This window comes from Rhinatrema bivittatum, chromosome 3 (genome assembly GCF_901001135.1).
Source record: "Rhinatrema bivittatum chromosome 3, aRhiBiv1.1, whole genome shotgun sequence".
Classification (NCBI taxonomy): Eukaryota; Metazoa; Chordata; class Amphibia; order Gymnophiona; family Rhinatrematidae; genus Rhinatrema; species Rhinatrema bivittatum.
In genome coordinates this window covers 446,862,307-446,978,190 of record NC_042617.1, presented here as the reverse complement: position 1 = coordinate 446,978,190, position 115,884 = coordinate 446,862,307, and the positions used below count along the sequence as shown (strand labels likewise).

At 43.7% G+C, this 115,884-nt stretch overlaps 1 protein-coding gene across 1 annotated transcript; it reads left to right on the top strand.

Annotated features, from left to right (window-relative positions):
* The first annotated feature begins 50,538 nt into the window (after positions 1-50,538).
* YWHAQ (tyrosine 3-monooxygenase/tryptophan 5-monooxygenase activation protein theta) lies at positions 50,539-114,669 on the top strand. Its single transcript, XM_029595848.1, has 6 exons — positions 50,539-50,687; positions 51,411-51,880; positions 98,472-98,595; positions 107,768-107,931; positions 108,417-108,512; positions 112,780-114,669. The coding sequence occupies exons 2-6, from the start codon at positions 51,587-51,589 to the stop codon at positions 112,837-112,839; spliced, it is 738 nt and encodes a 245-aa protein (XP_029451708.1). The 5' UTR covers positions 50,539-50,687; positions 51,411-51,586; the 3' UTR covers positions 112,840-114,669.
* Positions 114,670-115,884: the final 1,215 nt, after the last annotated feature.

The following is a 115,884-nucleotide window of genomic DNA, read 5'->3' as shown; positions in this document are numbered from 1 at the left end:
TCCGGACCGCCGCTGGACCCGCAGGTTATTTAAGTCTTTTGGGGGGGGGTTCGGGAGGGTGGGGGATTTAATTTAAAGGGTCGGGGGTGGGTTTTAGGGGGTTTTAATGTGCCGGTTTTGCGATTTTACGTTTTTTCGATTTTTTTCGATTTTTTACGATTTTTCACGATTTTTCACGATATTTTACCCCCCCAAACAGCAACAATACGATTCCCTCCCCCTCCCAGCCGAAATCGATCGTTAAGACGATCGAGGACACGATTCACATCTCTAGTGAATATTACATCGGCTGAAACCTCTACTAACAATACAGGACTTCCGCACTGTCTTACAAACTCTTATTTTATTTATTTGTCGAGTTTTATATACCATTGTTCAGTTTCACCATCACAACGGTTTACAAAGTTTCGATGTTCAACAGAGTTTCAAAAGATTCATACAATTGTTAACATAGATATTGATTTGATGTCAAACTATACAGGTTCAGTTATGAGTTCTATTACGTGCTTGCATTGGTTCTAGATGTTTGCATAGGGCCATTAGGAGGGAAGTAATATCTGAGAGTCATTGGGTGTTTTGGTAGGCTTTGGTAAACATCCAGGTTTTTAGTTGTTTTTTGAAGGTTTTTAAATTTTGCTGTGTTCTAAATTCGGTTGGGAGGGTGTTCCAGAGTTTAGGGCTTCCTAGGGATATGACTCTCTTCCGAGTTGAGGTAAGTTGTTTGGAACGAGTAGGTGGAATCTTTAATAGACCTTTGTTAGCCGAGCATAGGTTTCTGTTTGGAGAGTGTAGTTTTATAGATGTACTTAGCCAGTTTGTTTGTTTTTCATATTATTTTGTGTAATATGGATAGTATTTTGTATTCTATCCTGTATTTTATTGGGAGCCAGTGTAGTGATATAAGTGTTGGAGTGCTGTGATCATGTTTCTTAGTTCCAGTGAGTATTCTGGCGGCTGTGTTTTGGAGGATTTGGAGTGGTCAGATGGTGGTGAGGGATAGGTTGAATAGCAGGGAGTTGCAATAATCTAGGTTGGAGAAGATGAGTAGTTGAAGGACTGTTCTGAAGTCGGGGGAAAGGAAAGGTTTTAGACGTCGAAGGGTTAGGAATTTGTGATATCCGTCTTTGATTTTAGTAGTGATGTGATTCCTGAAGGATAGTTCATTGTCAATTATGACACCAAGGTTGCGGGCATGAGTGACAGGGGAGATTGCTGCTTTTTGGTTCATTAAGTTGAGTGGTGGTAGTTGAGGAGCGTTGTTCTTTCTATCCAGTATGATTATTTCTGTCTTAACAAAGTTCAGGATGAGTTTCATGTTGGTTAGTAGTTACTTTATTTTGGTTAGGTAATTGGCTGTTTTTTTGTAGGTGTCTTCCAGAGTGTTGTGTATTGGGATTAGTATTTGGATATCATCTGCATATATGAAGTGGGTCAGTTTAAGGTTTGAGAGGAAGTTGCATATCGGGAGCAAATAAATGTTGAAGAGTGTCGCAGATAGAGCAGAGCCTTTATTTATTTATTTATTTATTTAGAATTTTTCTATACCGACATTCTCGATACAAAATATCAAATCGGTTTCCATAATAACAAAATAGTCGCGGTTGAGGCGTTACATAAAACAAGTGTCTGAACATTATAACAACAGTATTGCATAGAGGTAGATGAATCCTGAACAACGTAGATGAATCCTGAACAACATAGATTATTAGCCTTGGGGAACTCCGGTGTCAAGGTTTATTTTCTTTGAGAGGGTGTCATTGATCGACACCTGGTAAGTTCTTTGTGATAGATAGGATGAGAACCATTGTAGGGTTTTTTCTTTTGCACCAATTTCGGAGAGACGGTCAATCATGATTGAGTTGTTTACCGTGTCAAAGGCTGCAGATAGGTCGAGTAGGACTAAAAGGTAGCTGTGACCATTTTCAAAACCTTTGAGCATGGTGTCATTTAATGAAAGGAGTAGTGACTCAGTGTTCAGGTGTTTCCTGAAGCTGAATTGTGTGGGGAGTAGGATGTTGTTTTCTTCCAGGTGGTCGCTGAGTTGGGAGTGGATGATTTTTTCAATAATTTTGGCAATGAATGGTAGGTTTGATATGGGTCGGTAGTTTACTGGGTTTTCTGGATCAAGGTTGGTCTTTTTCAGTATGGGTTTGATTATTGTTGATTTTAGGCAGTCGGAGTAGTTTCCTTCCATGAGGGATAGGTTCACGATGTCAGTTAACGTTTTGGTTATTGATGGTTCGATTGCTTTGATGGTCGATATGGGTATGTTATCGATAGGGTATTTAGCAGGGTACATTTTTTTGATGATCGTTTGGATTTCCAATGAAGATGCTGACTCAAAGTTGGGCCAGCTTGGTGTTTGATTGATTTGTATTTTCGGGTCTTGCGTGTTGTTGTTGAGGTTGTTATTTATGAGGTTTTTGATTTTTTTGTTAAAGAAGTCTGCGAAATCGTTGCTTGTGATCTTGGAGGTTGATGATACCTGGTCATTGGAGGATTTGGTTAGGCTTTGTACGATGTTGAAGAGCATTCTTGGGTTATGTTGGTATTTGTTTATTTTATTTGAGTAGAAGTCTCTTTTTGCGTTATGGATAAGTTTTTTGTAGTCTGCTAAGTGTGGTCGGTAGGCGTTAAGTAGTGTGGTTGTTTTGTTGTTCCTCCATGTTTTCTCTTTTTTTCTGAGTTCACGTTTAGCTGATCTGATGTTGTCATTGTACCATTGGTTCTGGTGTTTTGGGTTTTTTATTGTTTTCTTTATCATGGGGTTTATCTTGTCTGCTATAGTTTTAGTGATGGTGAGCCAGGAGGAAGTGGCGTTTTCTGCGTTAGATAGGTCTATGTTTGTTAGTTCTGTTTGTAGATTATCTTGAAGTGTCTCGATGTTAAAGGGTGGTCGGTAGGAGAAGGATTTAGGTGGGCTTTTTATTGTTGTAAATTTACAATTGGAAGTCAGATTAGTGTGGATTAGAGAGTGGTCCGACTAGGGGATATTCGTGATCCTTGTTTGGTAAGTAGCCCATATGTCAGTATTGATGAAGACGAGGTCTAGTGTATGGCCTGCTTTGTGCGTTGGGCCATTGATGATTTGACTTAGACCTAGGGTTGCGAGAGCATCTGTAATTGAGGTGCATGTGGGGGAGTAGGGGATGGTGTCTATGTGGTTGTTAAAGTCACCTAAGATGATGATGGGTTTCTTAATGGTTAGTTTGGTTAAGAAGAATTCAATAAGTGGTGATCAGTTCCGATCCAGTGAATTGGGGGAACAGTATACAAGACAGATTTGTAGTTTTGGTGAGTCGAATAGTGCAATTTCCAGTGGTGTGTGGGTGTTAGTTGGAAGTAATTTCATCTGTAGGTTTTTTTTTTGATGATTAGCATTAGACCTCCACCTTTCTTTTTTGGTCTGGGGATTGAAAATGTTCTATAGATAGGGTTATTGATTTGGTTGATTAAGACTGGGTCGGTGTTTTTTATCCATGTTTCTGTGATGGCTATGAAATCAGGTTTGTGATCGTCGAGTAGGTCGATGATAATTGGTATTTTCTTTATTATGGATTGTGCGTTGAATAGTAGGAATGATAGTGCTACATAACTGCTGTAGGTCTTAGTGTTGATGTGAGTGTTGTTTGTGTGTTGGTACTCACAGTCTTTCTTTGTTTTTCTTTTTGTCTCATTCTGAGGGTTATCCGTGTTTAATTCCTTTCTGTGGGTCTTGAAGTGGATGTAGTCAGGGGATTGATCATTTTCCAATTCCTGTGGAGTGCAGCAATAAACTTTTCAAGGTTTGGTGTAAGCACTAAGGCTAGCACTAAGGGGTGCATAAAGGGGAGTGCCCCTTTGTCGCGCTCCTTCTGCGTGTGACACACGGTGCGCGACGCCTGTGGAGCACGCCTTTCACTTGTGCTGTCTGGGTGCCTCCTGATGAGGTCACCAGGGACGGGCCTCTCTGTCGTGGAGGCCCCGGTGGTTGTTGGGTCGTCATCCGGTGTCTCTTTTTCAGCTCCAGGCACCTGCTGGAGCAGTTGGCGCCTGCTGGTGCTGCCGGCAGGTCTCGGCGCAAGGAGGGACGCCTGTGGAGCACGCCTTTCATTTGTGCTGTCCGGGTGCCTCCTGATGAGGTCACCAGGGGGCGGGCCTCTCCGTCATGGAGGCCCCGGTGGTTGTTTAACTTAGGCTACTGTAACTCCCTATTACTAGGCCTACCCTGAGGACTACTAACACCACTACAATTACTTCAAAATGCCTCTGCTAGACTCTTACTAGGGACAAGGAAATTTGACCACATCACCTCCTCACTGATAGCACTGTATTGGCTTCCTGTACAATCCAGAATTTATTACAAAGTATTAATTCTAATTTTCAATATCATCAACAATAATAACCCATGCTTATTAGGAGTGTCATTTCAACATTACACCCCACAGAGAACCTTAAGATCACAAAACAAAGAACTTCTAAAGTTATGGAAGACAGTTATGGAACTGTCTTCCATAACTTGTCAAATAACAGAAATAAAGAGTTTTGTGATCTTAAGGTTCTCTGTGGTGTGTAATGTTGAAATGACACTCCTAATAAGCACTGCAGGACAAAAATGAAATAGTTACTTTCAAATGTTTTTCCCTTTACCTGCCAAGCCTCCTTCCTCTCTTCCTGATCCAACCCTAATAAGGGAACCATCAGATACAGTCTGTGTCCTAATATTAGTTGTCATCACAAGAGATCTTCTCTTGGTCCGCAACAGCTTTGGCCTCTGAATCATCAAATTGCTGGGAACACCAAGGTGTTCCCAAAATTCAGTCTTAAAACCCTGAGGATAAATCAGGCTCCTCAAAAGCAGGTGCAGGCTCTATGTAATAGCTGTCTTCAGTCTGCATTTTTCACATAAGGAGACCTTGGTTCAAGGCTGGCCATCTTACTTTTTGTCCTGACACCCTTAGGTTAGAACCTTCTGCCAGCAAGTCACTTCAGTCCAGGATTGAGTAACCAGGCTTTATTGTTAGCACATCTTTTAGCAAACAGCCCAAGTATGTCTGGTGTCAGACTGGCAGGTCTACATAAGGTAACAAGTTGTCAGATTCAAAAGGCAGTTCACAGTTCAATCTGTCCACACAGCTCGGCTCTTAGCCTTCAAGTTGCCAGAAATACTCTCCTGGCATCCCAACAACCCTTTAGAAATCCTGAGGGCCAATCCAGTCCTCAGGTTCAGGGGCAGCCTTGCAATTCTGGATTTTGAACTACTAACAGAGTCTACAGACATTCACTTGTACTTGATTAGAGCCACTCCATGGCTCAAGGGAAGAGCTCTATGCTCTTTTGATGGCTATTTGCGGATCAAGGCTGCCCAGAGCCTTCTTGCACTAGCACACCTTCCAAGCTGTGAGTGAATGGGATTCTTGCCACTGATGTCTTTCTAGGTGAATGAGATGGTTGTGGGGAAAAGCTGCCTAAAAAACTGTACCCTCACACTGAGGATGAATTGTGAGGTACTAATGCAAGTCTTCACTGTGGCAGGATATAAAATCAAGTCAGACTAACACATTGGCCCCATTTCAATACTTTTATTATGCTTTGTTTATTCCATAATACAACACAAACATAACCCCACAAAAACTGTAGAGGGAAAGCTAGTCATTTGACACTAGGATTTCCATGGCACAACTGCTACCTAGCACTTGTCTCCTCAGCAGAGATATATAATGCTATTATGCTAAAATATTTGTGTTAGGAACCCCGGCCGTGGCGCCCCGTGACCGGGCGTCATGGCCGCTGGCCGCGGCGGGCCGCGGTCAGATTCAGGTCGGCGGTCACGACAGTGAGAATACTCACCGGGTGCGCTGGAGGCTCCCGCGGTGCAGGAAGGACCTGTTCGGGTGGTCGCGGGGGCTGCTGCGGCTCCGCATGGCCGCCTGGTGCTCAGCAGTCTAACTCCTCCCCCTCTGCTCTCTAGGAGCCGCGCGTGCGGCTGAAGCTAGATTTAAAGGAGCCATGATTGGATATTGTCATGGCTCACCCTGGGACTCCACCTACTGGCTCCTGCCTTGGTATTGAGGCTTTCGCTTGGTTCCTGTGTTCCTGGTATCCTGGTTCTTCGTCCCACTTCTGCTCTGCCCTCCTTGCTGGATTGACTCTTCTGGACTCCGACCCCTGGACTGGCTTTGGACCGCTCTCTGGACTCCGACCCCTGGACTGGCTTTGGACCGCTCTCTGGACTCCGACCTCTGGACTGGCTTTGGACCGCTCTTTGGACTCAGACTCCTGAACTGGCTTTTGGATTTTCTTCAACTACCTACGACCAGCTGGAGGCGCCAGCCGTCTGGAATCCACGACCTGCAGGAGGCGCCTGCATCCAGACCATCTTCTTCTTCAGGTAGTTTCCTAAGTCCCAGCAGCCGTGTCCCTACGGGCTCCTCCTGGGGGGATCACGAGCTTCCAGGGTGAAGCCATCTTCGCCACCTCTTCAGTCGGCCTCGCCATCCGACGGTAGAGACTGACGAAGGTATTCTCCCTTCTCGGCTGCGCTGACTCTACCTCGGAACAGGGGTCCACTCTCCGGTCCATAACAATTTGGAAAAGGAGACACATTTTGCGCTTGCTGGGCAAATCTACCATCAAAAATGAATAGCTGAATGTTCCTTTAAATTATACTATAAACTAGAGATGTGAATCGTGTCCTCGATCGTCTTAACGATCGATTTCAGCTGGGAGGGGGAGGGAATCGTCCGGGAGCGGCGGTCCGGAACCCCCGCTGAACGACCTCCTGCAGTCGATCTCCTGCCGGCGCCATTTTCCGTACGGAAAACGATTCGCGGCAGGAGATCGTTTTCCGGACCCCCACTGGACGCCCAGGGACTTTTGGCCAGCTTGGGGGGGCCTCCTGACCCCCACAAGACTTGCCAAAAGTCCAGCGGGGGTCCGGAACGACCTCCTGCAGTCAAATCGTGTTGGTCTATGGCCGCCGCCATTTTGCGCCGCCATTTTGAAAAATGGCGCCGGCTGAAGACAACACAATTCAATTGCAGGAGGCCGTTCCGGACCGCCGCTGGACCCCCAGGTAATTTAAGGCATTGGGGGGGGGGGTTCAGGAGGGTGGGGGATTTAATTTAAAGGGTCGGGGTGGGTTTTAGGGGGTTTTAGTGTGCCGGTTTTCCTGCCCTCCCCCTTCCCCCGATTTACGATTTTTTGACGATAAATCGGGGGAATTGGTATTGTATCGTGGCCCTAAAGATTTTTGACGATTTAAAATATATCGGACGATATTTTAAATCGTCAAAAAACGATTCACATCCCTACTATAAACTGGGTTTCTCCCTACACCTCTTCCTATATGGTCAGGAAATCATATTTTTGTGCTGAAAATGGTAAACTTGTACTACTAGACCCCAAACTGTTGCATATTTTGTAACATTATAGTTGTTTTCATATATTCAAACAAAATATGATGCTATTTGTTATCCCCCCCAATAAAAAGGGTGGAAGGGATACAAAATCTCAGAATCAGAGGATTGCCATATCCAGATTCTAATCAAGAGCCAAAAACTTTCTTCACTCTACCATACGTATAGCATAGGCTGCTTACTTTTTATCAGGAGATCCCCTAGAAACCAAATGAAATTCCCAAACTATAAATAAGAAGAAAAGACAAATCTACAGCTGAATATTAGTAACATCCAGGCTCTGACTTTGCAAACCCATTTCATTCTCACCATCCTTGCCGGGATTTTTTTGGCACTTGTTTTCATGCACTTCAGTGCACTGTGATATTTTTATGGCAGCTTTCTGACAATCATTAAAGAAATATCATTTTTGGGGTCAAAGGTCTAGTCAGAAAATCAGGAAGCAACTTTCTAGGGTATCAGAACTCATATTTCATAATTCAAACGCCTTTATATGGAAATGTATTTCATGCATATTAAGTACATGCTAGAGTTTGACTGTAAGTAGCCTACAAACTTACAGGAAGGCCAGTGTACTATAGTGTGCATAAACTCTCAAACATGACTACATGCATAAACTATGTGTTCAAATGCTAACAGCACTTTTATTTTAGCTTTTGCAAGTTCACCTGCAAAATCTGTGCTAATGAGGTAATGAGAGACAAAATGATGCAAAACAGCTCATTACCTATTAGCACAGAGACAAAGTACACACGCTGTTTCGCAAACACATTATGGTGCAAAACTTAACTGCACCTCAGGAAGTATAGATAAATCTTTTGTGATAAAGACTGTAGGTGAAGTATGCACTTATTTATTGCTACAAAGGTATATTACTTGCTCTCCTATCAGAATACTCAAAGCAAGGTACAGGGTTATCAAGTAGTTTACATCCATAAGTTAATAATATAATAAATAGGTGACAAAAAGTGGGTGGGGTGGCATGACATAAAACAAGGAGAAGGCGAAATAAATAATGTAATATATAAAAAATGAACGATGAGAGGCCTGACATAAAATAAGGAAAGCATTGCAATACACATTATGCAAGACTTGAAAACATTAGAACACAAGTGGTGCTAAGTCAGTCCAAGGTACATCAAGCCCAGCATTCTGTCTCCAACAGTGGCCAGTCTGGGTCACAAGTACCCAAAAGATCCCCAATAGTTGATCTATTTCTTGTATCTTACTCTCAGGGATAAGCACTGGCTTTCCCAAATCTTCTGGCTAATAACTGTTCATGGACTTTTCCTTCAGGAGTTTGTCCAAACCTCTCTTGCCTTGACCATGTCCTCCGGCAACAGAATTCATAGCTTGATTGTGCATTGAGTGAAAAAAATACTTCTTATGATTTGTTTTAAATATGCCGGTTGCTAGTTTCATGGAGTGTCCCCTAGTCCTAGTGTTGCTTAAAGAGATAAATAACCGTTCCCTATTTATCCGTTCCACCCCACTCATGATTTTATAAATCTCAATCATATTGCCTCTCAGTCGTTTCTTCTCCAAGCTAAAGAGCCCTAATTTATTTAACCTTTCTCCATATGGGAGCTTTTCCATCTCTTTTATCATTTTTGTTGCCTTTCTTTGTACCTTTTCTATATCCGCTGGGGTGACCAGAACTGCACACAATGCTCAAGGTGTGGTCACACCATGAATCTATACAAAGATATCATGATAGTCTCAATTTTGTTCTCTATGCCTTTCCAAATGATTCCTAACATTCTATTTATTCTTTTTGTCCACTGCTGCACACTGAGCCAAAGATTTCAAGGTATTATTGTCCATAAGGACCCCGAGGTCCTTTTCCTGGGTGGTAACTCCTAACATGGGACTCAGCATTATATGTCTCCACCTTTACTCAAATACTGAGCCTTCCAGACTCTAACAGGTAGATTTTAAAAACGCTGCTCGCACAAAAACAGCCCCATACACGCGTATGTGGGCCACACATGAGCAACGTGAATTTTAAGAAGCTGGGAAGTGAGCAGGTCAAGAATAAGGAGGCAGAAAAGGGGTGTTCTGGGATGGGGCCAAGATATACACACATAACCCCTGAATTTTTCAAGGCTGACCATGGCAACATGCACCAAGTTACTGGTCCTGATGAGGCACAAGACTGGAGATTTTGGGCCAGAGGGATCCTGAACACAAGAGAGAGAGAAAGATGAGAGAGAAAGACTTTTTTAAAGGGCCAATCTGACACCCTTTATATAATCCCACTGTAAGAGGGGCACTTTCAACTCAGAGTGGGTTTTGGGGGGGGGGGGGGGAATAGCGAAGATGCTTACCACATCAAATTGGATCCCTTGTCATGCATGAATACCAGGAGCATCTTTTGATATGCTGAATATGCCTTTTCCTGATAGCCTATGGGAAAGTTGGGGTGCTGGTATATGAACATACTTCATCTATCCTTACGTACAGATACTTGAGATATGCCACTGCTTCTATGTGGGAATTATGGAATATTTGACATTTTGAAGAGTATGTTTATATGTTTTTAGTTCATATTTGTATATAAGCATGTTGGTGTGCCCTTTCATGTATTGGATGTAATTTTTTTCATAAACCAGCACCTCCAAAAACTCATCTGCCAGGAAGAACTGCAGAAATACATCTAGACAATCATGAATCCCATGTGGAGGGACCTGGGCTCAATTTGTGTATCTGATCTTCCATCTCTCAAACCGGCTGAGGCAGGGCAAGCATCTGGGTGACAGCAGTTACAGTCATCACACAATAACATCACCTAGTGGCTGGATTTAGGGCCCATGATTGTTGGGATCTCAAAGGAGTCCCGGTGCTTGGCCACTGCATTTAGTTGTCTAAAGTAGGTTGGGAGGGGATATAAATAGGGGAAATAATCCCTGGGTAGTTCTGAATGAAGGCTCATAATGCCAGATCCCACCCAGACCTGGTTCCAAGTGAGCTGGAACCTCAAAGGAACAGGCAGAAATGGCAGGGTCGTAAAAAAAAAAGAAAAAGACAGTCATGGATCCCTTCATCTAAAAAAGCATACTAAAATACCAATATTTTACCAAGAACCACAACATCAAGATGCTGCCAACACATTGTTAATTCATATGGGAAAAGAAAAACAATTTGGCATTAAACTGTCAAACTCGGTCATCAGGGCTTCCAACCAGGTCAAGTATCAAAGGTAGCCAAAATATGCAAATTAATGTAGGTCTTAGATTGAAAATATGCAAATAGAGCTCATGAACTAGACCTGGTTGAAGTTCCACAGGTCTGAGTTTGGAATCCAGTTATTTGTTGATGTTCATTTTTTTTAAAGAACAAACAATATTCCACAATCTACTGTATATACTTGTGTATGAGTCGAGAGTATTTTTGGGCCCAAAATCAAGAATTATCTGTCACCCATAGATAAGTCGAGGGTAAAACCTAGGGGGTTTATAAAATGGTGAAATCAGACTAAGAAACAAACTGATGACTTAAGAAAATTGCTTTGATTTATTTTTTAAAAGTAGAATAAAGTGTCTCATAAGAAACATCATTTAACAACTTGAGAAAATGTCCCTGCTGTTTGAATCCTTCTCTTTTATTCAAATCCTTCCAAGACCAATTCTTCATCATTGGAATGTCTGAATAAATCATGGAACTGTTCTTTGGTGATGCCATCAGCATAAATGTTATCTTCACTGTCTCCATCTATTGAATCATCATCCGATGCTGATTTGTCTTTGTCTTCATAGATAGTGTCATTTTCTGATCCATCCATAGCATTGCTAAATGCTAATGCCGTCTTGACCATTTCTGGTGGAACTGACTCCCAGGCATCCTTTACCCATTTCGTTACTAAATCAATGTTTGGTTTCTTCAGGTTCCCTCCTTCGTTAACTTTGCTTGACCAGAACACATCGGTCCTTGAAAGGCTTATTGAGACAGACATCTAACAGCTGGAGCATTGATGTCAGACCTCTTGGAATCACTGCTAATATGATCGCCATTTTCTTTGCATTGTCCTCTGTGAAATGTGTGCCAAACATATCCCATACCAATAGTGATGGTCATTTTCTTAGCCCTGCGCCTGGTCGCCTACCCCACAGATCACACGCCACCATTTTGTTCCCTCCTCATCCATCCAGCCTTTAGGAAGAACCTGAACAGTTACTCCTGCTGGAAATTTTTAGGTTCTTCGGCATCTTCGCTTTGAGCCACGTGTTCTAAGTGCACCAATCAGACCCTGGCTTGGGAGGGGGGAGGACAACTGCAAGTGCCATCGTTGTCCTCAAAGCAGCAGGTGAGTTAAGGGATTGGGAAGAGGAGAGTGCGAACGATTTGGTACCAACATTATGTGGACCGACCGTGGATGAGACAACCGTGATTTTAAGGACCAGTTTTGAGGGTAAAGGTTTTTTACTTATATATGAGTATATATGGTAAATGCACATGATAATTTTAAAACAAGCGCAATTGCAACCTTATATGCACATATCTGCGCACAAGTACAGCTCTGCTGGAATTTAAATCATGCACGTGATTTAAAATATGCCTGCTGCCATAAGTATGCTCCTAATTTTAAGAGGTTACTTGAGAAAACCTACTTTGCATATCTCCCATAGGACTTTGCCAGCTTTAACGCAAGTGTGTAAGCGGATATTAAAACATGCTCGCACAAGGGACATTACCATGTCTGTGGGCATTTTTGCACGAGCAACACTTTTAAAATCGACCTCTTATGCTTTTATTTTACTTGTGTTGCAGAAAATGGGTACACATTCTGTAACTCAGCTTGGTAAAAGCTGGTTTCACCAAGAAAACAGAATTAGAGGAAACTGAATATAGCAATTTCTGATTAATTTAGAAACATATAATCTTTTGAACTCAAGAGTTATTGCAATGTTACTAGCAGTGGGTGCCCTTTATCTTTATGGCAGCAGAGGCCTCATCAGGGCTGCTTGCCAACAGTGTAACACAGAGGTCTCTCTAGACTTTGCCCCTTGGTGTGATGCAGGATAGTGAGATATATTAGTGGAGGGTACCACTCCCCATTGGGAGGAATTTAATTGAGTTAACAAAACTCCCGTGACAACGTGACACAGAGAGGATTGGAGAGTCAGCCTTAGCATAGGACTGAGATAATGAGTGTGTCACCTTTCAGAGTGCGCTTGGTGAGTCTGTCCCTCCACAGGGATAGGACCAAGAGGAGTGATCTCTCTTCTGGGCAAAGGGGTGCCTGGACAGAGGAAGAAATTTAGGAGTCCCGGAGGGCTGCATTCCTGGTACTTCACTTGAATCTGAAGAGAGGTGTATCTAGAAGTTCTGAGTCTGAAGGGTCACCTAAGAAGAGTTCAGTTCAGAAACAGAGAAAGGAGTGGATTGGGAGTATCAGAAAGAAGATGCTTTCCCCAGGGAAGATCCAAAGGAGCACCTGACTGATAAAGAGATCAGAAAGGAGCTCCTTGTATTGTGTCTGATGAGAGAGAGAGATCAGAGAAGATACTCTGCTACCCAAAAAGTACGGGGAGGGTGCAGGATGGAAGAGAGCCTGCCACAATTGTTGAACAGTTTGGGAAGTATTTAGAGCAAGAGAAGAGACTGAGATTTACTTTTGGTACTTCTGGACTATGTTTTTTCTTGTGGTGCACTATCAACTAGTATATTTTGGTGGATTTTAGTATATTTTGGTGGATTTTGTTTCCTGCCACCAATTTTCAGTAAAGATGTTAATTTTGAGCGACAGCTTTGGAGTGGGATGTGACTTTTTGGTGTAACTGAACTGCTTTGCAAAAGAGCCTCAGAGCATGAGTAAAATCCTAAGGGCCTTGAACTCAGGGAGGTCACTGGGTCTTGTGTGGGTCCATATCCCTCCCCGTGTGCTCCCATGTCCAAGAGCTCACCAGGACAAGGGCTACATTAATATCCCTTATTTCTAAGCAGTTATGTAAAAAGAAGGGGCTGCCATTGAAGCAGGAAACAAATAAAGGTCTGGAGTTACAAAAGTTTGCCTGGATTATAGAACTGCAAATTTGGTGCATCAATTTTGTAGGTTATGTTGCGTTTGGCTGGTTGTGGGATGGACCCGCAACCAGCCGCTCTTACCTCCAGCCCCGAACTACAGGTGGAATTTCCCCAATGATGGGGCAGACCTCCCTGGACAGAAGTGCAGCAGGCTGCCACGCCCGGGCTTCCCTAGGTGTATGCGCCAAACTTGCTGCCTTTTAAAGGGCCTGCAGTGGGAAATTTCCCATGGCGCCCTAAGATGATGTCAGGAGCCGCTCTGTATTTAAGGCTCCCTTTGCTGCTCCTCAGGCTCCTTAGCGTTAGGTTGACTCCGTTGGAGTAGTGGATTGCCTCTGCATTCCTGGTTCCTGTTCCGCTGTGTGTCTAGTTGAGTTCCTGTATCCTGTTCCTGGTTCCCTCGCAGGTCTGGTCTTCTCCTGAGTTCTTGTCTTTGTGGTCTGCCTCTCCTTCTCTGTCTTCAGCATCTCGTCTATCCTGCTGTCATTCCTCTCCTTGCCCCTTCGGATTGGACTCCTGGCTTTGACTTTGGATTGTACGTCAACACTGTTTTGACTTCCGCCTACCTTTGACCACTGCCTGTCCATTGACCTTCTTGAACTTTGTCTGCCCAGACCTCTGCCTGAACCACGACACTGTACACCTCGGTCCAAGGGTCCACTTCCGCAACAGGTTAGCTTTTTATGATCAAATATATTTATTAAGAATACATGGATATACAGCAAAGCATGCAAATTGTCCCTGTTTACATGCCCACATCAGCAAAACAACAGCAAATACCAAATTTGTTTTAACATATATCCCCACACAGATATAATCCCAACCCATCCCTCTTCTATCCCATGTTATTAAAAGGACAGTAGAGGAAAAAGGAGATCTATTTAGAGTCATATCCAATCAGGTATAACAGTTCAGTACTAGCCCGATGCAGTAATGATGTAATGCATAGCATCCAGAAATCCAAAATTTGTTTCTTTTGTTTTGGCATGCTAGAGCGGTAAGAGAGCAATTCCATTGTCATCAAATTATTTATTTTATTCCTCCAAAACATAAAAGAGGGCATTGGCTCTTCTCTCCAACAGTGTAAAATAGATAAACTTTCCTTATCCACTATATACAAAGTCATTTTAGTTTTTTATCAATGACTTCATACAGATGGCAACTAGAAGGAAGAGAAACAAACCAGCTTGTTGTGAGTGAGCTGTTTAGTGGACCCTTGGGCCGACCTGTGAGAGACTGGGGAGAGGTGTACTATAGTCTCTTGTGAGTGACAGGTCGGGAGGTGGATACCAGGCAGGAGTGGGATGTGAGCTTCACCCTGGAAGCCGGTACTCCCCCGGGTGGAGCCCATAGGAGTCCAGCCGCTGGGACTTAGGTGATTCACCCTGGAAGCCGGTACTCCCCCGGGAGGAGCCTGTAGGAACCCGGCCGCTGGGACTTAGGTGATTCACCCTGGAAGCCGGTACTCCCCCGGGAGGAGCCCATAGGAGCCCGGCCGCTGCGACTTAGGAGATCACGGAAGCAGGAGCTGGAGCGGGCAGGCAGGGATCAGGAGTCAGGCAGGAACTGAAGCAGGCTGGGACTGAAGCAAGCAGGAACTGAAGCCGGACTGGCTACTGGAACCAGACAGGAACTGAAGCAGGACTGGCTACTGGAACCAGACAGGAGCTGAAGCTGGACTGGCCACTGGAACCAGACAGGAGCTGAAGCAGGACTGGCCACTGGAACCAGACAGGAGTTGAAGCTGGACTGGCTACTGGAACCAGACAGGAGCTGAAGCAGGACTGGCTACTGGAACCAGACAGGAGCTGAAGCAGGACTGGCTCCTGGAACCAGACAGGAGCTGAAGCAGGACTGGCCACTGGAACCAGACAGGAGCTGAAGCAGGACTGGCTACTGGAACCAAGCTGGAACTGAAGCAGAACAGGTTACTGCAAACAAGCCAGACAGAAGCAAGACTTGGGCACGGAGTGAAACAAGTCTCAGGCAGGAACGGAGTTGCTAACGCAATAGCACACTCCGGGGCACGGCGCAACAGAGAACCGCAAGGAAACCCATTGCAAGGCAAAGTCCTGGGCTCCGTGGCGGCCTTACATAGGCCGCAGCATCTGTCATCACGAATAGGGCGGAGCCTTCAGTGGCGGGAAACGGCCTTCATAAGTACGGCTTGCGGGCGCATGCGCGCCTAGGGAGAAGGCATCCAGGCAGGGCTTCTCGGCGGCGTCCCCCCCCCCCCCCCCCCCGCGGGGATGCCGTGAAACAGGCCGCAGACCCTTGGAGAGGAGCCGGGACCAAGGATGTAAGGGCCTAATCGCGGCTGCCGCGACTGGGACCGCAACACCAACTGACAACAAAACAGACTCAGATCTTTAAACTAAAATAATTTTTAAAATATTTTAGACAGACACAATGCAGTCATAAAATCCAAGAGATTCTGTAGTAAGTCCCATTAGGAAATTCGTTTGCACACTGATGTCACAAAAGTCTTCGTACATCCAAATTATTATTTTGAAAACATTCCATCAGAAAGATGTTTGTTGACTGAATGAAAAAAAATTTCACATCCCATGTAAAAAAGTGCTACATGGGGTAAAGCATATATCTTGAAACCTTAATGTAAAAGCCCTTTATGCTGGATTTAGGACACCTCGTGTTCTGAATTATAGAATATATTATCTCATTTCACTCTTGTCTTCCTTTCATTATCAGTTTTACATTATGTATCTGCTTCCCATTCCCCATGAATGACATCATGCACATCTGGAAGAGGAGTGGAGGAAACACACAGGACATGCTCAAACCATGGCATCAGCCAAAAAACTGCCCAAGTCTGGCACAGTGCCAAGGCCTAACCCCGAGCTGGGTCCTGGTGCCAAGGTCTAACCTAGAAATGTATGGCCGCACCAATGGTCAGCACCAAAATGATGTCACTTCAGCATTGTCCCTAGGCAGATATGCCATTCTTAAAGCACTGGGCATTGCTCTGCCTATTTCAATGTAGGATCCGGGAGGTAGGTAAGAGCAGGCTGGAGTGGAGCACCCCAGCCCTGGCATTTGTGAAGGACCGAGCCCCAGCTGGCTCCGGGCAGGCCCCACGGCTAGGCCCCAGCGCCAGGCCCAGCCCAGGGCTAGGTTGCAGGGTGGGGCCCAGTCCTGGGCTACAGCTTGCTGCCAGGCAAGGCCCAGGATTAGGCCTCAGTGCCAGGCCACCAGAGACTTGGGTATTTTTGTTTTTAAAAAGCCACCAATACAAAAATATACAAAAACCTTTTGGGGCATTTTCGTAGAAGTCTATTTTTGGTTCGTTCTATTTGGAACAAACTGAAAATGGCCTCATTCACTGCATTTTTTAAACTTTTTATTCACACAAGAAAACTTACACATAGACCTTCCGAGTGCAGTGGTTCTTATGCATTTGTTAAAAATAAATGCCCAGAGGGATGTCCCTTATCCCTCTTCTTTTTTGCTTTGTCTTTAGACTCTTTTATTTGCACAGTGGTAGCGAGTTCTACTATTACGGAGATTGCGATTGGTACCCATATTTTTAAATTGGCCGCTTTTGTGGGTGATTTATTGGTGCATCTCTCAGACCCACGCGTTTCATCACAGCCTCTTTTAACAGAACTTTCTTTTCATGGGTCCACAGCAGGACTGAAATTCAATCTAGAGAAATCTGACGTCATGCCTATTGGGTCTTCGAATGCCAGGGAATGGATTGGGGATTTCCTTTCAAAATGGCCAGAGGGTGAAATGAAGTATTTGGGTATATGGATTCCAAATAATTTACATAATCTCCATTCGATAAATATTGCTAAATTACAAAATGTTACAAGGGATGCTTGGCGGAAATGGTCGCATTTGGCACTCTCATTGCGGAGAAGGATACAATTTTATAAAATGGTTATGTTTTAAGTGTTTTCCCCCTCTGTCTAGAGAAATGAGATTATAAACAACTGTTTAAGGAGTTGAGACTTTTTCTTCGGAAAGGAGAGAGACCAAGGATACCCTTGACACAACTGATGGTGCCCTAGGAGCAGGGTGGGATGGCCTTACCTGTCATTAAAATTTATAAACAAGCAGCCATTCTTAGACAGGTAGGGGAGTGGTTGATGGGCACATCTTATTACTGTGAATGGGAGTTTGAACACGATCTAGTGCAAGCGCTTAGCCTCAAATATGTTTTACATGCTCAGAATTCTTATTTACCTGACTTGCTTGAACATCATTTCTTAATATCCCTCTGCACAGAAAGTGTGACATTGGTTAACTGCTCAATTTAAGTTGAATCCCAGGGTTTCTCCTTTTTTACCTGTAACTGATAATAACAAGTTCCAACCGGATTTGACTAGAAAAGTTTTTGAAAGGAGTTTTATCTCACCTATTGCAAGAGGATGGAAAGATACTATCTTTTGACTCTTGACAGCAGAGGATACAGGGCTACACCTTTGATGCTTTCAGTTACATATAACTCCGACATTATATTCTTTCCTTATAAAAAGAGAGGACCTTACTGCTGCTGCGTGGGAAACTCTTCAGGATTGGTTTGATATTGAGGGCGCTAGTAAACATTCTTTGTCGTCCCTAGCTGGGTCATTACACATTGCATTTGGTAGATACTCTTTAGATGACCTGTGGAATAAATGGACACTCATTTCTCTTTCGATTCTTTTATTGCTTGCTTTGGATGCATTAGTAAATTACAAAAAAAATATGCAAATGAAAGAGACACAATATAAAATTTTATCTTGTGCTTATATATTTCAAAGACAGGCAGAATCTGATTTATGTTTGAAATGCAATATTACTGAGGGAACTTTGGGGCATGCATTGTGGACCTGTGATAAAATTCACTATCACTATATGTTTGCCTTCCAATGTTTTGGTTGCTATCTTTGGAATTATGCCTACTAGAGGACGACCCTCCTCAGCACTGAATATGGATTGTGAAGGTTTTTCTTTTAGCCAAAATGTCAATTCTGCACCAGTGGAAAGAAGATACTGTGCTTCCTTCGCATACTGGAGGAATACGGTTCATAACCTTTTGGTGATGGAACTTCTGGTTGGGAAGTCGAGCTCTCCTCGAGGAAAGAAGAAAATAAGGGACTTTTGGATGCTGTATATAATGTCTTTACTACCACGTGCTCCAAGTACAGTTCTGAAGACACATTGAAATAATTTCTGGAGGGACGATTTAATATGGACGTTTATTTATGTTATCTTGGAGGGAGGGAGAGAGAGGTGAGGTTTTGGGCTTGGGGTTTCTGTTCTCTGTTTGACTCATTGTAATCTCATAAACTCGGTATGCTCAGAGCTTGTTATAACATTTTTTAGCCACATAGCTCCATAGGAAATGGAATTTTGATACAGATTTTGTTCTGTGCATACCCAATTAAATATAATGTTAACCAGGTCAGTATACATCTCCTCAATCACCATTTTTACAAAATTACAGTTAAAGTCAAAAAGTGACAGTCCCTGCAGCTGGATCCTGCCTTGCTGGCTAGGTTACCCCACTGCTTGCTTCTGAGAGTAAACAGTATGGAAAGTACTTTCCTTCTGGGATCTGCCAGGTACTTCCAAGTGACATGGACTGGCTACTGCTGGAGACTGGATCCTGGGTGCTGGGCGCTGGGCTCAGTTTTTATGAGCAGCAATGTAACCCCGCATACATTTATCTACTCCTAACTTACACAATTCAGTATCTAGCCATTCTCTACTAATCTCTTCTGATGACATGAAATGGACTCCTTAGTTATACCCCACCAGAATTTCAGAAATGGATGAAAGTTAGGGGAGGTGAGGAAAAACATGAATCTCCAGCCTCAGCTAGTCCATGTCTTGCAACACGAAAACATTATTAGAAACATTAGGACGTGCAGTAGTGCTCTAGTACACGCACGACCCAGCTCTTTTGCATGTCTTCACAGTCCACTGTTTGGACTTCGGTAAATTTCATACTTCCCTTCACTTATTTATTCAGCTGAAGCACAGAGTCGCCAGATGGAGCATCCAGGACACAGCTGCACCAGCTGTTGTCTCACTTTCTACAGTATTATTATCCTGATCAGCTGTTTCAATCTCTACTAGTCCTTAGACACAAGTAAACAATTTCCCTACTCCATGGTGCAGAATGAAATACACTATATTCGCCTTACACATCTTGCCTGGCAATAAGAATAAGAAGCTACCTGAAGTCACCAAAAAGATCCTTAAAGGGGGAAGACATTCTAGAAAATGACATGCAAATAAATGATCTTCCATGGATCACAGTCTGTGGTGGGGTGATGCATTTGTTATGCACTAGCTGGCATTTTTTTTCCACTGTTTATAAAAGGAAGGTTAAATTATTGCAAGCCCAGCACTCTAATAATCCCTTTTACAGTTTTCAGGTTTAGTCCTCTTTAAATTGCATAATTTAGTGAAATTATGGAGTTTACTAAGACCACGTTGTGTATTTGACTTTACACTGATAAAGAAAACCAGTACTGATATTTTAGTCTTTTATTACTTCTATAGATTTTCCAAACAATTTTCTATGGGTAATCAACCTAAAAAAGAACTGCAATTTGCATATGTGTTTTCAGCAATTTCACAGTGGCTCATGTGATATGATATTCTTCCTGGGATATAATTTATCTTTTTTTTAATTAATTTTCTTAATGATTTTTTATTTAAATAAATATTCATAAGTTCCAAAGAAAGTTAGTTTAAATAATTGTTATAGATCCTTGTTAATTTGTCACCACTTGTATATAGCAGGCCTATTAGAATGGCATTTTGAGAAAGTGGGTTTGGTAGTTGCAGCACTGAATTACAAATTAGCCAGAAAATCTCCCCACATATGACATAGACTCATATAAGTGCTATATATGAGTTACTTTGGAAAAGTCGGCATATATTCTAGATTGTGGTTTATATTAGGTATCTCTCTGTCTGTGACCTACTTCCACAGGCGAAACAATGACAGGTCCGGGCTTGTGCTTTGGATGATTTCACCAGTATCCTGAACTAGCAGAACATCCAGAGTTTCATAGCTATTGGCTGTCCCCATCTGGTAAATGCATGTAGAGAAGGTAGTACTGGGCAAGACAGACATTCAGGCCAATTCAGATTCCACCAGCAGCAGTTTGCACACCCAGTGGCACCGGGCCTGGCTTCCATCTTGTAGTGTATTTGATGTGAGGTTTGTGAGCAGCAAAAAAAGAGACTGAGGCTTCCCTTTGAATATCTGAAGGAGCAAGGCTCAGCAGTACAAGAAGCCAATTAACAGCCATTGATTTCAATGCTCCAGTAATGGCTTTGACTGCTCATCCAGTGTCTTGCTGTGGCAACTATATACCCATGGAGTACACCAGGGACAGATTGGTCATTCATAGGGTGTTTATTCCCGCACCCCATATAGTTCCTGTGAGTTTCTACAGGAGGTTTGTTCACATCTTCGCCTTCAACCACTTAGTAAAAATAGAAAATACAGCAGTGTCTTTTTATAGCAATACAACCAATCTGAGTTATAGAAAACTGCTCCCTTAAAATAGTTTTTGTACATTTTTTACCACAGCAGTCCAGTTCTGCAATAAACCCTGTGTAGAGAAAATGTGTTAGCTCTCTGTTTGTTGGTAATAAACAGGGACTACTGTGTCATATTCATGACATCTGATTTCTACAACAGTTTTCTTGTTCCTTGACTTATCCTGCTCATGAAGCTTTGTATAAAAGTCAAGGTTAAATCTAGCAGATTTTGCAGCTGCAGTCTTAGTTTTACTATTCTAGTTCCAGCACAACTGCTCTGCAGTGACATAAGACACTGCAAAACCAGGCATTTGTCACTCACTGATAATTGGGCACCAACCAAACACTGGAACTTGAAAAATGTCATGTCAACAGTTAAGAACAACTTGATCAATGCAGTCTGCCCATTCATTAGCTGCTGCTGCCTCTGCTACTATACACCTTTCTCAGTTTCTGGACTGGAACAAGATGCGTGAAGATTTTATGATGCCTTCTTGGGTACAAAACTTTGTGCATAGCATTTGCTATGGAAATGACTGTTTATGGAAGTCTTAAGTAAACTGGGTTAAAAATGGAGTCAGCTGGTGACCATAAGCAGTTGCTTTGGACAATCCCTTGTGGGGGTTAAGACATATTTTTGATAATTAAGCAAAAATAAATAAATAAATGGCAATACAGTTTTTAAAGTGCTCTATGACATCAATGTGCTCTGAGATTACAAACAAACTAAACTGACCTTAGTGGCAGGGGCATTGATGGCACATGGAAAGATTAAGCTGGAGACCACTGAATAATAACATAAGAAGTTGCCATACTATGTAAGACCAAGGGTCCATCAAGCCCAGCATCCTGTTTCCAACAGTAGCCAATCCAGGTTACAAGTACCTGGTCCATCAAGCCCAGCATTCTGTTTCCAATAGTGGCCAATCCAGGTTACAAGCACCTGGAAAGTACCCAAATAGATCCCATGCTATTAATGCCTGAAATAGCAGTGGCAATCCCTAAGTCAGCTTGATTAATAGCAGTTTATGGACTTCTCCTGCAGGAACTTATCCAAACTTTTTTAAACCAAATGTTGCATTTCGTGGCTCGTGGGAGATCCCCCGGGCCGCATTATTCACCCCAATACCGCATCTTTGCGGAAGCGCACTGCCATCATGGCCAGCATGGCAGGATGCCACTGACCTTCTTTAGCACGCGTGCACTCTGACGCTAAGCCTCTTAAATGGCCCACAGCAGGAAAACTCCTGCAACACCCTTAAATGTTATAAGCTTCCTATTATAAACTATAAACTGTAATGATGGCGTTATTTTGACGATTCCGAATGACGGTATATAAAACTCGTTAAATAAATAAATAAATAAATAAATTTAAGGTTGCCTTGGATGCCCTCCCAATGTCTCAGCAACAAGTTCTCCTACCTCAATAAAGCGTGTTGCTTTCTAGTTGCTACCTCAACTAGAAGGCAAAACAGGGCCCTCCCCACAGGTTGAGCCAATCTCACCCCAGTCTAAGGGTCCACTGACGCAATACCCAGCTACACTAACTGACCTAACTATTTCCTCCAGCAACAAATTCCAGAGTTTAATTGTCCTTTGAGTGAAAAAAAATGTTCTCAAATTTGTTTTTAATGTGCTTCTTGCTAACTTCATGAAGTGCCCCTTAGTCCTTCTATTATATGAAAGATTAAATAACTGATTCACATTTACCCATTCAAGTCCTCTCATGATTTTATAGACCTCTATCATATCCCCTTCAGCCATCACTTCTCCAAGCTGACCAGCACTAACCTCTTTAGCTTTTCCTCATAGGGAAGCCATTCCATGACATTTATTATTTTGGTCACTCTTCTCTGTACCTTCTCCAGTGCAACTATATCTTTTTTGAGATGCAGCAACCAGAATCACACACAGTCTCATCATAGAATGATACAGAGGCATTATGACATTCTCTGTTTTACTCACCAATCCTTTCCTAATAATTCCTAACATTCTTTTTGCTTTTTTGACTACCGGAGCACACTGAGCCAACAATTTAAATGTATTATCCACTATGATGCCTAGATCTTTTTCCTGGTTGGTAACTCCTAATATGGAACCTAACATTGTGTAACTACAGCATGAGTTATTTTTCCCTATATGCATCACCTTGCACTTGTCCACATTAAATTTCATCTGCCAATTGGATGGCCAATCTTCCAGTCTTGCAAGGTCCTCCTGCAATTTATCACAATCCACATGTGATTTAACTACTCTGAATAATTTTGTGTCATCTGCAAATTTGATCACATCACTCATCGAGATCATTTATAAATATATTGAAAGGCATCAGTCCAGGTACAGATCCCTGAGGCAAAACCAACCATTTAATCCTACTCTCTGTTCCTGTCTTTTAACCAGTTTGCAATCCATGAAAGGACATCGTCTCCTATCCCATGACTCTTTAGTTTTCTTAGGCATTTGACAAAGTCATGAGGGACTTTGTTAAACGCCTTCTGAAAATCCAAATACATCATATCTAATCATCAGTGCAAGACAACCTACATTCTCTCCTTGCTGGATGGACCCACTCTGGCATGAGCTTCTTCTCTCTGGGAGCAAGAGGATCCCATTTTGCTAGACCTCCCTGCCTTCTTGGAACAGTTTAAATCCTCTGGCAAACAAATAAACCCTCTGGCAAATGTACATTTATCCACATGTTTATTAACCCCTTCGAAAACATATAGCAGATTTGTGAGGCAAGACTTCCCTAGGGTAAATCCATGCTGACTGTGTCCCATTAAACCATGTCTATCTATATTTTCTGTGATTTTTTTCCAGCACTGAAGTCAGGCTCACCAGTCTATAGTTTCCTGGATCATCCCTGGAGCCCTTTTTAAATATTGGTGTTACATTGGCCATCCTCCAGTCTTCAGATATAATGGACGATCACGATTTTAATGTTAGGTTATGAATTTGAAATAGTAAGTCTGAAATTTCATTTTTGAGTTCTTACAGAACCCTAGGCGGTATACCATCTGGTCTAGGTGATTTGCTGCTCTTCAGTTTGTCAATCTGGCCTATTACATCTTCCAGATTCACCATGATTTGGTTTGTCACACTTGAAAACCATTTCTAGAACTGGTATCTCCCCAACATCCTCATTAGTAAACATGAAAGCAAAGAATTAATTTAGTCTTCCCATGATTACCTTATCTTATCTAAGTGCCCCTTTAACTCCTCAACCATCTAACAGTCCAACTGACTCCCTCACAGGTTTTCTGCTTCAGATAAATTTTAAAAAGATTTTATTATGAGTTTTTGCCTCTGAGGCCAACTTCGTTTTTTAATTCTTCCTTAGCCTCCCTTATCAATGTTTTACAATTAACTTCACAATGCTTTTGCTTTTTCTTATTTTCTTCAGATGAATAATCTTCTTCCAATTTCAAGAAAGCTTTTTTTTAAAAAATAAAATAGCCTCTTTTTCCTTGCCTGGCTTGGGCTGAAACTAAGGTAAATGGAACAGCAAAGTCTTCACTTATGGGGAGATTTTGTACCCCATCTGAAATTTCCCCTCCTAGGTCATTTAAATTAGAAGTCTCAGCCTTTTCCCGGTGTCCTCCCGATTCACTTACAACTCTGTGCGTTTCCTCTATTCGGCCCGTCGCTACTGCGGGGCCATACCGAGGCAGAGATGGTGTGGCCAGCGCTCCCGTGTTTAGGGAGATCTCGTAAGCCTGCGTGGGAGACTTCCGCTCCGTGTCCACTGTTGCTGCTGTTACGAGCGCGCGCGGGCGTGGTCGTCTCCAGCGGGTGGTGAGCCCTTGGGCCACGGCAGGACTCAAGGAGGAGCCCAAAGCCACACCGTGGGAGGTGAGCTGAGCAGGCATGGGGAGCCAGGCGGGTACAAAAGCAGGGAGTCCGACCCTCAGCAGGACCTGCATGCCCATGGTATCCAACACTGGGAAGTTGACTGATGAACGGTCCTCCGACTGTTCCCGGCCCTTTCAGACCTGCCGCTGGGTACGGCAATGGGCGGCAGGCCGGACAGAGGCGAGGGCAGACAGAGTCCTTTACACTGAAGACATCGTAGACAAGGCAGGTGCAGACATCGTAGACAAGGCTAGTGCAGACATCGAAGATGAGGGCTGGAAGGAGACACGGGCACTGTCCCTGAGGGCACCCTACTCAGCCCACCCACGGGACTGAGTCGCGGACCACCCCGTCCCATACGCGCCCTACACAGCCCAGGAAGGCTGGTTGCGGACCAAGTTGAGAACAGGAGAGCGCAGGGAAGATCCAGGCAAGCAGGAACTCCGATGCTGGGATACTGACATCCGAAGCCCTTTCAGCTGGCAGGCAGGGAAGCTCCAGAGCGCAGGGAAGAATCCCACCTGTTGACCACTCCAGGGCCCAACAGGCCAGAAGGCTCAGGAGCCAGACAAGACGTAGGGCAGAACAAGCGGAACTGGATCAGGACATCAGGAACACATCAAGGCAGACGTCAGTAACATCAGGAAGCAGACATCCGGACAGAGACAGGACAAGGCACCATCAACACAGGCAAGACCACGGATGACCTGGATCGAGGAGAAGGTTACAGGCAACTGTAGCACTCAATCCGAAGGCAAGTTGCAAGTGACAAGAAAGTCCTTATATACTGGAGGTTGTAGGCAACTCCCTGGGAGGAGTTTGCCAGGACCGCCCCTCACTGGTCCTATAAGTAAGGTGGAGAGCTGCGGGCCAGCCCCTAGGGAAACGGGCGTGGCTGGAAACCAGGAAGTCCAAACAGCCAAGCAAGCCACAGGAACAGCTAGGCCTCTCAGGCCCTGGAGCAAGTCCCGGATGGAACACAGGCGAGGCCCTGGCTTCGGAGCGGCCTCCGGTGGAAGGTGAGAGACCACCTGTAGCGTAGCAACAGGGGGGATCGTAACAGCTGCGGCCATCTCACCGGGAGTAAAATCTGGCGTCGACATAAAAAACTACGAAATCTGCGGCTGAGCTGGGCCAGGTACGGGAGAACTGGTAGCTATCTCCCTTAATCTGGCTTTGCATTTGATATGAGGCATTTTTTCAACAGGAAACCAAGATTCTAAGGAAAACCAAGGAGAGGAGTCTTTTCATGCATCTCAATAGACGGCCATCTTGTCCCCTTTTATTAGTTCAAATTTGATCATGTTATGATCACTGTTGCCAAGTGGCTCCACCACTGTTACCTCTCTCACCAAATCCTGCGTTCCACTAAGAATTAAATCTAAAATAGGTCCTCTCGTTGGATCCTGAACCAGTTGCTCCATATAATTTTACCTCTCTAGCATGTCCTGATGTTACACTTATCCTGTCAATATTGGAGTAATTGAAATCTCCCATTATTACTGCACTACCAAATCGATTAGCTTCTTTGATTTCTCTTAGCATTTCATCGTCCATCTAATTATTTTGGCCAAGTGGATGGTAGTATACTCCTATTGCTATACTCTTACCTGACACAGATGAGATTTCTACCCATAAAGATTCTACTGTGTATTTAGTCTCCTGTATGATCTTTATCCTGTTGGACACTATGCCATTCCAGACATAAAGTGTCACCTCTCTACCATGTTGATCCTCCCTATCATTGCGATGTAATTTGTACCTTGATATAGCACTGTCCCATTGATTGTCTTCCTTCCACCAGATCTCTCAGAGACCAATTATATCTATTTCCTCATTCTCAGCTATACACTAACTCTCCTATCTTACTTCTTAGACTTCTGTGTTTTTTGTTTGTATTAATAACCTGCTTTTCAACTGATAGGGATAATTTGGAATCCTTTCGCTCAGGTGATTCTTTACTTATAGGCACATAGAATACTTTTGTTTTTATTGGAACCTCTGTTAGGATGCCCTAACTCTCTCATTTCATTAGTGTCCTTCGAAGATACCTCTCTCTGAACCATGTGCTTCTGAGCAACTGTTGGCTTTCCCTCTTGTTCTAGTTTAAAAGATGCTCTATCTCCTTTTAAAGGTTAGTGCCAACCTCTTGATTCCATCCTGGTTAAGGTGGAGCTCATCCTTTCAGAAAGGACTCCCCATTCCTCAAAAGGTTGCTGAGTTCCTTACAAAACTGAAACCCTTTTCCTTGCACCATCATCTCATCCATGCATTGAGACTCTGGAGCTCTGCCAGTCTCTGGGAACCTGAGATCGGAGACGCCGATCGTGAAAAAAACTGAAGAAAATGAAATTGAACCCCGAAAAAAATCTTTGGAGACCCTGAAATTCATTTGGATTAATCGCTGCCCCTGAAGCAGGACCAGGACGGTCTGAAACACGGCCGTGTCGGGACGTTTAGGACGTTCAAAAGATGAGTATACCTCTGGGACTGTTGTAATAAGAAACCCGTTAAGAGTGATTTAAAGATCAATAGAGTGGTTTCCATTTTTTGAAAGATTGACTTGGTTTCAAAGTGTGTGCGATGGTGATGCACTAAATGATGGCGAATAGTGGGGATCTTGCAATGTTTTTAAAAAAATAACATTTAAAAAATCTTTAAAAAATTTGAAAAAGATAACATTTTTGATTAATAAATTAAATTTGGACCTGTACATGACAAATGAGTTTGTATGCCTAACATTCTCACGTAGATCAGAGGTCCTACAAATGTATTACCAATTAAGTAGTGATTTATTGTTTGTGGTTCTACAATTTGCAATTGTTGATAAATATATACCAGTGGCCTTTTTTAGTTTGATGTGTTGTAATTATCTTAGACACATATACCACACACACTAAATAATATACTCCACTATTTCATCTCTCCCCAAACTTTTTTAAGTTCTAAGATTTCCCAAAGCAGTACTTACCGATCTTCAGCCACCAGCAAGATGATCTCCTCTCAATGCTCCCAGTGAATCATCTGTGAAGGATATAGGAATTAAATTGGATCAATGGCTTAAAATGTATTAAGCGGAGACTAGGGGGTGGTGGAGTGGGGGTGAGCAGACAGACATGCAGACAAAGTGATCTTATAGAAATCTAGGCTAATGAAAGCGAAAATTAACTTATGAAGAGAGCCATTCACTAGTTTATTAGAAACTTTTTTCAGTGGTGTCAGCTTACAGGAAAACTGGCCTTACAAGATCACTGTGTCTGTGTCTATTTGTCTACTACTACTACTACTACTACTACTAATTATCAGTTCTCTAGTACTATTCAATGTACACAACACTATCTGGCCCCTGCCCCCTGCCCCCTCATGATAACTACAACCACCCCTAATAACTTTTCAACCATTTATCCAGTTTCTTTCAAACTTCTGCCACGGATACTAGAGCACCCAGTGACCCACTGCTCGCAAGTTTCTTGTGCTCCAACTCTTAGAATCCCGTTTTCTTTTTATCCTAGTTTCCTATAGGCAGATACCTTTGTTTTCATTTTGTATTTTATTTTTTTCTGGGAACTTCAATGTTTTAAGAAAACAAAAATCAGTGGATAAATGGCTTTTCCACTGATTTTTCTCCTGTGTGTTATAACAAAGAGATTTTTCCACAGATTTTTTATTATAACATTGAAATTCCCAGCAAAAATAAAATAGAAATGATAATGAAGGTCTCTACCTATAGGGAAACAGGTCAGTTAAGTTCAGATGAAAATTCAGGGATGATTGCAAACATTTTATTTGGCAGGGTCTTCTTCTGGAGCTTTCTGAACATTAGCAGTAATTTACCAGTTTATTTTTATAACTCTTTATTTATAGATTTTCTTTTATAGAAGACAGAAAAATATTTGTACAATGAAAACACTGAGATCTCAAAGAAATATTATTAAATTATGAAAAACAAAGGTTAATCATTATTAGATGAGATCTACAAAAAGCTTGTTACAACAAAAATGGAGCAATATTGATGGGGTGAAATTCAAAGAGAGAGAACTAAGAAAAATAAAATAAAAAAGAATATAGGTTTAATACACAAGGCTACCAAAATAAATAGTGACTAACAAGGTGGCGCAGCAGTAGGGAAAACAGCAGATTTCTTGGCATCTAAAAATTGATCAGGAACAAAAAAAAACATAACAATCATCATTATGACATTTAACAATGCATCTGCAAAGATACCTTAAAAGAAAAGAAGTACCAACAGCTATGGTTTCTTGTCTCAAAGAAAGAAAGCCACAACTTCGATCTTATGTTGAACGAGAGATATCAGGGAAAATTCAAACTGCTTGACCATAGAATAAGGAATTAATATGTCAAAAATATGACTTCATAATTTTCCCTTGATCATACTCAGAAATAAGAGACACAAGTACAACGTTCAATCACTTCAAGTCCTGAATCTTCAAGAAAAGCAATCAAATTAAATGGGTCGGCTCCCTGAGAGGACTAACTTGGCCTAGGAGCAGGAGGATGAAGGGAGAAAAGAAGCTTTATTAATGGAGGGAACTTGATCTTCAAAAAAAGATAAAATCTCCATGAAATATTTCTTCAAAATTGTAATAGGAAGTTCCCCATTATTTTAGGAAAATTAATCTTTCTTAAATTGAAACGCCTGTTCCAGTTTTGTATTCTCTGTGATAAAAGAAACCTGTCTTTAGAGACGGAGGCATCAAAAGCATGGATGTCCTTAATATCTGACTCCAAGGAATTAATTTTAGTATTCAGGCTATATATCTGCTCCATATGAAGTTTAATTGTTGGCTCTAAATGCAAGGATAATGAGTCAGTTTAGCAGAGCATTCCTTTATAGATGTACCAGGCCTTCTGTTAATTCCCAAAGTGCCTCCCTTGTCACGATGGCTGGCTTGGATAGATTGGGGAAAGCTGACACTCACCCAGAGAAGAAGGTTGGCCCACCTGGAGAGATGGCAAAGGGAGATTTTCAACAACAACGTTGACTGAGGAGAGCACTCTGGCAAAAGAAAGTGATGCAACCGCAATCCCTGCACTCTCCGTCTCAAGCAGCACAGCAGCTCCTCTCCTCTCCAGTGCTGTGCTTGAGCCCCCCTCTGCCTGCAACGCGTCGGTGAGGTCAATCGACAACGACAAGGACAACTCGCAGACTTGCCCAATTCTCTCAGCCAGCGGTAAGCACATATCGAGGGGGCTGAGGGATGCCTCTTCCCCTGGAAAGGGCGACTCTCTCTCAGCACAGTTCACAATGGGGAATTCCCTCCCAGAAGAGGTAGCTCCGGAGGTCATGTAAATAGTTATAATTTGCTGATTGTCCAGGTTTGAGGGAATAGAGGGGGAAACCCTCACCTTTCTTTTCCTCTTTGGAGACATAGTAAAGGAAATTACGAGGAAATCAAGAAAGGACAGAGCGCGATCTTACACATCCTCTCCTGGTGCTGCCATATTGCTCCTTGGCAGGGTATTATGAAGCCAAGATCATTGATAAAGTTTGAGACTAGAATTATTGTAATCTCATTTGACAATATCACGTCATTGTATTCAAATCCCTCTGCTCTGAATTTCTTTAGTTTATAATATTTTCAGTAAACAATTTAAAAAGCAATGTCATCTTCTCCTGAGATCCAGGAGCTTGGTACCTGCCAACAGTGCCTTTGTTGCCTATGTGTTGGTTCTCCCAGTTCCTGCACTGGCTCCCTGGTTGGCTCTGTGAGGGATAGGGCCAGGGAAAAACAGGGAACATGACATCCAGAAGAAAGTCAAAGGCAGCACTTTACAGTCTCAGGGAGCATTTCAGCTTTGCCAGCTTTTAGAGGCCATGAGGAAGAAATACTTCTTTAGAAGGACAGAGATATTGATTTTATTTTTGTCAGCTGAAAGCAATGTCAGGTGAGAAAACTGCATTTAGCTCATTGGTTTACAAGACTGATTGGTGAAAATGCTGCTCACAGACTTTACAAATAGCACGTTGTAAGGAGAAACACATTTATAACACACTGTCTTACTAGCAACACATGGAACATATTTGATGACACATTCCAAAGAAGACATAAATAATAATCATGCATACTAAAAACAAATCCTTATACCTGCCTCTCTAGGAATCAGCTGAGACAGATCTAAGAGCTATTGAAATAATCAATATCTGATCTTGTTCATGAATGATTTGGGCAATGGGCATAACAGGTAAAAGTCCCAAGGAAGAAATTTAGTCCTTCTCAGTTGGGCCTTGACTATGTGAAATTTTGGAGCTATGACACACAAAAAAAAAATTATGCACAGTGATGCTTACATTACATCCATTGCACAGTATCCCTCTCTATCTGGTCCTAATCACTACATTCTGTCTACAGCATGTCCTCCTCTTCCCTCAGTGGTTACAATGATCCCTGCTAGGGATGTGTACAAGCAAAATTTTCATTTCAGTTTGTTTATTTCTTTCATAGTTCACCTCCATTTGTTTCATTAGTTTCAAACAAAAACAAATTATGGTTCATTTGCTTTTTCATTTCTCATTAAAATCAATGGGAAAAGCAAAGCAGCCTATTTTGAACTTCGAAATTAGGGTTTTCTAATCTATTGTAATGAAAGTTGTGGGTTGATAACATCAGAAGGGGAAAATTACTGCGGGGCATCAAGACTGTGGCAAAGTGGCACAAAAAGTGGCATTAATTGTTGCGCCGGAGGTGGACCCTTGGGCCGAGGTGGGGTTGACGCAACCCGTAGGAAGGGTCCTACAGGTCCCACCATCGGCAGGTGAAGTGGGCTGATGGACGGAGGCCTGCTGGCGCTTCACCAATACCAGCCCTCGTTCCCCACGGGTTGAACCTTTGGGTGCCGGGGCTGGATAGACTTAGGTGGGCCTCCGTATGTCGTCGATGGAGGGATCGAGGTCAGCCCAGAGACAGCAGCAGAGGTATGGTACAGTCTTGTACTGGACAAGGTAGAGTCCCGGAGACCCGGGCGCCAAAGGAACAAAGTCAGTCAGAGGGCACCCGAGCAAGAACAGGCTGAAGCCTGAATAGGCCAAGTCCAGGACGTAGGCTGAAGAGGCGTTGTAGAGCAAGCTTGAGTCAGGGCTGGAGGCAATCTGAAAGTGGTGGCAAGTAAGGCTGAGGTCTGGACGTGGAGATAGTCAAACATGGTCAGGCAATGCAGAGGCCTAGGTCTGGAGAGAGGCAACGGAGTAGTCAGGCGATGCAGAGGTCCGGGCTTGGAGAGAGTCAATGGCGTGGTCAGGCAAAGCAGAGGGTCCGGGCTTGGAGAGAGTCAACGGCATGGTCAGGCAAAGCAGAGGTCCAGGCTTGGAAAGAGTCAACGGCATGGTCAGGCAAAGCAGAGGTCAAGATCCAAGAAGGCAATCCGAGGAGAAGTTGAAGAACAGGAACACAGGAACAAGGAAACCAGGAACAGGAGTCAGCAAGGATCAGGAACACAGGAACGAGGAGAATCTCTCAGGAGGCAACGAGTACTCGACCAGCGAGGAGGCCTGTTGCAAAGGCAAAGCTGGTGAGCGGAGCCTGGGCTTATATACCAGTGCTCTGCTGACATCATCATCTGTGGCCACGGCTCGGTTCCCTCAGCGGACCCTACTTAAGTTTCAATGATGCGTGCGCACACCTAGGGAGGGACGCAGCACCGAGTAGCAGCGTCTCTCTGCGGGCCACGTGGAAAGGCCCACCATGGAGCAGTAGGAACGGTAGCTGAACTGGAGACACCAGGGTCTGTAGCTGAGCCGGAGGCACCAGGGGACGGAGCCGGCGGCCCGAGGACGGAGCTGGCGGCCTACTGCTGCCAGAGACAAGGGACCAGGCACTGGAGTCACTGGAGAGAGGTGAGGGGGCCGCGCCGAGAGTCTGCCGCGGATGGCTTGCATAACATTAATAGCCTAAGGCACTAAAAAAGAGCAAAACAATACCAGCAGTGGCAGCAGTTCTCAAAGCAAAGCAGCATCAAGTGTCAAAAACACCCCATAGCTACAAAAGAGGACACCAATGATAGTGGCATGAACCCCCAAAGGCAGGCACTGAAAGAGTGACAGAGTAGTATAAAGAGTGGCATGAGAACCCAAGACACCATGAGAAGTGCAAAGCAGTCATCCACAGTGAAAAGAACACCCCAAGGTGTAAAGTCTGGGGTATGGCAGCAAGGCAGGGTGACAGGAAGACACCCATGGTGTAGCATGAAGGGTATGGCAGCAAGGCAGAGTGTTAGCAAGACTCCCATGTTGCAGAGTCGGGGGTACAGCAGTAAGACAGGGTAGCAGAAAGACTCCAAAGATGTAAAGTCAGCAGTATAGTAGCAAGGGTGAGTACCAGAAAGACCCCCAAGATGTACAGTCTGGGGTATGGCAACCAGGCTGAGTAACAGCAAGACCCCCAAGGTGTAACATCAGGGCCATGGTAGCTAGACAGAGTAGCAGCAAGACTCCAAGGTGGTGCATCAGAGGCAAAACAGCAAGGCAGAGTCACAGCATGACACCTGGGGTGATATATCAGAGGGCATGGCAGCAAAGCAGAGTGACAGCAAAACCCCAAGGTGGTGCATCAAGGGCATGGAAGCTAGGGAGAATGGCAGCAAGATCTCCCAAGACATAGAATGCAGGGAAACACAAACAGCACAAAGGTATAAAAAATCCCCACGGGATAAGGTTCAGGCAATCACAAACATCATAAAGGCAGCAAAAGCCCCCAATGCGTACAGAGCAGGAAATCTCAAAAAGCAGGAAAACAGAAAATCTCCCAAGGCATAGCGCATACGGAATCATAAACAGCATGAAGGCAGCAAAACCCCCAGGCATAGAGTGTGGGGAATCATAAACATCACAAAGACATCAAGACATGCAAGGAAACATGAGAGGGGGGGAAAGGGAACCAACAATAGTTGTAATAACAGGGCAAGGCAATAATGGCAGCACCAACTATGTCATGAATATTCCCAATGGAACTGCAAAGCAGCAAAATGGTACCTGAAATGGCAGGTTTTCTCCAAGGCACCATGAGAGAACTAGGAGCAGGAGAGGCAGTAAAAGTGGCAGACTTAGACAGTGAGGTGTAAAAGCTGAAAACTTGTATTTTTTTCTTCTTCACATTTTTATTTTGAGGATAAAAGTCCCCAATATAACCAAGAAAGAAGCAAGATGGATTAACTAGGCCGAGATCCAAGCAGCAAACAACATGGAGTCATCAAAATCCCAAAGGCAGCTAGGGGTATTGCAGCTAGGTAAAGTGGCATAAAGACCCCCAGGTGGTATATCAGGGGTTTGGCAGCTAGGCAGAATGGCAGAAAGACCCCCAAGGTGGTACATCACAGGCATGGTGGGTAAGTAGAATGTCAGAAAGATCTCCAAAGCAGTATATCTGAGGTATGGCAGTTAGGCAGAATGGCACAGTGGCAGAAAGACCCCCAAGGTGTTACATCAGGAGCATGGCAGATAGGCAGAGTGTCAAAAAGGTCCCCAAGGTGGTACATCTGTGGCAGAGCAGTTAAGCAGAGTGGCAGCAAGACCTCAAAGATGCTTTCAGTTTTCTAGCCACTTGCATAGAAATTCTGGAAAAGCCAGCAAAGGCAGATTGGTTTTCAAAAAGACCTGCTTTTCCATCAACTTTGGCACAAACCTTGAACAATGAGGGCTCATGATGCCCCCTGTCATTGAGAAGATAAGTTCAGTGGGCACATTGGTGGGTGGACAGAAAAGATAATGTTTAGCCAACTTGCTCATGTTGCGACCGTCGGTCTGCGATGGCTTCGCCCCACCTACCTCACTCTTCTTGCGGCTCCTCCCGCTCACCTCGGACTACTGGCTGCCGCGGTGTCTGTCTGCCAACCTCTCCGGCGTCCCCGGACCGGCTTTGGTGCTGCTTCCTGCCATGTTCCTCCAAGGTACCATAGGGCATGCGCGCCCATGCCGCCCTCATCTTTATTTCCTCGTTGGCACGAACCTCAGGGGCATCCCCCTGAGATGATGTCATGCTGCCCGGATATTTAAGCCTACTACTTTTGCTAGCTAATCGAGTTAGCAACCCCGGAACACTATGGATGGGATTCGCTCTCCGTACCGAAGCTACTCTGCCACTCCAGCGTTATCTGGAACTCTTATTGCTAACAGGGTACCCACTGCTCGGGGGCCCTTTCTGCTTCTTTCAGGTGCTATCAGGAAACCTGTACTCGCTCCTCGAGGGCCCATGTTCCCTGAGTCACTGCCTGCATCTACCACCCTTTCTACTTGGAAGACTTCACTAACAGTTTCCATCTGTGAGTACAACTGCCATCTATTCCACAGTACTGCTTCCCTGGAACCAGGTACTCGCTCCTCGAGGGCCTGCCCTCTGTTCCAGTGCCAGACCTCTCGTCTAGTGGAATCGCTGTGTGAGTACAATACTACTGAGCCTCTCTACTCTAAGGGATCAGGTACTCGCTCCTTGAGGGCCTGCTCTCCCTGTCTCTGAGCTTCTCCTATTCTACCTGGGACTCTGTATGTTTCTCACTTTGTACTCATAACTCTCAGTCTCTTTCCACTACAGCACAGCCAAGCAGAGGATTCGCTGTTCCAGTGTCCTATAGGATACTCGCCCAGCCGGGCTCAACATCTACTACTCACTACTGCCACCTCTGGTGGTTTCCAAAACTATTTAAATAAAGATTCAAATCTGTGTTTGTGTGTCCAGAGTCTAGTCTGACACTGTGGTCCCTCACAGGACTGCCTCCCCCCACCCCCACCCCCCATGGGCATGGTCAGCTGCCACAGTGTCCAAGGATCCACCCAAACATCAATAACTAATATAACAGCTCAGGTCTGGCCAGTCTATGGACTTGTGCACCCAATAAGCCAGTGCATCTGTGTATGTCCTCAATGAGCTCTTTTAAATAGCGTGTCACAGAAATTTCTGCTGAGGTTTCCTTTGCTAGGGTGGAGCCAGGGTCTCTTTTGCCAGCAGCTTTAACTACTGCCTGGTTCAGGAGAAATGGTTCTGTGGAGGGGATGTGGCTTTGGCACATTGAAGTGGGGGAGGAAGTGTTAGCTGACAAGGTACTGCTCATGCCTGCACTACTCTCTGGAGTGGCCACTCTTACCGCACTACATCCCCACTGTGCCTCTGCCTCTGGCATTCCTGTTTCTAAATGCCAATTTTTCCTTCACGTATGTGAAATGGCAGGGCTGGAAGGCAAGACTTCCTTTCTCACATGGATCACAAAGTGTGGCAAGTATGTGCAGTATGTATTGTTTTGTGTCAGATGTTTCAGTCTCACTGAACTTGCTGCTGCAAGGAGTTCACGCATGGCAAAACCTCTGCTTTCATTCTTTCTGGCTCACAGAAACCCTTTAACCTTTTCTCCAGAATATTTACTAGGGGGTGAACCCAACCAGGGTTCTGGAACTCAGATCCTCCATGCCATCCTTGAAGGGCTTCAGGATTTGTATCAGCTATCATATCACTATCCAATCATGATTCCCCAGGGGGCAAACTACACCTATCTCTAGTTCCAGAGACAGATCATGAAGGTGTGTCTGCTCCTCCACTAACCTCTGCAACATCAAAAAGGTAGAAATCAAATGGGTACCATCCTCTTGAATCAGATGCTTATGAGGCATCCTGAATTCTTTCTGTTTCTCGTGGGGAAGCTGCCCATCCTTCATGCTTCGATGAAAATGCCTCGCTATTTTTCTGCTCCTCTCTATTAAGCTTTTAGGACTGGAATCCCATGGCCCTGGGCCCCAGACCAATAGCATCTCTTATTTCCAGGTGCAGCAAGTGTGCAAAGTAACAGACCCCCTGAAAGCCCCCCTCTTCCATTGCTCTTATCATGTTTGCACCACTCTCTGTCATAAAAAATCTACCTGAAGACTCCTGCCTCCACAGGCTAGCTACTTAACCTCCAGCGCGGGCCATCCATTGCTCCTACCATGTGACAGGGGCCGGCTAGTGGCACCGAAAGGTCCTGTCACATGGTAAGGGCAAAGGGCCATCGGCGCCATTTTGATTAGTGGCAGCCAACAGCCCGAGAGCAGGAGATCGCTCTCAGGACCTCCGCTGGATCACCAGGTACTTTAGAAAAAATTTTGGGGGATCGGGAGGGTGGGGGATTCTAAATAATTCGATTTAAAAGGTCGGGGTGGGTTTAGGGGTTGTTTTTCTGTGTGCCCTTTCTTCCCGCCCCACCAAAACGATAAGAAAACCACACGAAAGTTTTGTGGGGTTTTCCTATTGCTTTCAGGGACCCTCCGATATCTGACGGATTAGAAAATATCGTATGTGTTGCGTCCATCGGTGCTAGACGGCTTCGCCTCGTTTGCCTCACCTTATTCACAGCTCCTCCCGCTTACCTAGGGAAGATGGCTACTGCCGCGTCTACAAGCCGACCTCTCCGGCGTCCCCGGAACGGCTATGGTGCAGCCTCCCGCCATGCTCCTCCCAGGTACCTACTGGGGTGCGCGCGCGCCACTCACGTCTTTATTTCAACCTTGGCGCGAACCTCGGGGGCGTTCCCCCTTGCTGACATCACGCCATCCGGGTATATAACCTATTCTAATTTGTTAGCTCGTTGAATTAGCAAGGACTCGAATCCTTTCCTGTCTACGCTACCCTGCTGCTTCCGTGCTGCCGCTGGAAGCTTTCTCTCTGCCCTTCGGGGTAACTGCTAACCTGGGTACCCGCTCCTCGGGGGCCCTCTGTTTTATTTCAGGTGCCTTACAGGGAACAGGTACTCGCTCCTCGAGGGCATGCTCTCCCTGCCTCGGTGCCTGCACTTCCTTCTACAACCTGGTGGAATCGCATATCTACAGCAAACATCTCGTGAGTACTCTGACCCTCAGTCTATCTCATCCACAGTACTTCCTTACTGGGAAACCTGCTTCAGAACCTCCCAAGCATAATGGGGTGAGAAGGGCTCCCTCTGCCGAGGTCCCTGAGACTGCAACTACTAGACTGCCTCACTACTGCCACCTCTGGTACTCTTCAAACTGTATAATAAAGAATTAACGGCGGAGCGCACTGTTAACCCATGTTTGGACGTGCGTTTTTGACGCGCTACCTTTACCCCTTATTCAGTAAGGAGTAATAGCACGTTGAAAACACGCGTCCAACCCCCCCGAAACTAATAGCGCCCGCAACATGCAAATGCATGTTGATGGCCCTATTAGTCCCACGCGATTCACTAAGTAAAATGTGCAGCCAAGCCACACATTTTACTTTCAGAAATTAGCGCCTACCCAAAGGTAGGCGTTAATTTCTGCCGGCACCGGGAAAGTGTACAGAAAAGCAGTAAAAACTGCTTTTCTGTATACCCTCCGACTTACTATCATGGCGATATTAAGTCGGAGGCCCCAAAGTAAAAAATAATTTAAAAAAAAATAAATAAATAAATGTAAAATCGGCCCGCGGCTCGCGGGTTGAAAACCGGACACTCAATTTTGTTGGCGTCTGGTTTCCGAACCCGTGGCTGTCAGCGGGTTTGAGAACCGACGCCAGCAAAATTGAGCAACGGCTGTCAAACTCGCTGACAGCCGCCGCTCCTGTCAAAAAAGAGGCGCTAGGGATGCGCTAGTATCCCTAGCGCCTCTTTTTACCTCAGGCCCTCATTTAAATACTGAATCGCATGCACAGGAGAGTGGCCTGTGTGCTCACCCGCGACTTTTACTGAATCGGCCTGTCAGAACACAGAAAAGGGTTAAGCGTTTCAAAACAACCTCCAGATAGTTAAAACAATTTTATCACTTCTTGCAACATGTTGGACAAACTGGATTCACCAGAACCAGCTAAGTCTCACGAAATAAGGGCATTAGCAGCCTCTGCCACCTTCCAAAATCAGTAACCAATTGCAAAAATTCTGAATGCTGCAACATGGTCCAATAGAAAACATTCATAAACTATTATTGCCTAGATTGAGATATGCAAACATTTATGCAATCATTTGTCCCTATCTTTTAAAATATATCAGACAGACGAGGCAGGAAATAAGATTTAGAATCAAAGAGTTGTCTTCATTTGAAGAGGGTTACTGCACCGCTAGTGGAGCACTGGGGTTTTGCAATATGTTTTATAAAAGAATATTTGGACACTGTACCTGCTTTGTTAGTTCATGATATATATCACATGACATGTTTTGCATTAAGTGTATCAAAATGTATATCATTTTCTACAAAAACTACATATGTGATGAGTTTGGAAATTCTCTCATTGGTGTTTTTGTATTGAGGGAATTGATTTGTACCTTCTTTGTACATTTATCTTTAAGGATCATAGTAGAGCCAGCAGAAGCACAACTGATTTATTCCTCAGATAGTTTTCTCTGACTCAATCTTTATGTACCCCCAAGAAGAAAAATAGAGTTAGGAACTGTAATCTAAGGGAGAAAATGAAGCCTAAGTGATACTAGAAGGAAAAGCAGGGAAAAAAGGAGAAATAAAGAGGACAGGACAATGAACAAGGAGCTGGGCATAAAAACTGGCAGAGATGAGGGGTAGGAAGTGGAGGAGGAGGACAGAGACAGGCATGAGCAGAACTGGAAGGCTGAATAGCTAAGTAAACAGCAGAGTTCCAGAATAAGTCACAGACAAGAACATATGGAAAACTGTATTAATGGTCAAGATTGAAATAGGGGGTTGGGGCGTGGGAAGATCAAGTTCCAAGATATATATTGAGTGACATTTTGGGACAAATGTGATGGGAATGTGAAGATTTTTCTCTAAACATCACCAAAATCCATCCATATCTTTTCTAAACACACTACCAGAACTCTTATCCACTCTTTCTTCACCCCCGGCTTAGCCTACTGCAACTTGCTCTTCACAGGCCTCCCAGTGAATTTATGTATGTATTTCATATGCTTATATTTCGCAATATACATAAAATGCTCATTGTTCAAGTATACATTCATAATAAAACAAGCAAATACGTAGGCATACAAAATATAAAATGCACAAAAAATGTTTAAAACTAAACACACATATATACATAAAAACAACAATAAAATGCACAGAACATCTTCCAACGTCCAATGTATTCAGCAGCCTTAATCAAAGGCCTGGTGGAATAACATAGCCTTTATCTTCTTTATCTTCTTCCTTGGGCCTAAGCTGCCGAGCTATGTGAGTAACCAAGGGCCAACAGTGGTGTCTCCCCCAGCTGACCGAAGAGCATATTTGACATGTTCTTCCTGGCTGTCGTAGTCTAGAGAGCCCTCCAGCTTCTCCACCAAAATGAAGACAGGAGTCATCAGCCCTCCCATTCATCTGCTCATGGAGCCACTGGTCTTCCCTCTGGCTCCCACAGGACTACCATTTTGTTCAAACCTGGCCACCTTGATTGGAGGAGGGCCTTTGACATCATAGCTGCTGCTCCTTCTGTCTGGACTATTTGTCAGAAAAGGGCTCTCATCTTTCTCCACTACAATCTATCCAAATGTCAGTTGCGTGATTTATCTTTCGCTAAAGTCGCTTCACCCAAACAAAACTCTCTTCTCAAGTCACTACATTAGCTCCATATCCATTTCCACATATAGAAGTCAAGTTCCTCTTATTCATCTAGAACAGCCTTCACTCTGCAGCTTCTAACTACCTCTCTTCTCTTCTCTTTCCCTATACCTCTTCTCATGAACTCTGCTCATCAGGCAAGTCATTCTTATCTGTGCCCTTCTCCTCTACTGCTGTCTCTCAACTCCATCCTTTCTACCTTGCTGCATCATATGCTTGAAATAGCTTTCCTGAGTCGGTACATCGTGCTCCCTCTCTGGCCTTATTCAAACTCGGTCTAAAAACCTACCTTTTGAAGCTGCTTTTAAATCTTTATGCTGATTATACCACTTAAAGCCTTATCGCATCCTAACCCTCTCCTATATGGGGTCTCTCAGGGCTCAATCTTTTTTCCAACACTTTTTTTTACATCTACATGGCCCCACTGGGCAAATTACTTAGATAATCCCAAACCTACTAGCACACCTATGCAGATGACATCCAACTACTGTGCCCCTTGAGTTCAGACTCCTACCAGGAAATCTCCAAGCTAAACAACTGCCTGCAAAACATCTTGAACTGGCTACTCTATAGCAAACTGAGGGCCTCATTTACTAACATTTTTCCTATAGACATAGAATGGGAGAAAAGCCTTAGTAAATTAGATATTGAAATTGAATGCTCAAAAAATAAAGGTCTAGGGACTGGGAAAAAGATCACGATCACATCCACTCAAGGGCAATCGTAGAAGGAACAGTCCTGTCTTTTTCCCATCACTTGCAACTCATACAAAATGCAGCAGCATAAACCATACTGACACTCAAAGACCCAAATATGTCTTCCTGAGAGGAGAGGAGTGAGAGAGAAGGAATACAATAGAAACATTCAAATATCTCAAAGGTATAAATCTGTGTTTTCCAACCAGTGTGCCACAGCTGACTGCTGTGCCTTCAGACCTGACCAAGTGTGCCATGGAAAAGTCACCACTGCCTGATGCTCAGATCCAGGCCAGCATCTGGGCTCTGTTCTCAGCACCTTGCAACTACGAGAGACACCTTCAGTGGCTTTTAAACATGTAGGAGCTCCTTTCTCAGAACATGGGTAATCGTGCCTCCAAAAATGTATGTAATGCCCCCTTAACCGCTTACCTTGTGGGATGTTCCTGGGTCTGGGACCGATCTGGTGGGAGCCACCCTAGGGTAGACTCTGTCAGTCCTCATGTTCTTGGAACCTGGTGCCTCCACCTGGGAAAGAAGGTGTTAGTGGGTGGGATTTCCCTACCTTCACCCCAGGAAACAAATGGGACTATGAACAAAGCTGGCAGTATGTTCAAATATATACAGGTTTATTAAACTATATAACTATATACATTTCTATCTGACTATGTACATCACTAATAGGATGTCAAACAGCACACTTACCTACTCGTGGTTAATAGTCTCAGGCCACACAACTATATACATTTCTACAAGGTAGCAAGATCATTTAATATTTGGTCAATTGGGGTTGTTGGCCCCACAGTATACCACCATATAGAATAGAAGAGACCTCTTAAGTTCCTGTTTAATCAAGTAGTATTATTATCCTCCCCCTTTTCCACAAGTCTCACCCATGTGAAAAGATGCAACTGGGCTGGTGGGCAATGTTGGCCTGGGAGGGGGAGGGTCTGTTGTATCTAAACCACTGCCATCTTCTTGGTGCCGCTTCCACTGCTGAAAGATCTGTGCCAATGCTGAGGTCTGGGGACTGCTTGATCTGCCGGTGGGGTCCACTTGCTTAAGAGGGAGCCAGGGTCCCCTTCTTCTTGGAGGACTACTCAATGTGCCAATGTGGTCCTCTTCCTCATGAAGGACTGCTTGATCTCCAGATCTGCCACTGTCCTTCGGGTCTTCTCCCTTGGTAGGAGGGTTTTCCCTGGCTTGGGTTTACAGCTCCTCTAGGCTCATGGCTTGTTTAGCATTCAGTGATTCAGGGCCTCCACACTCTCAGCTTTCAGTGATTTTAGCTCTGCTAAATTCATGGCCAGTCATTCACTGTTACCTAGCCTGGATAGGTCACCTTCTCTCAGGCAAAAGGCCAAGACTCAGGCAGGACCATGAAAAGAGAATATGTAAACACCCTTCCTTCCTGCCTGACTTGTTGTTCTTCAATCGACTGAGAACTGGGTACCCAAGGGTCTGACTCCCCTTTTTAGTCAGGGTGAGAATCTGTTTCCTAGGACTGTTTTTCAATACATTTCTCTCATAAATCCCTTTCTCATTCAGAATTCTCCAATGTAGGACTTTTCCAGTCATAGTTCTGTAATTTAGGATTTTGCTATCCTTTGATTTATAGTAATATTTCACTGCAAGTTACCAACAGTAGTCCAGGGGGCTGTGACATGCAAATCCCCTACCTGAGTCTCTGACTCATCTATTCAATGGTCATTTAAGCACCTTCACAGTAAGAGGTTTGGCAACCTTTTCAATGTCATTCTGGGTTTCCTGGGCTGGTGGCTCATGTGACATAATTGCATTGTCCTCTTTTTTTTCTCTTAAATGGTAGTATGTTCTTTATCCCCTCTCCCTTAGGAGGAGGGATTTCACTCCCCCTTACTTAAAGTTCTTGTTGTCCTCAACAAGAAGCCACTCTCTTACATGCACCTCCCCTTTAGACCAAAGTCTCAAGGCATTCCTTCCTTACTTTTGGGTAATAGGCAGACACCTGTTTGTGTGCTACTGTCAGGGGGACATTCACTGGGTTTCCAGGGCTATCATAAGTGAACCTTATTGTGGGCTTCACAGTCCTACATGTCCTGGGCTCTCGGGGTGGCATTGGAATGAATTGCTCAGCATTTGTAGTTTCTGATTCTCTCTGGGGGTGAATCTCATCTGTGGCACCTCCTTCCCTCTCTTATTCCAAGTTGTCCATCCCTCTCTTGCCATCTGTATCACCCTCAGTCCTATCATTACTCTTGGGAGCTTTTTGGATTTCCCTTTCCTGGGATTCCATCCCCATCATGTTCCTGTTGGTTTGGGGTACAGTCTCTCCAATATGGCTCCCAGGTGAACCTCATATATCTCCCCTACCTAACTTTCTTCTGAATCCTCACTATCATATCCACTATGTCTATCTTCCAGTGGATACTCAGGGGTCCTTAACAGTTCCCGATGGGGATTCCTGACAAACTCCCAATTAGGTTGGGTCTCAGGTCTTACTGTTCCCCTTCTTCTTGGTCGAGGTAGAGGGAGTTCAGCTATAGCTTTGGATTCCTCTAGGGGAAATACTAACTATCCAATGTGCAAGAGATGGTTTTTGTATACCATTTTTACTGGTCCTTCACCCCATTCTGGCCTTAGCTGGTAAATAGGGGGATTAGTACAGTTTATCAGAGACTGGAGTGGCAGCAGTGTGTAGCCAGGCAGGGAATGGGAGTGAAGGTGATACTGAGTACTTATGTCGTGCTACAGACAGCTTGGGGATCCCCCCCATGTGTCTCTTTTTCCTAGCTACAGCATGAGCTCCAGAGTGTGGTAATTAATAGGCAGCATGCAGGGCATGAATAGCTGGGCCCTGCTTTGTGCAGCACAGACACTATACACTGCTCCTCCTCATCTTCTCCTTCCCAAGCATCCTCATTGAGTCCTATCAGCCTCTGTCTTATCCCCAGGCTGAGTAAAATGGGAAGGGTGTGCACTGGATATAACTGGCCTGAGGGTTGGGAGCAGTCCAATGGACAAGATCTGGCAGCCACATGCGGCAGTCAAGGTAACTAACCTTGCTAATAACTACCTGCAACACACCAACTTCTTCCTTCTCTTGCACTTGTATGAAAAAGGGAGTTGGTCCATACTAAGGGTTTCATGTGTGTCTCTGCCCCCTCTCTCCCTTTATTTTAAAATTTAGAAATGAGACTGGGATGTCTCCATGCCTACAGTGCCTGTTCAATCGAGGCTGATGTGAAAACACTGCTATAAATAATGCACAAGAAGCAAGTATTTTTCTGTGCAAAGGAAGATCTAGAACCAGGATCAGCTTGCGTGTTACAGAAGGTCCAGTACATCGCTCCTTCTGCAACAAGCAATAATCTTCAAAATTCATGGGCTGGTACTGCTAATCTTGTGATGCATAAAATTAATAGAGCTGGCCAGTGAGAAGTGATCCTGCTAACCTGGTAGGGGCCTCTGGCTATCTACTAATCACCTGGTACCGCTTCAGACATGGTTTGAACTTGTTTTATTTTTCTGTAGCCCACTCTTAGCTCTTAGCTCAGGTTAGTTGGTGTGGTATAAAATGGGATGGCAGAACCCAGTGCAGATCAAACTGCTGTAGCAGTGCCAGGTGTTTAGAAAACTGTTGGAGGTCCCTGCACAAGTTAGCAGAATATTGCTTGCAACTTTTGAAAATGTGATGCCAGTTTTAGAGAGAGCATGGCATTGCAGACAGGCTGGTGGGCACTGGTTAGAGAAGGTGGGATTTTGGGCGATGGAAGTGGAGAACACTCCAGAGGTGGGATCAGGATGCCAACATCTCCTTAGAACAGTGCTTCTTGGCCTTTTTTATTTCCTGGCATACTTTTTGAGTTTGCTTCACCCTTACTGCACATCAAACCAATTTCACACAATTCCCTCTTGACCACACCGCTGCACTCCCAATGCACACACAATCCTATCTATCAATCTCCCTTCCTGAAGCTTCTTATCCGTCACCTTGCAGGATTCTCTCATTCTCATTTCTGCCCTCCTCCTGCATGATCCTTTCACCTGCCCTCCACTACACTTGCAATCTCTCTGTTTCATGCCACCTTCCCTCATCACACACATGATCCTCTCCACCACCCCTCCCTCCCTCCATCTAAAAGGAGGCAGAGCCTGATTTGAAACCAGGGCACCCATAGGCAGTGTAGAGGTTTCTTTGGCTCCCCTCAAGAAATGGAAGATGAGGTGGAGGAACTCCCCCAGAACTCAAATCCCCCCTCACCTCTGCCACTGGCCTTGTGGAGCTGCCTGGCCCTGCAGCAGCTTGATAAAGTAAATTCAAGGTATGGCCTGTGCAAGCTCTTGCTCGTTGACAGACCCTCTGAGGGTCCTCCCCTTGCACTAGTTTCCAGGGTAACAGGAATCTTATATGGAAGGAGAAAGTGAGATGCTACAGGACCTGTCAGCTCATGAGGGTTTGCACAGGCTCTATGCTTGTTATTTGATTATCTGTTGCTGTAGGGTCAGCACCAGTAGCAGGCCTGGATGAAGGCATGGGAGCCACAGCTGTGCTCCATCACCTATGGAAATTTGGCATTGGAGATAGTTGCCTATGCCTAAATCCGGGCCTGGCAAGAGAAGAATGGCACTTCTTACCTGCATCTGCCTCTTCTGCTGACTTCACTTTATTTGAACATGCCATGCCAGTGAATACCAGAAGATTATAGTGCCCCATACCATAGAGCTGTTGGAAGGAGCAGGCGAGATGAGCAGCTGCCTAGGGCACTAGGCCAGGGAGCATCAGACCCATACCGAGTAGAGCATCAGCGCACAATGTTGCTGCCAACAGCAGCAGTCAAAACTCAAACGCGATCACTTCTGAGCGGCCACATTATCATGGGGCCCACTGACCAGATGCATCATTGGTGGGGATCCCCCTGCCGAGGACCAGTCCCCTTGGGCATCATTTAACTCTTAACAATACTGCTCAAATGTTCAAATTTAAGTAGGCAGAGGAGGATTAAATGGTCTGTTTTCACAGTGGAGAAAGGTAAAAGGTGGAGTGCCTCAGGGGGTACAATGAGTGAGGTGATCAAATCTGCAGATGATACAAAATTATTCAGAGTTGTTAAATCACAAAGAGATTGTGATAAATTGCAGGAGGACCTTGTGAGACTGGAAAATTGAGCATCCAAATGGCAGATGAAATTTAATGCGGACAAGTGCAATGTGATGCATAAAGGGAAAATTAACCGTTGCGTAGTTACACAATTTATGTTCCATATTAGGAGCTGCCACCCAGGAAAGAGATCTAGGTGTCATAATGAATAATACATTGAAATCATCCGCTCAGTGTGCTGTGGTAGTCAGAAAACAGGAATTATTAGGAAGGGAATGGTGAATAAAATGGTGGATGCCATAATGACTCCGTATCAATCCATGGTAACATAGTAACATAGTAATGACGGCAGAAAAAGACCAAAATGGTCCATCTAGTCTGCCCAGCAAGCTTCTCAAGGTAGTAACTGCCATTCCGCGCAGGTTACCCCCATGTTTCACTTAAGGGTAGAAACTGCCACTCCGTGCCAGTTAAGCTTTTTTATTTATTCCCATCCTCTAGCCTTTTAGGGATCCACAGTGTTTATCCTATGCCCCTTTGAAATCCTTCACAGTTTTAGCCTTCACCATTTCCTCCGGAAGGGCATGCCAGGCATCCACCACCCTCTCAGGGTAGAAATATTTCCTGACATTGATTCTAAATCTTCCTCCCTGGAGTTTCAAATCGTGACCCCTAGTTCTACTAAATTATTTCCAATGGAAAAGGTTTGTTGATGACCATGGATTGTTAAAACCTTTCATGTATCTGAAGGTCTGTATCATATTACCCCTGCTCCTCCTCTCCTCCAGGGTATATATATTCAGGTTCTTCAACCTCTCCTCATAAGTCATTCGATGGAGACTACCCACCCTTTTGGTCACCCTTCTCTGGACCGCCTCCATCCTGTCTCTGTCTCCTTTGAGATACAGTCTCCAGAACTGAACACAGTACTCCAGGTGAGGCCTCATCAAGGACCTGTACAAGGAAATTATCACTTCCCTTTTCTTACTAGATGGTGAGATCACACCCTGAATACTGTGTGCAGTTCTGGTTGCCACATCTCACAAAAGATATAGTTGCACTGGAAAAAGTAGAGAGAAGGGTGACCAAAATGATAAAGGCCATGGAACAGCTTCCCTATATGGAAAGGCTAAAGAGGTTTGGGTTCTTCAGCTTGAAGAAGAGACGGCTGAAAGGGATAGGATAGAGGTCTACAAAATCATGAAAGGAATTGAACAGGTAAATGTGAATTAGTTACTCTTTCAGATAATAGAAAGACTAGGAGGCACTCCATGAAGTTAACAAGTAGCACATTTAAAACAAATAAAATAAAATTATTTTTCACTCAATGCACAATTAAGCTCTGGAATTCATTGCCAGAGGATGTGGTTAAGGCAGTTGGTGTAGCTGGGTTTAAAAAAGGTTTGGATAAGGACCTGGCGAAGTCCATAAACTGCTATTATTCAATAAGGAATAGCCACTGCTTGTTACCAGCATTAGTACCTTGGTATCTATTTAACATTTGGGTACTTGCCAAGGTATTTGTGACTTGGATTGCCCACTGTTGGATACAGAATACTGGGCTTGATGGACGCTTGGTCTGACCCAGTATAGCATATCTTATGTTCTTACGATCTTATGAGGATGAAGACTCTTCATGAAGCGCTATTTTCCTCCTGCCAGCCAGAGAGAGATGGCAAGGAAAATGCTAGAGCTGCTGCTACCGCAGCAATTCAAGGGCTTTTTTTTGAGGCACACTGATTGAGATGTGAAATTTTTGGTACTTACCAAAAAGAAAAAGAATGTGGTGGCACCCCCAACCCACATTCTAAAATAAGAGGTCATTTATTTAAAATTTTTTCTATACCATCGTTTAGTAATATACCATCACAACGGTTTACATTCCGGCACGAAATAGGATGGTTAGGTTTCTAAGTTATCCATAGTGTGCCAATATTTTACGGTTACATAATTCAGTAATATACTCTAAATGAGAGATGGGTTGGGGTTACTATTTATATGATTTGGGGATAATCATATATGTGTATACTGTTTCAATTTTAATATTTAATAATGGGTAACAAATAATAAAATTGTCAATTTTCTGTTTGTTGGTGACTTTCAGCTGTATGTATTGTTAGTCATTGCTCTCATTGTGAAATGCTTTTTTGAAAAGCCAGGTTTTTAGGCCTTTTTTGAAAAGTTTTAATTCTTTCATTAATCTCAGTTCAAGTGGTAATGTGTTCCATAATAATGGTCCTGCTAAAGATAGAGCTCTCTCTCTTACCTGGGTCAACTTTGCCGTTCTGACTGAGGGTATGGTTAGCAATGCTTTATTGGCCGACCTGAGATTTCTTTGTGGGACATGTAATCGTAAAGCAGTCATGATATAACGCTCAAAGGAAAATAATATTAAAAAATATTTCTTCACCTAAAAGGTGGTAGACGCATGGAACAGCCTCCCAGTGGAGGTGATGGATGCTAATCAGTAACAGAATTCAAGAACACATGGGCTAAACACAAAGCATTTTTATTTAAAAATAAATGAAAAACAAGTCAGAGTGGAGAAGTAGCCTAGTAATTAGAGCAGTTGGCTTCAAACCAGCAAAGCCAAAGTTCAAATCCCACTGCCCCTCCTTGTGACCTTGCACAATTCACTTTACTCTCAGGTACAAATTAGACTATATTAGGGAGGAGGAATAGCCTAGTGGTTAGAGCAGTGAGCAACAAACCCTGGCTGAGTCCCACTGTCACTCCTTGTGACCTTGGGCAAGTCACTTTACCCTCCATTGCCTCAGGTACAAAACTTAGATTGTAAGCCCTCTGGGGATAGGGAAATACCTACAGTACCTGAATGTAAACCAATGTGATATCTCAGATCGAATGTCGGTGTATAAAAATAATAAAATACATAAATAAACCCTCTGAGAATAGAGAAGTACCTATATATAATCCACTCTGAAGTACTAAAAAGCAAACTATAAGTAAGTGCAACTATGGTATTAGAACAGGGGAAAAAAATCAGGCAACCTTAGATAGGTCTTAAGGTTCTTATTTGCTTTAACATTCTATATTTGTATGGAATACTGGGGTATTTATATAATTGAAGAATATGATACCAACATTGTAGGAAGCCTCATATATTGGAAAATATATCTTCAAAAATTCAGATGTGTGCACTGGCGAATGAATTGCCAGGTCAGGAAAATACATGTTAATGTGGCATTGGGTATTCCTAACCAGTTTGTTTTGACTCTAAATTTTGCTCTCTATTTTGGCTAACTCCATTTTTTCTGATGCAGTTCCTCCCCACCCTTTATTGCCAGCAAAAATAAATCTAAACCTGGATACTCCTCTACCCCTGGTCTCAGATAAGAACTTCTCCTTTATTTGCGTTCAGTGTCACACTTGAGGACAAGGCATTCCTGCTTCTTTTGCTCCTCCCCCTATATCTACTACAGTTCATGCATACTAGAGTGTCCAAAATGTTATCACCTCATTGTTAAAGAAAATAAACTGATAACAGAAAACCTCCATTTACCTGTACTTTATACTTTATTACCCAAAGAACTGATTAAGAGCTTCCATATAGGCTGCGTGTTGTAAACTGCCTGCTCATGCCATTGAAAGCAGCAGAACTTAATCGCTTCTGAGAACCTAGATGCTCTTCAAAAGGAGACAGACCGGAAATAAATACATATATAAGGTGATTCCTTTTAATTAGACTAGCCTCATGAATTTCTACACTAGCTTTCGGGAACCAGCACTCCCTTCCTATGGTCAGAACAAAATAAGCAAAAGGAAGATAGCAGAGAAGAACAAAATGTCTGACTATCTCTCTGAAACGCATTGTACTGAAGATGTAGGAGAAAGACAATGGTTAACATTGTTGGTTAGCGACAGCTCGCTTCCCATCCAAATAGGGAAATCTGTTAACTCTAAGTTCCCAAGCACCAGCTTCAGGAAAACGATCACATGTGATGTGAAGGTTGCCAAGGAAAGAAAAAGAGAGAAGGGCGGAGAAAGGACTTCTGCCAACCCCATTTTGCTACCTGGCAGTTGCCTGCTGCAGAATAATGCACAATCTGCTACTATTGCTTAGACCAGTCAGTCGGACCGGTCACAATTGACTATGAACAATCAAGGAAAAAGCTTTAGGGACCAAAGCCGGCCCTAATTTTCTTATTTCATCTCGACAAATTGCTAAAATTTATTTTAATCATTACATCATCGTTACCAACAGCAGCAACACCTAAACCTGCACCTCTGCATTCGTCTGCTGCCACGCCCAGACCCGCCGCTACTTGCGTTCTTTCCGGGAGGGGGAGGGGGGGTTGTAAGCACATTGCCATAGCAATAATGACGTCATTTCACCCTGTGTCTATTGGAGGAAACCCCGTGGCTCAAGCCGCAGCCTACAATGCAACCTAACCCACGGAGGTCTGCCTTTCACCGCGCGCTTGCGTTTTATTGGTTGCCCCGTGGGCAGAACGCGGCACACTAAAGGTTTGTATGAAGTCGGATTGGTCGCCTAGGCGATCAATTAGAAGAAGGCCGTATCACGCCTACTTTCACGGCTAAGTCGGAACGGGAGGGCTCTTTTTTTTTTCCGCCAAGCCAAAAGCGGATCAAAGTGGTGGAGGCGAGCAGAGACTGTGAAGGTGAGGTGCTGCCTGGAAGTGTTTGTACGCGCAAGACCTGTATCTTCTCACGGGGAGCTGCGGCTCTAACCGCCGCATCCATTTTGTTAGCTAGTGTACGGGCGCTCCTCGCCGTCGCGGAGGAATGGCCAGCCGACCTTTTTCTCGTCTCCCGGGAGAGTTTCCTTCCCCTTTCGTTGCGAGGGCCCTGTTGGACGCTTGGCCGAGTTCTAAGGCCGTGTCCACCCAGACCCCCGCTCGGGGGGGGGCGGGCGTTTGTATGCTTTCTGCCAGTGAGAGGTGTGTGGGAAGCCGGGGCGCCAGCGGGGAGGGAGATGGGCTGTGCCCGCCGATCTCGCAGGTGTTCGGCTCAGGCCCTGAAGTGTTCATCCCTTTCCCGCAGGAGGGCGGGGAGAGGTCCCTGGGGCGGCGGCCCCTTTCCCTCCTCTTATCCTTAGTCACAGTCCCGCGGCGGGAGCGCTCCGCCCGCTTGCCCTGTTTCCTCCGTTTCTTTCCCGCCGGCGCAGGGAGCGGTCTGGGTTGGGCACTTGGAAAGCAAAGCGGGGGAGGGCAGGGAGCCTGCTCGGGACAAAGGGCGGGGAAGGAGAGATCTGTGTCCCGGTGCGAGCGAGGCTGACGCATAACGATCCCTCCCCCTCCCCTCCGTGCCCGGATCTTTGGTATCCTCCCCTCTGCTGACTGAGATTTTCACGCTTGCGATTCTTCCTGTCTTTCTCTTTCTAGGTCGCGAGTACCCGAGAGCAGAACCAGCAGCAGCAGCCGCCGCTCCTTGATCCCTTCAGGGGCCCCTATCCGTATCATCATTATTTAACACTTTTTTTTTTTTGTGGTTGTCCTTGGGCGACCGCTTCCTCGCCAGACTTCCCGCTCTCCCCTTCCCAACCCCAGTTTCCCGGAACATGGATAAATGCGAGCTGACCCAGCAAGCCAAGCTGGCCGAGCAGGCGGAGCGCTACGATGACATGGCGGTCTGCATGAAGTCGGTAACGGAGTACGACGAGGAGCTCTCCAACGAGGAGCGCAATCTGCTCTCCGTCGCCTACAAGAACGTGGTGGGTGCGCGGCGCTCCGCCTGGCGGGTCATCTCCAGCATCGAGCAGAAGAGCGAGGGAGGCGAGAAGAAAGGGCAGTTGGCCAAGGAATATCGCGAGAAGGTGGAGTCCGAGCTCCAGTCCACCTGTAAAACCGTCCTGGTGAGTCACCGCGCCCGGAGAGCCCGAGGTGGCTTTCCCTCGTATTCGTGGTCGTTGAAAGACCTTTGCCCGGGGCGTGGCGGAGGAGAAGTAGCACTCGCTGGGCATCTTGGTGGGGGTTACCGAGAGCGGGGCGGAAGTATTATTTTTTTGAAGAGGCTTTTTTTTTTTTCTAAGCTTAACCCTTCCTGGGCTTTGATCGCATCTAGCTGATCAGAAAAGAGAGCGAAGGGTCCAAACGAAAGCTGCAGAGTCGTGCACAAAAATACTGGGAATCAGTAGCTACGCCCTAGTGTACAACACTGCGCCAGTTTTAGGTACAAGCCTGCTACTGTGGCTTACTGCAGTGTGATGGATGCAGCTCGTGTCAGCAGTGCAGAATGAGCACCACCCTGTTCTAAGCAATCAATAAACGGGGAAGCAGTTGAAATCTAGATGCCTAAAGCAGGGGAAGTGTACAGTATATCGTTGATGGTATGAATAAATGCTATGTACTAGTTTCCAACACAGCGGTTACTCTTTTTTTCAGGTTCCTTATTCAGAAATGCTAGACATGAGCTTTAGTCTTAAGGAAACGCTTGTTCTGTACGATTGTTCAGGGTCACAATTCTTGCATTTAGAAGACAAATTGCAACTTCTGGAGTGGAATTTTTGCTATGATGGGTATTGCCATAGCCTTTATCTATAGCAGCTAGTTCTTGAGTACATTTAGTTGAGAGCCTCTTCCATTTTAATCTGGCAAATAGGGCTCCAAGTAAGTGAGCGGGTGTTCTAAATGAACAAAACTATTTTAGCAAAACTTTCTGAATATTGAAAATATCAATTTAAGAAAGTATAAATGTCAATATCATTAAGCTTCTGTTTTTGTTCTTATGAGGTTTTAAAATTTGTAAACATCTGTCACTCCTGCCTTTTTAAATTTAAGTGTGCTCCTTAGGACCCCATATAGGTATTACACTGATGTGCTGTATTCATACTGTACACCTAAGTAACTGGCATGGACTCTAAAGAATCTAAAAGCAGTGGAGGTAGGCATACTAGAAGCAATGCCCCACTTTATTTAAAATACATAGCATTGTTCTCTTGAGCAGTCTGTATAGAACTAAAACACTTTTGATGATGGGTTATTTATAGAAAAAACTAAGGCGTTCATAAGTTGTCACTTTACATTGATCTACAAATGTAACTTGTGAGAATTCTAGCTATTTGAATATAATATATGGGCCATTTATGCTAATGCACTTTAAGAGTAAACACAGCTAAGTTATACAGAACTTTTCATATGAGTTGTGAAAGTACTTTGGCTGTGAATGTTTCCCATGTTATAAACTTTCATATGCTTCAGTGACTTAGTTTTCATCACTGGTTTACATCTTCTCAGTTATGCATGACCCTTTGTGATAGAAGGCAATGTGCAGCTCATCTTAACTTCAGATATCTTTAAAGTTGCATTCTGGTTGCTCTTAGTTTGATGTCCATGGAGTGAGTTGCTGTGTTCTTGTGAAATGATAGCATTAAGCAGCGTAGAAACAGAACTCGTTGGCAAATATAGGTAAAGGCTGCATTGCAGCTGCCAAGCAGCTCGTTTAACAAGAGGGTGGATGTTCTTGGGTGGAGCAGATGACTTGTGATTTAGTCATATACTAACAAAGTACTTACTATAGGTGGTTACTCTTAAGCAAAATGTGAATAATTACATTGACATAAATTGCATAAGCTCTTTCTTTTTTAAACCTTTTTAGAGTTAACTCTTTTCAGACCATCACACTTGTGGGTAGAATAAAAAAAATTTGGGTGCAAATGTATGTAGATTTGAGATCACAGTAAGTTGTGGTAGAAGCAAGGCAACAGGTGTGTAAGTGTTTTGATGCTGGTTTAGTGATAGAAGCAATAGTTCAGTGAACACAATGCTGCAAAAAAACTGCTTTCCTCTTCCTTGTTCTGATGAGTTTTTATCTTCCTTTTCTCTCAAAAATAGACTACTAGAGCTTTAATGTTTGTATTGTCGAAATGCTCTAATGTATGAGAGCTAAAGCAGTACATTTATAAGTGCATCTTGTGCATGACTTGGATTAATTTTAGAAAATGCTCGTCTTCAGAGCCATCTCTGCTCTCCCCAGTTGCCTAAATGCACTAAATTCACTTTCAGGTGGAACTCTTGCTGGGTCCTGAAACATGGGTAATTTCATCCCTTGGATAAACAGTTCAGCTAGAGGGAAGAGTGTTTCTGTGTATGGAAACATCCATACTTATTGCCCCATGGTAGAAAGGGAGGTTTTTTTTTGGCTTGTATATTTACACTTAGTGGACAACTGTCGTGTTTCCAGAATTTTGTCCTGTCGAGGCATCAAAAACATAGGTCTTAATTCTGATATCAAAGGCTTTGTTTAAAAAAAAAAAAAAAAAGCAAGCCCCACATAATCAAGTGAGCCCTTGCTGACTGAGGATGTCTTTCTATACCTAATTCTTGGCTCCAGTGTAATAAGAATAGCTAGTGGGTGTGCCTATTTTACTCCCTGATTTTGTGTTCTAAGCACAGACTGGTACTAACGTGCCCACACAGCACTCCTTCATGCAAATCTCATGTTAATTGAGCCATTCTTCTCTTCCCCCCCCCCCCCCCCCCCCCCCAGTGTGAAGCAGTGCAAAAGCTTTACTCATTTTAGTCTGAAATGGAATGAAGTTTCAGGGGCTAGTGTTAAATCTCTGGGGAGTTTGTATTGCATAGGTCCTATATGCAGAAAATCTGCTTTATGTGAGGTAAATTTTTTGCACTTTCAGGTAGTGCACTTTAATCCCTGATGCACTAACCTCTTAGCTTAATACATCAGGAGTTAAATTTTACTTTGAGATTTTATTCATGTAACTTCATTAGACTCAGTTTGGCTCTCTAGCCTTGTGACATTGCAATCTAGGTTGGGAATGTAAAATATTACCCCTGTCTCCTCCCCCCCTCCCCCTTTCAAATTAAACCCCCCCCAAAAAAAAAAACCACACCCAAAAACCTCCATGAAAGGAATAGACATTTGGACCCACTATGCAGCTATACTGAAAGCATAAGAGCATAGCAGCAAACTCATAGTATTAACATTGTACTTGGTTGCAAACACATTTAGCCATAGTCTTCTGGACTATTTTCATGAAAAGTTAAATGATCAAAGGCTAAAAGATGCAATGCATAATTAAACAGGTGGTAGTAAAACATTAGGATATATATCTATTGTTTACAATAAGTTATATTCCACCTACCACAGGACCTGTTCTAGTTGGATTCCAGCAGTATAAAATGAAAACAGAATGCAACAATAAAACCATATTTTCATGTTCAGATTTCTTATAACTTAGTTTTCCTCATTTCTTTTGCCTGGTCAAGTAAAGCAGTTGAATGGATGGTAAAAATGCATTAGGTCAGCATGTGATTTTCCCCCCCCCCCCCCCAAACTTTGGGTTATGACTCTGTACTGGGTCATGACTCACAACTTTTTTTTTCAGGTGCAGAAGCTGGACACAAGATGACATCTCAGCTATGAGTCTCTCAGGCTTAGGTTCACCATGCTGCTTGCATGTGAGGATCAGGATTTAAGGTAGCAACTAGGTGTGTATGAAACCCAGGGCTTTGTAGACAGAGGCAGTGAAAGTGAGTGGGGGGAGGGCAGAGCTAGGTCCCAGGTGTGACTTGTGCAAAGGGGTGGATGCGAATGCACTCTTCATACTCCTAACATGCTTGAGCACTGGTGGGGACTGGGGATGGAGGATCATTGCAGTGAGGAGGAGAGTAAAGAGAATGGCTGACTCTGCTTATTCTCTCTAAACCCTTCCTCTTTGCCCGAGTGATCTGATCCTCCATCCCCAGCACACCACTGCTCTTCCTTGTCTGCCTCCCCAATATATTTTTTCACTGATATTCATCCTTCTCTCCCCCCCGCCAGCGGTCTCGAAACCCCTATGGCTCAAGGCTTTCCAGCTCCTCTTTCCTCAGTGTGCAAATCTCCTCCTTTTCAAGCCAGAACCAGCTGGCTATCTTCTGTCTTGGAGGAATGAGACTAAAGTGGTATACTGTCCTGTCTCCATGGAGTGTGGGGTCTGTAATTCAAAAGCATGGCTGTTCTTTGCCTCTTTGGGGGTGGAAAGGAGCAAAACTGTGTGCACTCCTTCCCACTCATTCACTTTCTGCACACTCAATCACTTCACTCAGATTGGCTCCCATTCTGATCTCACCTCTAATAGTTCCTCTTGATTCCCATGACTTAACTTCCCCCCTCCCCCCCACAGAATTCATAGCCCCTTCACTACATTCTGCCCCTGATTCCCTCACTCTTGTACCTCTATATCACCTCACACATGCTCTCCTTCAATCCCTTTACTCATTCTGCACGCACCTCCCCCACCTCTGCACATCCCTTCATTCTCTGTTGGCCCATTCAACTTTTCCAATGTCACTGGCAGCACCTGGGATGACAGTATAAGCAAGAAGCCAACCTACCCAGTAGTGACAAACTAAGGCTGACAGACATTCATCTCGTGTCTTTGACCTTGGCTGTTCTTTCTCACTGCTGCCTGTTATGCTGGGAAACTTCAATATCAAAGCCATGTGGTTACCCTATTTTGGGATCAGCAGCTCTAATACTAGTTCTGCTCTTCTTCCAAGAGCTGGGGTGGCGGTGCAATAAGCGGTCCATGCAGCTACTGGCTCTGTTCTGTTTATGCAGGGGAGCTAGCATTGGTTTTTTCAGGTCCCAGAAAAGGTGACAGAAAGCCATTCTGGGTTATTCTAGAAAAGTTAAGCCCTCTGTAATGGGCACACAAAGACGCTGAATTAGCATAAGTTTGCAATTGTAACCAGTTTTATGCTTTGTGAGAGCTGCTGCTTAGCCTGCCTAATTTTGATAGTACTGGGCAAGAAAGGAGGTAAGCACCTGTTTCTGCTTTTAGAGGAATATGGGGAGATCAGGGAGCCGGGGGGGGGGGGGCGGCGGGGTCAGGTGGGCATCTGTATGCTTTTGGCAGCCGTTTTGCTATGTTGAGGCCCAGACAGGTGTGTATTCTCATGACGGTAGGAGATCAGCATCTGGGTCTGATTGAGGTTACTAAAGAAATTTGCTCTCACTAACCTTGCCTTTTTGGTGGGTTTTTCCCCTTTAGTTTCCTACTTCCCCCTACCATGTCAACTTTCTCATAGCCACATAGTTGAGAGAATTCACACACACTTTGATTATAGGATATGAATTTAGGCGATCATTATCCCACTCATTTGCTTAATGTTGGTCCTCTGTCTCAAAAACATTTGTGTTGCATCACCAATTTAACCAGTCACCCTATACCCTTGTCCACACTTGTACGTTCTGTTTGTGGTGGGGACGGGGGGGGCACACAATTGCATTAAAGTAGTTCCAATGATCTGCACAGCATACGTTTATTGAGAATAATTCTAAAAAAAAAAATCTTAGTTGCAAAAGTTTCACAGCCTTTGTCATGCCACTTTAACTCTGGTTCAAAAAATTGCCTTAAGGTCCCCCAAGTTAGAGCCCAGCTGGACCCAGTCATAGTTGAGCAAATTCAAATACTCCTGGATGGAGAATTGAGCTGTTCTATTGTATGAAGGAAAGATCAAAACATGCTGAACAAGTTGCTGCCAAAAAACGCAAGGATATCCTTATTCAAAGGGTACCGCTTGGGGCGAGAGGCTTATGAAAATGGTGGGAAAGATTGATAGTACACAGCACAGGCAGATCATGGAAGAAAACACTTTCCAGTCTGCCATAGACATGAGACTGGAGGAGAATCTCTCTTCAGCAGGACAGTGATCTAAGCAAAAGCAACAGGTGGATTGGCTCAGCAAAAAAGTAAATGTGCTCGAGTGACCCAGTCAAAAGTTCAAACCTAAATCCATTAGAACAAGGATAGGCAACCCCAAACCTCGAGTGCCATAGACTGGTCTGGCTTTCAGGATTTCTGTAATTAATGAATATGTATAAGATGGAAGCAGGGCATACAAATCTTTCATATTCATTATAGGTATCCTGAAAGTCAGACCTGTTTATGGCACTTGGACCAGAGTTGCATACCCCAGCAATAGAAAATCTATGGCAAGACTTGAAGACTGCAGGCGCATCCCCCCCCCCCCCCCCCCCCCCCCCAACAACTTGAAAGAGCTTTTAACTGTTCTGCCAAGAATGGGTAAATACTGTACCATACTGTCTTTGAAAAGATGGTAAATGCTTATCCCAAATAACTCATGGCTGTTGCTGCAAAAGGGGCTTCTGCCAAGTATTGAATAAAGGGATGTGAAGACTTGTGTAGTCAAGACCATTGGGATTTTTTTTATTAATTATGTAATTTCTATAGTTCTTTTGCCGATCTATGCAACATTCTCTACATTGTGAAACTTACAAAACCAAGATGCATTAAAGTATTGTTTAGAAAGAATGTGATTGTACTAAGGTGTGTAAGACTCTTGCAAGGCACTGTATATTTAACCTTCCTAATACATTTTTTTAAAGTATCTTTCAAGTAAACGTGGTGTTTGAGATGTTAAACTTGGAGATTTAAATTGTTTGGTCTCAGATTGGCTTGGTGCGTACAGCATTACCGCTGAAGGAGAATCTGGGTTTAATTTCCAGGTCAGGTCCTCTGGCTGTCTAGGGAAATTGCGGAGGCAATGTTCAGTCTGTTGGGAGGGGAGCCCCAGTTGTCATGCAACTGAAAGAACCCTGATTGTGTGGACTTTCAACTAAGTGAGTTGGAGAAAACGCCAAGTAGCTGTGAATGAAGGTTCATGGGTCTGCTTCTGATTGAGTCCAAACTAGAGGAAACAAGTGTGGGGGAAAAAAATGCTTAGTCTAGTGGTGATGGTGCAATCTTTTCTTTGGGTTGGTAAGATTAGATATGTTCTCTCCAGATGAGGGTACAGCATAACGTGCTCATTTAAAATAGGCTTTGACAAATTTTTCTTTGGAACTAAACCCAGTGGGTGAGTGCTAGCAACCTCTCTAAATGATTGCCAAAGCGCTTTTAAGCCCTAAATCCCACCCCCAAATTCTGGAGAAAAAGCTTAGTAAACCAAGGCTCCTCCAATACCTGCATCTGAAAGTATTCTCATTTCGTTTACCTATTGCTGTGGCCCAAGTCCCCAATTTGTCACTTAACACCCCCCCACACACACCTTGTCTGTAGCATCTATTCTCTTCCCAGTTCTTCCACCTGCACATCCCCCCCCCCCCTAAAAAAGGCAGTTTTAGCTACTGTGCAGCAGGTTATCCCTCTTGTATCAGCAAGGTTAAGCTATATGGTGCCCAGATTATAGTGCTGGTCTTGCAGTCTCCATTCTTGAGACTTAAATCAGTATGGCAGGTCAGGCAGTGTGTGGTTCACAGTTGGTAAGCCACATGATGCCAACAGGAATAAGGGTGCTACTGGTGGGTAAGGCTGCAGCTGGAGCAGGGCATGAAATCCCAGGTGCCATGAAACTTTTGGTCCCCATGATCTAGCAGCCAGAACTTGAGTCCTGCATTGGAACTATACAGATCATCAAATTTATCTCTTCCTTTAGCCCAGTGGTTCTCAACAGGTGTTGGGCAACACTAGTGTGTCGCAGATCCAGCAGAAGTCTGGGCAGGAATAGTCTGACTTCTTTTATTGAGTATGACAGGAAGCTGCTCTTCCTTTTCCTGGCCAGTAGGAGGTGGTTCCCTCGTCACACAGATCAGAGCCCGATATCACCAACTCCTGTTCATATGGGCCTGGCAGGATACCAACTTTTATCTTCCTCTGGCCTGGCAGTGAGACTGATGCTTTCTTCACCCCATGGGGCCTGGATGTGAAAAAGGGAAAAAGATGTGTGCTCTATAGATCCACTGCTGCTTCTTACCCTCATCTGCTGTTGATAGAGGGAAGGAGATTTCCGGATTGGACTGAAGTCTTTTCTGCTGGCTGGGAGCCAGGAGGAGGGGGGAAATGTACTGGCCAGGAAGATGTGGGAAGATAGGAATTCAAGAGTCTGCTGGGCAGGAAGGCATGGAGCAATAGGGAGCTGGGAGTCTGCTGAAAAGGAAGAGGTGGGGAAAGGAGATTGGGGTTGCTGGGTAGAGAGGTGGAGGAGGGAAGGGTTGGGGGCTGCTGGGCAGGGAAGAGATGGAGATATGGGGCTGCTGGCTGGGGGAGAAAGAGTGGAGGATGCTCACAGGAAAGGATAGGAAAGAGGTGGTCAGAAGTATTCTGGGTAGGGTAGAGGAGAGGGAAGGGCAGAAAGTTGAGCATGTGGAAGAGGGTGGGGGGTAATGAATGTTGGATGATTTGAGTAGTTTCAAGGGGTGATGGGAGCATGGAGGGGAATGACTGGGTACAAGGGCCATGCTTTGTCAGTTCCGAGAATGTGTTGCTTCTCTCTGAACTTTGCGTAGTAGAGGAGGAAATATATTTTTGTTTCTAATCTCCAGTTTTGCACTGCATGCAGAAAGTGATCTTGGTTTCTATTCCAGGTTGTTTGCACGTTTGTAACTTATGGTCTTTTATTTTGTATTTGAAGGCAGGTCTGTCTTTTGTGTATGTGACTGAGATGAGGCACTTTTACTAGAGGCTTGTATCAGCCTTATTTTTTATTTTCTTAATATTATATTGCACTGGTGACGAATTGCATTTTCATGGGTAGGACTATTCCTGTTTCATTTCTTGGAGTTGGTGCTGCTGAGGTGTGGCAGGTTTGATAGACATGCACAGAGTGGGGTTTGTATTTTACAATGCACCTGGTGGTAGAGGGAGTTTGCTGTTCTGATTCTGTTATCTTTAGACTTCTTTTTTTGTATGGTGAATTGTACAGGGAAATGTCTTAGTTCTGCTCTGCACAATTTGTTAGGAAGCGGGGGATTCCAGTGGATGCATATCATGTGTTCAGCATATCACACATGAGCATCTTCTCTCGGGTATGAGAACCACGGTTCTAGAGGCTTGAATTATCTGAACATGGAAGCCACGCTAACCCTAAACTTTACATATTTGTTGGGTCACGTAATCCTAGGAAGTGACTTGATCTGAATATGATCTTTGTGGCTGGTGGAATGAGAGAACCCTTGAGCCTCTACTAATCACATGCATTGCTACAATCTGTTTTGGGGGGAGAAGGTTACACTTAAACTGCCTATACTTCAGTAATCAGGAAATGGCATGTATAGACTTCCAAAAGTGAGGGGTAAACCACCTGAATTCAACACTAGATGAGTCCTTTTACCCATAGAAGTATTCCTTGGTTATTTTAGCCAGTTGGTCACAGTTTTAACTTTTTTTTTTTTTTTTTTTTTGTCCAGGGTTACAGCTTTCAAAAAGACAGTGATCAAATGTTAGTTTAGTATCCTTTTATTCAAGGTCAGTCAGAACAATGTTAGTATCTCATTGGCATATTTTTATAGCAGAGTTTGTACAGCATTGAATCAACTACAGTATATAAGCAACTTTGTCTAATTCTCTCCCTATCAAATTTTCTTTATTAAAAAAAAAACCAAAACAAAAAAACCCAAACTGCTAAACTGGGTGGTACCAGAGGTTTCATGCTGCTTACTGCCAAGGATAATCAGTGGCTTTCTTCAAGTCTACCTTAATGAGTTTTAAACCCAGCTAAGTTTCTTACCTGTAACAGGTGTTCTCCGTGGTCAGCCACACAAGTGAGCGACAGCCTCCTGTGCCGAGCTCAGGCCTGCTCTCCTTTATGCTCAACTTCCAAAGCTTTAACCAAACATGCATTGGTGTTTCCTCTCAACTGTCATCTCAAGATATTTCCAGTTTCAGTCCAAAAGCTTATTTTCAAATCTTCCCCCCTTTTTTCTTTATGCTTTTCTAGGCAAGTGAGAGGGGTTTGCATTACTGTCTAGAGAGCACCTGTTACAGGTAATCTTTGCTTTTTCCATGGACAAGCATGCAATAGTCACACGAGTCAGACTCCATAGCTGAGGTTGTGCTTTTTTTTTTTCTTTGCAACTAAGCAGAAAGCTCTTGTGTGAATATTTAACTATTTTTATTTTTGGCTAAAGATATGCATTTTGGTTTTCTTTTAAGTACATTTGTTTCAGCCTGTGTGCACATACCTTCCGATTGCTAGATATGCGCGCCTAGCCGAAACAATTGGCCCAACAAATGCCATCCATACTAATGACTGCTTTGAGGATGGATGTTCTGAAGTTCATAACTGTTTGCATATCTCAATCTAGGCATTAATAGTTTATGAATGTTTTCTGTTCGGCCATGTTGCAGCATTCAGAATTTTTGCAATTGGTAACTGATTTTGGGAGGTGGAAGAGGCTGCTAATGCCCTTATTTCATGAGACTTAACTGGTTCTGGTGGATCCAGTTTGTCCAACATGTTGCAAGAAGTGATGACATTGTTTTAACTATCTGGAGGCTTTGAAACGCTTAACCCTTTTGTGCGTTCTGAGTGATATGATAAGCTGTTGTGATTTGCGATTTATGGTTGAGTGTTTTAGGTGGTATAAGTGTACTTTTGCAGTTCAAGATGTGAAAAAGCTATATCTTTCTGTTTTGGGAAGAAAATATATACCTCTGTTTTAAGGTGTAAGTATGAAGTCACCTTAGGCAAGAATTTTTTTTGTATAGTTTTTAATGATACTTTGTAATGGAAAACCGTATGTTTACATGTCAGAGCTTGAAGATCTCCAGTTCCTGCTGTAGTTAACTGCTATAAGAAATGATACTTTCCAAGACATCAATTGAGCAGTAATATCCCTCAAGGGTTCAAAAAATCATAGTATAAATCCTAGGTCCCATTTTGGCATTAGGGGACTTATTGTTGGATTAACATAAGAAATTTCCTTACTGGGTCAGACCAAACCCAGCATCCTGTTTCCAACAGTGGCCAATCCAGGCTGCAAGTACCAAAACACTAAGTAGATCCCATGCTACTGATGCCAGTAATAGCAGTGGCTATTCTCTAAGACAAATTGATTGCTGTTAATGAGACTTCTCCAAGAACTTTTCCAAACCTTTTTAAACCCAGCTATACTAGCTGCACTTACTACATCCTCTGGCATCAAATTCTAGAGCTTAATTGGTGAGTGAAAGCACTTGCTACAATTAGTTTTAAATGTGCCACATGCTATCTTCATGGAGTGCCCCTAGTCCTTCTATTATCCAAAAAGTAAATAACCAATTCACGTTTACTCATTCTAGGCCTCTCACGATTTTAAAGATGTCATATCCCTTCAGCCATCACTTCTCCAAGCTGAACAGCCCTTTCCTCATAGGGGATCTGTTCCATCCCCATTATCATTTTGGTCACCCTTCTCTTCACTTTCTCCAGTGCAACTACATTTTTTTTTTTTTTGAGGTGTGGCAACCAGAATTTGTACTCAGTGTGATCTCACCATGGAACAATATAGAGGCATTATGACATTCATTTTAATCACCATTTCTTTCCTAGCATTGTTTGTGCTTTTGACTGCCACAGCACACTGAAATGCCTTTTTCTTTTTTTCCTCAATGTATTTACTACGATATAGCTTTCCTGGGTGGTAGCTCCTAACATGGAACTTAACATTGTATCTACATTATGGATTATTTTTCTATATGCATCACCTTGCACTTACCCACATTAAACTTTATCTGCCATTTGGATGCCCAATCTTCCAGTCTCGCAAGGTCCTCCTGCAATTTATTGCAACCCACTTGTGATTTAACTACTCTGAATAATTTTGTATCATCTGCAAATTTGATATCCTCACTTGTCTTATTCCTTTCCAGATAATTTATAAATATATAGAAAAGCACTGGTCCAAGTACATCCCTGAGGCACTGCCTCCTATTTAATATCGTTGGTGATATTTAGTAGGAGGATGCTCAATTGACAGCTAATTTAAATATTGCATGGCACCTGAGGATCCATTAAGAACATGGGCGCTGACAGTTCAGTGCCCAGTTTCTGCGCAAAATTATTGCATTGGCCCCATAGTCTTTCTGCAATGGCCTTCTCTTCCCCAAGAGCCCCTTTAACCCTTCCGTCATCTAATAGTCCAACAGACTCCCTCACAGGCTTCTTGCTTTGGATATATTTTTAAAAGTTTGTTTACCTCTGCAGCCAACTTCATTTCAAATTCTCTGCCTTATCAATGTTTTACCCTTTAACTTGACAAATGTTTATGCTTTTTCCTATTTACTTGCAAGACCCTTCATAAATTGGATTAATGGGGTCCTGTGATATTGATTTGGTTAGTTGTTACAAGTGGCAATGGCACTTAGATGTACTCCCTATTGAAAGCTTGCTAGTTTCCTCAGAAGAAAGATAGTGTAAAAGTTGTACTGAGCAAAGGTTTGGATCAAAATTGTCTTACACATGTGAGAATCTCTTCCATTTACAGATGCATGTTCTTTGTGTAGAAGCTTCTTCTTGAAGCAAGTATCTAATGAAATTGCAAATGCATCTTGAAATATTGCTTGAGCAAGAGTGGTTTAGCTTCCTGTTGAATGAAGAGTTGAACAGATCAATCTGTCTCCCCAGGCTTGGAAAAATGTCTGAACTACTTGATTGTACAGTGACGATTCATGGGGGTGTAGCTGTCTGTGGTGGGGTTTTTTTTTTTCCCTGAAGGGTATATTGCTGGTAAATTCATACTTTGATTGCTAAAGCCTAGGTTTGTGCTACTTTCTTGTGTAAGCCATAGGATCCGGTTCCACCTTGTGTAGAATATTGTTACTTGGTAGTCTGGATTTGTTTTGAAAACTTCAAGAGCTTTAAATACATTTCCAGAGTTCTATAGCCTTTGAGTTCTCTTATCATGCAGATGTGCTCCCTGATGTTGCAGGGATGCATAGGTTATAATCTTGTACTGAATCTCTGGTGGGTGCATCTTCTGGCCACATGTGAGGTTTGAAACTTTGAACACCATTTACTGGTTGATATATCTTTGTCCTGTGTTATCACTCACCACACTGGGATCAGAGAAGTGCAGTTGGGCTCTTCTCATTTGCAGTCTTGTATGTATTTTTGTTTTCAAAATTTTATTGCAAAACTTTAATCTTGTAAAACCTGCACTATTTTCATGTGCTGGATGGAATCTTGTTTGAGTTGCTGATATAAACCAATCCAAATATGGAAACTCCATTATTCCTGGTTTCCGGATGTGAGCTGCTCCTTCTGCTAGTACTTTGGTCTGGCCTCAGTGCCACAGGTTTAACAAGAGCAAACCTGACATTGATGTCTTTTCTCAATTTCAAATCTGACAGATTCCTGATGGATCTCTTATTGGGATATAGGCATAAGCATCTTTGAGATCTATGGTGGTTCACAAGTTTAGTTTACTGGAGGAAGGGCATTATGGTTTGGATTGCATGCATCTTGACTTTTTCCTTTTGTGAGGATGTTTAACTTCCTGATATACAATATTAGTTGAAGATTCCCAGTTTTCTTTGGGAAAAGGAAGTATCTTGAATAAAATCCTTTCTTTATTTCTGCTTTGGGTACTTTGATCTCTGCCTGAAAGTCATCTGTTTCTGGATGGATTTTTTTTTTAAGTTGGGAGAATATCCATTTTTTATATCCACAAAATCACACACCCATACCTCATCAGTCTGAAGTTAATGCCTTCCATGAATTGTAAGTATGTGATTTCCATGATCTGGTGTCAAACTTGACTTGAGAGATAGTTACTGAGTTTTGCTGAGGTTTAGTTTTGTCCCCTTCCAGCAGATTGTGGTCTGATTTTTGGATTGTAGAATGTGTTTTGCTGTGTTGCATTCTGATAAATTTGAGGCTGATTAATAGTTATGGTAGAAAACGTTCTTGGTAATTTGAGTAGCATGGATGTTTGTCCTTTCTATTGTGATAGTGTTCAGAAGTAGAACACTGTCAGACTGCAGAGTTTGGGGGTTTTTTTGGCTTTTTTTTTTTTTTACTTTCACGGACAAGGTTCTCCTTACCTTGGCACCTTCTAGCTTATGTATATCTTCCCTGATGTTCGAAGTGCACGCCTATGCTGGCATGAAACTAGCTCTCTCTATAGCAGATGTTCACAAAGCTATCTAGTCATCCTTAGATAATAGATTACCGGTACATTCCTTTGTATTGTCTGGGATGTATGATGAAAAATATTTCATACCTTGCAAGGCATTGTAGCATCTGCATTTGGTGCACTTCTGTTTGTGCTTTCAAAATTGCAGCCTGGAAAAGCTTCTTTCCTGTGTTGTGCAATGTCCTAAGGTTTTTTTACCAGATGTACTATCTTTTTCCTGCATGAATGAATTCATCTTGGTCATTCTTTTTACAAAGGCATTATAGGTATTGTCTGGAGGTGAAATGCTATGTGGTATCAGGAGAAGGAACAGATAAGATGGTAGGCTTGGTGATTTGTCAGGTAATGGACATTCCAGTGAATCCAAAGAAAAATGTGTGATCTGAAGAAATTGACTGATGCATTCTCTGAGCCCTAGACAGATTGACAGTCTTTTTCTTATCTTTGTTTGAAAGGTATATGACCAATCTGCAAAAAGACAAAAATTGGGGTACAGTCTGACCACATTTTGCAAACTAATTGGTGCTGATCATGATGGCACGTTTCCATAAGTCATATTCCATATCATATGGATTGTCCAGCTTTTTTTTTTTTTTTAATTTCTCCCTCAAACTTCTGAATCAGGGATTCTACATGTTTTAGACTTTGTTTTTTTCTTCCCAGTCACTGGTGATTATACCAAATGTTTTTTGCTTCCTTCTCCCATACTATGCATATTGGGCTCAACATTAGTGCTAAAGCCTTGGCGCTATCTGACATCACGGAAGCTACGAAGCTGGCCCTGACTCTATCATGGCTCTCAACACTTTGGCATGAAGCTTTTCGGTGCCAGTGAATTTGATGCAGTAGATCTGTGCTGTGGTTTCCTTGTGACTTCATTACCTGCCGCAATGCATTTTTTTCTTTTTCAATTCAGTTGAATTGGAGGAATGTGCCAGTGACTTATTTTTATATCTTGTGATATATCGTTGCTAAACCTTATGTATTTTACACGAATGACCACTTTGATTTTTTTTTAACTTATCCTTGTCATATCTCAACTTGAATTCCTGGTAGACATGTATTTTGAGGTGACATGCTACTATGTGACTTATAAAATGTAGAATCATGTCTGGTTCCTAGGCACCTCAAGCAAATCTTCTGGGTGTGTCTAATGGACACCACCTTGTGGCATCTGTCACATAATTTAAACAGAACTCTTCCTCATTTCTTCTCAGTGTTAGCCTGTCTTGAAGCTTTAGTGGACAAGAAGAAACTGGAAACTGTCTTTGGAGATGACTGAGCAGGAATGCCTGTGCATGCTCAGTTAAGTTCTGGAAGCTTCTGAGCATAGGAGAGCCTACCCAGATCTGGCACCGGAGGCTGAAGTCACCCACTTGGGTGGATGTATTGCATGCTTGTTCATGGAGAACTGCCTTTACTGCACCTTTCAGCAATGAGGCTGATGCAATACCATTTGCTGGTTGCAGCACATGGCTCAATCTGTAATTGGATGCACATCTGTAACTCCTGATACAAAACGGTGGTTAGCGCATCCAATTGTGAGTAGGTAATAGTTCTTATCACGTGCAAACGCATGTTGATGAGGCTATTATCTCTTCCTCTTCCCCCCCCCATGCAGGGAAAAAAATGCACCAGAGGTGCACATTTTTACTCACTAAAATTAACACTTGCCAGGAGCAGGCAAGTATTTTACTCAATCCCCCAGCCCTATCTATACCAGTTGTAATCCTTCTCCCAAGCCTTTCTATCCTTTCATGCTGTGCCTACCAGACTCATTTTCCCATCCTGACCCAACCAGTGTTTTCAATTTTCCTACCATCTCCCACCCATCTCAGTCTTCTCATCCTGTCTCACCAGGATTTTTCAGTGGTCCTGTCCCTTTCCCAGCTGTCTCTGCCCAGTCTCTTTTTTTCTTTTTCTTGTCCCCCCCCCCCCCCATCAATTTCTCTCAATCAGCCCCAGTTTAACATTCTCCCCCCCCCTTAATGTCTCTCCCTCTGACACCTCTTAAGCACCCTCTCTGGATCTCTTGCATACACCCTCCACCATTACCTCTTCTGGCTCTTACACCCACCACCCCAAAATTCACCTCTTTTCAAGTCACTTACCATAAGCATGCACCTACTCTTGCATGACTTTCAAATCATTCCCTCCTCCAATTACTGTCCCTGGCTTTCTCACTTTACACTTCCCATCACACCTCTAGTTTCCATTCTTCCTTGTCCCATTACCCCTTCTGGCTGTTACCTCCCCCAGCTCTCTCCCTTTCATCTTCTTCATCTGTGATTGTCACCCATCCTCACCCCTTCTCCTTTTGCTACCTCTGCTCACCTCGATGCCACTTTTTCATCCTTCCCTCAGGTTACCATCTGACTTTCTTGCACATACTTCCCCTCCTGGCTTTCGCACAGTCCTTTACTGTCTTTCTCATTAAGACTGCTATGCCACTCCCTCCCCCAATGGCTCTCATACAACACCCAATCTCAGCCCTTTCTCTCTCTGGTTCCCTCAGATGTGTTGCAAAACATGTGGCAGCATGGACATTGGAGAGGAATAGGGTGATGAGGAGGGAAAAAGTATTAAACCCCCCCCCCCCCCCCCCCCCCCATAAACTCCACAGCATAAGCTCCTCCTTGTGCTGTTCTTCCCAACTCTTGCAATATTCACATCTTTCATGTCACTGCCCTCAGAAGCATTCCCTCTTGAACTGCTTCTCTAAGCATACACTTCATGTACTGCTACCCCAACCATTCATCAACTACATTCACACCTTTCTCCCCTTACCCCTTTCATCATTCACCTCCTTTATCCCAGGAGGAGGATAGTCCTCACATATGGGTGACATCATCAGATGGAGCCCTGGTACGGAAAACCTTTGTCAAGTCTTTTTTTTTTTTTTTTTCCACCTTTCTCTAGCAAAGCAGTTAGGAGCTCTGGAAAGAGATTTTCCTCATTTTCTCAGAAGAGAACTTTTTTCACAAATTCAGTCACAATTTTCTCATAATTGGGTCTCCCTTTGACATAGTCTCGGTGAGTACATTTTTCAGAGTTTTTGGTAGATTCTTATCATCCTACTGTCAATTCCCGCCGGTCATTGACTGTCATTAGGCCATAACTTTATCATGGCATAGGGGTTTAAAAAATGTCTGGATTGCAACCGGACTATGTCCATAACAGACCCACATTATGTATGTGTTCTCTGCCTGGGATCAGGCCACGGTGTCCGGGCTTTCTCAACCTTTGCCCAGATGACCTACAAATCCCTCTCCAACTACATAATTCATCAAGACCAACAAGAGATGCATACAAAGGATCGCTACAGGTACCACACCCCAAATTTACCAGACACATCACACTAAGAGATCAGGCATTCTCTACAGCCATTCCACCGTTATGGAACTCCATCCCCTCAAACCTCAGACTGGAAACATGCATCTCAACCTTCAAAAAAAGACTAAAGACATGGATATTCACACAAGCATTCCCGGACTCAAACTGATCTATCTCATCCACGGCCATCCTTACCTTCACATACACCATGATTAACCATCTATCGTTCACATGTTTGAATTAATAACCTGTCTTTTCTCTTCTTTCTCTGCCAAGTTCTAATCACCCTGTTATATGTAACTGCCTTTTTCCGCACCATTGTTTTAGTTTATGTTTACGATGCACCTTTGTTTTATGTGAACCAGCATGATGGGACTGCGTTCTCGAATGCCGGTAAATAAAAACCTGAAATAAATAAATAAAATGACACCGAAGGGCAGGCGTACCCATTTGGATAAGATGGAAGAATTATTCAAAAAGATTCCATCATTGACGTCGTCCCCAAGAGTAACTCCTCCCTCGGTAACCAAACAGAGGTGAAACACAGGCTGACCGTCCAGCACCGTCAATATCATCGATAGCATAGTCTTCAACATCGAAGAGTCATCGGGAGAAAAAGCAGCATCGCCATTGATCCATCGAGCCGATGCCCAAGAAAGTCTGTGTACTAGAGCCAACTCCACCGGCTGTACACGAAGAACCGCGGCGCTCTCCACCGGGCTTGGTGTCAGAGGAAGTGCCACCACGAATCATTGTGGAAGTGCCAATAGCACCAGCGATGCCTTCCCCAGTGGCAGTGGATACTGCCATGATTTCAAGGGAAGAAGTGACTACTCTAGTCCAACAAGCCGTCATTGAGGCTCTGAAGAACCTACGGCCTCAGTGCCATCGGTACCGGCATCGGCATTGGAGCAGTCAATTTTTCAGCCTTTGCTGAATAGACTCGATGCCTTAATAGATACTTTTCCTCCAACACCGATGCCACAGACTCCATCGACGCAGCCATTGATGCAGATACCCCCACCGATGACCCAAGCCATTCTGGCTCCCAGATTATCAGAGGATGATGGCGCAGACTCCAATTCTGCCCCAGGCCCATCGGGACTCCATCGATGCCAGTCCATCCAGGTCCATCGATTTCCCCATCGATGCCCTCACTTCCAGTGAGGCCACAGCACATCCCAACAAAGGCTGTTTAAATTGAAGCATCATATCCAGCCAGAAGACATTGGCTCCCCTTATCCTCAATATACACCTTGGAAGGATGTTGACTCAGACACTGAAACAGAGGAGCTGCAATCAGAGCCCTCTCCATCAGAGGAGAGAGAGAAATCCCCTCCAGAAGACTTGTCATTTACAAATTTTATCAAAAATGGCAGATACAATTCCATTTGAATTAGTCACAGAGGATGATACTAGATATAAGGCTCTAGAAGTACTGCAGTTTGTGGATGTGCCGAAGGAAATCATGGCTATCCCAATCCATCAAGTCCTCTTGGAATTACAACAATGAATGTGGGAACATCCCTGCTCAGTCCCTGCAGTGAATCAGAGAACAGATGCCACTTATCTAGTTAACATGCTCCAGAATACCAGAAGCCTCAACTATCTTCCCCATTCAGTAGTTGTAGAATCCGCTCAGAAGAAGGCTAGAAAACAAAAACCTCATTCCTCTGTCCCACCAGGAAGGAGCAATGATTCTTGGATACCTTAGAAAAGAAGGTCTATCAAGGATCCATTCTGGTAGCATGTATTGCAGCATACCAGCTGTACATGACACAGACCATCATGAGACTATCAGTCAGCTATCAAAATTGCCAGTAGATCAAACATCTTGCAGAGACTCTAGGAAACCTTTCTACAGACCAAGAAGGTATTACCCTCCTGCCTCTTCAGCATGTCCATACCATCCCTCACAGAGGGCATCCACATCAGCCAAAGCAACAAGACCCAGCCACCACCCCAAACTGGACCAGCAGTGGGTTTTTGAACCACGCCAAGAGAACAGCAGCCTCTCTCTCAATCCTATGCCCTCCCTACTGGTCAGAGGTCGACTTCATTACTTCCAACACCAATGGAGTCTCATCACCAAAGATCAATGGGTATTAGCCATACATCAGGGATATCACCTAAAATTCAATACGATACTCCCGCATTCTCCTCCCATGCCAATTTGGTCAAGCATTCTCATCACATCTCAACTTCAAATAGAACTCTCTACTTTGCTGACTGCCAGGGCCATCGAACCAGTTCCCCGGTCTCAACAAGGCAAGGGGTTCTACTACTGCTATTTCCTCATTCCAAAGAAAACAGGCAGCCTTCGCCCTATCTTAGACCTCCCAAATCTCAACAAATTTCTACAAAAAGAAAAATTTTGGATGGTATCTCTAGAAACCATCCTTCCATTACTTCAAAAGGGAGATTGGCTCTGTTCTCTGGACCTTCAAGATGCTTATGCGCACATACCAATTTCCACACAATATCGCAAATATCTACGATTCGTACTGGGAAAGAATCATTACCAGTACAGAGTCCTGCTATTTGGACTGGCCTCTGCTCCTCAAGTGTTTACGAAATGCCTAGCAGTAGTGACTGCACATTTAAGAAAAAACAGCATTCATGTTTTTCCATACCTAGACGATTGGCTAATCAGAAGTCCATCCAGGCAGGGAGCTCTCTCAGCCTTGAAAACCACAATAACACTATTGCACCTTCTGGGATTTCTTATCAATTATCCAAAATCCCACGTCGAGCCGTATCAACTCCTCACATTCATCTGAGCGGACCTTGACACCACAGTGGCGAAAGCTTCTCTTTGAAGCAACCGTGCCGACAATCTGGCACGCTTGGCGAACGTTATAATTCATCACCAGTTCGCATCAGCCCATCAAATTCTAGTAGTACTAGGACACATGGCCTCAACAGTACATGTCACTCCTATGGCGAAGTTAGCCATGAGAAGAACTCAATGGACTTTGAAATCTCAATGGCTACAAGCTTTCCAACCACTGTCATTCACAATTCAAATCACCGACCAGTTATGTCTGTCGCTCCACTGGTGGACAAATCAAACAGCGTTGAAAGCTGGTCTCCCATTCCAACAGACAAATCCACAAGTCATCCTAACTACAGATGCCTCCAACCTGGGATGGGGAGCTCACGTCAACAACCTTCAAACACAAGGGACGTGGACTATGCTCGAGAAGCAGTGTCAGATAAAATTCTTGGAACTTCGAGCGATACGATATGCCCGTTATGCTTTCAAAGACTACCTCTCAAACAACTGTGCTGATACAGACAGACAACACAGTAGCAATGTGGTACATAAACAGGGAGGCACAGGCTCTTATCTCCTATGCCAGGAAGCAGTACAGGCTTGGCCTCTAGAGCATTCCATACATCTCGGAGCAACTTATCTGGTGGGCATCAAAAACATCCTAGCGGACGATCCCAGTCAACATTTCAATCCCCACGAATGGTCGCTGGACCCACGTGTAGCGAGCAAAATCTTTCCACGCTGGGGTCGCCCAACCATAGACCTCTTTGCGTCCACACTGAACCACAAAGTGGAAAGGTTCTGCTCCCTCCATGGCCGTCGACAAACAGTCCCCAGGGATGCATTTGCTCGCCCCTGGAACACAGGACTTCTATATGCGTATCCTCCAATTCCGCTCATAGAAAACTCTCTCATGAAGCTACAACAATACAGAGGGACAATGATCCTCATAGCCCCGTACTGGCCTCGACAAGTATGGTTTCCCATACTCCTCGACCTCTCGATCTTACAACCATTCTGCCTGGGCACAGAGCCCACTCTCATAACTCCGAATGAGGGCAGATTGCATCATCCCAACCTGACAACTCTTGCCCTAACAGCTTGGATGTTGAAAGCTTAATTCTGCAACCACTTAATCTTTCAACACAAGTCTCTAAAGTTCCAGTAGCTTCACGAAAGCTTTCCACATGAAAATCCTACCACTTTAAGTGGACTAGATTTACAAAATGGTGCACTCAAAAGGGTATAGAACCTTTCTCCTGCCCCACTTCTTCCTTGCTAGATTACCTATACCACCTGTCGGATTCTGGTCTCCAGACATCTCTATAAGGGTACACCTAAGCTCCATAGCGGCATACCACAAGGGAATTAGGGATGCGCCAATAACAGCACAACCCCTAGTAAGTAGGTTCATGAGAGGTTTACTTCACCTCAAACCTCCCATTCGACCACCGGTCACTGAATGGGACCTGAATTTAGTACTGACAAGGCTCATGCACTCACCGTTCGAGCCTCTACACTCTTGTGAAGAAAAATTCCTTACATGGAAAGTGCTTTTCTTAGTAGCCATTACATCGGCTACAAGGGTCAGTGAGTTACAAGCTCTCGTCACATACTCACCCTACACAAGGTTCCTGCATGACAGGGTAGTCCTTTGCACTCACCCAAAATTCTTACCAAAAGTAGTAACAGACTTTCATATAAATCAGTCAATAGTCTTGCCTACTTTCTTTCCAAGACCTCACTCTCACCAGGGAGAGAGTCCTACATACCTTAGACCAGTGGTTCTCAACCGGTGTGTCGTGACACACCAGTGTCTCGCCAAGAACATTCAGGTGTCTCGCCACACTTCTGGTCCTCCGCCCGGGCTTAAAATGCTGTCAGCCCGGGCAGAACGCGGCAGGACAGCTGGAGTCAGCGGAATTGGCATGTCGTCTTCTCCCCCCCCCCCAGCCCAGAAGAGGAAGGTGGTGAGCATGGGTGTGTGCATGGGAAGAAGAGACCACGCTAGTGTGGGCAGAATCAGTCTGAAGAGTGCGCAGCTCAGAGGAAAATGAAGGTCAACCCCCGTGGCCGATGGGACTCCTCCTCCGCGAGGGCTGAAAACGGAGGTTAGGGTTGGGAGGAGGCTGCTGCTGCCGCAAGTTCAGGGGAGGGAGAGAGAGTGAATGAGCAAGCATGTGTGTTTGAGATCCTGTGAGTGAGATAGCATGTATGTCTGAGAGCCTGCCTGTGTGAGACCATGAATGTAAGTTTACGATTGGGAATCTGTATGTGTAAGTTTGTGATTGAAAACCTGTTTGTGTGAAAGAGTATGTGTATGATTGAAATCCTTTGTGTGTGAGAGAGAGAATGTGTGTATATGATTAAGAACCTGGGTGTATAAGTAAGAGAGAGCATGTGTCTGTGAGGGACCATGTGACTGAGAGCCTGTGTGTAAATGAGAGCATGTTTGTAAGCATGTGAATGAGTCTGTGTGAGACAGCATGTATGTGTGATTGAAAGCCTGTGTGTAAGCGTGAAAAGATAGAGAGCCTATATAAGTGAGAGAAAAGCATGTGTATGTGAGTGACTGAGAGCCAGTGTGAGAGAGAGAAGTGTTATGTGACAGAAGAGAATGTTTTGAATTGGAGGGGAGTGGCTTGCTTGGAACTATCTCAGGACACCTGGATATCAAACGTTTCCAGGTATGCAGAGCAAAATTTTTTTGTATCCTTATTTTTCATTACTGGGTCTTTGTCTGCTATTTTGAAATATTTTATTGGTATCTAGAAATATTTTGAGTGTTTAATTATTGGATATCCACTCATCAGCTGTTTCGAAATCTGTTCTCTTTGTTAGTATGGTTTTACTGCTACTGATTTTATATTTCTTGATTTGTTTTATAAGGATGGGTGGTTTCTTTTTTCCTTTATTACACTGCATACAGAGACTCTGGCTTGTTGCAGTTTCCAATTCAGTTTTTCTGCATGCTTCTAATTATGCGTTTTGGTCTCTTTATTCTTTGTTAATTGAGGGTCAGTACATGTGATTTAGGTGAGGTTTTCTGCTGGCGTGTAACTTCTGTGTAGGGCTCTATAGCAGCCTGTCTTGGTCAGTTTTCCTAATAGGAGATGTATTGGTGTCTTAAGGCCTGGTGTAATATTTCAGGGTTGCCTTTTCATAGGTAAGGAGGTTACTGTTTAAGTGCTGGAAATTGGTGCTGTTTTGGTCTGGGATGTTTAATATTTATGCAATTTCTGTTCAGACAGAATATGTATCTTTTCCTTGTGACATTTTAAACAAAAATAATTACCGGACCTTTACTTTTTATTTCCGCCGTGAATTGTAATGAGCAGTGTCACATATGTGAGCGTGGCCTGTCAGGCTTGTCACGATGGGAAAAAGGTTGAGAACCACTGCCTTAGACTGTAAATGTGCGCTAGCTTTTTACCTGAACCGCACGGCGGTCCATAGGAAATCCACACAACTGTCTCTTTCGACAAAAATAAACCAGGAGTTGCGGTAGGAAACACTCTCTCCAACTGGCTAGCAGACTGTATTGAATTCTGTTATGAAAAAGCAAAAATTCCTCTCCAGGGGCGAGTAAAAGCACATTCAGTAAGGGCTATGTCCACATCAGTAGCACACTATCGTTGTTCAGTGCCCATTCTTGACATATGTAAAGCTGCAACATGGAGTTCCCTTCACACATTTACAGCTCATTATTGTTTGGACAAAGAAGGACGACAAGAAGGACGACAAGATTCAGCCTATGGACAATCTGTCTTAAAGAACTTGTTTCCAGTATAACTCCTACATCCATCCTGCTGTGATTTTCAGGCTGCCTCATTTTTTCCAACAGTGCACCAGTTGTTGTGCTTGTTGCACAAGTTGTATGCTGTTGGCTTACTGTAAGGATGATGCAGCCTGTAGCTTGCTAATCACCCATATGTGAGGACTATCATCCTGCTTGTCCTGGGATAAAGCAAAATTGCTTACCTTGTAATAGGTGTTATCCCAGGACAGCAGGATGTAGTCCTCACAGAACCCACCCGCCTCCCCGTGGAGTTGAGTCTGATAAGTTTTATTTTTTAGCTCACACATATTGCTACAAAGGAGACTGAGGGGAGACCCCTGTGGCTGAGAATATCATGGCATGCTGAGCATGCTCAGTGTGCCATCCAAAAGTTTCTAGAAACTCTTGACAGAAGTTTTCCGTACCAGGGCTCCATCTGATGTCACCCATATGTGAGGACTACATCTTGCTGTTCTGGGATAACACCTATTACAAGGTAAGCAATCTTGCTTTACCATGCCAAATTTATTCTGACCTGACCTGAATTTTGGATGACTCCTTCCTTCCCTTCTGCTATCAGCTGAATCCCAAGTCATGGGAGCACATCGAGCTGCTGGGCCTGGAGCTTTGTATACTCCAGCCCTTCTCCTCCTGATAACAGACCAGAGAAGAGCCCTCTCCTCCAGGCAGCGGATAGGATAGAGACAGCTCTTTGCTGTCCTGCCAGCTCCAACCTCACACACCCTTCTGACCTCCACTATTGCTGATTTTCAGATATGGGAAGAGATGAGGGAAAGGAAGAAGTGGGGTGAGGAGGGGATAAGGAGAGAAAAGCCTCTAATCTCTGCTTCAGCCTCTCCTTTGCAATAACCAGCAGGGGGAGGCAAGGTTGATACAGTAGCTCTTTCTCTTTTACTGTGTGTGCTTCCTGAATCCTTAACTAGCTTTCTGCTTTGGGAATTTTTTTTCTGCAGCAAGCTTTTTCACATTTTTTGCTTGCCTGTGCTTATGCTTTTCTACTTTCTTCATTATATCCTCCTTTGCTATATCCATCCCAGTTCTGAAAGTTTTTGGCATGTGACCATGTTGGCAGTTGTTTGTCCTGCTTGCTGCCTTTTTAAATGCATGGAATGTCTGGGCTTTCAAGATGGCATTTTTAAACTGTCCATATATATGTGTAAACTCTTATCCTTGGCATCTGTACTTCTTTTAGTTAACATTTTACTCCTTTTTCAGTCTCTTTGAAAATTAAATTCTGGAACAGTTTTTCTGTCATCCCTCCAATTAGGTCATTTTTAGTTGTTTCACTGTTAGCAAGTAGCCCCACTACTGTTAACCTTCCACTAAATCCTGCATTCCATTAAGGCTAAAGTCTAAAATAGCTCCCCCTTTCATTTCCTGGACCAGCTGTTCATGAAGCAGTCACTTATTTCATCTAAACACTTTATCTCCTAGCATGTCCTGATGTGACACTTGCCCAGTCAGTATAGGGATAATTGAAGTCTCCCATTACAGTTGCCAAATGTAATTTCCCTAATTTCTGTTAGTATTTCATAGTGTCTTTATTCTGGCCAGGTGGACAGTGGTATAAGATCTGCTATACCCTTCCCCCCAATCACATATGGAATTTCCACAAATATTCCACAATGCAGTTGGTGTCCTGCAGGATCTTTTTTCTCTACCATCCTTAACCTAGTACCACCGCTAACTAATTTGATGTACCCTCTCATTGAGATTAATTTGTACCCTGGTATTGCACAATTCTATTGGCTATCGGTCTTTCATCAGATGTGAGATGCCAATTATGTGCGTCTGGTGCCATACATTCTAACTCCCCCAATCCTGTTTTTAGACTTTGGTATTTGCATAGACATGTCAAGGTTTTTCTTTTGTATTTACAACATTCCTAGCATTTGATGGAGATAATTTGGAATCTTAACTATCTGTTCTTTAAAGGCAACTCGGCTACTTCTGCCTTTATTGGAATCTGTCAGGATGTTCTAACATTCCTGTTTTGTTAGTATCCTTAAAAATACTTATCTCCAACCATGCGTTGTTGATCAACTGTCTGCTTCCCCGTGTTCTAGTTTAAACGCTGCTGTCTTATTAAATTAGCACCGGCGGCCTGGTTTCACCCTCATTAAGGTGATGCTGTCCTTTTTGTAATAGGCTCCCCCTTTCCCAAAATGTTATCCAGTTCCTAACAAATCTAAAGCTCTTGCTGTCTTTCCCTACTCTTTATTTGCAGCCATCTTGTCATTGGTCACCTTTTTTTTTTACTTTTTCTTATCCTGTCTTCTCAATTGGTGAAGAAGCCACAGGGATGGGAATGTGTATACCTGTTGAATGTGCTGGGCTGCAGAAGCATCTCTTGAAACAAGTGATTCCAAAGTACTGTACTGGGAAACTTGCACGCTGATTGCCTCATACAGCTATTGGTTGTCAGTGTTTCCCAACCATTTTATGGCCAAAACATACCTATGTAGTTTCATTGGAGAAGGTACAGAGAAGGGCAACCAAAATGATAAAGGGGATGGAACAGCTCCCCTATGAGGAAAGGCTGAAGAGGTTAGGGCTGTTCAAGCTTGGAGAAGAGATGCATGAGGGGGGATGTGGTTAGAGGTCTTTAAAGTCATGAGAGCTCTAGAATGGGTAAATGTGAATTGGTTATTTACTCTTTCAGATAATAGGACTGGGGGGTACTCCATGAAGTTAGCAAATAGCACATTTAAAACTAATCAGAAAAAAATATTTTTCATTAAGCTCTGGAATTTGTTGCCAGGGGATGTGGTTAGTGTAGTTTAGCTGGGTTTAAAAAAGGTTTGGATAAATTAATGGAGAAGTCCATTAACTGCTATTAATCAAGTTGACTTAGAGAATAGCCACTTGTATTACTAGCATGGGTTATACTTAGTGTTTGGGTACTTGTAGCCTGGATTGGCCACTGTTGGAAACAGGATGCTGGACTTGATAGACCCTTGGTCTGACCTAGTATGGCAATTTCTTATATTCTTAAAATGTTGCATGACTTGCCAACCTCCACATAGCAGGCAAGTGTAGACATGGAGAAGGATTTTATGGGGAATACCAAAAGACCCCACCAGTCTGATCCAAATCCTAAAACACAGGAAAAGGGGCAGATGCACACAAACCCGTCATGATGGACCTGCTCCCTCTATATATAACGTGCATGTTGAGGAAAAAGTCAGTGTGATAAATGCAACCAGCTCGATTAGTTACCTTGGCTGCCACTTGAAGGAGCTCTGCTACTATCCCAACATTCAAAGTGAGTTATATCCTGTGCTTAGTGCATGCTCTCCCCATCTCTCAGCTTAGGGAGAGGACAGAGGCTGGAAGGACTCAAAATTGGTGAAGATGTAATGTGGGTGCTGCACAAAATGGGGCCAAACAATCCATACCCTGAATGCTGCCGCCTACCACATTCCAGGGCTCATGCTGCAGCTAGGAAGAGGAGGCATGTGAAAACACATGTTCTCGAAAGGAGTTTCTACAAGTTGAAAAGCCACTGCTGGTCTCTTGTTGCTGCTAGGTCCTGAGAGCCCATCTAGATATGAGCATTAGGCAGTGGTGACTTTTCTGTGACAAACACTATTATGCCATAGCAAATATGATCTGTTAAGGACTAAGTTTCCTGGATTGCTGGAGTACTGATTAAAAATGTCTTAAGAATTCAGAAGCAAGTGATAGTTGAGGTAGGGTAAAAGACATGAGGTGGGAGTGTTACAGCATCTGGTATATTTAGTATGGTAATTTCTTTACCGAAAGTGGCAGATGACTGGATAGACTTGTCATTTTATTCCAAATCGAGCATTAGAAACATGTTTAGGGGGTTTTGTGAGTTCATAAGTAACCCCCACATTACACATACTTGGGAGATGGCATGTGTAAGGTTTTGGGCATTTTTTTTAATATGCCCCTACCAGTTTTCATGTGTGAGGGACTGACATGCATGAGTCTAAAGTACTTAATATGCTGTGCAACAGGATTGCAGGGAAAAGAGCTGTAGGCAGGCTAAATCTTGTTTCCTAGCGTGTAGCAGATGGGACTCAGGACCAATGCGTATACTGTACTCCTGTTAGCAGTTGGAGACTGGTCAGATTTCAATCTGACGTCAGCCCCTAGTACATATACCCCTGCAGGAAGTGCAGCTCTTCAGTATTTTCCATCTCCATAGCAGTTAGGGACTATCTGCATGCTCTCGCAGCATTTGAACCAAATTCTAAGAAGAAAACCAAAATTTAAGAAGAAGACTTACCTGAAGACGAGCCCCGCTCTCTTGTGGTGATACCCTCGGGTCCCTCCCCCAGTCGAGATTCCCGAGGTGAGCCTCTGTCCGGCGGCTGATTTGCGGCAAGGACCTAGCCCCCGATCCTCTGGCGCGGCTGAGAGGCAGCGGGTGCACCTCTCGAGTGCGGCGGTGAAGGTATTTGCCCTCTCCCCCGCAGCCGGAGACCGCCCGGGACGAAACCGGGAAGTGCCGAAGGCAAGGTCAATCAACCAGATCATGTTTTAAACATTCTAACAAGTTATGAAGTTATTTAAGTTAATCATATTACGTTAATCAGTCAGTCACACATATCCACAATGATTTTCGAGGAGAATACTGAAGAGCTGCACTTCCTGCAGGGGTATATGTACTAGGGGCTGACATCAGATTGAAATCTGATCCGTCTCCAACTGCTAACAGGAGTACACTATACCCATTGGTCCTGAATCCATCTGTCTACACTAAGGAAAACTAAATTATCAGGTAAGTAATTTCTCCATTGGCTGCTACTAGCATGAGTTTGACCTGGTACACTCTTCATTGCTAGACCCTTTTTACTTAAAATGTTAGGAAGCTGCAGAGTAAAGGCACCTGTAGGAGAAGCTTGAAGTGTGTGGTGAAATGGATAGTCTATGTACCTTAAGGGTTTATCATGTTGCCATAAATATCTTGGGAGAAGTTGTTCAACTGAGCTTTGAATAGGCTATAGTGGAAGATGGCTTAGACACATGAGAAGCAGATTGCAGTATAAGTGGGAATTTAAGACTTAGTAATGTGGATAAAATGGCACACTGTTATTGCTTTAACATAGTATTAGTCATATTAAAGAATCTCCAAACATTTACCAGTTTGTTAGTAATGATGCTGTATTAGAAGTGAAAGTCCAATGTGGCTAAATCCTTATTTCTTTTCCATCTTGTTACATTTATAGTATGTCCACATCCAGGGCAGTTAGTCATTTTATCAGGGAATTATCTTTGCCACCAGAAGCAGGCTGGTGGTTTTCTATCAGGAAGGCAATTCAAGAAAAGTCATGTCTGTATTGAAAAAGTCATGTGGCATGCTAACCTTAAAATAGGTCAGCTGCACGACCAGAGTTGGCCTCAAGTTAAGTGGCTAACTGCTGATATCAGTTTCGGTAGTTGTCAAGTATGTAAGTGCATAACAAGGGAATGTTGTAACATATGTGGAAAGTATACACAGGAAGCATGCATGTATAAGTAGTCCTGGCTTTTTTGGGCCTGTTTTCTGGCATAAGTTTCTTGACTGATACACGAGTATATACAGTTCTCACAGGACAAGCAGGATGGTAGTCCTCACGTATGGGTGACATCACAGGATGGAGCCCAATCACAGAACACTTGTCAAAGTTTCTAGAACTTTGACTGGCACCTACTGGGCATGCCCAGCATGGCACTAACCCTGCAGCCAGCAAGGGGTCCCCCCTTCAGTCTTCTTTTTTCCACACAGCATTAGCCATGCGGTTAAGGAGCTCTGCAGAGATCCCTGACAGGAATTTTCCTCATGGAATTACTGAAAACTTTCTTACCCCATAGCAGTTCCTCCTTCAACTTTTTCAAGCCACGGTACTCCGGTAAATTTTTTTTTTTTACCCGTTTTTGGTCTATTTCCGTCGAGTTTGGCCCTCGCAGCCAAATCATAGAGGGGCAGGTGCTGATCCCTATGATACCTGGACTGATGATACCTGGACTGATGATTCTTCACCAGACATCGACCGTACCATGGCTCAATTTTTCAAGGCCATGGCGTCAGGGTTCCGTCGGTGCCAGACTGTAGCTGCACCATGTCCATAACATACCCTCATAAGGTCTGTGTAATGTTTCTTGGATGTGAGCATGATGTCCTGACCTGCACCAAATATGCCCTAATGATACCAAAGGGTCGCAAGGCCAGAATGGAGAAGATGGAACTTCTCTTCCGTGCGCAAACCCTCAAGCTGTCCATTGCATCAACTTTGTCTGAACCGGCACCTTCCACTTCGCGCCAGTATCGACCACCGGCTGGTGACTGTCCGGTGTCTATGACTTCTCGGCCTTCAACTACCTCTACTCCCCCTCAGGACCAAGGGGATGGTAGAGAGAAACATTGCCATGGACATCAGAAGTCTCAGACCATAGAGGGAGTGAAATCATCGACCTCGCCATTGTCCGAGCCACCATAGAAAAAAAAACCCATCCACAAAAGGCACCGACCTTTTCTGCGAGCGGGTCACCAAGGGAACCCTCACCCGTATGGGTATCGGGAGCTGCAACTTCACCTTTAACGGTGGTCCCTCTGGCTATGCCTCTGCCTCCTTCTCCCCTTCCGGGGCTGATTGCTCCAGGTCTCAGTGAAGAACTGGACCGGATGGTTCAGGAGGCCTTCGACAAGGTGCCGATCATGGAACTGACCACCGACCTGATTCCAGCAGCATTGGCACCGCTGCTCGAAGATGGAAGCGCTTATTACTGCTTTCCACCGATGGCTCCCGGGCCACTGATGGCTCCAGTGCCCTCTCCGCTTACTTTGTCATAGGGAGGAGAAACACTGTTCCGTGTCCCTCCATCGGGGGTCCTGCCGATGAGTCTGGCGCCACAGATCCATCAATCGATGCCTTCATCGGTGCCTCCAGTTCTTCCTTCGATTCTTTCAGAGCCTAGGCCTGGCCCTTCAGGAATTCCACCACCCTGTCCCCAGTTGGTTCCTAGAGGGGCAGGTGCTGATCCCTATGATACCTGGACTGATGATTCTTCACCAGACACCGAAGACTTGTCTTCACCACCTTCTCCTGCTGAAAGCAGGAAGTGTTCTCTTCCAGAGGACCTTTTCTTCATAAATTTTGTGAAGGAGATGTCTGAATTGGTTCCCTTCCAATTACAGACCGAACAAGATGACAGGCATCAAATGATGGAGCTCTTGCAATTCCTGGATGTTCCCAAGGAAATAACCTCCATCCCTATTCACCAGGTTCTTTTGGATCTCATCAAAAAGAACTGGGAACATCCTGGCTCTTATTCCAGTCAACAGGAAGGCTGATACCACTTATTTGGTACAGTCAGCCCCAGGTTTTCAAAAACCTCAGTTGGATCACCAATCTGTGGTTGTAGAATCTGCCCAAAAGAGGGCAAGGAGATCAAAACCCTTCTTTTCCCCCAGGCAAAGAGCAGACCTTTCTAGATGCCATTGGTCACCGTATCTTCCATGGCTCAGTGCTCATATCCCCAAATCGCCTCTTATCAGCTCTAAATGGCCCAATACAACAGGGTCTTATTTAAGCAGATACAAGAATTGACAGACTCCCTGCCTCAACAATTCCAAGAACAACTTCAAACCCTAGTGAACAAGGGCTTTGAGGCAGGCAAGCATGAGATAAGATCATCTTACGATATCTTTGACACTGCTACCAGAGTATCTGCAGCTGATATTTCGGCAATAAGATGGACCTGGCTCAAGTCTTCAGACCTTCACCCTGAAGTACAGGACAGATTGTCTGACTGCCCTGTGTAGAAGACAATCTGTTTGGCAAGCAGATTCAGCGGACTGTGGCAGAACTCAAGGACCATCATGAGACCCTGAGACAGCTCTCTGATGCCTTCTGAGTATTCCTCAAAACCTCTCCAAAAGGACACACTAAGAAGTCATTCTTCCGTCCGAAGAAATCCTACCTGCCACAGTCTCGACCTCATTCTACGAGACCTCTCCAAAAACATCTCAACTATGAAAACAAAAGCCTAATGCAGCTCCTCAGCCGGGCCCTGCTTCCAGTTTTTGACTCCTGCATAGAGCAGCAGCCAGCTTCCACTGCCTCACATACCAGTGGGAGGTCGATTATGCCATTTCAACAGGTGGCACTCAATCACCTCAGACCAGTGGGTCCTAGCGATAATCGCTCAAGATTATCATCTGAACTTTCTCTCCATCCCACCAGACTCCCCATCTCTATCAACATGGAGAACATCCGACCACTCTATCCTCCTGGAACAGGTAGTCTCCCTCCTCCTCCAGTCCAAAGCAATAGAACCAGTGCCCTACTCTCAGCACAGCCTAGGTTTCTATTCCCTGTACTTTCTAATCCCCAAAAAATCGGGAGGCGTTGGTCCAATTCTGGACCTCCGTGCCCTCAAGTACCTCCATAGAGAAGTTCAAAATGGTAACCTTGGGTTCTCTTCCTCTTTTTTGCAAAGACGCATATACACATTGCGATAACTCCATCTCATCGCAGATTCCTGAGATTTCTGGTTAGGCCCCAAGCACTATTGGTACAGAGTGCTTCCATTCAGCCTGGCATCTGCACCATGAGCTTCACAAAATGTCTCATAGTAGTTGCAGCCTTCCTCAGGACTCAAGGTGTTCATGTCTACCCCTATCTAGATGATTGGTTGATCAGGGCTCCCACTCAGCAAACTGCTGTCGTCCCTACATCTTACCTTACACACTAATTTTGCTAGGATTTCTTGTCGGCTACGACAAATCCTACTTAGTCCCATCTCAAACTTTATCATTCATAGGGGCAGACTTGGACACCTTGCAGGCAAAAGCGTTTCTGCCTCGTCAGCAAGCTCTCTAGTCTCTCTTGCACATCAGCTGCAGGCTCAACACTGCACGCCAGTTCCTCATCCTGCTGGGACATATGGCGTCCTCAGTTCAGATTACCCCAATGGCCTGCTTGGCCAGGCGTCATGCAGTGGACTCTTAAGGTCACAATGGACTCAATCCATTCAGCCCCTGTCGACCATTGTCCATGTCACAGATATCCTGATTCAGACTGACAACCAGGTGGCCATGTGGTACATCAACAAACAGGGAGGGACGGGCTCCTACCTTCTGTGTCAGGAAGCTGCGCAGATATGGGCGGAGGCCCTCTCCCACTAGATGTACCTCAGGGCCACCTACTTCCTAGGAGTGGACAATGTGTTGGCAGACTGTCGCGTCTCTCAACCCCTCGGTGGCGGACTCGAGCTTCCAACAATGGGGTTACTCTCCATATAGATCTCCTTGCATCACTTCAAAACCGCAAAGTAGAGAACTTTTGCTCTCTCACTATCAGCCGCGAGATGCGTTCTCTCATGGGCAACCGGTCTCCTATATGCATTCCCTCCACTTCCACTTCTCTCACTCGTGAAGTTACGTCAGGATAAGGGAACCATGATTCTGATAGTACCTCATTGGCCACGATAAGTGTGGTTTCCAATACTTCAGGATCTCTCCATTCGCAGGCACGTTCCCTTGGGAAAGGACCCCCACTTCTGATCTCTCAAAACGACGGGTGCCTACGCCACCCCAATCTTCAAGTCTTGTCCCTGACAGCCTGGATGTTGAAAGGTTAATCCTTCAGCCATTTAACCTTTCTGAACCAGTTTCCCGTGTCTTGCTTCACGGAAGCCTTCCACGAGAAAATCCTACCTTTACAAATAGAACAGGTTTAAGCCATGGTGCTCTTCTCAATCCCTTGACACCTTTACCTGTCCTACCACGAAGTTCCTAGACTATCTCTGGCACTTGTCAGAATCCGGTCTAAAAACTTCCATCAGAATGCATGTCAGTGCGGTAGCTGCCTTCCATAAAGGTATTGGGGACATTCCTATTTCAGTACAGCCCCATGTAACACGTTTTCTGAAGGGCTTGCTTCACTTCAAGCCTCTGCTGCATCCTCCGGCCCCTTCTTGGGACCTCAACCTGGTTTTGGGTCAGCTCATGAAACCACTATTTGAGCCTCTCCAATCCTGTGATCTTCCTTTTGGCAATTCGGCTCGCAGAGTTAGTTAGATACAGGCTCTAGTCACCTATCTGCCTTACACTAAACTTCTGCAGGCAGTACTCCGCACTCACCCTAAGTTCTTACCTAAGGTAATATCTGAGTTTCATCTCAATCCATTATACTACCTTTTTTCCCAAGCCCCATGCCAATCCAGGAGAACAGGCTCTGCATACCCTTGACTGTAAGCGGGCTCTAGCGTTCTACCTAGACCGTACAGCTGCCCACAGGAAGAGCACTCAATTGTTTCTCTTTCCAATCCATCAAATTGGGGTAGCCTGTGGGTAAGCAGACTCTCTCCTCCTGGTTAGTGGACTGCATATCCTTTTGCTATATCAGCAAGCGGGCATTCCACTTCAAGCCAGTGTTAAAGCACACTCTGTGAGAGCCATAGTACTTCAGTAGCACACCTACGCTCGGTGCTGCTTCCTGACATTTGCAGGGCTGCCACCTGGAGTTCTCTCCATACCTTTACAGCCCATTATTGCTTAGACAAAGCCGGAAGACAAGATTCCATCTTCGGCCAGTCTATCTTGCGCAACCTATTTACAACATAAAGCACTTCACAACACCAATATGAGATGGTTCAATGACTCTCTGCTTTTCCATTCCCTCTCTAGGCCGACCAGAAACCAATACCTTGCCACTATACATACACCCTCCCCCAAACTCACCAATCTTGTAGCATCTAAAGCACACACGCTCTCCATTGCCAGCCCAGCCCTATGGAATTCAATGCCTGTAAATCTACGTCTGGAACCTTGCCCAAAGATATTTAAGCAAAAATTTAAGCCGCACATTTTACTTTCAGAAATTAGTGCCTACCCAAAGGTAGGTGTTAATTTCTGCCGGCGCCGGGGAAGTGTATAGAAAAGCAGTAAAAACTGCTTTTCTGTGCGCCCTCCAACTTAATATCATGGTGATATTAAGTCGGAGGTCCTAAAAGTTTAAAATTTAAAAAAAAATTCAGCTTGCGGGTTGAAAACCGGATGCTCAATTTTGCCGGTTTCCGAACCCGTGGCCGTCAGCGGGTTTGAGAACAGACGCCAGCAAAATTGAATGTCAGCTGTCAAACTCGCTGACAGCTGCTGCTTCCGTCAGAGGCGCTAGGGACGTGCTAGTGTCCCTAGCGCCTCTTACCGCAGGCCCTAATTTGCATGTTTGTCCCCACTGAATCGCGCACACCTTTACTGTATTTGCCTATAAGAAAATTAGTAATACATGCACTGATAGGGTTTTTGTCTATTTCAGGGGTTGAAATATTTCAGGGAACACTGAGCCCTTTACAGCTTCAAATAGTTTTGCAGAACCCTACGTACTTCTCTTACATTTTGCATGCCGTAACAAAAATGAAGTGCATTCCAGAATTTTACACAATCTTTTTTTTATCCAAACTGAATACGTGGGGAGGGCAATCTTTAAAGCTATTTAAAAATTGCTCTCATAATTTAAGATGGAGGCCATTCCATCTGGCAGTCCAGATGCAATGGGGGAAAAGAAGCAAAGTCAGCACTGGTACTTAGCAGACCTGCAAGCTAATTTTCAAAGGGAAACTGCCCACTGAGTTTCTGTATGAAAATGTGGGCTGGCAGGAGAGAGCCAGTACTTTCATCTGCTTTTGAGTCGGGTACAAAGGTACATGCATGAAGACTTCAAAATTAAATCTCTGCATGTACTTTCCCTCTCCCAATCTCCCTCTTTATCTTCCATTTCTTTGTTCATTCCTTCTTCAGAGGCTGTGAAGTTTGATAGTGCAATCAGTCCCTCTTTTCCCCATATTCTTACAAAATTCAGCAGTGGGGTTTGATTCTCAATGGTTAAATCAGTCCTGGTCTTTCCCCACCCCTGCTAAATATGCAGCAGTGTTGAACAGTGAACAGCCCTGCTTTGTTCTGCTGCTCCTCCTCGGGTGAAGTTTTCAGGGCCATAATAGGCCCCATTCTCTTGCTCCTGGCCTGTGGCAGCAGCTCAACTAATCACAGGTAGCAACAGCCTCTTCATTTTCTGCCTAGCTAAACCTTCTTGCATCTCTTCTGGAGGACATCCTGGGATGGTCTCATGGGTCCCGGGTTGGGAACCACTGGTCTACTTGATTTGGCAGAAGATTGCTAGTCTTGTAAGACTATAATGCCATTTGCTGGATCAGCAAGCCAGTTGTGTTCTTAACAGTTCTGTCTGCTTTCCTGTTCTAGGAACTCTTTTGATGCTATCTTCTCCCTTAATCATCCTGTTGGTCTGCTGATGTGCAAAAATTGAGTCCCCTATTCTCTGTTTTGGCAATTGTAGTGCTGTTCAGGCATGCCTGAAGAGCTGTGGTAATCATGTGGCATGTTCACCTTGAAAGGGTCCAGAGGACTGATCCTAGACTGTCTAATCATTTTCATCTGGCTTTGTGCTTCAAATAGCTGGTGCTGGGCCAGCCCCCATGTTAAAGCACTGGACTCAGGAGGAACATGTCTTGTACCAGCCACAGGGATGTGTAAGAGGCAAAAATATTTTTCATAAGATGAAATCTCATGGCAAAATTCTGATTTGTCTCTGGATTATGGGGACTGGTATATCCTACTAGTACTGCATCACTATACCTGTTTGGTCTGTGACTGGCAGATGGAGCAGAGATCTCTTGATGCCAGCACATGGAGCAGATGAGACCCTAGAGTCAGGGTGACATGTATTGGTTATCTGTCCATTTTAATTAATCTATAGTAAACATGGTAAATGTAGCCTTATTTTTAAATAACTCCAGTGCTGAAGGTTTGTTCCTCCCATAAGGCTAGTTGTCTGTTCCTCAAGTATAATGGACTTCACTGACCAGGATCTCATTTTCCTCTGGGGGGGGGGAATGGGACTGCAAGCCATAATTGGTGATAGAGCTGTTAACCAGAAGGTTGAATTTATTCATTAAAGGGGCAGACAAAAAGATGAGGGATGATAAGGACAGGGGAAGGAGTGGGAAAATGTGCACAGCTTTAGCAGGTGTAATCAACTGTTTTAGTGTACCTCTAATAGTTTAATCACCATAAGATTCTAGAGTATTCACTGCATGGTTTATTTCTAGCTAGGCTGGACTTCATATGGAGCACAGTAAGTAAATGCACATGGTTATTTTTAACATCTTAGATCTGTCCCTGTCTGTATATTGTTTGGATATTCATTGCCTAAAACAAGGGATAGCACAACCTATAAAACTTTATGAAGAATCTCCTTTTAATAAGGACTGGGGACAGGAAAGCTGATCACATTTTTTTAGGTTTTTCAGATATAACATCTTCACACAGGAGATTGTAAGGGTGGAATGGGAACTCAGACCACAAAGACATTCCAAAGTGTTCATATGCTGATGAGCTACTGAAGGAGGAACTGGATCAGTGAAACCTTTGCCTGGGGAGGAAGAATGTTGGTCAGGGCTGCTTATGGTTAAAGTGCTGGCAGCCAGGGCCTGTGAACATACAACAGTAAGATGACATGAGGGTCCTCTGAAACAGTGGCCAGTTGACTTTCTGAAATGATCTTGATTTACAATTTGAAAGTAAATGTTTGACTTGCATTCAATAAAATCACAGATCTGGCAAAGTAAGAATACTGTTGCAGACAACTACTGAAGTCATTCCTTTCAGAGGTTCACATATGGCTTTAATTTCAAAACCCCCTAGGAATTTAACCATGTAGATTTTCATTTATTCAGAATCAAGGGAAACAGCCAGAAAAGTTTCTTCCAAATAGCATTGTTAGCACTGTTACCCTAGAGGCTAGGAGAAAGACCTTCAGTGCCACAGGATAAGTCTGAATGTTTCAAGAAGTCAAGTGGTTAAGTTAGAATAGTTTTGATCCCCATCCAAAGTTGTGTGCTATGGATATATATAAAAAAAAAAAGCCTGAGGGGAAAATAAAGCATCTATGGGAGCAATAATGCCTGTAGCAGAATAGGTGTCTATTAAATGTTTCCTCTTCATCCAGTCAGGCCAGTCCATATGAACAAGTTATGCATGCCAACCAGCAGATGGAGACAGATTAAGAAGTTTGCTGACCTCAGCATAGAGGTATATGAAGGATGATATCAGCTGCCAGCAGATGGTGAACAAACATTTGTGCTGTGGATGGAGGCATAGCTGTGTGAAGTTTCAGGCTCTAGATATGACAGCGCAGTCTTCCTACCCTAGTTGAGCAGGTTTTAGCAACTGTTTCCTGGTGGCAGGATGTGGAGCTCCAGAGGAGACTATTCACATCTTCCCTCTGAGCAGTCTGAATAGAGAAGGACTTCCAGATGGACAAGGTGGCACGTTTGGGGGAGCTGGCCCCTTCCTTACTCTAACTTTATGCCTTTCTCTTCACTTTCCTCCATCCCCCAGCATCTCTCACCTTCTCTGGGTCCCTGCTGAGGCCTTCCTGTGCTGCAGGTTTGCCTGTGAGCAGCTGAGGTCTTTTAAATTTATTTTTTTTTTTTTTGCCTGGCTAGATGGGAGTGTAAAAAATAAAGTCAGTAAAGTGCCACAGGACTGCAGAGATTGGCCTATGGTTCAGAAGGGATGCTTTGCAGGCACTTTTCTTCGGCAGACGGGTGTTTGGAGAGCTGGCGACAGTGTAGCATTCCAGGAGTGTCAAGGACAGCAGGCCATGGTTTTTTGTTTTTTTTTTGTTTGTTTTTTTTTTCCTCTGCATCTTATGGGCAACCAAATGGTGCTTGCAGCCCAGAGTAGAGGTCTGCATTCTGCTTGGCATGCAGCCTTTTTTTTTTTCCTGCTGGGGAGATGCTGGAGTTTGTGGTGACAGGGGGCTCCAGGTCAGTAGCCTTTGATTTGCTGAGTACCCCCTGGACCTTGGACTCGGGTGACCATGTTGAAGCAGAGAAGGCCTGAAGTTTTTGGAGGATGAATTGCCTTTGCCAATGGCAGCTTACAATGCAGGAACAGGAAGTATTTCCCTTAACCAATCTTGCCCATATTGCCTGTCCTGGGTAATAGAGGCTACTGCTTCCCCTTGGATAACTTTTCAGAGCCTGCAGGCCTTTTGTAGGGGGCAAGGGATCTTGTACCCCTGTGATTCCTGTGAAGTGATCTTGGAGACCTAGAACCCAAGGGTGCAGGAGAGGAACCTTTTCTATCAGATTTTCTGGATGAATTTGAGACTTCCTTCTGGGGATATCCCAACGGAATTAAAGGTGGGAAAGCACACAAGTCCTGCATCTTTGATAGGGATGGACTATCCTCCCTAATTGTGCAGTCTCTGCATATGTTTACAGTTGGATGCAGATACTGGGGACCAGGCTAAGGTTCCTGGGGGAATTCCATTATGGTGAGTTTACAAAAGGCATCCTGTCTTCCCCTGCATGAGGCATTGCAGGAGACAACTGTGTGTGTGTTTGTGGGGGTGTCTTTTTTTTTTTTTAAGTTCTCCAGAGGTTAACTTTAGTGCCAATCTCTACCTGAGGGTCCAGGGAGCATATGCTGGCCAAAGTATGGGCTCATTTCCCTGTGTGGATGCCTTGGTCTTATTCAGTGACCAAGAAAACCACCATTCTCTTAGGACAAGCAGGATGGTAAGTCTTCACAGACGGGTGACGACAGATGGAGCCTGGCACAGAAAACTCTCATCAAAGCTTCTAGGACTTCAGCATACTGAACATGCCCAGCATGCCACTATCCACGCAGGCTCCCTCTTCAGTTTCCCTTTTTTCTGTGAAGTTGCCTTGCGGTTAGAGCTATGCTCTTTGTATTTTCTTTAGTGTTCCCGGTCTATTTTTGTTATTTCTGTGCTGGGTCCCTCTTCTCTGGTCAGTGCTGTTTTTCCCTTCGTTGCAGTCAATTCCCAGCATGTCATTCCTCAGCCGCTGGCCATCAGCTGATTTTCATAGCGGCATCCTCTTTTCAACAGTGCCGCCAGTGCCTGTGGACCATGTCATTACTGATCTGCATGAGGCCTGTATCCTCTGCCTGGGGGTGTTGCATGATGTCCACGGATGACATTTGTGATCAGATGACCCCCAAGGGTTGTCATGCCCGGCTGGATAAGATGGAAAAGCTTTTTGGAGCCAAAGACTCTGAGGGGAGCCTTGGATACACAGTCCCTTTCCACTCCCCCAGCGGACCCGGAGATTGAAGACTGCCTATTTTACATTCAAGACATCAGGATCTTCAGCTTCCTCACCACAGCGAATGGTCACAGGTCCCCGTTGACGCACTACCCCAGAACTGATGCAGCATCAGGTTCTGCTATTGAAGCAACCCATGGGGAAGAGGCATTATCCTCTATCAGACCTGGGATTCCCAGGGATTCCCCACTGATAACTGTGCTGGGCACCAAGCCGCCTCAGAGCTCCAAGGAAGCTCTGCCTCCTTACAGCCTAACTTAACCTGACTTTCAGGAATTGAGCTGCAGTGTTCAGGTGGCGCTGCTCTGAGCCCTGCAGGGTATCAAACTGCCACTGGTCCCCATGCTGGTGCCAGAGCGTCTGAACATCCTTCTGACGCAGCCGGTGCCAGGGAGGACCATCTGTTCCTCAGTGCCTCCAATGCTCCCCTCTGGAGCAATACCCATTACTGAATTCTCTGAGGAGGAAGACTTGCCATGGCTAGAGCTTGCTGGGCCATCTGGGATTTAGGTGCCTTTAATGCTGTCAGGGGCTGTCAATGCTCCCGGTACCCAGACGAAAAGGCTTGGGCGGGGACCTTTAGTGAGGAAGAGGCCCCGTATGACCCCTGGGGGTATAATACCTCAGAATCCTCTTCAGAGGACTCCGGAGATATTCTTCAGTCACCTCCTCCAGCAATCCCCAGGAGGATCTTTCCTTTGTGGGCTTTGTCCGGGCCATGGCTGAATCCATTCCATTTTCAGCTCCTTGCAGTAGAGGACACCAGTCACAAAATGCTGGAGGTCCTCCTCTGGTTTATAGATGATCCAAAGGAAATAGAACTGTCCTAGTCCATATTTTTAAGGAACTTCTCAGGATCTGGGAACACCTTGTGTCTGCCCTCCAGTTAATCGGAAGGCAGATGCCATCTACCTGGTCCAATAAGTGTTGGGTTTTGAGAGGTGCCATCTCCCACACCAGTTGGTTGTGGTGGGGTCTGTCTTTAAGGCCAGGTGCTCTTGCACACATGCATCTGCCCCTCCAGGGAGAGAGCACAGGACGTTGGATGCCCTGGGTAAGAAGGTGTTTCAGGGTGCTATGCTCATCACCCATATCTCCTGCCAACTATATATGACACAGTACAACCCGAACCTGTGGAAGCAGGTCCAGGAGTTGTCAGAGTACCTGTCTCAACAGCAACAAGAGGTGTTCTCAGCAGTGCAGCAGGGTCTGGAGGCAGGAAAACAGTGAGATCCACCTATGACACTTTCAAAACAGCAAGAGTGACTGACTGCAGCAAGTATCTGCCCCTGCAGGATGGCCTGGCTCCATGCCTCTGACCTTCGTCCAGAGGTCCAAGAAAAGCTGGCAGATCTACCCTGTACGGGTGAGAATCTGTTTGGGGATAAGGTCAGACACTGTGGCTCAACTGAAGGACCACCATGAAACCCTTCATCTGTCGGCTAGTGCTTTGACCCACCATCCTCTGTCAGGAAATCCTCGAGACAAAGCTTGAGAATCATTCTATTGCCAGAGGAAATACTATCCTTCTGCCTCGCAGACCTGCACACTCCACATTAGTTCCAAAGGTCGTTCCTGTCAGCAGCAGACCCCCAGGCTATATCCTGCCCTCTGGTCAGAGGCAGGCTGCATCATTTTTGCATACCTCTGGCCCCATGTTATGTCAGACCAGTGGATTCTCACCATTTTTGCCGAGGGTACCGGCTGAACTTCAGGGATGTCAATGTGGGCTTCATCCACTCCTCAGGAAATACTTCTAACAGAGCTCTCCACCCTTCTAATGGCCAGAGCACTGGAACCCATACCCCTCCACCAGCAGGCCAGAGGGTTCTACTCTTGGTATTTTCTGACACCAGAGAGCTGGGGGCCTATACCCTATTCTTGACCAGAGAGCCTTGAACAAATTCCTTCAGAAGCTCAAGATGGTTTCTTTGGGCACCCTAATCCCATTCCTAAGAAAAGGAGACTGCTCTGCTCCCTCAACCTGAAAGATGCCTACACCCACATTGCAATCTTCCCATGTCACAGGAAGTATCTTCGCTTTGTGGTGGGAAAGCATCACTTCCAGTATTGTGTTGCCATTCGGCCTTGTCAGCCTCCCAGGTCTTGACCAAATACGTGGCAGTGGTGGGGGCACTCCTCTGTCAGGGAGTGCATATGGTCCCCCTACTTGGATGACTGGCTGGTCAAAAACACCACTTAGCAGGGGGGGCTTCACTCCTTATGTCTGACCACCCAGGTGCTGCAATCTCTGGGGTTTGTCATCAATTGCCGCAAGTCTCACCTCGGCCCATCACTACACCTGGGCTTCATGGGGGCCAGGCTGGACCTGGTTCAGACCAAGGCATTTCTGCCCCACGATCAAGGTCTTATCCTGTCGTCACTAGTGAGCTTGGTCTGCAGCTGATAAGTTTCTGCTTGTCTGCTGCTTCGTCTTTTGGGTCACATGGCAGCATCTGTCCATGTTACCCCCTTGGCCCACATGTGCATGTGCAGGATCCAATGGACCTTGTGGTCAGTGGCAGCAGGCATCCCAGGACAGGGTGTGTCCATGTCGTCGCCTCTCCGAGTCTCTGTCCTGGTGGTAGGATCTATCCAACCTGGAGCAGAGGGTCTCCTTTCAGGTTTCCCTGCCTCAGGTGCTGCTTACTACCAATGCCTCCCCCTTGGGTTGGGGGGCACGTGGACAGCCTCCATATGCAAGGTCTGTGGACGGGTCAGGAGGCTGTCAGATAAACTTCTGGGGCTTCGAGCAATTCGCTGTGCCCTTTGGGCATTTCGAGACAGTTTGTCCCACAAGGCAGTCCTGATTCGGGCAGTCGGGTAGCAATGTGGGTATATCAACAAACAGGGAGGCACTTGGTGGTTCCTCTCCTGTCAAGAGGTGGTACAGATTTGGTCCTGGGCTCTGTCGAGGGCATGCTTCTGAGAGCGATGTACCTAGCCGGAACAGACAGGCAGACAGCAAACCAACCTCAGATTCTCTCACCTGGCACTGGGGCAAAGGTCTTCTGTACATGTATCCTCAGATTCCCTTAGTAGCAGAGACTATTGAAGCTTTGAGAGGACAAGGACTATGATCCTCATAGCCCCTTATTGGCTGAGATGGGTCTGGTTTCTGCTCCTGTGGGAATTGTCCATTTGGAGGCCAATCAGTCTGGAGACTTCCCCAGGTCTCTTCACACAAGATCAAGGCAGGTTAAGAGATCCACAACCTGGATGTTGAGGTTGGTGTTACAACCATTTGATCTTTCAGAAGATGTCTCTGGTGTTCTGGTCCTGGTAACTTCAGGAAAGCTGTATGGATTGAAGTGGAGGAGGTTTTCCTTATGGTGTGAGCAGAGGGCCCTAGATCCATTCTGCCCCACATAAAAACTGCTTGATTACTTTCTACACCTATCTGAGGCTGGCTTGAAAACAAACTCTAAGAGTTCATCTGAGTGCAATTGGAGCATACCACCATGGTGTAGATGGTACACCCATCTCTGCACAGCCTATAGGTGTTTCATACAGGGCCTGCTTCAGTTGAAGCCTTCCCTAAGGCCTCCCATTATGTCTTGGGACCTCAACATAGTGTTAGCTTTGATGAAAGCTCCTTTTTTTAAGCTGTTGTGCACTTGACCTGTAGTACCTGACCTGGAAGATCCATTTATGGTAGCAGTTACCTTAGCACACAGGCTGAAAAATTCGGGAATAACTAGAATACAATCAAATTGCAAAAAATTAACTAGTTATGTAAGACCGGCGATTGTAACAATTGGCTTAGAAGTTTCTGAAAATTTGGATCTTCTCTCTAATTAAAAAAAATGTTTAAAATTAAAATTTTGACTTTATTAATCTTAAACAATGAATAAGTAACAAATTACAGTAATTTTCGGCAGCAAATATCTAAATACATAACTAGTTAATTTTTTGCGACCTTAGCGCACAGGGTCAGCAATCTCCAGGCCTTAATGACTTATCCACCTTACACTGTTTTTATCATGACAGGGTGAGTACACAAAACCACACTAAGCTCCTGCCTAAGGTGGTGATTGACTTCCATCCTGCCAACTTCTTGCCCCACTTGCACCAAGGCGAATGAGCCCTGCACATTCTGGACTACAAGCAAATCTTGTCCTCTCTGGAGTAGACACAAGCCCGTACAGTCCATTCAACCTTTGTTTCTTTTGATGGAAATAGGTTGGGCATTCCTGTTGCCAAACAGGCACTATCCAGTTGGCTTACAGATTGCATCTCATTCTGTCCAAGCCATGGTGTTGGTGGCCCACTTGCAAGCAGGAGGAGGAGAGCTGTGATGTAGAGCGCTCTCCACACATTCATATCTCATTACTTTGGATAGGGAAGGCTTACATGATGGGTTTGGCCTATCTGTCCTTCAGCATCTCTTTGAGGTGCAGAACCAGACTCTCTTGCTTAGGTCCCATTATTTGGCTTCAAGCTGTCTCCCTCTCTTGTTACCATCACCATGGTTCTCCTTTTGGCACCTAGTTGGTATTTGGTCCCTATTTATGTTGGGTTGGGGGGGGGGGGGACAGCCGGTAGCTAGGAATTCACCCATGTGTGAGGGCTAACATCCTACTTGTCCTCTGAGAAAGAGGACACCTCTTTCCAAAGAGGTGTCCTTGGAGGACAGCATGATGTTAGTCCTCATAAATTCAGCCTGTGGCATTGGGCTGCTCCTGTTTTTGACTTACCTAATTCTGTTATGAGACTGAAGAGGGGACCCCATGTGGTTTCTAGAAACTTTGACTTAAGTCTTCCATGTCTGAGTTCCATCTGATGTTGCCTATGTGAGGGCTAATGTCCTTTTGTCCTCAGAATACTTGTTACAGGTAAGCAACTATTTTACCAAAACAAATTCAAGCTCATGCCTCATGGATGGCATTATAGCTAGTGTCTCCTTTGCAGATTTTTTGGGTGGCACTACTGGATTTTGGATGTCTGGGTGAGAGAGGATGCTTCCTTTGCCTCAGATGTGTTGCTAAGGCTGAGGTGTGTTTTGTATGTGCACTCAAGCAGCAGCCTGCCTCATGAGGGAGTAGCTTTGTTACATCCTGTTGGTATGGCCTGATTGAAAAGGTGAAATTACTCCTAAACAGATTTCCTCTAGAACAATCGGGCCAGTTCATGCACCCTCCCTGTGTTGCTTTCTGGTGATCTGACCCTAGGTACTTTTACAGTTGGCATTGAAAGGCATTTAGCTCATGTGGTGGTCTGAGCCTAAGTTTATTGGTAAGTATGGGGTGGGGGTGTCTAGTTTTTGGGGGGGGGGTTGCCTCTGCAGTTAGATTTCCTTTTGCATCTTTGTTCTGGAAGTTCAAAATGATCACAGGTTATTTATATAGGCGATTTGATTCGTGTCTTAGGTCTTGCAGATGGTTAAGGACTCCTTAAAAATGGTTCACAGTTTGGTTTTTTTTTTTGGGGGGGGGGGGGTTTTACAGGTGTACCAGAGGGGTCTACATTATTAGTAGCTCTGTATAATGTGTGTGTATATATGTGTGTGTCCATTATGTTCTATATTGGACCAGAGTTCAATAATGTTTTGAATGTATGTGGATGATATTAGATGTATTTTCCTGTGTCAGTTTCTTTATCTGGTACATTAGCTTTGGTAGCTGATACACTCCTTTTATTAAATGGTGCGTGTCTGAAAATCATTGAGCTTCTGTTTTTTCTAGACAGCATCAATATTTATAAGAAAAGAATATTGATTCTTTTACAATAATGGGAAGATATCTTCTTTTTTTTTTTTTCAACCTGTAGTTTGCAGGCTGGGCTTTCATTTTGAGTCTCAGTTGACTTTTTGGCCCAAGTCCAGTATGTATTGTGGACTGGCTTTCATAAATTACATTTGATTAGACATTTTAAGGTTTATTTTAGATAATAAACAAAACAAAAACTTTCAGACACTTATTCAAGCATTTATTACTGTGCTTGATTACTGCAATGTACTTTTATATTGGCATGTCAGCTTCCACAACTCAGCACCATATCGCAGAATTCTTCTGCTCAGCTGATTTTGTGGAGGCCAAAGATGAGATCATGTTTCTCTGCTACTTATTGACCTACATTGGTTATCCATTAGAAAATGTATTGAATTCAAATTAGTGATGGTATTTAAAGCTTTAAAGTCAGAAGGTCCTTATTTGCCTGTGCATTTAAAGAGATACTGGATAAACAATTTACAGGTTCCCGCTATTAAACAAGCTTGTCTGGCAGGAACAAGGAAATGGGCAATTTATGTTGGGCCTCAGGCCTGGAATGGTCTTCCAGACTGGTTAAGGTATTCTAACCTTTTGCACGCAACTGAAATCTTTTTTTGTTTAAATCTAATATTTATGGAGTGTACAATTTTTTTTTAAAGATTTTATAATTTCACTGTTATATTGTACTTTTATTGTAATCTGCTTAGCATGAGAGAGAATATATTGTTTTAATCAGCTAGGATAAAGTGTCAGCATAACAGTGCTTTTAACTGTTTTTGAAATGTAGTTTTAAAGATGTAACCATAGTACTGGATATTTAACTAACTTTTTTTTGTTTTTTTTTGTTTTGTTTCAGGAGTTGCTGGATAAACATTTAATACCTAAAGCAACTAATCCTGAGAGCAAGGTCTTCTATCTTAAGATGAAGGGAGATTATTACCGATACCTTGCTGAGGTAGCATCTGGAGATAGCAGAAAACGTAAGTCTTTGGCTGAAAAGGGGTTCTATTCTTCAGTGTGGGATATTTCAGATCCAACTTCACTAGCTTCCCCACCTCGTCACCATCACCAATATTTGCCTGACTTGGGGTTAGTTTTATGAGTAGGGGGATGAGGAAACTTAATATTTGTGGTGCATATACTAGTCCTGGGGGAATTCTGCACTACTGCAGAGTGCAGACTTTGCCCCCTGCGCAGAAAATGGCAAGAGACCCCAGCATGCCACGAATATAGCGCGTGAAGATGAAGGCCCCGGCGCACCACGGGATACGCTTTGCTTGCGGCGAAGATTAAAGCCTCTGTGTGCCATTTGTGGCGAAAATGAAGGCCCCCATGTGCCCCGAGCGGAGTGTGCTCCGCTCACAGCGAAGATGGTCTGTGTGGAGGGGGGGAGGATGCTTGAGTGTGGGTGCCAGAGAGGGAGCCTATATGGGGTGTGTAAAAGGGAGCCTGGGGGTGCGCGTATGAGGGGCAGTACTGAGAACAGGGTCAAACTCTGGGACTGGCGATAGAGTGGAAGGGGTTGAGCCTAGAGGTGGAGGGGAGAGATACTGGCAGGTGGAAGAGTTGGGGCCTGAGAGGGCAAAGTGGCCAGGGAAGTAGGGAGAGTGAGCTGAAGGGACACTTACAGTGAATTTCTAGGGAAATTCTGCTCAAAATACTTAAAATTCTGCATCTCTTAAGTAAAAACTTTTTTCTGTATTTAAAATGTAATGTAAATTGTTTTGACCAATATAAAGTTTGTAGAATTAAGCTTTTTTTTGTGCGAAGAATTCCCCCAAGAGTAATATACCTATGTGGCGACTTTGTGGTACTGCATTTTTTTGTACAACTAGGTGTCTCCACCAAGGTAAGGTTAAAAATCAGCCATATTAGTGGTTCCAACTTGCACAGTGTCTTCTGGCACTTCTCTGAAACTTATAGGTTTTTCCTCCCTCACCATCTCCCATTCTTACCTAATTCTAATATACCAAGCACTAGTCTAGTCTCTTCCCCCTCAACAGATGCAATGCCCTTTGCCCACTCTTCATTGCTCCTTCCTCTGTCCTGCACGACCAAGGAAGATAGGTGCTTCCACGTTTTCCTGCCTCCCATGGCCTATTAGAAGCTGTTGCTGCTTCTACAGTTCTTGATAAAACTTTCTGCTAGTCCTTAATCTGTTACTAGCTTGCTGATTCTATACAAGCATATCCGTTGTCAGTGTCCAGAAGTTCTGTACACTTTGTATGTCATAGACCTTGAAGAAATATGAGGCTTTTCTATTTAGTTACACAAAAGCATACTAATTACATATCAGCCAGCAAGCTTTTGTCTTATATACCTACACTCCAGACTTGGAAAACTATTTGGTTAACCTAAAGTGTTACTTGAACTGATTTTGCATTATATTAAATGTTTAATGCACTAAGGTCTATTTCATTGTGGTAAGATACTCTGGCCTTGATAACCCAAAACGTTTGAGGTTCCAGGCATGTACACTCCTGCAAAAATTAAATACAGCAATATTTTTCCAGAGGAGCTAAAAATAATTGCCTAATACAGCGATGCATAAAGCATAGTTATATTTCTTCTGAACCTACTTTATCTGCATTGCCTCGAGCTTCATCATGTCATGGTTCCTTTCATCTGGTGGTAGGGGAAGAAGGGAAGATATTCATTGTGATTTAAGGGAGCTTCCCAGAATCTCTCTGGTAAAATGATTTAACTGCAGCTGTTCATGGAGGGGTGAAATCGGTGGTTTCACTTAAAAATGCTAGAATTCTTTAGTGAAAATATTTTGGACCGGTTTCCGTCGATTGTGTGAACAGCACAAACATTGCAGATGTTTTTGGATGACCTGGGGGGGAGGGTGCTATAGTGTTAACTGTTCAAATGTCGTTCATGGTTTACATTATTTACTTCCACTGTTTAATTTGTTCTCTGTAAAGCCTGTTGCAGTTTTAGTTATTTGTGAACCGAGATGATGTTCCCAACGTATCCCGGTATATAAAAACACCTAAATAAATAAATAAATAAATGGTCTTGGACATAGTAAGGCATGTTGAATTGGCTGACCAGTTGAGGGTGGTGAGCACAAGGAGGATAGTTTTGCAGTGGTTTCCTTCCTCTTGACCAGAGGGTAAACATAGTAAAGCTTCATTGAACTCTCTTCATGTGGTGTGCCCCAGGAATCTACCTTGTTCCCGTTCCATAATTTATGGTACACCTCCTTTTTGTAAGATTTTTAAATTAATTGTGATGGACTTTATTTGCATCCAAGCTTATACTATTTGTACATAGGGTTATGGATGAACAACTGATAAAAATGTCCACCTGGCCAAGATGGTGAGACTGACAGTGAAATGCTAAGAGAAATTAGGGAAGCTAACCAAATTGGTAGTGCAGTAATAACAGGAGATTCACTTACCCAGTCAGTATTGGGGTAATTGTAAACAGGGCATGCCAAAGAGAAAAAGTTCCTGGATGAAATGAGTTTTATGGAGCAATTGGTTCAGGAACAGACAAGAGGGAGCAATTTTGGATCTAATTCTCAGTGGAGCACAGGATTTGGTGAGCGTTAACGGTGGTGGAGCCAATTGGCAATAGTGATCATATCACATTTACTTACTGCTCCCCTTCCAGTCATTAATTCAAATCTACAGCTCTAGCATTAAACTTTCAAAAGGGGAACTTTGATAAAATGAGAAATAAGTAAAAATAAAAAATAAACTGAAAGGTGTTAGCTACAAAGGTAAAAAGTGTGCAACAGGCATAGACATTACTGTGCTTCTAGGATGGTATTTTTAACAGATGTATTCCACATATTAAAGGTGGAAGGAAGGCAAAACAATTACCGGCATGGTTAAAAAGTGATGTGTGAGGCTATTTTAGCCAAAAGATCTTCATTCAAAAATTGGAAGAAGGATCCATCAGAAGAGAATGGGATAAAGCATGAACATTAGCAAGTTAAATGTAAGACATTGATAAGACAGGCTAAGAGAATTTTGAAAAGAAATTCTGTCTGAGGCAAAAATTCACAAAAGTTTGTAAATATATCCAAAGCAAGAAAGCCTGTAAGAGTCAGTTGGACAGTTAGATGATAGAGGGGTTATAGGAGCACTTAGAAGATAAGGCCATCATGGAAAGTATTTACTGAAGAGGATGTTGGAGTTACCATTCCAGAGAGTTTTTATGGGTGATTCAGATGAACTGAACCAAATCACGGTGAACCTGGAAGTTGTGGTAGGCCAGATTGACAAACTGAAGAGTAGTAAATCACCTGGACGAATGGTAGATAAGTTCCTAGAGGAAAAATCCATAAATTGCTATTAATGCAATAGTAGCTTGAAATTTATGTAATGTTTGGGTACTTGTGACTTGGCATGGCCATTGTTGGAAACAGGATACTGGGCTTGATGGACCCTTGGTGTAACCCAGTATGGCATATCTTAAACTGATCATTGATTGAATTTATGTATTGTGAACATACCGTGTTTCCCCGAAAATAAGACAGTGTCTTATATTAATTTTTGCTACCAAAGATGCACTAGGCCTTATTTTCAGGGGATGTCTTATTTTTCCATGAAGAATTCACATATATTGTTGAACAAAAAAAAATGGACATTTATCATATTCTGATTAGTTGTCTGGTTATGCTGGTTTGTGATGACAACTAACTGTGAATCCTGTAGGGTAAAAAAATCACAGCTGCATGCTCTGGTGTTCTTTGCGACGGGCAGGCTCCCAAATAAAAACTTTGCTAGGTCTTACTTTCGGGGGAGGTCTTATATTTAGCAATTCAGCAAAACCTCTACTAGGTCTTATTTTCGGGGGATGTCTTATTTTCGGGGAAACAGGGTAGCATATAGGTACAGGATCTTAAATTTGCATTACACAAGAGAAGCCCCTTGAAGATAGTTATGACCCTTAATCTATACTTTGCTTAACTGACCAGATGTCAGCTTGTCCCTTAAGTTGACATTTGGATGGAGGGTTAAAACCCTCCATGCAAGATGGTAACAAGCACACTGTGGTCACTTACAGACCATAAGACACATCCAGTCATACTTGCTGCGGAGGATCTGGCAATAAACATATGGATAAAGGTGAGCCAGTTGATTATAGGGTATCTGGAGTTCCAGAAGTATTTGACAAAGTTTCATGAGCAACTTAGGAATTTAGTCATGGGATAGGGGTAGAGTCCTATTGTGGATTGGGAGCTGGTTAAGAGAAAACAGTATGCCAAAATGGTAAATTTTCCCAATGGAGAAAGGTAAATAGTGGCATGCCTCATGGATCTGTTCTGGGGCCACTACTTTTTAATATAAATGACCTACAATTGAACAACTGAAGTGATCAAACTTACTAAGACACAACTATTCAAAGTTAAATCATAAGAGTTCTGAGAAATTGTAGGAACACCTCCCAAAACTGAGAGACTGGCTTGCAAATAAAGTTTAATGTGGACAAGTGCAAAGTAATGCACTTAGGGGAGAGAAAACCCAAATTATAGCTACACCATACAAGGTTCCACATTGGAAGTCTCCGTTCAGGCAAAGGATTTAGGCATCAGCATTGATACTATATTTAAATCTTCTGCTCAGTGTGCAGCAGCAATCAAGAAAGCAAATAGAATGCTTGGAATTATTAGGAAAGTAATGTAGAATAAAACACCTCTTGCTCCATGGTGCAACCTCACCTTGAGTATTGTATGCGGTTCTGGTCTCTGCACCTCAAATATAGCAGAATTAGCAAAGGTATAGACAAAGGCAACCAAAATAAAGGGGATGGAATGATTCCCCGGGGGGTGGCAAACTCTGGTTCTCAATAGCCACAAACAAGCCAGGTTTTCCAGGATAGGCACAATGAATATGCATGATATTTGTATACAATGGCATGCACTGCCCCAATCTTTTATGCATATTTATTGTGGATGTTATGAAAACTAGGCCTGTTTGTGGCTCTCTGACTGGAGTTGGTCACCCCTGCCCTTTCAGGAAATGCTGAAGAGGTTAGGGCTCTTCAGTCTGGAGAAGAGATGGCTAAGGGGAGATATGAAAGAACAGGGCTTTCCAAACCTGTCTTGGAGACCCCCACATCCAGTTGGGTTTTCAAGATATTCACAATGAATATGGTATGAGAATTTGCCTATACTGAGTCTCCATGAAATGCAACCTCTTATGTCTATGGATATCCTGAAAACTTGACTACCTATGGGGCCCCCCAGAACAAGTTTGGGAAGCCTTGTAGTAGACCTCTATAAAATGAATAAACCATAATCTGTTTACTCATTGAAAGAGTACAAAGACTAGGGGTGATACATTTTAAGACAAAATAGAAAATGTTTACTTAATGCATAATTATCCTCTGGCAATAAATTCCAGAGCTTATGGTGAAGGTTTAGAGTAGCTGCATTTTTAAAAAATGTGGACATTTTCCTAGAAGAAAAATGGAATTGTAGAAATCTACTTATCCCTGGGATAAGCAATCTACCCCTTAAAGTCCTGCCAAGTACTTATGACCTGGATTGGCCACAGTTGGAAACAAGATAATGGGCTTGATGGACCTCTGGATGATCCAGTATGACAAGTCTTATGTACTTATGTAGTAATAGCTTTGGCCTTGGTTATTGCCTGATTTGATGGGTAGTAAAAGCAAGTTTGCTTACCGTAAACGATGTTTCCGTAGATAGCAGGATGAATTAGCCATGCTGTCATGGGATCTGTCAATCAGCCCGGGAGGCGGAGCTTGTCAAAGCAGAGAACAGAGCTTTGCTCTCTGCGGCTGCGCGTGTGTTCCCACGCAGGAAAGTAACGGAATCTCCTCAGTCTGTGATTAAGCTGTAGTGTAGTCGAAGACTTGGTGACTGCCAGGGAGGAGGGTGGGTCAGCATGGCTAATTCATCCTGCTATCTATGGAAACATCGTTTACGGTAAGCAAACTTGCTTTTTCCTGTCGATAGCAGGGCTGAATTAGCCATGCTGTCATGGGAGTCCCAAGCTCCCGATCATGTCGTCATGATATCAGTGTTTGGACGTGATCTTTGACAGTGTGGCAGTCACCGTGGACAGGAGGATAGAGATTGCAGTATCGCTTGCCCTATCTTCGTATCAGTGGCTGCTTGCTGGTCAAGGCAGTAATGAGATGTGAAGGTATGCAGTGATGACCATGTGGCTGCCTTGCATATGTCTATGGGTTGCACATTCTTCAGGTGTGCTAAGGATGTTGCTACTGCTCTAACTTGGTGAGCTTTAGGAGTAGACTGTAAATGTAAATTCTGTTTGTCGTAACAGATTTTAATGCACTGCGCTATCCATCTGGAGATGGTGCGTTTAGCCACTGGTAGTCCAGGTGCCTTTGGGTCAAAGGAGACAGAGTTGAGAAACACGGGAGTCCGAGTTTGTTCTTTCTTTGTAGTGTGTTAAAGCTCTTTTACAATCTAGTGTGTGCAGTAGTTTTTCCCTACCGTTCAAATGAGGTTTTGGGAAACAAGTTGATGATTCCATTGTCTGAGATGGAATGGGGTAACTACTTTCGGTAGAAAGGACGGGTGAGTTCGCAGAACTACCTTCTGGTGATGAAATTGCAAGTACGGAGGATAATGAACCAAAGCTTGTAACTCACTCACTCTTCGTGCTGATGTTACTGCAACCAGAAATACCACCTTCCAGGTGAGGTATTTAATGTGTGCTGAATCCATGGGTTCAAAAGGATAAAGCATGAGCTGTTCCAGAACTATGTTGAGGTTCCATGGAACTGGAGGTTTGGATACTGGAGGACGAATGTGTGTTAAACCCTTTATGAAACGAGTCAGTAATGGGTGATTGGATATAGGAATGTAATTGATTGGTCTATGATAGGCGCCTATGGCGCTGAGGTGAACTCAGTCTGGATCAGGAAAATTTTGCTGATGGTATTTCAAGCAGGGAGGCACAGGCTCGACCTCCTATGTCAAGAAGTAGTCCAGATCTGCTCATCCCACGGGATGATGTTCAGGGCCATATACCTGGCCAGGACAGAGAATGTGGAAGCAGACAGGCTGAGTCGAGCTTTCAGACCCCACAGATGGTCTCTGGACCAGGGGGTAATGAATCATATTCCACCTTTTGGGGGAGCCCAGATGTAGATCTTTGTGTCCCCGCAACAGGAAGGTGCCTCTGTTCTGCTCCTTGTACAAGTCAAACAGCAAACTAAACCTTGGATGCCCTTGCCCATCATTGGGGCAAGGGTCTACTGTATGCATATCCTCGGATCCCATCTTTTATTATCTAATGTGCAGTTTATATACAGCATTTCTAGCTGACCAGTCAGTACTTGTATGAGTATTATCCATACAAAATTACAACATACCTACATATCCTTTGTAATATTTTATATAAATGAAAATTTAAGAGAAACATACTTTCATGTCAAGTCTGCTTAGTTCCTGCCCCTGCTCTCAAAGGTGCTGTGGAAAAACTAGGGCATTTCCTAGTGCAATCACTTAACCCAGTCATTATAGAGACCTTCCTTGGCTAGGCATCCACAGCATGTAAGGAGTGAGGGAATGAGAAGCACAAGATGGTGGTAGGGTGTTATAGAGCAACAAGGTAGGATGAGGGAAAGGGAGTAAAATTTAAGGTGGGGGGGAGGTAGTAGAGAATATTAGATGACAGGAAGAGCAACTGGAAGGGAAACGTTTTCCTCATTTTTGAAGGAGAACCCTTATAAATTCTCCTTATGCCACTGTCCAGCCCTGTAAGGCCAGATTTGTGCAGTTGGCTGCAGAAAATTCTGGCTTCTAGATTTGAGAAACTTCAGCAGTTTTCATACATACTGGCTTTTTCTATTTTAAACTGAAAAGGTGGTTTGCTATGGATGGATAAAATCTAAAGGTTTGTTTTTTTTTCAGAACCAGAATGCCAGATGGTGTAGTTCCCCGAGCACAATCTCTAGGGTAGGGAACAACCCTCTGGCATCAGTTCATTCAGGGGCTTTTCTGCTTTCTAACGTGTTGCGCACAATCTCATGAATGTGGATGGTTTGACTTTGGCTCTTCAAGACTAGATTTCTTCATATGTAAGAAATGGATTGGATGATAATGGAGGCAAAGCAATGTGGGCAAAAATAGGATAGCAGGTTTATGTGGCTACTATTTGTAATAAAATTGTAAAATGGCAAGTGTCTAGTCCTTGGAATTCATTTGTGGTAATCAACATGACCTCTTGCTGTTTAAAAAAAAACAAACCCTGAAACAAGTGTAGAGGATAGGTTAATTACCACAGATGGAAAGAATATTGGAAAATCCTAAAATGTATACCTACTGATGGCAAAAGTAAGATGTGTGATAAGATACATGATTAGTGTACTTGAGCTTTCTGCAGACTGTAGGCAAAAATGAAATTGAAGCATGACGAATTGAGTATAAAACACTGGAAGACTTTTTTTTTTTTCTTGTTGGCACCTTCATTCCACTTCCCAAAATAGACAGCACTGAAGTGTGGTGCTCTTGGGACAAGACACTTCATATTGTGTGCATCAAAGGCCTGCACTAAACCAATAAAACAGTTGAAATATAATATAAACTTAACATTTGATAAGCTTTATAGTAAATGACTCCCAACAGTCCACTCCTGTAAGTCTTGTATAACAGGTGATCATCGAATGCACTGGAAAGACAAATGAATTGAATGTGCTAGCCATTTCTCGTGAACAAACACAAAACTGGATTGCAGAAAATAGTTTTTGCCTTTAAGAAGTGAAAAAATGAAGATTGTAAGGTTTTAGGATGAGCTTAGTCTTTTATGGTTAGAATGTACATCACAGGGGTACGTTTTAAAGTGGCATTCTCTGGATTTTAATTGGTGGCACCATAATTTTGCTTGATTTGGGACAACCATGCCAGAAAACACTCTTTAAATCCTTGTGTTACATGACAGTTTACTGTAGCTAAACATAAGCATTCCATGCCTTATAGTATCCTAGGAGACTAGTGGTTCTAAACACTGAAGAATGCAATAAAAATCTTACTATTTAAATGTGGTACCTAGGTCAGCATAGCTTCTTGTTAGTACAGTTGCAGTTCCTTACTGTAAGTGTGCAGTAGTTTATGGCTCTTGTATTAACTGCACCTCAAATTTCTGTTTCTATGGTACACTGCTGTTCATTTTACAGTTTCATAACTTTCCCCTACAGAAACAATAGAGGACTCTCAGGCAGCTTATCAAGAAGCATTCGACATCAGCAAGAAAGAGATGCAACCCACACATCCAATACGTTTAGGTTTAGCTCTGAACTTTTCCGTGTTTTACTATGAGATTCTCAACAGTCCAGACAAGGCTTGCTCATTGGCTAAATGTGTAAGTTGCGTGAAAGCTTTCATGTAATATGTCTGATTTTTTTTTTTCTTTTCTCTTTTTATAAATGGATAACATTTTGTAGAGTATTTGCCTAAGCTGTGACTTGCATTTTCTACTTGTCTTTTTCACCTGAAGAGGACCTGGCTCCTACTGCAGCTTTTTAGCATATTGAGCCTTAATTTATGACTCGTGAGGGCTTCTCATTAGAACACTATCCCCAGTTGTCTAGCCCAGTCTTTGCATTGTGTGCTCAGCCAGGATCTAGAACACAGCTCCCTTCAGAAACCAGTACACACACACCTGGAGCATAGATGCTAGCTGTGGCTGAGACTCTTCCAAATATGCATTCTGCTTCTGCACTACAGCACCACTGGCTCCCCATAGCAGTACATAGCCATAATCACTGAGCCATCAGGCCAGCTCTGGGCTTACATTTTTTTGTCAGGTTTTACTTAAACTGAAGTTTTGTCTTGGTTTTATTTTAGGCCTTTGATGAAGCCATTGCAGAGCTTGATACTTTGAATGAAGACTCATACAAAGACAGTACGCTGATCATGCAATTGCTTAGAGACAACTTAACAGTAAGTTACTCTTTCCTCTGTTAACCTTTTGCATCTTGCTTTCTTTTTAAATGTCCCAAACAAATCTGATCACAAGCCCTTCCAGTGTAAAAAAGGGGGAAAAAAACCCATGGTGGTGGATTTGAAATAGCATTTCCAATGTTTTATTGGACTAAAGAGTGATCCAGGAAACTACTGTGACTGAGCTTCAAAACAGTTAAAACTGTTATAAAGAGAGCAGTCATAGTTTAATGCAGCTATGGTTCTCAACCCAGTCCTCGGAGCACACTTATGCATATCATGAAAAGCTGTCTGGTTGAGGTGGATTTGCATGCACTGCCTCCATTGTATGCAAATCCATCTCATGCTTATTCATTTTGGATATCCTAAAAACCTAACTAGCTAAGTATAGGAACTGGGCTATGAGACAAAGCCAGCATTGATTTAGCCAAGGGAAGTCTTACGTCACCAATCTGCTTTGTATTTTGAAGACATGGATAATGAGCCAGTTGATATAGTGTCTGGCTTGTCTGAAACCATTCAGTAAAATACTTCATGAGACTCTTGAAAACTAGTCATGGGTTAGGAGGCAATGTATTGTGACTTGAGAACTGGTTAAAAGAGAAAACAGTAGGGCTAAATGGGCAGTTTTCTCAATGGAGAAAAATGAACAGTAAAGTACTCCGGGTATCTGTACTGGAAACACTTGCTTTAACACTTACAAATGATCTAGAAATGGAAGCAAGTGAGGTGGTCAAATGTGCTGACAACTTATTCAAAGTTCTTAAATCACAAGGGGTTTCTAAGAAATTGCAAGAGTACCTTGCGAGATGGAGACTGGGCATCCAAATGACAGAAAATTTTAATATGGACAAGTAAAGCGATGCATTTAGGGAAGAACAAAATTATAGCTACAAAATGCAAGGTTCCATATTGGGAGTCACCACCTAGGAAAAGGATCTAGGCATCCTTATGGATATGTTGAAATCCCCTGCTCATGGTGCGGTGGTGGCCAAGAAAGCAAATAGAATGCTAAGAATTAGGAAATAGAGAATAAAACAGAATATAATCATGCCTCTGTATTGCTCCATGGTGTGACTGTACTTTTGAGTATTGTGTGCAATTCTGGTCACTGCATCAAAGCATTAGAAAAGGTACAGAAGTGTCAAAGGGGATATAATTCTGTGAGGAAAGGCTAAAGAGGTTAGGGCTGATATTGGGGGAGAATAGGTCTATAAAATGAGTAGAGTGAAACAGGTAAACATCTTATTCTTTCAAAGTACAGACTAGAGGACATGCAATGAATTTATTGGTGGACTTGGGGAAATCCACTACTTATCCCTGGGTATAAGCAGCATGGTGGTCATCTGACCTTTTAGTATCCTGCCAGGTACTTATCACCTGGATTGGCCACTGTTAGAAACAGGATACTGGGCTTGATGGACCTTTTCTGGGCTGACTCACTGTGGCAGATCTTATGTTATGTAATTAATGTTTTTGGTTTGCCTTTATTTGTAGGGAGTTGCAGCAGGGGAGGAAAGAGTGGTTTGCAGTCTGTCTTAAGGCCCAGTTTTTGAAACTATTGTGCTTCTTTTTAGTTGCATGTTCAATTCTGCATTAATCTGAAATGTCACTTTGAAGGACAGTGCTTCTCTTGATGCTGCCTAAAGCTAGTTTTAATGATTGTTTACTATTGGTATTGGTGGTTTAGCATAGTGTGGCACAGGGTATGGTTTGGGCTTTTTCCAGGAATAGGCCAGTGGACACCAATGAGTGATATGGTGAGCCTGGGGAAAGAAACCAAATACTGTTTTGGGGACCTCTGCTAGATGAGTTCGTGAGCCTTCAGCAGTTCTGGTTTTGAAATGTCCACATAGAGGTGCAAAATCCCAGATACCTGAAAAGTAGAATGAAAAAACAAACACAAAAAAAAGGACATTAATCATAAATAGAGAAACAAGCACATCAGATGTCATAGAAAAATATCTAAATACCAAACAATACAAAAGATCTGAATAAGACAAATTTCAAATCAAAATAAAGCAGATAGACAATCTGCAAGTCATTTGCTTTAACTTATTTCAAAAAACACTCCATAACACATCTAGTTACTGAGTTGCTTACTTTCTGAAAAGTGAGTAGTATATTCACAAAGTGGCAGCTGTTTCCAGAACATACTGAACATTATCCAATACAATATATTGTATATTATACAGGAACTTCCGGTATAGAAAATCCAAAAATAAATAAATAATCCTTCTAAATGTGTGAAGTTTCTAAAGAGAGCTCCCATTTTAGAGATCAGAAAAAGGGTGAAATTTTTTCAGATTTGAGTTCACCTTGAAATATCAAGAAGTAACCTGACTTTTGTTTCATAGAGATTTGAGTTAGCTTGTTCTACAATAGGTTTGAGGGAAAAGCTGCTTCAACTGGCGCATAAATCCTGTTTTGGCTGACTAGTTTGACCGCACATTCCAAAACCTGAGTTGATGAAAGGTGACCAGTCTGGGTTATGGGAAGCAGGCTTTCCCTGGGGATCTGACACACCATCATATTCCTAGGTCCAAACCAGCTTGAACTTCAATAAAGCTAATTGTATAGATATTTTTAGTGTACAGAATATAACAACTTCCAGCTTCCTAATGGGGAATAAGTTATCCTTGGCCATGGTACTGTAATTCTAAACATCAAAGTTGCAATTATTTTAGTCCCAAACCTTCAAGTTGCTACATTGAAAACTAAAATTTTAAATGAAATATGGTAGAATCTCTAGAGTAACTTGGGCAGGTGATGAAACTGCATTCAGATACACATTACAAATAATTCCTGGGGGAATTCCATGTTACTACAGAACACATAATTCCCCCCCCCCCCCCCCCCCCCCCCCCCGCACAGAATTGCCAAATTCTGGGCAGAAAATGGCAGAGGAGACGCCGGCATGCCGTGAACGGAGCATGCGCTGTTTGTGGCAAAGATGAAGGCCCCTGTGGGATGTGCTCCGCTCACTGCAAAGATGAATGCCCAAGTGAATGACTGTGTGTGGGGGGAAGGGGTGTGAGCAGGGAGTGCCAGAGAAGGGAGCCTATGAGGAGATTGTGAAGGGATTGTATGTGAGAGCCTGTAAAGGGGCGTGTTTAAGTAGCTTATGAGAGGGAGCTTGTGTGTATGCAAGAGAGGGAGCCTGTATGAAGGGGATGTGTGTGCACTAGAGAAGAGGAAGTGTGTGAGAGGGAGGGACAGAGGGAGCCTGTGTGAGGGGGCACTACTGAGAACAGTGTCAGTCTGGGAGTGGTGATAGTAGAAGGGGTTGAGCCTAGAAGTGGTGGAGAGAGCTGGCAGGTGGAAGAATTGGGGCCTGAGAGGTCAGAGTAGAAGGGACACTTTTTTATAGCAAATTTCTAGGGAAATTCTGCTCAAAATACAGAAAAAAATTACTTAAACATTGAAAAATTTTGCATTTAAGTAATTACAATTTACATGACAATTTTAAATGTTTTGACCAATATAAAGTTTGCAGATTTAAGAAGTTTTTTTTGTGCAGAATTCCCCCAGGAGTAAAATATTCAGCTGCTTTGCCAGATATTTCAAGCTGGGGGTGGGGGGGGATGCAAATTCCAGACCTCAGGGACTCCCATTGAGGCTGTTATGACTCAGTTGAAACAGTCACTGAGCAGTGGGCCAGTTTGTCAGGAAAAACAGCTGACCATGATGAGACCAGCGATAGCATGGTATTCAGAGCACATCTCATCTTCCAGAAGTAGGTACCCCTGTTGGTCTGGACAGTTCAGCTGGCTGTGGGAGATTTCACAACAGTGGCTTTTGGACAGATAGGTTGCAGCTTACCTATCTAGGGTCATTATGCCCAAGCATACACAACTGAATCAGCTGTCAGAGGTATCAGCTTTGGACATCCATGCTCATATTGCCCCCATAATGCAAAAGTGTTAATATCCCCTGGCTTCTAAATGTCTGCAAAATGTTTCTCATTTTCCTGTTCACAGTGATCTGAGAGTCTAATCTTGTCTGAAAATTAAACCTGTTTATTTCCAGGAAGTGGATTTAGGAGCCAGTGGTTTATATAGAAAAGGAATGCATTCTCAAATTGCAGAGAGATTCCTGGTTGAAGCAGCTTTTAATGCCTTTTTCATTGGGTATTCTAATAGAACTTTCTTTGTGTACTCCTTGCAGCATTTATAACTTGTAAAGTTTTTAACACTTCTGTCTTGTGTATCTGCTAAACATATCTTAGTTTGGATTCCAATAATTATGAATGTTCTTGCCTTTCTAGTTATGGACATCAGACAGTGCAGCAGATGAATGTGACCCTCAAGAACCAGGCGAAAACTAAACTGCACATAGGGTGTCTTCTCCCTTCCATATCAAGAAACCTTTTTTACGTCTCCATTCCTTATTGCACCACTTGGATTTCCTATAGCCAAGAAAACCCATCCATGTGTCCAGAAATCAACAGTTTAGTCTTTTCACACTGCAGCTTTGGGGGAACTTCATTCCTTGATTTTTGTCCTGCCCTTCCTGGTGTGCAGTAACTGTAGAAAAGTATTAATAGCTTCACATCATATAAACATAAGTATCTTCCAAACACTTATGTAGAGGACTAAAGTGTATCTGGTATTTAAAAAAAATTGGAAACAGTTTCTGCAAGTGACTGTTTTTTGTATTAAGTAAAATATGAAATGTAGTTAGTTGCTGCAGTTACTTATGCATTGCTTTTTTTTCCCCATGGTCCCTCTTTATTCTACAGTGTTTACTTCAGTAATCTACTTTCATATGCTACTGTACCCTCTATGGTTTTGAATCTGAAATGATAGGGCCAAATACAATCTTGGCACTTTTGAACTGATTGAATTGTCTGTCCTATACTGCAGGGGTCACTGTCAGGCTGTGAGAATATGAATTTTGTCTTCATCTGCTGCTTAAGTTCACAATCTCCCTTCTCAATAAAAGTTTCGCTTACACTCCTGCCTCCTGTAGTTCTGGTATTCAATTCTGCTGTGTGTTAAGCATGTTTGTACTTACATACAGGCAGTTCTGTTTGGCAGACTAAAGAATGAGAACAAATTTTAAGTCCAGATATTTAGTACTTTTCTGTGCAGGTTTTTGTGCATAGGTGAGGGTGCCAGGTTTGTCCATTTGTTTAGTTGGACCGTTTTGCTAATCATTGATTGTAGTCCCAAGAAGGCCTTGTGAAAATGTTATGCCCATGTAATGGCAAAGTAACAAAATAAAATTACATTTTATAAACAATTTATTGTTGCTTTTTAAAAATTGCATGCTATTTTTGTTTAGTGGGATAGATTATTAAAATCTTTTGTAGGGAAGCATTTAAAAAAAAATTATCAAGACTAAATTCTGTCAATTCTTTAATGTGCTAAGATGTTTTTGTAGGCAGTAAATTTAACTTTGTCATGCATCTAATCTGGGAGTTTTGATTTAAAAACAGTTGGCTGGTGGCATGTGCTGAGGGTCCGAACTGAAGGTTGCTTCAGACTCTTGACACTTTGGATGACTTTAGAATGCCACAGTACTTGTACATTTGACTACCCTTTGAAAACCTGGATTGTCCAGGCTTGTATGTTACCCAGGCACATGTCCACCTACCACAGCAAGAGACTATTGGTTTCTTTAGGCTTCACTATAAGCAGGTACATTTTGACTAGCATATACACTATCAACTTGACTTTACCAGACAGTCAAGTAATTCTCATTCCTTGTGAAATTTATGAAATTTTGTCTGTAAAACATGATACTTTAATGCATTTTTCTGTACAGCTTCTAGGCTTTCTTTTCTTCTAAAATAAAGGCAAGAGTATACTTGACAGATTTGAGGCTAAATGAGCTGAACTAGACAGGAAACTTGCAAATTAGGAATATCCCAAATGGTCATTAGTAAAAGTTAACTATTGTATATGACATTAAGATGAGAGAAGCTTTAATCTGTGGGATGGGATAAAACAGCATCTGAGCAGCAGTGCTAGGAGACTTACAAGGTTTATTAAACAGATGCAGACACTTTCGGTGCTGGTTGTATTTTAACATGTCAGTATGGCTGTCTCATTCTAGTATTTAAATTTTTTGTATTGAATGAGTTGTTGCTGGTCATGTAATGACTTGCTGCTGTACAAATACTCTTTATAAATAAAACTTTTTCCTGCTTATCCTCCCCTTTGTAAGGCTTCTCACCTTTTAGTCCTCTTCTTGGTTTCAGCATTTTCTGTGATATTGCTGTAGGGTGTTAGTCAGTACAGTGCTGCTATCATATGCTTAATCTTGACACCCCACTTTAAATCCTTTTACTGGTCCAAAATACTTCACAACCCCCTTAAGAAATGACCATATAACCTGAGCACACACTTGTATAATGCTGAATATGTGGACAGTGTTACATGCATATAGATGAAGTTGACTTAAATTTAAACACCTTAAAACTAAATAGCACTATGACACTCAGACTCACATAAAGCAGGTATGAAAAACATTTACAAACTTAGCAGCTAGGGCCAGTGGTTCTTGGCCTCTGATTAGCGACCTCCTAGTAGTCTTGTAGCAAGTTTGTATAGAAGACCCGTAAAGGGAATCAGCCTGCAAGGGCTCAAGGTTCACATAAGTTTGAGATCAGCTGCTGTAGTTAAGTTAATATTTGGGGGGAGTGGGTGTTGTAACACCAAACATACCAACCATTGGAAACACCCTACATATTTTCCTTGTGTATTTGCTTTTATTCTAATCTATTGGGAGAACATTGTGCCAGCCCCCAGGGGAAATTCTTGCTGGTCTACATAAGCTGGCAGCAGGTCCTTGTCATCTGGCACTATTTTTTGGGAATATCTTGAGGACTGGCTGCACATGCATAGCAATTGCTTCCTTGCACTTATGCAGCATGCCTCAGTTTGTCATTAGACCTGTACAAATTTTCAACTTTTTTTGCTGCTATTAGCTGTTCAATTTGCCCTTCCCTTTTTCCCCTCCAGAATTTTCAGCTTGGTGTACCTGGTTTTTTTTCTTACCACTGAGGTTTTTGGCAGTTAGGTGATCTGCAAAAGCTATAGATAAAGATTATGGATTGCTTTTATCCCATTTCAGTCAACTGAGATTATCTTGATTTTGCATCCATGTCTGAAAATGACAGAAAATACATTTTAATATGTGCAGACTGGGCAAAAATTCCATAACTAACCATCACAAGACTTGCGTCGTGCAGTGATCAGGTTGTGCTAAATGGAGTTAATTCTGAAGAAAGGTGAGCAGTGACATACCATGGATCAGTCTGATTTTTTGCAATATTTCTCAAAGATATGTATAGGTCTTAAGTAGAAGAAAAGCTTGCTTGCCTTTTTACAGATACCCTAAGATCTGCAGTGGTGGATGTGACTGA

Coding starts and splice junctions, on each gene's coding strand:
- YWHAQ (XM_029595848.1), top strand. CDS start 51,587: ATGGATAAATGCGAGCTGACCCAGCAAGCCAAGCTGGCCGAGCAGGCG. Junction 51,881..98,471: donor CCACCTGTAAAACCGTCCTG/GTGAGTCACCGC, acceptor GTTTTGTTTCAG/GAGTTGCTGGATAAACATTT. Junction 107,932..108,416: donor CTTGCTCATTGGCTAAATGT/GTAAGTTGCGTG, acceptor GTTTTATTTTAG/GCCTTTGATGAAGCCATTGC.